A 144,179-nucleotide genomic window follows, 5' to 3' on the forward strand; every position below is an offset into this window, starting at 1 on the left:
AAAAAAGAACAAAATAATGCCATCTGCAGCAACACAGATGGACCCAGAGATTGTCATATTGAGTGGAGTAAGTCAGACAGAGAAAGACAAATATCATGTAATATTGCTTATACGTGGAACCTAAAAACATGGTACAAATGAACTTATTTACAAAACAGAAATAAAGTCACAGATGTAGAAAGCAAACTTACGGTTAACCAAGGTGGAAATTGGGGAGGGGCAGGTGATAAATTGGGAGACTGGGAGTGACATATACACACTACTATATATAAAATAGATAACTAATAAGAACCTACTGTATAGCACAGGGAACTCTACTCAATACTCTGTAATGACCTATATGGGAAAAGAACCTAAAAAAGAGTGGATATATGTATATGTATAACTGATTCACTTTACTGTACCCCTGAAACTAACACAACATTGTAAACCAACTATACTCCAATAAAATTTAATTTAAAAACATAACTGAAAAATAAATAATTAATTAAAATCTGATACTGATGACAGTCTCATATATATTGTTTGCTAGGAAAATTGAAAATTGTAAAACATTTGTGATAAGCAATTTAGTGATATTCTTTAACACACTCATCAGGTTTTTGAAAAGAGCAGAATTTTAGAAACAGTTAAATAGGAAAATGGTTTGCATTTATTAAATATATTATGGTATGTATACAAAAGAGAATGTTATTCTGATATTTAAACTATGCTTGTACAGATAATGTTGTAAAGAGAAAAAAATGTGTTAATGATATATTAAGCAGAAAAAATATTTCCTCCAAGCACATCTAGAATTTGTGAATTATGCTGTTACTACCTCTGAATCCATGACCTTGTGAGCCCCACCCACTGTCATTCCTGCACAAAGTCCCACTCTTACTGCAATAGGCCCCAACAGCATTACAGCCTAACAGAGTTAGTGCACCACAGCTATCTTCTCTAAAACTGGATGACATCAGCAGATGCATTACGATGATCAACAGTGTATGATGGACATCTATACTGATGAAAGATGTACATCCATATTTAACACTCTGGGATCTCAAGCCAGGAGAGGTAAAACAGCATTAAGAGATAGCACAGTATTTAAAGGAAAACATGTCCAAAAAAGATTACCGTAGATGATACAGAAGGTTTGATTACAAGCCAGAAAATTTTAGACTCAGTGTACCAATCAGAATTCCTATTGGTTTTAAGACCTGTCACTGGAGAATTATGAAAAAGGACTAATGAAAAACAATCAGCAGCTATTGACCCTGAAGCTCCTACATTCAAAAGATGATCAGGAAACTCTGATTAGATATGAAACATATTCTAGGTTCACATACCTTACACAATATTTCTGAATCATGTGGTAGGAGATGTAGGAAATCAAGCTGTTCTACGGTTCTGGCCTTTATTAACCCTTCTATCCTGTGCTTTAGAAATCACACTTTGAGTTATAGTTGGATGCCCAGGGGCCATAGGACACCACATTAATTACAGGGTATTTTTATTAAACGCATTATTTCAGAAACACTTCTGAACACAGATTTGTTTACACTGTGAAGGCATGCCCAAACTTGTTCTGCCTGATTCCTTTATAGCCTGTGGAGTTGCCTTCTCTCAGTGTGCATAAGCTGAAAAATATCAATCATACCTTTTCTAAAAAAGGAAAGTGTTAGCAGTTCTCTACTGAGGAACAAAATCATGGAACAATGTATTTTTTCAAGATGTAGAAAGAACAGCTGGAAGAGTGAATGTGCTGTGATAGTCAATAAAGTTTTGAACAAGAGAAATATTTAAAGAAGATTTTCTCTACCATAAAACATAAATATAATATTGTACATGAAAACAACATGATATTGCTGGAGAAATGGAAAACTAGAGTAACAGAACAAAATTACAGCCTTTCTTAGAAACAGAAATACTCATACTTAATGAGTGTACATACATGTGACAGATAAAGATATAGATGTAAATGTTTGGTTAGAGTGATATTTGAAATCAGAGGTAAAAGAAGTCAGTAAGTGGCAAGTGGCAATTGCAGATACATTTAGAAGAAATAAAGTTTACAGTCACATCACATTCTAGACAATTATCATTTCCAGAAAGATTAAAGAGAAACATTTTTTTAAACTATGAAAGTAGACTTAAAGGTCTCTAATTTTCTCCTTATAATCTGACCGTTTAAAAACATATACTTATCTCATATCAATGAAACAGAACAGGGAGTCCCAAAATAGACCCACACTTCTATGATCAATTTATTTTTGATAAGTGCCTAGGCAGTTCAAAGGAGAAGTGAGTCTTTTCAACAAATGGTACCAGCACAAGTATCTATATGCAAAAAAATGCAATTCAATCCACAGCACATACCATTTACAAAAAGTAACTTGAAACAGAATATAGCCTAAGTGTAACTAAAATTATAAAACTTCCAGAAGATGGCACAGAGGAAAATTTTAGTGTCTTTAAGTTAGATTTCTTACATAGGACATAAAAAGCACAAATTATATAAGATTGATAAGTTGGACTATACCAAAATTAAATGCCTTCCTCTTTTATAGACACTATTAAGACACTAATAAGGAAAGGAAAAAGCAAGCCACAGGTTGGGAGAAAATATATTCAAAGCATACACTTGACAAAAGATTACAAAATATAAAAACCTCTTACAACTCAATAGTATGAATATAAACAACACAATTTTTAATGGGCAATATAGATTTAAATAGGTTAGGTACCAAAGGAGGTATACACATGGCAAATAAACCATGAAAAGACACTCAACATCATTAGTCATTAGGGAAATGCAAATAAAACCACAATGAGATATACTACTACACACGCATTCGAGTGGATAAAATTGAAACAACTGACAAAACCAAATTTTGGCAAGGATATGGAACCACCTGGAACTCAGAACTGCTGGTGGAGATGCAAAATATAAAATCATTTTGGAAAACAGTTTGGCAGTATCTTATAGAGTTAAACACACACTTAGCATTTGACCCAGCAATTCTACTCCTAAGTACTTACCCAAGAGACAGGTAAATACATGTCCACGTAAATACTTGAATTTGAATCACCATAGGTGATTTATTCGTAACAATCACCAACTGGAACAATTCAAATGTCAATCTTCTGTGGATAAACAGACTGTAGTATGCACATATATGAAATATTAATCAGCAATAAAAAGAAACCATAGGGCTTCCCTGGTGGCGCTGTGGTTGGGAGTCCGCCTGCCGATGCAGGGGACACGGGTTCGTGCCCCGGGCTGGGAAGATCCCACATGCCACGGAGCGGCTGGGCCTGTGAGCCATGGCCGCTGGGCCTGCGCGTCCGGAGCCTGTGCTCCACCACCGGAGAGGCCACAACAGTGAGAGGCCCGCGTACCACAAACAAACAAACAAACAAACAAACAAACAAAAAAAGAAACCATCTACTGATACACTCGGTAATATGGGAATCTCAACACACTATGCTAACTGAAATAAAGTCAGACACAAAAGATCACATATTGTATGTTCATTTAAATGAAATTTTAGAGAATTTAAAACTATAGTGTTAAAAAGTAGATCAGTGGTTGCCAGGAGCTATGGGCAGTAGGAAGCAACTGACTGCAAAGGGGGATGAAAGACTTTTGGGGGTTATGTAAATGTCTTATACCATGATTATAATGGTGATTACATACTGCATACATATGTCAAAATTCATCAAAACTTTACAATCGACTAATTTATAACTGAAATCATATCTCAATAAAGCTGATTTTTAAAATATATCAGAATGGAAGATTTGAAGTAGTAATTATGTGCTGATTACCTGTTTGTTTACATAGAAACCCCAAGGGAATCTATCAAGAAGGTATTAAAATAAGTAAATAATGTCCACATTATTGTTGACAATTCAACAAGATTATCCGACAAAAATATAAAACCTTGACATACTGTAACCAAGCTGAAAGTGGAACATAACAAAGAAATCTATGAGAAAAAAACTTTCAAAAAAAATAGATAAATATCTTTATAAATTTAAGGCTAGAATTTATATGACAAGAATTTTATAAATATTGATTTTTTTCATCACACCAAATTTTAAACTCCTATGACAAGATACTGTCCTAGTAGTTAACTACTGCTGCTTAACAAATTACCCCCAAAACTTTGCTGGTTAAACCACAAATATTTATTATCTCACATAGTTTCTCAGGATCAGGAATCTGGAATGGCTTGGCTCCATGTTACTGGCTTGGTATTTCTCAAAAATTTGTAGTCGAAGTGTTATCCAGGCTGTAGTTTCTGAAGACTCAACTGGAAGTGGAGGATCTGCTTCCAAGTTTATTCATGTGGATGTTTGGCAAAAGGCTCAGTTCCTCACCATATGAGTCCCTGCACAGGACTACTCATGACACGATTTCAGAACAAGCAAAACATATATGCACAAAATAGAGAGAACCCAATATGGAAGCCACAGTTGTTTTACAACCTACTCAGAATGACACCCCACCAGTTTTTCCATGGTCTATTTGTTGAAAGTGAACCAATAAGTCCAGCTCACACTCAAGGGGAACAGATTACAAAAGGTCATGAATACCAGGAGGTAGGAATCATTGGGAGTCAACTCAGAGACTGCCTACCAAAGACACCATTAAAAAATTTTAAAAAGACATCGACAAGGAGAAAAGATTTGCAGTACATATAGCAAACAAAGAAACATTATCCAGAACACATAAAGAATTCCAAGAAAGCAAAAAGAGAAAGGCAAGCAACCAAAATGAAAAATAAGCAAATTAACAGAAGAGCCAAATATATCTGGCAAATATATATCTGCAAAGTTGCCTGACCTTACTAATAATCAGAAATAATGTGAAATAAAACAGAACATATCACATTATTTCATACCCATTATAATAGCAAAAATGTAAAAACCTATCAATACTTGGCAAGGATGTAGGGCCATTAAGTGTCCTATTTATTCAGATAGGAGTGTAAAGTCACACTGGAGAGCAGTGTTGCAAAATTATAGAGGTTAAATGACTTACCTGCCTTGACCAAAGGTAGTTAGAGACAAAACTGGAAATCAAACACAAGTCTCCATATTGTATTTATTTCTACTGCATTACACTGTTGTTTTACAGTTGTAATTATAGTTTGACTTGAGGTCTCTGCAATTTTTCTCAAGGTCTCTCATTATGAACACTAGATAATCACTAGTTGAATGTAGGGGTGTAATGGGCTCCCATGGAATAAAGTTCAACCATACACCCTATTAAGCAGCAGTCAGCCAGCAACAAGTAGTTACCAATCATTGATACTGAATGAATTACATTCACAAAGCAAAAACTTCCCAGTATAAAATTACAGATAATTATAAGTAAAGAACAGAATATATTTTACTGCCTCTACATTTACCTAACCTCAAAACATTTTTTCAAAATTTCTAAAGGACAAAGTTCTTCTTGTTGGGATAATTTCACAGTGAATCACAAGAGGAAATATTAAGAAATGTGATTAACTCCACTATTCAAAGTAAGAAGCAGAGACTTAGGATGGGTGACTGGGAGCCATGTACACAGGGCAAACACCCTAATAGACAAAACATGCAGAAACTGAGAAATACCAAGGAACTGTTCACATACTGCCACCAAAGGAAATTTAATGATACTCATAGAGGGATTTGGATCTCAGGTTATAACCCAGATTACCTAACACCAAGTGGATGCTGTCTACTTGAAACTCTAGATTCAAATACTATATAGTAGAATATCATTTACCCAGAATTTTCAGGACTTAACTTATTCAAGATTATCAGATGCCCTGAGTTTAGATATTCAACAATTTAAAAAACATGATCCCCTCTCCAACATCTTCTAGATGCATTCTCTTGATTTCCATTACATTAAATGAATTAAGAAATACATACACACACATATACACATATATTTACATAATTACAATTCATCATTGCCACTAAAATTATGACATCAGCACACATCCTGAATTGTACTTCAACTATTACCATGAGGGGTTATCATTACAAATTCTTTTACAACAATTCCTTCGTTTCCATGCTTCTGATGTCTGCTCTGAGTCAAAAGAGAAAAGAATACCCACATCCTTCTACATTGACTTTAGAAAGTAGTAATTTTTTTCTACTGTAAATTTATGTTCATCATGTGGTTTTCTTATCAAAGCATTAGCAATGACTGGTGATCAAAGAGAAATGGGACGTTTTTTTCTAGGGGATAGAATTAAGCCCTCAATCTTACCACCTACACAGGTGCGCAGTGTGCTTGCACTCACATTCCCCACCCCACCCATCTCTTTCTCTCCCTCCTTCCCTCCTTCCCTCCCCCACCCCTGTAATGTTCTAATTCCCTCCTGGGAATGCCAGGACGGAAGTACAGCTCAGTTAAGTTTCTACAGCTTTTCCTTTTAATAACTGAATCCAAACCTAACTGAATCATGGGAACCATAAATGAATTAAACTGAAAGAATCTGCTGAAGAAGTCAATTTTTTGACAATTCTAAATATAGGTACTGCTGATCCCAGTAAAAATCCTTCATATTGTATAGTCTTCATTTTACACGGTCTGAAAGGGAGCACAAAGATAGAGTACTGGTAGAAAACAGTTGATCCAATATAATTTACAACATATTCTGAGCAGGTGAGTGTGGCTATGGGACATACTAAAGCATTGGGTCCAATTACATCCAAATGTGAAAAACAGTCACAAATAATACCTAAGTGGATAATCCACAGATGAACTATAGAGAGCTAACTGTACTGATAATAATGTTGAGATGACTCATTGCTCCAGGTTAATAATCCCTGTATATAAGGGAATCATACATGTTGGGTACAACAAGAACAGTGACCATTCCATAAAAATGATTCCAACATTTAAAAAAAATCTACCTTCAGTATCCTACACTTAATCCTGTTCAACATATTTCCCCCCAACTATCAGTCACCAGATGCCCTTCAGATCACACATACCATTCTATTTAAACTGGATGAGTAAGGCCATCCTTATGTGTAGGCAATTCCTTCCTGTAATACTTGCTGAAAGAAATGTTAAGTTTCTTTTTGTCTTATGTTAAAGTTCTTTGTCTTATGTTAAAGATTCTAGTTGGGACATAACAGTCAAACTGCTGTATTTATTTATTTTGATACTCAAAACTGATCTTACTTGCTACAGAGTGAAAGTATAATTTAAACATCTTCTGCTGAAACACCCACTTTTGATATAAGGCATGCCCATTAGCACAGTAATAAGTATTCCCAAGAATAAATACATAATGGATACTCTAAACATATTTGTACCACACACTGAAAAATGAAGAGATTTTCTTTTGGATCATAGATAAATGTATCATTTCCCTGGAATTTGTCAAAATTATTGGTTTCAAAGTAGGGAGGTTTTTTTTTTTAATCTACTGGATTTAAGGTATTTGGACTTCATATAACAGAAGGGATTTAAATAGCTTTTGTGTGCTTTCTGCCATTCTGAAAACAAGGACTACAGGCACCTGCTTTTATACTGCTCCCCAAATGCTCCCAGGAAGCCACAGAAATTTAAGCTATTTGATTTGTGTCTTCTATCTCATTCAAGAATGTCTAAGTCTTCAACCAAAATTGAACGTAATTTACATCTGCAATATCTAGAATGAGTTAAATTTCATGTTCAACCCACAGCCCCCCCAAAAAATGTTGAAGTTATGAAGGCATTATAAAATTATAATACCAGGCAAACTCCGGCAGCTCTGTAACCTCCCTTCCAGGTGGAATTCTTAAGTTAACAAAGCTAAGAGTACTTCCTCTTTACCTTGTTAAAGTTAACCAGACCCAAGCCCTAGAGTCTACCACTTCATCTACAGCTCTGTTATTCATCTCTGAAAATCAGCAAGAGATAAAAGCTCCTTTCTAACACTTAATAAACAGCAAGCATACATTCTCTTCATTTCTTATTCTAAAAAACTGACATGAAAGCACATGTAGAATAGGAAATTCTGTACTTCATTTAAAAGAACTCTCTTCTACACACTAACCTGGAAAGTCTTTCTATCTTTCAAGAGAAAAGTGATTTCACAGATGCGTCTAAATAAATAAAAGAAATTTTCAGTTGTCTGAAAAACATTTCTCTCTAGTCAATGAACCAGAAACAATGACTGCTTGAAGAAACTTAGAGCTTTTTCAGTTTTGAAAGTCCTGTTAACTACTCCACTGAGCTCTGGTCTAAAATCAAAATCTTAAGTCTCGTCTCTTCCTGTCATATATTGTAGAGTCAAAAATACCCATAAAAGCACTCTATTTTTTCTATGAAAGTACTAGAGTCATTTGGGGTCCATATCTGCATTTAAATACACCCTTTCTGTCTTAGCATTTTATTGTCATTTTAACTTTTATGTTAATTCACAGATTTATGCTTTTTCTTATCATTCCTGGCTTATATGTTCATATTTTTTATGAGCTTCATGTGGCATTTTTTATTTAATATAAATTAGTACTCCTCACCACAATCAATGTGTTTTCTACATGGACTTTTCCACCTCTGCTATCAAATAATCAAGTCAACTGGTATCAGCTTGAGAACCAGCCTGAGTCATCCCATAGGCTTCTCCCCTATTTGCTTGGTACTAATAGCTCCACTCTTCCTTACATTTTTCCCCAATTATACAGTGAGTACTGGTCTTTCTTCCTACTGTGTGGTTCGGTCACTGCCGAATGATTTAAAGATATCTTTTTGTCTACTTTCTCCTCAATCCTGAGTGATTCTAAATTTTTTTACCCCTTTTCTTGGTCCACCTCATCTTTGTTCCTCCATTTCCAAGTTGAAGATATTTTGTTATTTTATATGATTTTAGATAATCCTGATGAGTAACAGTTACTTTTGTTCTTATAAAGATGAAGCTTTGTTTCAGCAAGTAGCAAAAAATAAAAATTAAATTTTAGTAAGTTGAATGGGTGTCTATATACACATATATGGCTTTTTTCAAGCCTTGGTCAATTAGTTGAGCTACAATCACCTATACTTCATAAAAAAAATTTTTAATATTTTTCCGAAAATAACCTTTCTTATGAGATTCAGCCAAAAAGGGGTGAATAAAACATATCTAGCACTACTCAGGACTTTGGAAAAAAAATTTAAAGGGACAGGTTTCTGGCTTTGTGGCAGCTACTACTTTCCTAAACCCTTAATAATCATTTCCCCAAAATGTGGCTCTCAGTCTGACATTCTAGGAGACAATGCCCAATTTAAATCTTAAACCCAAGGTTTATGCCAATCGTCATTGCTATTTTGAAAGACATAAACTTATTTAACTTCAATAACATCTTACAACATCATGTACAAAACATGCAATTTAAAACTAATTTAATGATCTTTTTCATCAATTTAGGATTTAAAACCCAGTGATACAAGTTTTACTTAATGCTTTTCTTAAGGCTTTGATTTCCACATTTGAGTTTTTATTCTCACCTTATTATATTTTTAATATTTATTTATTTATTTGGCTGCATCGGGTCTTCGTTGTGGCATGCGGGATTTTTCGCTGCAGCATGTGGGGTCTTTCGTTGTGGCATGCAGGATCTTTCGTTGCAGCACTCGTTGCGGTGCACGGGCTCTTCACTGCGGCGCGCAGGCTTCTCTCTAGTTGTGACGTGCGGGTTTCCTCTTCTCTAGTTGTGGCGCGGGCTCCAGAGCACATGGGCTCTGTAGTTTTGGCACGCAGGCTTAGTTGCCCCACAGCATGTGGGATCTTAGTTCCCTGACCAGGGATCAAACCCACATCCCCTGCATTGGAAGGCAGATTCCTTACCACTGGACCACCAGAGAAGTCCCTTTATGCTTATCTTAAAATGAACCCTTTACACCACCATTGTCTGTTTTCTTGATTTTAAGTCATTCTTTATTCTAAACCATACCCATGAGACACAAAGTTGTTTATGTATTTTACATAAATTTCACACAGAGATCCAGTTTTCTCTGTTTCTATTCTGGCACATCCTGGTATGCAGTCAATCTGCTTTATTTCAGGGATAAACCCATCCACAACCACCACCACACTACCAACACCACCACTACCACGACCACAAATGCCACCCTTGGATAGAAATAACTTGACATTTTACCTCTCAAGTCATTGGGATGTTTCTACAGCAAATGGAAAATGGACCTTAATAGGACCACTCTTCAGATTATATGGCTGTGTCACTCCAAAGAAAATCTTTGCATATAGCTTACCCTCCTACACAACTGAACCATCAAATTAACTTAGGAAAAGCCAATTGTTCTAAACCTTGGTATAGACCATGCAAGAAATTCCTTTCTTTTCCATCTCTCTACTTGTTTTCTTTTTAATATCTTACTATCTTCCTCATCTCATGTCCTTTCACTTTCCCCTCTAGTCAGCCACATATTTAAACTTCTCCTAAGAGGGTGCTCTAATCACACACACACACTCATACACACACACATATTGTCACCAATGTACCCTAGTGTTCCAAAATACCTTTTGTATGAAAATACAAAATGAAAATAGGTCAGACTTGTAAAAGAATACAAAATGAAAACAGCATCAGAAAGTTCTAATAATTTATGAAATTAGTAAAATAAAGGAAATACATTACAAAATACTTCTTAGTATGCAAATTCTGTTACACTTGGCTGTTGGCTGACAGATTATATTGAGCACTGATTCACAGGAAATGTGGGAGAGTAAAAAGTTTGATAAATATGAATTTTAAATCATTGATATTAAATTGTATGAAATCTTCAATAAAATATATAATGTCAAATTGTTAGCCTCTGATTCTACCTGTGCCTATACTCTCCAGTCTGACACACCAAATATGTATATTTTTAAATTTCATCTTTGCTATATGAATTATTAATCAAAAGTAACACAGAGATTCCGACCAAATAACAAAATATTTTTTGCTACACGTCTAGACAGGCAGGAAGAACATAAAGCTAACAGAAATAGTATAAGAGGGTGTTTCAGAAAATAAAGTCCACAAACCACCTGCATGAGAATCATTCATGGTGTTCATAAAAAGCAAATAATCCTAAGTGCTACCTGAGACATAATGAAAGAGAATCTCTGAGTTAGGGCCTGGAATTTAGCATTTTTTAAAGCTCAAGGCTGATTTTTAGGCACAATAAAGTTTGAGAACCACTGCTCTAAAAGACATCACCAAACTCCTTACCAAATGCAAAAGCAAGTTATCTTCCATCTTCCTACATTAAAAGTCAATATGACTTTCCTGTTTTTCCTTTTCAAGTGCCAGATGATTCAAAATAAACTCTTCTTTTTCATTCAGTTTATCTAAACTACTGGTCCCAGGCAATGTTTATTACATTTCATTTTCCAAAATATATAATCCAATTTGCTTTCTCTGACTCACTGATGTGCACGGGTAGTGGAATCTACTTTATACCAAACTATTTGTACACAGATGTTCAGGTACTAAGCCTTAAGCCTGACTACTTCCTGAAATAGTATCTGAATGGGGAGATTTGCTAACTCCAGGCCTTTGAATATCAGTTGAAGAAAACATATGTAACAATAAAATAACTGTAAAATGGAAAATAAATGCTATAAAATTAGACTATTCCATTATAGCCTCTGAATTTTATAACTGTTTAGAGATAATAATTATTTTAATTTCATAATGTCCCAGAAATATAACCAATGACTTCTGAAATCAACATTAACTTTCCATATACATAAGGCCAAAATGTTAAGGTGTAGCAATTAAACACTTAATGGCAGTTGCACTGTGGAGGATACAATATGAGGGAAATAAAGTACTCTTTGACAAACGTTCATTGTTTCATATTAGCCTTGAGAAATTGCAAAACTGCCCTTCAAAATACAATGTATCAAAGAAGTAAAATAAGATCAAGGCATTACTTTTAAAGTATCTTACATTTTCCTAAGAAAATATTAATAATCAACAGCTCACACAAGGAATGGACTATCTTAGTAGAGAATATGATTGAAAGAGAATAGGATCAATAGAACCTGAACACATCCTGCCAAGATTTTTATTAATTCCTGATGAGGATGAATTGGAAAGTAAGGCCAAAACAACTCTGCTGAAATTAATTTTAATTTGTATCATTTATTTCCCAATGTGACTTCCATCATTCTCAGATTCTCTCACACATTTCTAAAGCACTGAATTACTATCCTCTAGACAGTACAGTCCATTAGTTCGAATAGCTAGAAGTATTCTGATGCTCAGAATGGATATATATTGGGTTGGCCAAAAAACCCAAATGAACTTTTTGGCCGACCCAATATAGTAAGAGATTTTTTTTCATCTAAAAATCTTATTATTTTATAGATGTATGATTCACTGGCATTAGAAAGTTATGGATCATGAAATGATTTTTAGTAACAAATTCAAACATAAAACAAACTAAACATCATCTAGCACTCCAATTGTGTTAATCAATAAACAATTTAGTTTATGTCCCTATCATCCAATATGGAGTAGCTGGAGCAGTTGGTGATCAGCAACACAAAATTTTAACAATTCTAAGACGTAATGCATAAATTATCTGTTGTGTTATTCTGGTTATAGATTCTGATAACTATTACTTTTTGTAAATTTTAGGAACTTTTTGATAAGAGAATTCAGCCACAGAGTAAGTAATATCATCTAATGCCACAAACTGTAGCCATTTTAATAGTGGTCTCAAACTTACTTCAGAATCTTGCAAACTCAGAAATTAACCTAACCTTGCACACACAGAGATAATTCTCCAACAACCTAGCCAGATCAGTAAAGACCCCAACCTAATCCCAGGTATTCCTTTAAAAACAATCACAAAAATCTAAATAAAACTAAACAGTTATTTTTAATATAGCCTAACTTCTCTCATGGGTCACAAGAATTACAGATTTGGAGGAAGATAGTTAATTTTTTTTTTTTTTTTTATGGTACGCGGGCCTCTCACTGTTGTGGCCTCTCCCGTTGCGGAGCACAGGCTCCGGACGTGCAGGCTCAACGGCCATGGCTCACGGGCCCAGCCGCTCCGCGGCATGTGGGATCTTCCCGGACTGGGGCACAAACCCGTGTCCCCTGCATCGGCAGGCGGACTCTCAACCACTGCGCCACCAGGGAAGCCCCGAAGATAGTTAATTATGAATAAGGAAAATGAGATATCTTCTTAGAACATGTGGGCGCTGGCTGTGGGTACAATGACATTTCTAAATTGACTTACTGGCTAAAACATTTATTTCTCTTTATTTTCTTCTTTTACTCACAGACACTTCTCTGTCTTTTTAGTTAATAAAAGACAAAATGGAGGCAAGGCAGAACTCTGGTGTTATATCTAGATAGAAATCAAGCTCTCATATTTATGCATAAGGACTAGACTAAGCTAGACTAAGCTATTGAGTTGAAGCTGAAGCAACCCCACTGCACAATATTCAACATGCAAAAGTGGTTGGTTTGCAACTAAGCTACCTCAGCACTTCACAATTAGCATTCACAGTCTATACATCAATGTGCTTTACAGAATGTTAAAAACCCTTTCACCTACAGAGTATCTATTAAAAATTATTTATATAAACTGATATACCCTCAGTGAAACCTATACCAAAGGATCAGATGAATGACTGATCCCTTTAATCAGAGTTCAGCATGAATGAAGCACAATATTGTGCACTTTTTGTGGGTCAACATAGAAAACAGGAAGAAAACATTTCTTCTATTAGTACGTTTGGGAGAGGGAAGTAGGTGGATGGTTATGAAAGAGATGGAATGGATAACTGATTTTTTTTATCATAAAATCAAATAGGAATAATGGTTTACCAAAATGGTTCAAAGTTTCTTTGGGTGATAATCTTGAATTATTTTTTAATGGACTTTATTTTTTAGAGCATCTTCATGTTCATAGCAAAACTGGGTGAAAGATAGAGTTCCCATACAACCCACACCCCCACATAAATAACATCCAGTCCCACTACCAACATCCCACTCCAGAATGGTACATTTGTTATAATCAGTGAACCTACATTGACCAGTCATTATCACCCAAAGTCCATAGTTTATATTAGGGTTAATATACATGTTGTACAATCTATAGGTTTTCACAAATGTATAATGTATAATGACATATATCTACCATTGTGAATAATGACATATATCTACTATTACAGTATAACATAGAACAGTTTAACTACCCTAAAAATCCTCTGTGCTCTGGCTGCTCATTCCTCCCTATTCCCCAGCTTTTGGCAACCACTGATCCTTTTACTGTCTCCATAGTTTTGGCTTTTCCTGATTGTTATAGAGTTGGAATCATATACAATTGACCCTTGAACAACACAGGTTTGAACTGTATGGGTTTGAACTGCATGGGTTCTTCCATGTCTTTTTTGGCTTGATAGTTAATTTCCTTTTAGCACTAATTAAGATTCAATTCTATGGATATACGTTTATTTAACCATTAAACTGCTGAAGGACATCTAGGTTGCTTCCAAGTTTGAGGCAATAGCGATTAAAGCTGCTGCAAACGTGTGTGTAGGTTCTTGTGCGCATACAAGTTTTCAACTCGTTTGAATTACACCAAGGTGTGTAATTGCTGTATTGGACGGTAAAAGTATGTTTCATTGCTTTAATCTGAGTTCCCTTGAGGTCATATGCTTATTTGCCACCTTTATATCTTCTTTGCTGCTATTCAGAACTCTTGCCCATTTTTTAATCATAGTTTTTTGCATATATGTTCATGAAAGATGTTGGTCTGTAGTTGTCTTGTAATGTCTTTGTCTGGTTTTGGTATTATGGTAATGCTGGCTGCATAGAATGAGTTAGGAAGTATTTCCTCTGTTTCTATATTCTGAATGCTTCTGAACAATTCTTCTGAGCATCTATCTTCTGTAACTTTTAAGTGAAACTCTGGAGGATTCTATTTCCAGCCAAGATGCAATAACAGGGACTAGATTTACTCTATAACCTGAAACAACGAAAAAACTAGACAAAATATGTGAAACAATGGTTTTCAAGACACTAGAAATCGGGCAAAAAAGGAGAGTGATCCCTAGGAGACAGAAAACAAAATGACGTGAGTTCTGCAATTGATGGAATGTAATGCCTTGAGAGTTTCCAGTTAGCAGCAAAAGAAGCAGGAACCCAGGTGCTATGGTCTGAATGTTTGTGTTCCCCCAAAATTCATGTGCTCAAAACCTAATGCCCAAGGTGATGGTACTAGGAGGTAGGGCCTTTAGGAGGTGATTAGGTAATGAGAACAGAGCCCTCATGAATGGCATTAGTGCTCAAATAAAGAAGGCTCCAGAGAGGTAGCTCACCCCTTCCACCATGTGAGGATGCAATGAGATGTCTACAACCCAGAAGCGGGCCATCACCTGACAAAGCTGGCACCCTGACTTCAGACTTCCAGCCTCCAGAATTGTGAGAAACAAATTTCAGTTCTCTATAAGCTACCCAGTCTGTGTATTTTGTTACAGCTGCCTGAACAGACTAACAGGCAAAGCCAAGAAGATTCCCCAAGTTGAGATGATGAAATTGAAAGGCTGAGGAGACCAACATAGCTAGAATTCACAAAACAGAATACCAGAGAAGAGAAAGCTGCACATAGAGAGAATTCCAGATTTCTACAGAGGGTTTTCCTTGAATAATCGTGTGAATACTGATCAGCATGTACATGTGAGCAAACTATTCAAGGCCAAGAAAAGACCTAACCAAGAGGATTAGATGAAAAAGTACCCAGCACTCAACAAGGGCCAAATACAGAATAATGCATTACTGGATTAAAATAGCGATGCATAAATCACTCTTAATTTTAGTGTAAAGATTAAAAGTTCAGCTACAGACAAAAATGGGTACACTGTATAAAAGATATTGTGACATCAATAGCATGAAGTGTGGGTAGGAGGAGAAGTAAAAATGTAGATGTGTCAGAAGCTAACATGTTAACAACTTAAATACATTATTAAACTATTATGTAGTCTCATGGTAACTACACACACACACACACACACACACACAAATACTTATTGAAGATACAAGAGATAAAAAGAAAGAAATCAAAGAATGTCACTTCAAAAACATCAATTAAATACAAAGGAAGATAGCAACATAGGGAAAGAAGAACAAAAGAACTATAAGACAGAAAACAACAGATGGCAATAGCAAGTCCCTCCTCATCAATAATTACTTAAAATGTAAATAAATTAAACTCTCCAATCAAAAGATGAAAAGAGGCTGAATGGATTAAAAGAAACAAGACATGGGTATTTGCAGTCTAGAAGACACATTTCAGATTTAAGGACATATATAGACTGAAAGTAAAGGGGTGGAAAAAGATATTCCTTGCAAATAGTAAACAAAAGAGAGCAGGGATAGCTATATTTACATCAGATAAAATAGAATAAATCAAAAATGGTTACAAGAAACAAAGAAGGATATAATACAACGATTCATTAGGATGATATAACAATCATAAATATATATGCACCCAACAGCAGAGCACCAAAATAAAAAAGTAAGTATTAATAGAAATGAAGGGAGAAATAGCCAGCAACACAATAAAAGTAGATTTAAATATGCCACTTTCAACAACTGATAAAACATCAGGATAAAAAAATAATATGGAAAAACAGCAGATTTAACACTACAAACCAAATGGACCTCACATACACAGAAAATTCCACCCAACAGCAGCAGAATACTCACTATTCTCAAGCACATATGCAACATTTACCAGGAAAGACCACAGTATAGGTCACATAAAAAGTCTTAACAAATTTAAGAAATAGAAATTATATCAAGTATCTTTCCAACCACAATGATATGAAAATGAAAATTTAAAAAAGGGAAAATTGGTAAATTCACAAATAACAAGAAATTGACCAATTTCTCCAATGCATCAAAAAAGAGATCAAAAAGGAAATCAGAAAATATACTAAGATAAATGAAAACTCAAACACAACATACCAAAACTTAAGGGGCACAACAAAAGCTACTAAGAGAGACATTTATAGCAATAAACACCTATGTTAAAAAAGAAGAAAAAAAACAACTTCACACCTCAAGGAACTAGAAAAAGAACAAACTAAGCTCAAAGTTCACTGAAAGGAGGAAATAGTAAAGCTTAGAGCAAAAATAAATGAAATGAAGAACAGAAAAACAATGGGAAAGAAATGATGAAATTAATAGTTGGTTTTTTAAAAAAATAAACAAAATGACAAAGCTTTAACCTAAACTAAGAAACAAAGAGAAGACTCGAATAAGTAAAAACAGAAATGAAAAAAAGACATTACAACAGAAACCAATGAAATGGAAAAGATCATCAGAGACTATTATGAATAGTTCTATGCCAACAAATCATATTATATGAATAATTACAGAAGCAATGAATAAATTCCTAGAAACATACAACCTACCAAGACTGAATCATGAAGGAATAGAAAACTTGACAGACCAGTAAGGAGATAAAATGAATAACCAAAAACCTGCCCAAAAAGAAAAGCTTAGGACCAAAGGGGTTCACTGTTAATTCTACCAAATATTTGAAGACTTAACACAAATCCTTCCTAAACTCTTTGAAAAGACTTGAAGAAGGAATACTTCCACACTCATTTTATGAGGCCAGCATTATCCTGATACAAAAGCCAGACAAACAAGCTACAAGAACGGGCAGGAGCTTCAAGATGGTGGAAGAATAAGATGTGGAGATCACCTTCCTCCCCACAAATACATCAGAAATACATCTACATACGGAATAACTCCTACAGAACACCTACTGAATGCTGGCAGAAGACCTCAGACCTCCCAAAAGTCAAGAAACTCCCCACATACCTGGGTAGGGCAAAAGAAAAAAGAATAAACAGAGACAAAAGAATAGGGACGGGGCCTGCACATGTGGGAGGGAGCCGTGAAGGAGGAAAGGTTTCCACACACTAGGAAGGCCCTTCGCAGGCAGAGACTGTGGGTGGCGGAGGGGGGAAGCTTTGGAGCCACGGAGGAGAGCACAGCCACAGGGGTGCGGAGGGCAAAGCAGAGAGATTCCCACACAGAGGATCAGTGACGACCAGCACACACTAGCCAGAGAGGCTTGTCTGCTCACCCGCCAGGGCGGGAGGGGGCTGGGAGCTGAGGCTCAGGCTTCGGTCGGATCCCAGGGAGAGGACTGGGGTTGGCTGCGTGAACACAGCCTGAAGGGGGCTAATGCACCACAGCTAGCTGGAAGGGAGTCCGGGAAAAAGTTTGGAGCTGCCGAAGAGGCAAGAGACGTTTTCTTAACTCTTTGTTTAGTGGTGTGCAAGCAGAGGGGATTAAGAGCACCGCTTAAAGGAGCTCCAGAAACGGGAGCAAGCCACAGCTATCAGCGCGGACCCCAGAGATGGGCATGAGATGCTAAGGCTGCTACTGCAGCCACCAAAAAGCCTGTGTGCAAACACAGGTCGCTACCTACACGTCCCCTCCCGGGAGCCCGTGCAGCCCGCCACTGCCAGGGTCCCGTGATCCAGGGACAACTTCCCCAGGAGAACGCACAGCGCGCATCAGGCTAGTGCAAAGTCACGCTGGCCTCTGCAGCCGCAGGCTCACCCCATGCTCCGTACCCCTCCCTCCCTGTGGCCTGAGAATCAGCGGCTCCTTTAACCCCATCCTGTCTGGGCAGGAACAGACGCCCTCAGGTGACCTACATGCAGAGGCGGGTCCAAATCCAAAGCTGAACCCCAGGAGCTGTGCGAACAAAGAAGAGAAAGGGAATCTCTCCCAGCAGCCTCAGGAGCAGCAGATTAAATCTCCACAATCAACTTTATGTACCCTGCATCTGTGGAATACCTGAATAGGTAACGAATCATCCCAAATTGAGCAGGTGGACTTTGAGAGCAATGACATATATTTTTTTTCCCTTTTTCTCTTTTTGTGAGTGTGTAAGTGTATGCTTCTCTGTGTGATTTTGTCTATATATCTTTGCTTTTACCATTCGTCCTAGGGCTCTGTCTGTCCGTTTTTTTGTTTTTCTTTTTAACATACTTTTTAGCACTTATTATCATTAGTGGATTTGTTTTTTGGTTTGGTTGCTCTCTTCTTTCTTTCTTTTTTTTTTTACTTTTTTTAATAATTATTTTTTATTTTAAAAACTATTTTATCTTCTTTCTTTCATTCGTTTTTTTTCTCCCTTTTCTTCTAAGCCGTGTGGATGACAGGCTCTAGGTGCTCCAGCCAGGCGTCAGGGCTGTGCCTCTGAGGTGGGAGAGCCAACTTCAGGACATTGGTCCCCAAGACAACTCCCAGCTCCACATAATATCAAATGGCGAAAATCTCCCAGAGATCTCCATCTCAACGCCAAGACCCAGTTCCACTCAACCAGCAGGCTACAGTGCTGGACACCCTTTGCCCATCAACTAGCAAGACAGGAACACAACCACACCCACTAGCAGAGACGCTGCCTAAAATCATAATAAGCCCACAGACACCCCAAAACACACTACCAGACGTAGACATGCCCACCAGAAAGGAAAGATCCAGCCTCACCCACGAGAACACAGGCATTACTCCCCTCCACCAGGAAGCTTAAACAACCCACTGAACCAACCTTAGCCACTGGGGGCGGACACCAAAAACAATGGGAACTACGAACCTGCAGCCTGCGAAAAGGAGACCCCAAACACAGTAAGTTAAGCAAAATGAGAGGACAGAGAAATATGCAGCAGATGAAGGAGAAAGATTAAAAACCCACCAGACCAAACAAATGAAAAGGAAATAGGCAGTTTACCTGAAAAAGAATTCAGAATAATGACAGTAAAGATGATCCAAAATCTTGGAAGTACAATGGAGAAAATACAAGAAACTTTTAACAAGGACCTAGAAGAACTAAAGAGCAAATAAACAGTGATGAACAACACAATAAGTGAAATTAAAAATTCTCTAGAATGCATCAATAGCAGAATAACTGAGGCAGAAAAACGGATAAGTGACCTGGAAAACAAAATAGTAGAAATAACTACTGCAGAGCAGAATAAAGAAAAAAGAACGAAAAGAAGTGAGGACACTCTCAGAGTCCTCTGGGACAACATTAAACACACCAACATTAGAATTATAGAGGTCCCAGAAGAAGGAGAGAAAACTAAAGGGACTGAGAAAATATCTGAGGAGACCGTAGTTAAAAACTTCCATATATGGGAAAGGAAATAGTTAATCAAGTCCAGGAAGCACAGAGAGTCCCATACAGGATAAATCCAAGGAGAAACACATATTAATCGAACTATCAAAAATTAAATACAAAGACAAAATATTAAAGCAGCAAGGGAAAAACAACAAATAACACACAAGGGAATCCCCATAAGGTTAACAGCTGAACTTTCACCAGTAACTCTGCAAGCCAGAAGGCAGGGGGAGGACATATTTGAAGTGATCAAGGAGAAAAACCTACAACCAAGATTACGCTACGCAGCAAGGATCTCATTAAGATTTAATGGAGAAATTAAAACCTTTACAGACAAGCAAAAGCTAAGAGAATACAGCACCACCAAAGCAGCTTTACAACAAATGCTAAAGGAACTTCATTAGGGAGGAAACACATGAGAAGGAAAATGCCTACAATAACAAACCCAAAACAATTAAGACAATGGTAATAGGAACATATATATTGATAATTACCTTAAATGTAAATGGATCAAATGCTCCAACCAAAAGACAGAGACTGCCTGAACGGTTAGAAAAACAAGACCCGTATATATGCTGTCTACAGGAGACGCACTTCAGACCTAAGGACACATACAGACTGAAAGTGAGGGGATGGAAAAAGATATTCCACGCAAATGGAAATCAAAAGAAAGCTGGAGTAGCAATTCTCACATTAGACAAAATAGGCTTTAAAACAAAGACTATTATAAGAGACAAGGACACTACATAATGATCAAGGGATCAATCCAAGAAGAAGATACCACAATTGAAAATATTTATGCACCCAACATAGGTGCACCTCAATACATAAGGCAAATACTATAAGCTATAAAAGGGGAAATTAACAGTAACACAATCATAGTAGGGGACTTTAACACCCCACTTTCACCAATGGACAGATCACCCAAAATGAAAATAAATAAGCAAAAACAAGCTTTAAATGATACATGAAACAAGATGGACTAGATTGATATCTATCGGACATTCCATCCAAACACAACAGAATACACTTTCTTCTCAAGTGCTCATGGAACATTCTCCAGGATAGATCATATCTTGTGTCACAAATCTAGCCTTGGTAAATTTAAGAAAATAGAATTGTATCAAAGATCTTTTCTGACCACAACACTATGAGACTAGATATCAATTACAGGAAAAAATCTGTAACAAATACAAACACATGGAGGCTAAACAACACAGTACTTAATAACCAAGAGATCACTGAGGAAATCAAATAACAAATCAAAAAATACCTAGAAACAAATGACAATGAAAACACAACAACCCAAAACCTATGGGATGCAGCAAAAGCAGTTCTGAGAGGGGAGTTTACAGCAACACAATCCTACATGAAGAAACAAGAAACATCTCAAATAAACAACCTAACCTTACAACTAAAGCAATTAGTGAAAGAAGAACTAAAAAACCCCACAGTTAGCACAAGGAAAGAAATCATAAAGATCAGATCAGAAATAAATGGAAAAGAAATGAAGGACACGATAGCAAAGATCAATTAAACTAAAAGCTGGTTCTTTGAGAATATAAACAAAATTGATAAACGATTAGCCAGACTCATCAAGAAAAAAAGGAAGACTCAAATCAATAGAATTAGAAATGAAAAAGGAGAAGTAACAACTGACACTGCAAAAATACAAAGGATCATGAGAGATTACTTCAAACAACTATATGCCAATAAAATGGACAACCTGGAAGAAATGGACAAATTCTTAGAAAAGCACAACCTCTGAGACTGAAACAGGAAGAAACAGAAAATATGAACAGACCAATCACAAGCACTGAAATTGAAACTGTGATTAAAAATCTTCCAACAAATAAAAGCCCAGGACCAGATGGCTTCATAGGAGAATTCTGTCAAACATTTAGGGAAGAGCTAACACCTATCCTTCTCAAACTCTTCCAAATTATAGCAGAGAGAGGAACACTCCCAAACTCATTCTGTGAGGCCACCATCACCCTGACACCAAAACCAGACAAAGATGTCACAAAGAAAGAAAACTACAGGCCAATATTACTGATGACTATATGTGCAAAAGTCTTCAACAAAATACTAGCAAAGAGAATCCAACAGCACATTAAAAGGATCATACACCATGATCAAGTGGGGTTTATCCCAGGAATGCAAGGATTCTTCAATATACGCAAATAAATCAATGTGATACACCATATTAACAAACTGAAGGATAAAAACCATATCCTCATCTCAATAGATGCAGAGAAAGGTTTCAACAAAATTCAACACCCATTTATGATAAAAACCCTCCAGAAAGTAGGCATAGAGGGAACTTACCGCCAACATAATAAAGGCCATATATACAAATGCACAGCCAACATCGTTCTCAATGGTGAAAAACTGAAACCATTTCCACTAACATGAGGAACAAGACAAAGTTGCCCACTCTCACGACTATTATTCAACATATTTGGAAGTTTTAGCCACAGTTATCAGAGAAGAAAAAAAAATAAAAGGAATCCAAATTGGAAAAGAAGTAAAGCTGTCACTGTTTGCAGATGACATGATACTACACATAGAGAATCCTAAACATGCTACCAGAAAACTACTAGAGCTAATCAATGAATTTGGTAAAGTAGAAGGATACAAAATTAATGCACAGAAATCTCTTGCATTCCTATACAGTAATAATGACAAATCTGAAAGTGAAATTAAGAAAACACTCCCATTTACCATGGCAACAAAAAGAATAAAATATCTAGGAATAAACCTACTTAAGGAGACAAAAGACCTGTATGAGGAAAATTATAAGACACTGATGAAAGAAATTAATGATGATACAAACAGATGGAGAGATATACCATGTTCTTGGATTGGAAGAATCAACATTCTGAAAATGACTCTACTACCCAAAGCAATCTACAGATTCAATGCAATCCGTATCAAACTACGACTGGTATTTTTCACAGAACTAGAACAAGAAATTTCACAATTTGTATGGAAACACTAAAGATGCTGAATAGCCAAAGCAATCTTGAGAAAGAAAAGCGGAGGTGGAGGATTCAGGTTCCCTGGCTTCAGACTATACTACAAAGCTACAGTAATCAAGACAGTATGTTACTGGCACAAAAACAGAAATACAGATCAATGGAACAGGATACAAAGCCCTGAGACAAACCCATGCACAAATGGTCACCTTATCTTTGATAAAGGAGGTAAGAATATACAGTGGAGAAAAGAAAGCCTCTTCAGTAAGTGGTGCTGGGAAAACTGGACAGTTACATGTAAAAGAATGAAATTAAAACACTCCCTAACACCATACACAAAAATAAACTCAAAATGGATTAAAGACCTAAATGTAAGGCCAGACACTATCAAACTCTTAGAGGAAAACATAGGCAGAACACTCTATGACATAAATCACAGCAAGATCCTTTTTGACCCACCTCCTAGAGATATGGAAATAAAAACAAAAATAAACAAATGGGACCTAATGAAACGTAAAATCTTTTGCACAGCAAAGGAAACCATAAATAAGACCAAAAGACAACCCTCAGAATGGGAGAAAATATTTGCAAACGAAACAACTGACAAAGGATTAATCTCCTAAATTTACAAGCAGCTCATGTAGCTCAATATCAAAGGAACAAACAACTCAATCCAAAAATGGGCAGAAGACCTAAATAGACATTTCTCCAAACAAGATATACCAATTGCCAACAAACAAATGAACGACTGCTCAACAACATTAATCATTAGAGAAATGCAAATCAAAATTACAATGAGATATCATTTCACACTGGTCAGAATGGCCATCATCAAAAAATCTACATACAATAAATCCTGGAGAGGATGTGGAGTAATGGAACCCTCTTGCACTGCTGGTGGGAATGTAAATTGATACAGCCAGTATGGTGAACAGTAGGGAAGTTCCTTGAAAAACTACAAATAGAACTACCATACGACCCAGCAATCCCTCTATTGGGCATATACCCTGAGAAGACCATAATTCAAAAAGAGTCATGTACCAAAATGTTCACTGCAGCTCTATTTACAATAGCCATGACATGGAAGCAACCTAAGTGTCCATCAACAGATGAATGGATAAAGAGAAAAAAGAAAAAAGCTTGAGGCATCATACTTCCTGACTTCAAAATATATTACAAAGCTATAGTAATAAAAACAATATAATACTGGAATAAAGACAAACATATAGACCCATGGAATGGAACAGAGAGCCCTGAAATAAATCCATGTGTATAGTCAACTGATCTGAAACAAGGTGCCAAGATTACACAAAGGGAAAAGCACAATCTCTCAACAAATACTGCTGAGAAAACGGGATATATGTGTGGCACATATATACAGTGTAATATTACTCAGCCATAAAAAGAAACGAAATTGAGTTATTTGTAGTGAGGTGGATGGACCGAGAGTCTGTCATATAGAGTGAAGTCAGAAAGAGGAAAACAAATACCGTACGCTAACATATATATATGGAATCTAAAAAAAAAAAAAATGGTAATGAAGAACCTAGGGGCAAGACGGGAATAAAGATGCAGACCTACTAGAGAATGGACTTGAGGATATGGGGAGGGAGAAGGGTAAACTGGGACAAAGCAAGAGAGTGGCATGAACATATATACACTACCAAATGTAAAATAGATAGCTAGTGGGAAGCAGCCACATAGCACAGGGAGATCAGCTCAGTGCTTTGTGACCACCCAGAGCGGTGGGATAGGTAGGGTGGGAGGGAGGGAGACTCAAGAGGGAAGAGATATGGGGATATGTGTGTATGTATATCTGATTCACTCTGTTATAAAGCAGAAACTGACACACCACTGTAAAGCAATTATACTCCAATAAAGATGTTAAAAATAATCAATTAATTAACAACAACAAAAAAGAAGCTACAAGAACTACAGTCCATGAACATAGATGCAAAAAGCCACAATGAAATATTAACAAACTGAATTCAACAATATACAAAAAGGATCACACACCATCATCAAGTGGGATTCATCCCTGGGGTGCAAGGATGGTTCAGCATATGCAAATCAATTAGTGTGATACACTACATTAACAGAAGGAAGGATAAAAATCATATGATTATTTCAACACATAGGGAAAAAGCATTTGACAAAATTCAACACCCATACATGATAAAAACTCTCAACAAATGAGGTATAAAAGGAATTTACTTGAGATAACAAATGCCATGTCTGAAAAGCTCAGAGCTTAAAAGAGGAAAAACTGAAAGCTTTTCCTCTAAGCTTAGGAACAAGGCAAGGATGCCCACTCTCACCATTTCTATTCAACATAGTACTGGAAGTCCTAGCCAGAGCAATTAGAAAAAAGAAGAAAAGAAATAAAGAAATATTAGGCATCCAAATCAAAAAGGAAGAAGTAAAAGTTATATCTGTTTGCAGATGGCATGAACTTATATATAGCAACCCTAAAGATTCCCACCAAGAATGTAAACTGGTATAGCTACTATGGAGAACAGTATGGAGGTTCCTTAAAAACTAAAAATAGAGCTACCATATGACCCATCAATCCCACTCCTGTGCATGTATCTGGAGGAAACCATAATTCAAAAAGATACATGCACCCCAATGTTCAATGCAGCACTATTTGCAATAGTCAGGACATGGAAGCAACCTAAATGTCCATCAACAGAGGAGTGGATAAAGAAGATGTGGTACATATATACAATGGAGTATTACTCAGCCTTAAAAATAACAAAATAATGCCATTTGCATCAATATGGATGAACCTAGAGATTATCATACTGAGTAAAGTAAGGCAGACAGAAAAAGACAAATATATGATATTGCTTATATGTGGAAAATTAAAAAAAAGAGGGATACAAATGAACTTATCTACAAAACATAAATAGAGTTACAGATGTGGAAAATAAACTTACAGTTACCAAGGGGTGGGGATGGGATAAATTGGAAGATTTGGACTGACATATACACACTACTATATGTAAAATAGATAACTAATAAGGACCTACTGTATATCACAGGGAACTCTACTCAAAACTCTGTAATGGCCTATATGGGAAAAGAATCTTAAAAAGAATGAATATATGTATATGTATAACAGATTCACTTTGCTGTACACCTTAAACTAACACAACATTGTAAATCAACTATACTCCAATAAAAATTTAAAAAAAAGATTCCCACCAAAACTGTTAGAACTAATAAACAAATTCAGTAAAGTTTCAGGATAAAAAATCAACATACAAATATCAATTGCATTTCCATACAGTAACAAACTACCCAAAAAGGAAATTAAGAAAACAATCCTATTTATAATAGTATCAAAAAGATAAAATACTTGGGAATAAACTTAACTAAGGAGGTGAAAGAGTTGTACACTGAAAACTACAATACGTGAATGAAAGAAATTAAAGGAGACACAAATAGACAAAAAGACATCCTGTGTTCATGGATTGGAAGACTTAACATTGTTAAATGTCATACTATCCCCAACAATCTACAGATTCAATGCTATTCTCATCAAAATCCCAATGATAGTTTTTTACAGGAATATAAAAAACAATCCTAAAATTCTATGGAAAAAAAAAGAGCCAAAGCAATCTTGAGAAAAAAGAACAAAGCTTGAGGCATCATACTTCCTGACTTCAAAATATATTACAAAGCTATAGTAATAAAAACAATATAATACTGGAATAAAGACAAACATGTAGACCCATGGAATGGAACAGAGAGCCATGAAATAAATCCATGTGTATAGTCAACTGATCTGAAACAAGGTGCCAAGATTACACAAAGGGAAAAGCACAATCTCTCAACAAATACTGCTGAGAAAACGCGATATCTATGTGCAAAAGGATAAAATCGAATACTTATCTTACATTATACACAAAAATCAACTCATATGGATTAAAGTTTCAAGTATGAGATCTGAAACTGTAAATCCCTAGAAAAAAACATGGGGAATAAGCTTCACGACATTGTTCTTGACAACAATTTCATGACATTAAAAGCACAGGCACCAAAAGCAAAAATAGACAACTGGAACTACATTAAACTAAAAAGCTTCTGAACAGCAAAGGAAACAATCAATAGAGTGAAAAGGCAACCTGTGGAGTGAAAGAAAACATTGGCAAACCATATATCTGATAAGGGGTTAATATCCAAAAATGTATACGGAACGACTAAAACTCAATGAAAAAAACCCTCAAGTAACCTGATTAAAAAACGGGCAAGGACCTGAATAGACATTTCTTTATAGAACAGATACAAATGGTCAACAGTTATATGAAAATGTGGTCAACATCACTTATCATCAAGGAAATGCAGATCTAGACCACAATGAAATAGCACCTCACACTTGTTAGTATGACTATTATCAGAAAAACAAAAGTGTGGACAAGAATGTGGAGAAACTGGAACCCCTGTACACTGTTGGTGAGTGCAGCCACTATGAAAAACAGTATGGAGGTTCTTCAAAAGATTAAAAGTAGAAGTACCAAATCACCCAGCAATCCCACTGATCAGTATTTATCTAAAGAAAATTGAAATTATGACCTTGAAGAGATATCTGCACTCCTATGTTCATTGTAGCATTATTCATAATGCCCAATATATGGAAACAAACTAATTGTTCAAACCAAATGGTATATATTGATACAACAATGGAATATTTTCAGCCTTAAAAAAAGAAAGAAATTCTACCATTTGCCAACAACATGGATGGACCTAGAAGATATTATGTTAAGTGAAGTCAGTCAGTCAAAGAAGGACAAATACTGCATGATTCCACTTATTTGAGGTATCTAAAATAGTCAAACTTAATAGAAGCAGAAAATAAATGGTGTTTGCCAAAGGACGAACAAAGGGGGAGATGGGGAGTTGTTGTTCAATAGGTATAAAGTTACAGTTATATAAGATGAATAAGTTCTAGAGATCTCTGTACAACATAGTGCCTGTAGTTAACAAAATGGTGCTATGTACTCACAAATTTGTTAAGAGAGTAGATCTCATGTTCAGTATTCCTACCACCAAAAAAGCAAACGGATATAAGGAAAACTTTTGGAAGCAATCAATATGCTTATTTCTTTGATTTTGGCAATGGCCTCATGGGTGTATGCATTTGACATTAAATATTTGCAGTATTTCTATATCAATTATGCCTCAATAAAAGCTGTATTTAAAAAAATAAATATACCCAGCACTCAATAAAGTAAAAACTGACAATGGTAAATATCCTGTAAAAAATTAACAAGCATGGAAAAAAATCAGGACAATACAACACATAATGAAGAGAAAAAAACAATCAATTGAAACCAAACCACTACTGAGAGAGATATTGGAATCAGCAGACAATAACACTGAAACAGCTTATAACTTCATTCCATGTATACAAAAAGTTCAATGAAGACATGGAAGGTATTTTTTAAAGATGTAAACTGAGCTTCTAGAGATGCCAACCACAATGTCCAAGATGAAAAATACACTGAATGGGGTTAATTCAATATTAGATTTTGTGAAAGAAAAAAAATAGTGAACTTCGAGACATAGCGATAGAAACTATGCAAAATGAAACACAGTAAGAAAAAAAAGAATCAAGTAAATTAAAAAAAAAAACCCACAACGTAAGTGAGCTGTGGGATAACTTCAAGTGGCCTAACATAGGTGTAACTAGAGTTTATGTAAAGGAACGGGACAGAAGAAATATTTAAAGTAACAGTGGTTGAAATTTTTCTAAATTTGAAGGAAAAAAAAAACCCTTGGGCTGTAGAGCTGCAAATACACAGTCCTGCTCTAAGAGCTCAGTCTTATAAAAGAAACACACATTTAAAACAAATAAGCACAATAAAATTTGATATCTGCAATAATAGAAGCATGTTCAAGGAGGCAAGATTTCACAGAGAAGGTGACCACTAGGTAGCATTTTCAAAGATAAACTGAAATATGTCATGAAAAGAAGTCATAGGGACAGGGGAGTGTGGCACGAGAGGACATTCCAATCAAAATAAGTGGCATCAACAAAAGCACTGAGATGTGAAGCTGCATAGTGTCTTCGGGAATTTAACCAAGGAGGTGAAAGATTTATACATAGAAAACTATAAGGCTTTTTTTTTAAAAAGGGCAAGTTCATTATAATTATGGGGAGAGGGGAAACAGATTAGTTAATGACACTGGAGTAAAGATGAGGATTACGACTTTGCATCCTCTGCTAACCTGCTTATTCTAAAAGTCATAGGAAACTATTACAAGATTTTAGTTGGAAGGGTGGCTTCGTTAGTAATATTTGCATTTTGAAAGGTTAGAACAAGCCAAGCCTGGAGATAGGGGGACCAGACAGAAGCTGCTGCAATGGTCAGAACTGGAGACAATGAAGGTTTGAACTATGGCAGGGTAACAGAGTGATAAAGGAGAGGAGAACTTGAGGAAATGTTTGAGAACAGACACTGGTTGATATTTAGGATCTAAAATCAGTAAGCATGGATTATTTGTTGGCTCTGGGGAGATAATGAGGGAATCAGGAAGACTTTCAGATGCCGTGTATGTACTACTTAAAAATACAGAGAAAATCTCCAGCCATTCTGCTTGTCTTCTAGGCTGCAGTTTCCTTCATTCTTTTTTCCTAATCATCATTTTTCCACCTGTTCTCTGCCTTCCAGACACCTGTTAAAAGATTTTGTTTGTTCAATAAAGCCCTTCCTATTCTTCTCATTACATGTTTAATTCATTATCACCACCTAATTCTCATTTTAACATTTACAGGGGAGGGAGGTGTGTTCAAAAGGATGGACTTCATCTGCCATCTTGACCTGATGCACATCATACCACTTAGTGAAAATTAGCAAGTGCCTAATTTAGGACCAAACCCTGCTGAAGCACATTCATTTACTAATGGAAAATTATGCCTATTTCTTGGCAGGCAATAGTTACTTTAAAATACTTTCATGTGTATTTTGTTCTCAGATTTGGATTTCAGTAGGATAATCACTATGGGTATTATTGGTCAGATTAAGTATGAACTTTTAGAAATGGAATATTTCACCCCCATTTATTTTCTACCATTTATTTTGCTGGCTTTACTTCTCTTCTTTCAAGCAAGAACAGCATCCTGCTCATTTCCATTTCGGTCTAGTGTCAATGTCCCCTTCAGAGCACTTCTCATTTCCTCAGAACAAAGCCCTTCCTAAGCCCAGGGATCATGGTTAGTGACCACATGGAATGCAAAGGGCAAGAAAAGCAGCCAAAGGGACAAGAAACAGCTGGAAACCACTGAAGAAACCTATAGAAAGAAAGCATGAGGAATAAAAGAATACGACTAATGTTTGATATCCAGTGTCACAAAATATTTTGGAAGTTTTCAGTTGTCTTTCCTGGGTAACAGCCTTAAAAATCTATGTCCACCATCTACCTTGAATCTTTTCTGGAATGAGGAGGTATCATGCCCACATATGAACTAAATCAAAACAGAACAGCAGTCATCAGCAAAGACTAAAATCTTACTGTGTGAAGGACAAATGAAGGTTTCTTTTGACAATAAAATGGCTCTGCCTTGATATTTTATTGATTTAGTGTTTTGACTTTTGACATCCAGTTTGAGAACTTTAGTTCATACCAGTTGGAAACTGTAATTCCTTCTCCCAGATCCATGAGTTCAGGGATTCTTGAAGGTCAATGGCTCTTTACTTTAATTCCTCACTATTTTATGAAACTGCCTCTCCAATTTCTTGGTATCTCCAACAACAACAGAACCATATCTGCCAAGATGCAGTAACTTCCAGTCAGATACCACCAAAGGAAAATGATGGCACCGTAAATATTCACATAGGAAAATATGAATTTTGCCCTCACAGATAAATGTACTGCTCCAAGAGCATCAGAAACCACGTCCTGTTCCTACTGCTTACTATCCACTGCCCTGAGTATCCTGCTGGCATCACGAGGCATCCATCGATATACTAGTGGAACACAACAGGTCAGGTTGGACAAGGAAACAATAGTTTCCCACCCAATTTTCAGAGTCCCCACTTTAATGAGAAAGGAAAGAACACTTCAGAGTCCTAATATAACTTGCACTTGATTCAGCAACTCCTAAAGCAGAAAAAGGACTTCGGTGGGAAGGACAGGGGTTTTGCATGGTATTAACTATTTTGATCAAAGGGAAAATTGCACTTGCTGAATTTATTGCCACCCTGCAGTCATTAAACCAAAATGTCTTATATTCATCCGTGAAAAATGGCATATGCTTTTCACAACCAAAATAATAGCAGAAAAGACAAATCCATAGCGCGTGCAGCCTCTATGAGAGGAGTGTTCATATTCTAAGGCTACTGACTAAGCCATCACCATCCCAACAGGTATAGGTAGTGATGAGGAGACCTTATCTGTGACTCTCTACCCAACCATATTAACTTATATTCATCATAAACATTGCAGAGCCTTTTCCTAACGGAAAAAAAAACAACAGCATTTCTTTATTTCTCTGGTGTTTTGGCATGACTGAACGATGGGTTTTAATACTTACTCAGAATCTATTATGTGTTGAAGACTGTGGATGTAACTTCATATATGTTATTTCATTCAATTCTGATGGCAATTCTGTAAAGCAGATGGTAAGTCATTTTCCAAAGATGGAGACCTTTGCTCAGATAGGTTTGATAACTCACCAAGTCCCACAGCAGAGCTGGGATCTGAACACACTATTTAACTATACAATATCACATTGCTTCCTCTGGGCCACAATACACACACAGTTATCTTATTTTCCAGTTGTTTTCCCCTGTTTTCACTCATAGATCCTTGTATGTTTCCTAATAAGTTTTACCTAATAATTTTCATAAATTATTATTCCCATGTTTATTGTCCTTCCATCTACCAGATGGTGACCTCCTTGATGGCTGAAACCATGTCTGCCTTTTTCATCTTTGTATACAAAGCATGCAGCACAGAGCAGTAGGAACTCAGTATAATACTCGTTGAAATTAAAGAATAAGTAGATATTTCCCTCAGTGAAACTTCCACTCTAGCACACTAGTCAACTCACACTTCCGTAAATGTGCCACGCTCATTTTGCCTCTGCAGTTTGGGTCCTAACCCTCCACATTCTTGGAAAGAGGCTCAGTCTTCCTTTCCCATACAACCCCTACCAAGCCACTAAGACACAGCACAAGGCCTCTCAGATTCCAAGAATCAGTCCCATTCATGGTGAAATGCTAACTCTCCTTTGTTTCTGAACTGACATAACTTTTTTCTATTCCCTTCATCTAATGCTACTTTGTGAACTCATTTTTTTAGTGTGTAATTTGTTCTTATGAGTGTGTATGGGTTTTTTTCACCTCTAGATTAAAAGAGACATGAGTTACTGTATGTTATAATTCCTTTTCTCTTCCCTAAAAACCTAGCACTTAATTATGTACAAAGTATGTCCTTAAATATGTGCTGAATAAATAAATAAATGAACACCTAGGAGGAGAAGGTCTTAGTAGAATATTAAAATAAAAAATGAACTGTATTATCTGTGGTGAAACAGCCTGCTGGTATGAAATCGAGACAGGGTACTTTATTACCTGGGAGGCCGGTAATGGAGCTTCAGCCTTTGCTTTCACCTAGGCAAAGCAGTAACCCTAGAAATATGTAAGAAGAAAGCATACTAAATGGGAACAAGGGGTTTCTTTCCCGTGCAGGAGTTTAGGCTCTTCCCACGGACCTCGTGCTCCTTCCAAAAAGAGAAAAATTCCGCCAACGAACAGAAGACATCCCCTATGTTCTCTCTCCTCTTTCCCCTCAACTTTTCTATTGCTGGCTCCAAGTAAATATATAGAACAGAAGCAAAAAGAAATTACTAATGGGATTTCCGGACAACTCTAGCTGTTACTGCGCAAGGGATACACAAATAAATCATTATTTCATCATTCTCATCTGCCTGCAGAGAAAATTCAACAGCTCTCACCTGTCTTAATTTAAGTTGCCAATAAACAAAAAATAGACGCACCAGAGCTAAAAACTTGGAGCTCTGAAGAAGAAACCTGTGTTATTTCAAACTAAATGAAGCTTGAAACATTTAGTTTGTTGAATATCTCTTCATACAACTGTCTATGGCTGAATTTTCCATAAAGTAATAAACAGCCATTGAATTACTGCTTTATTCAGAGATGTCTGGCTCAGCAGGCTGTGATTTAGCCCCTCAGGTAAGTTCAGGTTTGACATGGTTTAGAAAGATCTGGTTAGGCTCTTGTTGCAGCAGCTGAAATCTTTCCACGGTCCCAGCAGCTAGAGAAGACCTGGTCCTTCAGCGCCCAGCGCCTTCCATGCAGGCTGAGCTTGTGTTGCTGACTTCCACTATGAAAACAGTATGGGGCCTCAAGACCCACAGACAAAATATAAATTTAAAAAATAATAATATACTCAGGGTTCCAACTGTCCACACATTTTCAGTTACGTTGCACCTATGTTTTATTAATCAACATGTGGTTTCAATTTTAACAACAATGCACATTTGTTCAACAGCATGCTGGCTGTTAACTTCACTTCTCACTGTGTTTAAATATGTCATGGCCTGTGACTCCCTTTTAGGGGTCAAGTGTCTGGCATGTGCCTGCTATGTTATGGTCGGTATAATCTTATAGATTATCCAAACTGCAAAACCAGAATCTTTGATGTCAAAAAGGCCTCTGTATACATAATAGCTATATAATGTATACCTGTATATATTAAACAAGAAGAAAGGTGTAAAGTAGAAAAAAGGACAAACAACTCATCAGCATGAAACAGCCATTCCCTTGCTCTTTCTGGACTGACTGACACGCAGCAGTGTTAAGCTTTGCTCCCTTTCCAAAATACAGAAGCCAAGCTGACCACCTTTAACTGTTGTTCACTTGGAGACTTCTTTCCTCACACTAAAGGATTATATTACACTTTGGAATTTCACAGCAGAATTTGATACCACTTAGTATTTATCGAAACATTTATGTTCACAGCATTTAGTATTTCAACGTCCATGATTTATGGTTCTCTCACCTCCACACTTTTAGCTATAGCCCCTTTAAGGGGACATAAAAAGTTAAAAGGAATTCATTGATCCTACCCTGAAGGCCATCCCTTTATGCTCAGCTATTAAGGATTTTTATGTTGTAAAAGAACATTGTGATGTGATTTGCCTAAATAACAAGGCCCTAGAAATCACATGAGAATTTTTGTTCCTTTCAAAAAAATGATAGTTTCCTGAAGTTCAAGAAGCATCTTCTAATTCTTAGAAACTCCTTTCAAATACTGTCTCCCTTCCACTAGCTCGTTCTTCCCCTTTACTATCATTATGTATAAAGGTAGATGCAGTAAAGAAAAGAGTACTATCTTCAAATCAGAAGATCTGAATACAGATTCCAGCTCTATAACTTACTAGCCACAGTAGCTAATTCAACTCATTAAAACCTTTTATGATTTGGCTTCCTCAGATATTAAATGGAATGAATAATTCCAAATCACAGGGTCAATCTGAAGATGAAATTAGACAGAGATTGGAATAGTAACCACACAAATGTGTTTGTTAAATAATGGACCAAAGATTCAAAAAGACCAAAGTTTGAGAAAATTAGTTTCTTGTGGCTACCAGATAAATGAAGAAAAGAGCAACAGGATAAAAAATGCTGAGGGAAGAGAAAATTTGAGGACACTAACCACAACGACGAACATTTATATTCAAAATACGCCTTCCAGGGCTTCCCTGGTGGCGCAGTGGTTGAGAGTCCGCCTGCTGATGCAGGGGACACGGGTTCGTGCCCCGGTCCGGGAAGATCCCACATGCCGCGGAGCGGCTGGGCCCGTGAGCCATGGCCGCTGAGCCTGCGCGTCCGGAGTCTGTGCTCCGCAACGGGAGAGGCCACAACAGTGAGAGAGAGGCCCGCGTACCGCAAAAAAAAAAAAAAAAAAAAAAAAAAAAATATGCCTTTCAGTCCTCCCTCACTCCAAGGCACGAGAGCTATACTGCAGTCACAAGACTGCCACACTGTGTTGCCATCCCTTGAGCTTCGTGGCATCAAAGGAAGCAGTTCAGACCAGATAACCAGTCACTGAATGGCCAAGGATCTCTTTTGGAATTTAATCCCAAATAATAAAGGATGCATTAAAGTTCATTTGCCACCACCGCTCACCCCTCCCAAAAGTTCTCAGTGCCCAAATCCCATTCCCTCTTAGTGATACACTCCCTCCACTTAGGCATTTGAATAAGCATTATATCGCAGCAGAACAACTCAGAGGAATCTGAACCTAAATCCTATTTACTCTTCCCTTTCTATCCTACCAAACCATTTCATCAAGAAATCAAGATTTATTTAGGAAAGGGCTTCCTCTGAGGTTCCTCCAATTAAATCTAATTTACATTTCATAATTTAATTAGTGCTTTCAAAGTAAGCTTCTCTGCCTTGGACAATGAACAGATCACCCTCTCTCAAAAGATGCAGAGAGGATGATGGCATTTGCCTTTGTGTTCTCAGGGCCTGTGATCCTGACAGGGGTCACACTTTGCAGGAAAATTAGCAGTTAGACTGGCAGCCTTATTTCCAACCATGGCCTGCTTCTTACCATATACAAAATTGACAGGTCTCATGAGCATGCATAGCTTCAGCTATTACACCTAGAGCCACACATCTAGTTCACACCTATCTCCTGGAATCTATAATATGGTTTCCAACTAGATATTCCCACTCAGATGTTCTATAGTATTTCAACTTCAAACTGCTCAAAACCAACTTACTGTTTCCCACCCATCATTCTTGACCCTCAAACTTATTTGTTCTCCTGGGTTCCCTAGTTTGGATTAAAAACCTCAAATCCAGAACCATAAGATATTATATTGTCACGTATAATAAGAAATATACTTGGTCTTTGTCCACTGTTCCTGGCACAGAGCTCCTAAAACCCTTGGAACTTACAAAGTTATAACAGCAGCAAAGGTGCCTTTTATTATGTTAATGAAGTGATTTTTGAACCCCACCTAAGGATGGTGGCTGGTTGCCTGAAGAACCAACCTTGTGATTAGAGGGTTGAACATTTCAGTCCCACTCCTCTGACTTCCAGGAAGGGGAGAGGGGCTGCAGGTTCAATCTATCACCAATGACCAATGATTTAATCAATCATGCCTATGTAATAAAGCCTCCATAAAAACCCAAAAGGATGTGTTTCAGACAGCTTGTGGGTTGGTGAACATGTGGAGATCCGGGGAGAGTGGTGCAATTAAAGATGGTATGTAAGCTACAAGCCTTTTCTCCACATATCTTGCCCTATGTATCTCCTTTATCTGACTGTTTCTGAACTATATCCTTTTATAATAAATAGGTAACCTAGTAAGTAAAATGTTCCTCTGAGTTTTGTGAGCTGCTCTAGCAATTAATAAAACTCAAGGAGAGGGTCATGGTGAAACAGGAGGGAAGGGGTCAGGGCACAACCTTTGAAAGAATGACATAGCCTAAGGACATGACATAAATTGATTAGAACCAAATGGATCCAAGATGGCAGACAAGTCGACTTCCACTAGACCTTGAGCCTCAGTACACACTCACTGTAACACATCAGCAAGCTAAATGATATACCCACAGGCACCATGACAGTTCCAAGACTGACCACAAGGATCAAACTGGCATTGGCCCAATTCCTGGAAATCCCCGCCCCTTCCTGAAATAGCTGGAATACTCCTCCCACTCATTAGCCTATAAAATTACCCACCCCTATAAAAACTGACAACCCCATACCCTGGGGCCTTTCTCACCTTCTGAGACAGCCCACACTCTGTCTGTGGAGTATGTTTCTCCCAAGGTTGTTCTCGCCTTCTGAAATGGCCCACACTCTGTTTGTGGAGTGTGTTTCTCTCTAAATAAACCCACTTCTTACCTATCACTTTGTCTCTCACTGAATTCTTTCTGTGATGAGACATCAAGAACCTGAGCTTCAATAAGTCCTGAGACCAGGTGTGTGATCTCAGTTGGAAGACTGTGGGTTTTGGCCGGGTTCGAGTCCCAGCCACATGGGTTCAAGTCCCTATCTGGGTTTAGGCTGGGTTCAAGTCCTGGCACAGGGGTTCAAGTCCCAATCTGAGGTGCACAGTTTCAATGGGAACCTCTAATCTATAGTCCTTCAGAAGCAGAGGTGACAACCTGGACTTGTGACTGGTGTCTGAAGTGGGGCTGGGGGGAGGTATCTGAGGGAGCAGTGTTGTAGAACTGAAACTTTAACCATGTATATGTTTGTATCTTTTGAAAAATAGAAAGACAAAACCTGAAATTTTTAAATGGTTACCTATAGGGAATAGGAATGAACAAGGTAGAGGAACCAGGGACAGAAGCCACACTTCTTTGCAAATAGCTTATTCTGTAGATATGCCTTTAGAAACATGTAATTATTTTATATAATTATAAAATAAATTTAATTTCACAAAGCAATTCCTAAAAACTGCAAATAAAATGAACATATATATGTACACTTTTTTTTTTTTTTTGCGGTACGCGGGCCTCTCACTGTTGTGGCCTCTCCCGTTGCAGAGCACAGGCTCTGGACACGCAGGCTCAGCGGCCATGGCTCACGGGCCCAGCCACTCCGCAGCATGTGGGATCTTCCCGGACCAGGGCACAAACCCATGTCCCCTGCATCGGCAGGCAGACTCCCAACCACTGCGCCACGAGGGAAGCCCAATATGTAAACATTTAATGGCATAACCATACAGAGAGTACCTATTACAACTGATTCTAAAATACAATAATTTAGAGTAACTTAAAATATAGTAATGATATATCTTAAGTCATTTTCAGTAGTCATACTGTAGGTTGGCATCATTATTCTGAGACGGTTGAATATATACTGTGAAATAATGCACATAAGTACTTATTTTGGTGTTGTTAAGAACCAAGATTTTCAACAAGGTTGAAAGGAGATAAAGATATAAAACAGATAATTAAAAACTCTTTAGTCCTGGTTTTAAGCAGCAGTAAGAATTCATGGTCTACTTTATCTTCTAAAAATAAATATATTTATTTATATTATATATATATTTGCCCTTATGATGTCTTAACATCAAATCCCACTAAAAGGAATCAGGGCTTTTTGAAAAACATGACTGAATCCAGGTCAGGGACAGGAAATGCACAAGATGAGCCTGGAACATCTTGTCATTCCAGAAGCAAAGAAGCTATCAAAAAGTACTGGGTGGGGGAGGTAAATGAGGTATCACCTCACACCAGTTAGAATAGGCATCATCAGAAACTCTACAAACAACAAATGCTGGAGAGGGTGTGGAGAAAAGGGAACCCTCTTGCACTGTTGGTGGGAATGTAAATTGATACAGCCACTATGGAGAACACTATGGAGGTCCCTTAAAAAACTAAAAACAGAATTACCATATGACCCAGCAATCCCACTACAGGGCATATACCCTGAGAAAACCATAATTCAAAAAGACACATGCACCCCAATGTTCATTGCAGCACTATTTACAATAGCCAGGACATCGAAGCAACCTAAATGCCCATCAACAGACTAATGGATAAAGAAGATGTGGCACATATATACAATGGAATATTACTCAGCCATACAATGGAAAGAAATTGGGTCACTTGTAGAGATGTGGATGGACCTAGACACTGTCATACAGAGTGAAGTAAGTCAGAAGGAGAAAAACAAATACTGTATATTAACGCATATATGTGGAACCTAGAAAAATGGTACAGATGAAATGGTTTGCAGGGCAGAAATCGAGACACAGATGTAGAAAACAAATGTATGGACACCAAGAGGGGAAGGTGGCGGGGGTGGGGAGTGGTGGTGGGATGAATTGGGAGATTGGGATTGACATGTATACATTAATATGTATACATATTACATTATACATACATATTACATTATACATACATTAATATGTATAAAATAGATAACTAATAAGAACCTGCTGCATGAAAAAAATAAAATTCAAAAAAAAAAAGTACTGGGTGTGGGAGGGTCATGTCAAAAGTCTTGGGAACAACCTGCATGAGCTCCAACTATATAAACTTCAGATGATATTTTGAAATGGATAAATGTATTTTAACTCATGTGTTCAAAATAATGCTTCCATGGATCATCCCTCCTCCAAAAAAAAAGGTCATTTTTGCAAGACTTTAGGGAACCACCTTTATTATGAAAACTGGTATTTAAATGGAAAGAATCAAACTTTTTCTATAGCCTCTACCTTAGGGGAATGATAGTCCATGAGGAAAAGTTCTTTATAGAAATTCTGCCGCTAACAATGAAAACAGGAAATGATAGAATTAACATTTTGCAACTCAAAATGAAGTAACAGACCTAGAAAATGATCTATGATTGATAACTCACAGAAAGAAATGCCAAGACATTATGTACCTCCTGGGAAGTACATAACACCACGTAAGAAGTAATCTTACCAAAACAAAACCAAACACAAAAGAAACAAAAAACCCAACCCTCAAACCTGGACTTGATCAGTTCTCTAGATCCATCAATGTACTGGAAATACAAAGGAGAAACAATGTGTTAAATAGCCCCATGTGGATTCAGAAAAAGAAGAAAAGTGGAGGGAAACTTATAGACTAAAAGACGTAAGAAATATGATTAAGGGGACTTCCCCGGAGGTCCAGCGGGTAAGACTCCACACTCCCAATGCAGAGGGCCCGGGTTCGATCCCTGGTTGGAACTAGATCCCACATGCATGCTGCAACAAAGACTCCACATGCAGCAACTAAGAAGCCCACATACCAAAAGGAAAATCCTGAGTGCTGCAACTAAGACCTGGTGCAGCCTAAATAAATGAATAAGTGAATAAATATTTTAAAAAAAGAAATATGATTAAGTAATCACAATATATGACCTTATATGGATCCCCACTCAAATAAACCTTTAAAAATATATGAAAATTGAGGACAAAGTTGTGAAGATGGCAGAGGAGTAAGATGTGGAGATCACCTTCCTCCCCACAAATACATCAAAAATATATCTACATGTGGAACAACTCCTACAGAACACCTACTGAATGCTGGCAGAAGACCTCAGACTTTCCAAAAGGCAAGAAACTCCCCACGTACCGGGGTAGGGTAAAAGAAAAAACAGAGACAAAAGAATAGGGATGGGATCTGCACCTCTGGGAGGGACCTGTGAAGGAGGAAAAGTTTCCACACACTAGGAAGCTGCTTCACTGGCAGAGACGGGGAGTGGGCGGGGGGGAAGCTTCAGAGCCACAGAGGAGAGTGTAGCAACAGGGGTGCAGAGGGCAAAGCGGAGAGATTCCCGCACAGAGGATCGCTGCCGACCAGCACTCACCAGCCTGAGAGGCTTGTCTGCTCACACGCCGGGGCGGGTCGGTGCTCAGAGCTGAGGCTTCGGCTTTGGAGGTCAGATCCCAGGGAGAGGACTGCGGTTGGCTGCATGAACACAGCCTGAAGGGGGCTAGTGTGCCACAGCTAGCTGGGAGGGAATCTGGGCAAAAGTCTGGAACTGCCTAAGAGTTAAGAGACCACTGTTTCGGGGTGCATGAGGAGAGGACATGCAGAGCACTGCCTAAACGAGCTCCAGAGACGGGCACAAGCCGTGGCCATCAGCGCGGACACCAGAGACGGGCATGAAACGCTAACGATGCTCCTGCAGCCACCAAGAAGCCTGTGTGCAAGCGCAGGTCACTATCCACACCTCCCCTCCCAGGAGCCTGTGCAGCTCGCCACGGCCAGCGTCCTGTGATCCAGGGACAACTTCCCCAGGGGAACACACGGAGTGCCTCAGGCTGTTGCAACACCATGCTAGCCTCTGCCGCCGCAGGAGCACCCAACTCAGGCCTCCCTCCCCTTAGCCTGAATAAGCCAGAGCCCCCAAATCAGCCACTCCTTTAACCTCCTCCTGTCTGGGCGAAGAACAGATCCCAGAGGGTGACCTACATGCAGAGGCGGGGCCAAATCCAAACCTGAACCCGAGGAGCTGTGCAAACAAAGAAGTGAAAGGGAAATTTCTCCATGCAGCCTCAGGAGCAGCGGAGTAAATATCCACGATCAACTCGAGGTACCCTGCATCCCTGGAATACCTGAACAGACAACGAATCATCCCAAAATTGAGGTGACAGACGTTGGGAGAAACTGTAGACTTGGGGTTTGCTGTATGCGACTGACCAGTTTCTGATTTGTATATATAACACAGTTTAGTTTTTAGTGCCTGCTATCATTGGTGGATTTGTTAGTTTCGTTGCTCTCTTTTTTTTACTTTTTTAATTTTTATTTTAATAATATATTTTATAATTTTTTGTTTTAATAACTTTATTTTTACTTTCTTTCACTTTTATTCTCCCTTTTCTTCTGAGCTGTGTGGCTGACAGGATCTTAGTGCTCCAGCTGTGTGCCAGGCCTGAGCCTCTGAGGTGTGAGAGCCTAGTTCAGGACACTGGAGCACCAGAGACCTCCCAGCTCCACATAATATCAATCAGCAAGAGTTCACCCAGAGATCTCCGTCTCAATGCTAAGACCCAGCTCCACTCAATGGCCAGCAAGCTCCAGTGCTGGACACCCCATGCCAAACAACTAGCAAGACAGGAACACAACCCCACTCATTAGCAGAGAGGCTACCTAAAATCATAATAAGGTCACAGATACCCCAAAACACACCATCATATGTGGTTTGCCCACAGAAAGAAAAGATGCAACCGTATCCACCAGAAAACAGGCACCAGTCCCCTCCACAAGGAAGCCTAAAGAACCCCATGAACCAACCTTACCCACAGGGGGTCAGACACCAAAAACAATGGGAACTATGAACCTGCAGCCTGCAAAATGGAGAACCCAAACCCAGTAAGTTAAGCAAAATGAGAAGGCAGAGAAATACACAGCAGATGAAGACGCAAGGTCAAAACCTACCAGACCAAACAAATGAAGAGAGAATAGGCAGTCTACCAAAAAAAGAATTCAGAGTAATGATAGTAAAGATGATCCAAAATCTTGTTAATAGAATAGACAAAATGCAAGAAACATTTAACAAGGACCTACAGGAACTAAAGTGGAAACGAACGACAATGAACAACACAATAAATGAAATTAAAAATTCTCTAGAAGGAATCAATAGCAGAATAACTGAGGGAGAAAAATGGAAAAGTGACCTGGAAGATAAAATAGGGGAAATAACTACCACAGAGCAGAATAAAGAAAAAAAGAATGAAAAGAATTGAGGACAGTCTCAGAGACCTTTGGGACAACATTAAATGCAACAACATTTGAATTATAGGGGTCCCAGAAGAAGAAGAGAAAAATAAAGGGACTGAGAAATTATTTGAAGAGATTATGGTTGAAAACTTCCCTAATATGTGAAAGGAAATAGTCAATCAAGTCCAGGAAACACAGAAAGTCCCAAACAGGATAAATCCAAGGAGAAACACGCCAAGACACATATTAATCAAACAATCAAAAATTAAATACAAAGAAAAAATATTGGAAGCAGCAAGGGAAAAGCAACAAATAACATACAAGGGACTCCCCATAAGGTTAAGAGCTGATCGTTCAGCAGAAACTCTGCAAGCCAGAAGGGAGTGGCAGGACATACTTAAAGTGATGAAAGGGAAAAAAACTACAACCAAGATTACTCTACCCAGCAAAGGATATCATTCAGATTTCACAGAGAAATTAAAACCTTTACAGACGAGCAAAAGCTAAGAGAATTCAGCACCACCAAACCAGTCTTTTAACAAATGCTAAAGGAACTTCTCTAGGCAAGAAACACAAAAGAAGGAAAAGACCTACAATAACAAACCCAAAACAACTAAGACAATGGTAATAGGAACATACATATAATTACCTTAAATGTAAATGGATTAAATGCTCCAACCAAAAGACATAGACTGGCTGAATGGATACAAAAACAACAACCGTATATACGCTGTCTACAAAAGACCCACTTCAGACCTAGGGACGCATACAGACTGCAAGTGAGGGGGTAGAAAAATATATTCCATGCAAATGGAAATGAAAAGAAAGTTGGAGTAACAATTCTCATATCAGACAAAAGAGACTTTAAAATAAAGACTATTACAAGAGACAAAGAAGGACACTACATAATGATGAAGGAATCAATCCAAGAAGAAGATATGACAATTGTAAATATTTCTGCACCCAACACAGGAACACTTCAATACGTAAGGCAAATGCTAACAGCCATAAAAGGGGAAATCAACAGTAACACAATCATAGTAGGGGACTTTAACACCCCACCTTCACCAATGGACACATCAACCAAAATGAAAGTAAATAAGGAAATACAAGCTTTAAATGATACATTACACAGGACAGACTTAATTGATATTTATAGGACATTCCATCCAAAAACACCAGAATACACTTTCTTCTCAATTGCTCAGGGAACATTCTCCAGGATAGATCATATCTTGGGTGACACATCAAGCCTTGGTAAATTTAAGAACACTGAAATCATATCAAGTACCTTTTCTGACCACAACACTATGAGACTAGATATCAATTACAAGAATAAACTATAAAAAATACAAACACATGGAGGCTAAACAATATGCTACTAAACAACCAAGAGATCACTAAAGAAATCAAAGAGGATATCCAAAAATACCTAGAAAAAAATTACAATGAAAACATGACAACCCAAAACCTTAGCAGTTCTAAGAGAGAAATTTACAGCAGTACAATCCTACGTCAAGAAACAAGAAACATCTCAAATAACAACCTAACCTTACACCTAAAGTGATTAGTGAAAGAAAAATTAAAAAAACCCAAAGTTAGCAGAAGGAAAGAAATCATAAAGATCAGATCAGAAATAAATGAAAAAGAAATGAAGGAAACAATAGCAAAGATCAATAAAACTAAAAGCAGGTTCTTTGCGAAGATAAACAAAATTGATGAACCATTAGCCAGACTCATCAAGAAAAAAAGGGGGAAGACTCGAATCAATAGAATTAGAGGGGTTTCCCTGGTGGCGCAGTGGCTGGGAGTCTGCCTGCCAATGCAGGGGACACGGGTTCGAGCCCTGGTCTGGGAAGATCCCACATGCCGCAGAGCAACTAGACCCGTGAGCCACAACTACTGAGCCTGCGCGTCTGGAGCCTGTGCTCCGCAACGAGAGGCCCAATAGTGAGACCCGCTCACTGCGATGAAGAGTGGCCCCTGCTTGCTGCAACTAGATAAAGCCCTCATACAAAAAACAAAGACCCAACACACAGCCAAAAAAAAAATAGAATTAGAAATGAAAAAGGAGAAGTAACAACTGATACTGCAGAAATACAAAGGATCATGACAGATTACTACAAGCAACTATATGCCAATAAAATGGACAAACTGGAAGAAATGGACAAATTCTTAGAAAAGCACAACCTTCACAGACTGAACCAGGAAGAAATAGAAAATATAAATATACAAATCACAAGCACTGAAATTGAGACTGTGATTAAAAATCTTCCAGCAAACGAAAGCCCAGGACCAGATGGCTTCACTGGCGAATTCTATCAAACATTTAGAGAAGAGCTAACACCTGTCTTTCTCAAACTCTTCCAAAATATAGCAGAGGGAGGAACACTCCCAAAATCAATCCACAAGGTCACCATCACCCTGATACCAAAACCGGACAAGATGTCACAAAGAAAGAAAACTACAGGCCAATAATAGTGATGAAGATAGATGCAATATTCTCAACAAAATACTAGCAAACAGAATCCAACAGCTCACTAAAACGATCATACACCATGATGAAGTGAGGTTTATCTGCGGAATGTAAGGATTCTTCAATATACGTGAATCAATCAATGTGATATACCATATTAACAAATTGAAGGGAAAAAACCATATGGTCATCTCAATAGATGCAGAAAAAGCTTTTGACAAAATTCAACACTGATTTATAATAAAAACCCTCCAGAAAGTAGGCACAGTGGGAACTTACCTGAATGCAATAAAGTCCATATATGACAAACCCACAGCCAACAGCGTTCTCATTGGTGAAAAACTGAAACCATTTCTTCTCAGATCAGGAACAAGACAAGGTTGCCTGCTCTCACCACTATCATTCAACATAATCTTGGAAGTTTTAGCCACAGCAATCAGAGAAGAAAAAGAAATAAAAGGAATCCAAATTGGAAAAAAAGGAGTAGAACTGTCACTGTCTGCAGTTGACATGATACTATACACAGAGAAGCGTAAAGATGCTACCAGAAAAGTACTAGAGCTAATCACTGAATTTGGTAAAATAGCAGGGTACAAAGTTAATGCACAGAAATCTCTTGCATTCCTATACACTAATGATGAAAAATCTGAAAGAGAAATTAAGGAAACACTCAAATCTACCACTGCAACAAAAAGAATAAAATACCTAGGAATAAACCTACCTAAGGAAACATGTATGCAGAAAACTATAAGACACTGATGAAAAAAATTAAAGATGATACAAAGAAATGGAGAGATATACCATGTGTTTGGATTGGAAGAATCAACATTGTGAAAATGATTCTACTACCCAAAGCAATCTACAGATTCAATGCAATCCCTATCAAACTACCAATGGCATTTTTCACAGAACTAGGACAAAAAATTCACAGTATTTCTGGAAACAAAAAAGACCCTGAATACCCAAAACAATCTTGAGAAAGAAAAACGAAGCTGGGGGAATCAGCTTCCCTGACTTCAGACTATACTACAAAGCTACAGTAATCAAGACAGTACGGTACTGGCACAAAAACAGAAATATAGACCAATGGAACAGGATAGAAAATCCAGAGATAAACCCATGTACATATGGTCACCTTATCTTTGATAAAGGAGGCAAGAATATACAATGGAGAAAAGACAGCCTCGTCAATAAGTGATGCTGGGAAAACTGGACAGCCACATGTAAAAGAATGATATTAGAAGACGCCATACACAAAAATGAACTCAAAGTGGATTAAAGACCTAAATGTAAGGCCAGACACTATAAAACTCTTAGAGGAAACATAGGCAGAGCACTCTATGACATAAATCACAGCAAGGTCCTTTTAGACCCACCTCTTAGAGAAATGGAAATAAAAACAAAAATAAACAAATGGGACCTAATGAAACTTAAAAGCTTTTGCACAGCAAAGGAAACCATAAACAAGATGAAAAGACAACCCTCAGAAAGGGAGAAAATATTTGCAAATGAAGCAACTGACAAAGGATTAATCTCCAAACTTTACAAGCAGCTCATTCAGCTCAATAACAAAAAAACAAACAACCCATTCCAATTTAGGGCAGAAGACCTAAATAGAAATTTCTCCAAAGAAGATATACAGATTGACAACAAACACATGAAAGAATGCTCAACATCACTAATCATTAGAGAAATGCAAATCAAAACTACGTGAGGTATCACCTCACACCAGTCAGAGTGGCCATCATCAAAAAATCTACAAACAATAAATATTGGAGAGGGTGTGGAGAAAAGGGGACCCTCCTACATTGTTGGTGGAAATGTAAATTGATACAGCCACTATGGAGAACAGTATGGAGGTTCCTTAAAAAACTAGAAATAGAAACTACCATATGACCCAGCAATCCCATTACAGGGCATATACCCTGAGAAAACCATAATTCAAAAGGAGTCATTTACCACAATGTCCACTGCAGCACTATTTACAATAGCCAGGAAATGGAAGCAACCTAAGGGTCCACTGACAGATGAATGGATAAAGAAGATGTGGCACATATGTACAATGGAATATTACTCAGCCAAAAAAATAAACGAAATTGAGTTATTTGTAGTGAGGTGGATGGACCTAGGGTCCGTCATACACAGTGAAGTAAGTCAGAAAGAGAAAACCAAATACCGTATGCTAACACATATATATGGAATCTAAAAAAAAAGAAATGGTCCTGAAGAACTTAGGAGCAGGACAGGAATAAAGATGCAGACGTAGATAATGGACTTAAAGACATGGGAATGGGAAGGGTAAGCTGAGACGAAGTGAGAGAGTGGCATGGACATATATACAGTAACAAATGTAAAATAGATAGCTAGTGGGAAGCAGCCGCATAGCACAGGGAGATCAGCTCGATGCTTTGTGACCACCTGAGGGGTCGGATAGGGAGGGTGGGAGGGAGAGGCAAGAGGGAGGGGATATGGGGATATAAGTATACGTATAGCTCATTCACTTTCTTATACAGCAGAAACTAACACAACAATGTAAAGCAACTGTACTCCAATAAAGATGTTAAAAAATATATATATGAAAACTGAGAAAATGTGAATACTGACTGGGAGTTTGATGGTAGTAAGTATTTTGAGGGGTTAATTTTTAGGTGTAATAATTGTGATGGTGTTTTTTATTAAAAAGTCTATCTTTTTGAGATGTATAATGAAGTATTTACAGATAAGTGATATGACATCTGGGATTTGCTTCAACATAGTTCTGGGGTAGAAGGACAGTGATGCTGGTAGTTGTAGGCACAGACGAGGCAGAACTGTGCTGATGATTGCTGAAATTGGGAGATGTATACATGTTTATTTTTTATTATTCCCTCTTCTTTCATATATGTTTTTAAATGTCTATAATCAAGTTTTTATTAAATGTATGAATGGTAATAGTCATAATCAGATGCAATCCAACAGAGTAAATCAGAGATGTGGAAACACACAATTACTTAATGAGAGTCAAGATTAGGGCAGGTCTTAACTCATAGCCTAGTTCTCTTTCTACTAGATCATATCGCAGCAGCCACTCATTCCCACCTTTAAAATCCTTGTTATGTAGTGGGACAGAAGTCCATGTAAATTTCATTCTCTAAAGGAGAAGAATAATAACACTACTTCTCTTTCACCAAATATCCACCATAGTGCCTAAGGAAAAAATAATTACATTCCCAAGAAAGGTTTTATTTGTTCAAAGAGACCAAAACCAGATCACCACACAAATCTCAGACTATAAATTGCAACACTTGGAAAAAAATAAACATGGTTTTAGACAACATGAAGAAAAACAAACTCTTTTCTTAAATAAACCTCACAGGCAGAATCTGGATGAGGATCTGATTGTAGCCACATTCAGAAACATTAAAGAATATTCCACTCCCACCATACCATGCTCCAAGAAACCAAATGCAAAGCCATGTCTTTCTTTAATGATAGAAATAAATCCAGTTACTGAAGACGATGCTTAGATGTACAAAATGTGCTGCTGGCAATAAAAGAGCTCCCTAAGCTCAAGGGGTGATGCTTCAGAGGAAGCACATGGTGGTAAGTTATGGGTGCAGACCCAGGCTTTGCTTTCCAGGAGATTTCCTTTACAGTTTCCACACTAGCCTTTCCACCCAGAGTCTAGAACATGTTGTTCCATCCCAGACCTTCAAGTGTCCACTGCAGCTTAGAGGAAACTGAGTTCTGAAATTACATAACATTTCAGATTTAATAGTTATTGTGCTCTGCTATAAATCTAGTAGACTAGAAGAGTCACAAAAGAAATGTGGTTGGCCCAGCAGTCTCTCTCCAAGCCTATGGATTCACACTTCAGTACAATTTCTTCTGCCTTGTAAATTTGTTGATGATAATAATATCCAACACGTATCATCCAAGACTGTGGCTCCTTGCAAATAGTAATAAATTTAATTGACTTTAAAAAAGATATTTAGAAATTCTGTGGAAATTTCCAGCTACACTAAAAACAAATCCAGACCTTACTAATTTCAATTATATTAGATTCAGAGTTTAGGATCTTACTGCAGATTACATCAGATCACTCAACTGGCTCAACTTCCTGTTACTTCTCTCATGCTTACTTTCCATTTTTTATTTAAAATATTTCCATCATGTCTACTGGTAAAGTAGAAGGCAAGAGAGAGGAAGGAGACTAGGGAAAAAACTTTTTTCACATTTTCTACTTAACTTCCTTTATTATCATACAAAGCTCTTTGTGCTCTGATCTCTTAAAAGGCAGAGAAGTGGCTGGGCATTTATTGACCTAACTCTGCAATAACCCACGTTATCACTTCTCCTACTCCTTTTCTTTTCTGTCTCTTCTGTCTTTAACACCACAACATCTACAAGTGCTTAACTAAACTATATTCTTAAGTAAACTATAATACATCAACTGTATAGAACACAACTTAATAGAATATTGTACAACCTTAAAAGACTGTTGCAAACACCATGCTGTACCAGGGGAAAGAACTGGATAAACTAAGTAAAAAATGTAAGATAAAAAATAATATGTAAGACTTATTTTTAAACTTATTCCTAGAAAAATATTGAAAGATGGTTATCTAAATGCTAACTCTGCATGACAATGAGTGAATTATCCCTTGTCTTCTAAATGTAATGCATTGACTCATTAATAGAAAAAATATATATTGATGTTTGATTTTTAAAAAAAAGAATACTGTCTTATTTCAGATTCATGACTGGAAACATTAAAATAAAGCCTAAGAAGGCGGGAGAGGGGCTCACACAGTGAAACACAAATGCAGTTGTGAAGTTCTAAGTAATTTGACAAGAGTATTGTCACAGGAATTACACTATAATAGGACCTCCTGGAATTCATAAATAATGCCCTTTTGTAGGATGTCAACTCTATCCCCAGTTTCACTGATTATTAAAGCATAAGGCTGAACTAATCCAGAATATCTGCATTCCAAATATTTGACACTGAAATTAATCTTGAATTTACTGTGGGTCAACGCCTTTTACACTCTTGGCTGAAAGATATTAATTTTATGAAGGATCTCATCAGATTATGCAGACTACACATTCCTCCGATACCATCTTTCCTTGGATTAAGCAAGAAAATCCAGAAAACTTCATAACTGGACATGATATGGCCCATCATTTCAACTCCATCTGCCCCAACACTCAACCTCTCCCTCTACCCCATTAAAACGGTTTACTGAGTTGTTCTAGAATTAAATGTACTGAAGCCATCAGCCTATAATGAAAAATGGACTGGACTGCGTTTCCAGTAAGTACACTGTTCTTTATGTGGCATCATACATGAGGGCCTACGAAAGAACTTTATCTCAGTCTCAGATATTATGTTTATCCTCAACAATTAGTTCATTTTTCCCTTATGGGCCCTGTATCTTACCATGCTTCCCCCGCCCCTGGTGAAAATACATGGAGATATGTGGCCTATAATTTGTTTCACAGCCTCACTGCCAGCTTGATATACTTTCTTCACTTTGTTTTTCTATTACCTCATGTTTCTTGTTCATTTTTAATTATTTTCTTTTACCATATTATTTGAATCTTTATTTTAAGTCACCTTTGGAATAACGTAGGATATGATTAGTTATTTAATTAATTTAAATGAAAAAATTCCATAGGAATTCCCACTTCTAAGGAACCTAATATGCAGTCACCATTCAGCAGACTAGAGCCCCTGACAAAGAGAAAGTGGCCAGTTAATATCAGTTGTTATCATTATCATTACATAATTGTACACTGTAATGTCAAAGTAGCAGTGTTTGTAAACCAAATAAATGTACACACAGGAGAACACACACAAATACTCATTTAATGAAATAACCTTGACTATTTTCTTTGACCTGGACAGTGTAGGCAATCCATAGATATTTTCTTAATAAGTTACTGAATAGTGAATCGCTGGCATCACTATGTCTGCACATATTTTTGTATGGTGAATAACATGTATTTTTTAAACAGCTTGGGTACTATCCGAATGCTGGTAACAAACAGATACCAATACCAGATATCAGAGATATTTTACCTTCTCATTAGAACTTCCTTGTGTTATTTTAAGAATTAAGTGAAGCAGTCTAATAGAACCTGGTACACAGAAGTTCAACAAATGCTAATTTTACTTTTCCTCTTCCTCCCTGACAATGTATTCTTCCATAGCAGTATTACAAATATATATGTGTGTGTAGAAAGCCTAATCCCCTCAAAAGATATTACCACCAAAGGACTATCTGTATTTCTCTCTATAACTCTCTTCACTTACCATGATGACCCTTCTCTTCTTCCCTTAGCTCCTATGTTGGCTATCTGACAAAAAAGGAGAAAAAAAGTAGAGGCAGGGGAAATGAAGGGAGGAAGAAAGGAAGGAAAGAAGAGGGAGGAAGAGACACCAGGAGGGAGGGAGGAGAGCAGAGAAAAGAGAAGAACCTGGTTGTCTCACTAGAAAAGAGGAAAGTATCTAATAACTATTGGATATGAATACAGTATCCGTTCAGAGTATGCAATATTCAAATAAATGTTACCATTCTTTCTTAGAAATCACTGATTGAAAGATTACTCAATCTGAGCAATTAGCAGTTTATTAGATATGCAATGTACTTTTCAGACAGATATCCTATGTGGAAGTAAAGCACACAAACTCCCTCCGAATGAGCAACAGCTTTATGAAACCACTGACTCCATGGTTAACAGAACAGAAAACCTGACTACAGCCATCTAGTGTGCAGCAAGCTAAATAATATGACTACCAATCACTCCCAAATGCCTCAAACCCATGCATTCATTCTTTTGTGTTTGGTGCATTTCATGATAAAGACTTCACTTTGGTGGGTTTTTTCCCACATTTGACACAAAGTTTTTCAATCTGTGATGAACTCTTTTTTTCTCTTCACCCCAATCCCCTCCTTCACTTTATGAGAGAATAAAAAAGCAAGTACTGACCTCTAAGACTTTTGTCCAAGGTCATCTTTTCTTAACCTTATCCATTCATTTCGTTCTTCCTCTTATCAAATACCACCTCGGCCAGATTCCCAGGTCTCTATCCCTGATACAGGCAGCACATTGAGAAATCCTTACTATAGCATTTGCAGGCACCGTGCTGGGATGAGGTACTGGATGACAGGCTTTCATCTGGATATAATTTATTTATTATATTAGTACTTTATTTAGGAAAATGCACCAGTGTGAAAATTGAAGGGAAAACATATTTTGGCTAAGGAATAACCTGGAAATTATTAAAGTCAAAAGCTTATGGGTCAAAGGGTCGCAGCTTCATATTATTATAATAATATGTTAATGTTTAAGTCATGCAACCTCTATGGGTCTTTGAAACACCTGCAATGGAAATGGTTTTCACACTATTATAATGATAACAAATAGACTGAGGCTCGATGCTTTACTTTTGAGTCTGCTTATGTGACTGAATTTTATGAGCCTATAAAACATATCCTAACACAAATATAATAAAGGTTCAAAAAAATACCACCCTAAGTCAATTTTCTTTGCAACTCTGCTTTCTCGCTCTCTTTTTTTTTTACTGCTACTCCCACCTCAAGCTCCACCCTCTCCAACTCTCCCCCTCTTTTTCTTCTTCTTTACTTAGGTTTATTTGACACAGCTGTTGCTGGGGGACTAGAGAATGAGACTGCCACTGGGATAAACCAGAAAGCATGTTAGCTGCCCTATAACACATTTTCGGTTATTAAACAAAGATGAAACCACAGACTAGATTCTGCCCTTTTCCAAACAGTATTGCAAAAAGTGTATATTACCATTCAATAAACAATAAAGTATTTCACTTTAATTGTATTTTTAGCATTAGTGTCTAAACATATGTACGTACACACACATACACACATATATGCTTCTCAAGATATGAATCTCTTCCATGTATCCCAAAAGTCATATAACACCCAGAAGCCCTCTGAAGACATGCCAAAGAGCCACTTTCATCTGTAACTGGTGAAATTACCTCAACTGACAATCTGAGAGGTAAGATGCATCAGATTACAATAATTTCCATTTGTTATTTTAAATACAGATGTCAGATCTCTGGAGTTGTTTCATGTATACACAAAATAAAGCACGTTGGGGGAAAAAATGAAATGGTTCTGTTGGCTTCAAACTGAAAATTCTAAGAAAACCAAAGAAATAAAATGAAATCTACATTAAATGTATCCTTGTCCTCAATATGTCAGTTGATTATTAAAGAACCATGATGAATTAAAGAATCATGTTATGGACTGAACTGTATCTCTCAAAATTCGTATGTTGAAGCCTTAGCCATCAATGTGACTGTATTTGGAGATGGGCCTTTAAGGCAGTAATTAAGGTTAAATGAGTTCATGAGGGTAGACCTAATCTGATAGGACAGGTATTCTTATTAGAAAAGGAAGAAAAACCAGAGATCTTACTCCTTCCACAGGCACAGAGAGGAAATGCCATATGAAAACACAGTGAGAAGGCAACTATCAACAAGCCAGAAGAGAGGCATCACTAGAAACCCACCCTGATGGCCCCTTGATCTTGGACTTCCAGCCTCCAGAACTATGAGAAAATTAATTTCTATTGTTTACGCGACTCAGTCTGTGGTATTTTGCGATGGTAGCCCTAGCAGACTAACACAAAGCAAAAGTCTTTTTTCTTCCCAAAACATAAGTTATTATAACCACAGAGATAGAAAGGGCCTTAAAATCACTGAGCCCTAATAGTGAAAAATAATATTCATTGAGGGCATCTTGAAGGACTTCCATTAAGAACATTACTCTAGAAAATAGTCTGTATATTACCACTGAGACAAATCAAATCAACAGAGGTGTGTATTAGAGATCATTGTTTTAGCCCCTTTTTGTTATAACATCAATTTACACTAAGGGATATGATAAGAAATCACTGTGGGAAAATTGTTTAACATATCTGTTGTATGCTTTCAAGAATATGGTCTTTCACACATCATTATGATATCCTAAGGGGTTCCTCTCAAGTCTCAGTAACAAAACTGTTTCTTTCACCTGAACAACTTGTATTCTCATTTTATCGTGGCTGTGACTTCTATAATGATGTTTCCCTCTGTACTTAGAGTCAAATTTGAAGTCTGTTTCTAGCAGCCATATAGATTCTCAAAGTATGTTTTCTGTGAACCAGTTTTCCTTGTTTTATTCCCCCTCTCTTGTTTTCCTTTTGTATACATTTGCTCAAGTATTTATTTTACTGTATGCAGTTTTCATGCCATCTCAAATTCTTTGTGCATTGATGAGGGAAATAAGTGCATAAATAAGCGTATATCATCTCATCCAACCCTGTTACTTAAAGGTGGGAAACTGAGTTCCAGAATACTTGAGTGATTTGCTCCAGATCATGCAGTCAGAGTGTGGTACAGAGAAGATTAGAAATTCAGCTTCCTCTCACTCAGTCTAGTGTTCCTTCTCCTCTATCATAAAATTACCTCCCTAAGCCTTGAAGGAGGAAGGAAATTAATTCAAAAGGAAAAATATCTCCTTGGTACATGTAGCTCAGTGTTTCTCAACAGGGGCAAGACAAGTCTTAACTGTGCTGTGCCAAACTGGCCCCAGCATTCCTGACCCCTGCCCACTAAATGCCATTAGATCCCCCCAGTCACTGTGCTAAGAAGTCCCCTATATTTCTCAAAGCCCAGTGCTACCACATTTTTATTTGTTGTTGTTTCAAAAGAAGTAGAAAATATTTCCCCGATCTAATGAAAAATCGAGTCTTTAGGGGAAAGTAAGGATTAGAGTTTGAAATATATGCATTTAACAGCTGACATTAAACTTCTCTTAGAAAGATGTGGTAAAGTGTTTGCAAAAATTACCGCAATAATTTCCCTCACTGCCCCAGACACTTGGGTTATCCCTTCCCACAATGCCTTTGGCCTTGGCCACTTGAATAATTTTGACCAATGAGACACTAGCAAGTGTGACACAAGCAGAGGCTTGAAAAGTCACTTGTGTGATTCTCTGGAACTCTGAGACCACCATGTGAAGAAGCTCAGGCTAGCTACCTATAGGATGAGAGACTGAACAGAGCATATTCAAGCAGTTCCAGCTGTGTGCCACTCACTCCACAAAACCAACCAGTCTACCCACTCCTGACATATGACTGAGGCCATCCAGATCATTTAGGCACCGTCCAACTTCCATCTGACCACAGATACATGAGAGAGCCCAGAAGAGGTCAGCCAAGCCAGCCCACTTAGAACAACCTAGGTGATCCACAGAATAGTGAACTGAATAAAATGGTTTTGGTTTTAAGCCACTCATTTTGAAGACAATTCGTTATGCAACAAAAACTAACCGTTAAAGGAGGGAATCAGCTTTGTTTAGAAAAATAAGCTGAAAACCTTCAGGGTTTGGGGACAATCCATAAATTAACCTATTTGTAGTAGAAGCAGGAGCTCAAAGTCAGAGGTTATCATGAGATCATAAACCTTTCTCTGTTCCTACAAGAACTATAAAAATCTTGAGAAGGAAATGGATGGGAAATAGAGGTTTAAGCCAATCTTATCTGATTCTTAAGATGCAGTGAATCTCCAGCTGACATCTTGGAGAGATATCAATGTAGATATAGATATAGATAATACATATATAGATATAGATATAAACATAGATATATAGATATACATACAGTTATGGGTAAGGACATGGAAGATGGAAATGGCCTGGACACAGACATAGATAGAAATATAGAAATAGAATTGTATATAGATAAACATACACACAGGGATAGAGATCTCAAAATACAGGCATACCTCTGAGATATTTCAGGTTCAGTTCCAGATGACCAAAATAAAGCAAATACTGCAACAAAGTGAGTCACACACATTTTTTGGTTTCCCAGTGCATAAAAAGTTATCTTTACACTATAATGTAGTCTATTAAGTATACAATACCATTATCTAAAAAACAGTACATACTTTAACTTAAAAATAATGCTCTTAGAAAAATGATGTCGACGGACTTGCTCAACATAGGGTTCCCACAAACCTTCATTTTGTAAAAAATGCAACATCTGCAAAGTGCAATAAAGCAAAACACAATAAAAAGAGGTATGGCTACAATTTGCCACAGTTACCAACATGAAATATTATTAAAAACCTCACATGGATTGTTTATAAACAAGGCAGCTCTTAGAAAATTCATTAGTCAGAATGAGTTTGTGTAATTCTCTTACAAAAATTAATTTATTGAGATTAATTTTTATGCCAACTTGAGTGAGGCTTGTGTCCAATGCTGTTCTGCTGCTTTAAGAGCTCACCTTCAAATTAATACATGAGCCATGTTTGTGGGACTAGTTCCTGGTGTGACTATTAACACAATACCTACCTACTTGGATATTTCTCTGATGTCATCTTCACTTCTTTGTTAGTCTCTAGGACCTTCCTGACAAATTGCGCAGTCAGCATTCTAACCCTTTCTCCTTTGTCTCTCTGACTTGGACTAGCATCTTACTCTCAGCCCATTATGAGGGCCCCTCCCCCATTATACCTCTGAACTGCTCTCCTGGGCAGCTCTACTTAGAAGCAAGACAGATCCTGGTCATCTATTCCTAGGTCATCTTTAAAGCACTAGAATAAATACTGGTCCTTACCACAGCCTCCAACACCCAGTGTATAATTAATATGTATCAATAAACTTCAACTACATATCACTTCTTATTTCAAGGTAGTAATAACCACTATCAACCTTTAAATATCTAAATTATTAGAACAGGCAATATGTGAACATGCTATACTATACTACTGTTCAAGCAAGAAGCCAAGTTTATCTTTATCTATGCTATGTTCATAAATGCTAACTATAACTATACATGTAGCCTGTAGCAGATTGTACTTTCCAAAGACGGCTGCAACAACATCTCCTGTCTTACCATTTTTCTAGACTCTTGCCATGCCCCATCACAATGTGGCGTCGAATTCTCCTACCCTTCAATCTAGGAGGGTTTATGACTGCCTTGAAATCAATAAAATGTGGTGGAAGTGCTGCTGCATGACTTCTAAGGTGAGGTCAATAAAGGCATTGCAACTTCCATCTTGCTTGCTAGAACAGTCACAGTGGAGTGCTGAGTCACTATATAAGCAATCCAACTGCTCTGAGGCTACCATGCTGTAAGGAAGTTCAAACCAGCTTATGCAAAGACTACAAAGAAAACACTCTTGGTACTGATTCAAAGAAACTCACTGTCCAGGGAATGATGACACCATTGACCCTGATAAAGCATGCTTTCAACTAGAATCTACATTGATAGAAATAAGATCTAATCCCCAAGAGAGGGAAACATCAAAGTTAGGTAAATTCAAACACTAGAGTCTGTCCTAAACTGTATGGAACTGAGACAAAAGAGCAATCATCCAGACCAGGTATCTATGGTACCCAACAGTTCACCCTATTCAGATAAAATTCTAGGCTTTGGGCAGCAGGAATAATTCTAGGTTCTACCTATCACAGATGATAGCTCTTATAATAAAGTTTCTGTATTCTGGTCCAGATTGCTTCAGACATTGAGTAGTGCTGGGCTTTTAAGCTGAAGGTCTTAAGATGTTGTGGATGATGAGGAATAATAAAGGTGTGAGTACAGTAAAAGGAAAAGTAGGGTGGCATAGGTCAAGAGCAGCTGAGCCTCTTTGGATTTAGACAAGTCCAAAGGAGTTGTACATAGTTCAACTGAAGAACATTATAGGCAAGAGGAACATGTAAAATATAAAGAGAGCTGTAAGAACAATGTGGCAAGGGCCCAAGTGGAAAAGCAGAGACACACTTAAAACAAATGAGGAATGAGGTTAATCAAGTATTATAGGAAAGAGGAATGAGTATTATAGGAGTGAGTGACCAAGAATTACAGAAATGAGTCCATGGTACCAAAAATTTTGAATGTCAACGGTGGAGTTTAGATTTTATCCAGCAATCAGGAAGTTATGGGAGTCTCCTAGACCCCAAGGAGGGGAAAATCTGAGCAGGAAATATTCTAGGCCCCCTTCCTCGAACTCCAACTTCAATGACCATAATTTCAACTATTTTACAATTGCTCATCTAAGTAATCTTTCATTTGAAAGATATCTTTTAAAATGCTGAAAATTTTCCTATAATAGACAAAGACTTTCACTGTACACCAGTGATAAGAAAAGTAATGTTAGGGGCTTCCCTGGTGGTGCAGTGGTTGAGAGTCCGCCTGCCGATGCAGGGGACACGGGTTCGTGCCCCGGTCTGGGAAGATCCCACATGCCGCGGAGCGGCTGGGCCCGTGAGCCATGGCCGCTGAGCCTGCGCGTCCGGAGCCTGTGCTCCACAACGGGAGAGGCCACAGCAGTGAGAGGCCTGTGTACTGCCAAAAAAAAAAAAAAAAAAAGAGAAAAGTAATGTTTGAGGATTATTCCTTAGCTTTGTTCACGATATAAATAAGAATGTAAATATCAATAAAAGCCATAAATTGAAATGGAGAATACTAGAAAACAAATAGGAAAGTAAAAGAGAGAAAACACTTTTTAAAATAAATAGCTTGATTAAAGAAAGCAAGGTAATAAGAAGCCAAACTCCCACTTCCTTTGTTATCCTCTGTGATCTTCTACCTTCCCAGGCTTTTTGGTCTCTATTTGGTCATTTAATCCAGTCCTTGATTCTCCTTTGCTCTCTTCCTGTGCCTTCCATGCAATCTTTTTATTCCTCAGGGCTCAGCACCCATCCATGATCACAGTGCTGCTCTTGACTGGCACCACAATTCTGTGTTCTCCTCACTTGGCTTTACATTACACATTTAGGTCTTGCCTGTCCAAAGTAATAACTTCTTCTAAAAATATTTTATTTTTGGTGCTTAGCCTTCTCAAAGTTCCTACAGACATTACCTCATCCATTTCTCTTGAAAGTAGGTGCCCTGATGACAGAGTGGCCCCAAAAGCTATTTGTGCATATTTGGGGATATAAGTATGCTGGGGACCTCAAAGGTGTCAATCTTGTCTATTTGGAATGAGAGATGAATGTTCTCAGCTATCAATAAATACCAAAAGCTCTCTCATTCAAAGAGAGAAAAAATTTCCACCACAAGCATTAAAAAAAAAAAAAAAAAAAAAAAAGTCACCAAAGAAAGAAAACATAAGAAATGACATTTCTTTAAATTTTAAATTTTTACTTTTTCTAAAACTTACAGGATTTTATCTCTGGGGACACTGTTGTATTCTTATGTACTCTTAGAAAATAAATATAAAGTCAACCTGCTCTCACTCAAAAGTCTGCACTATCCTTTTATTCACACACACATACACCATTTCCACATATCACACACCAATATGTTTAATCTACTTTTGTGTAATGAGTAAAGCAGACATTCTGGAGAGGAGACTTTAATTATGCAACTGGAACTGCCTAGTCCAACACAATGTGAGAAAGTGAGACTAGCAGAGATAAAAAGGAATCTTTAAGTACCTCTCCTTTTTCCATACTCTGCACTCCACTCTTAGTATTGTCTCAAAGTTTTAACCACTGTGACTTTAGGGTCCTAGAAATGTCTAAATTTATAACATGGGAAAACATTAACATTTTATTAACTTAGTAGAAGATTCCAGCCTAAACAGATTTTTTTTAATCCCTGCTGAACATATGTTTAAAAGATTATGGGAAAAATTTCTTAACTTGAGCCTTTAGTTCCAATAAAGAATGACTCACTTGTGTATTTTCATAAGGCATAAAGATTATTTCATTTCAACTACACTTGAGCTTTAAACTTTTGTTAAAGTTTACCTGCCCTTAAGTAGGTACATGTAAGTAATTAATGCAGCAACCCAAAGTAAAAAGGAGATACTACTAATAAAATGAGGCAGAAAATGAAAATATTATATAGGAAAAGGAAAGAGGTCCACCAAAGGTGCTGTCTTGTCTTGAGACCAAAGCAAAGACTAAATGAAAGACCTTCCAAGGGTATTTGATGGAGTTGAACATCTGTGGCTCTTGTGAGGAGCAGAGTCTTGCTGCCACTTAGATATAGAAGTCCCTGGTAACAGGCCATGCATGGCTCCTGGCCCTTTTCTCCAAACATAAGCTTTTGCTTTCTTTGTTAACAACAGTCTTTTATCCCTGACAAAACAAAAACCATGTACCGGATTAACTGTGGTTTATGTAACACTTATCTCTTAATGCATAGGAAAAAAATCTTCCCCTCTTTAAAGAGTGAATCTTATCAAAAAGTCCCAAGCTATGGATTGGTTTAAATGCTCATCAGTTTCCTTAACCTCTTTCAAAAGAAACTACAGCAAGTACCATGATTAACACAACAGCAACCTTAATAAACTCTCCATTCTTCTCTTCCCTACCCAAAGAACACCTGGTATAGGTGCATCAGGCACACACATGTAGACCCTAGGAATTGCTCTGACTACATAATTGCATTCTTACTTAAATGTCTTCAACTGTCACAGCTAAACATAAGTACGGGAGCTTTGTACAACAGATGATCATTCTGACAATGTAATAATATTAATGTAAAATCTTTACACCTAATCATAACTATCACCATGTTTTATTTAAATATCAGTTTAAAGGTTAGGAATGAAAAAGTTAGGAAAATTTCCTTTTTAAAAACATCAACTACTCTCCCTTTCCTGCTACAATATTCTATTTGATACCAATAGTCCAACAGTCTCGTCACGTATTTGTAAATTAAGAGAAAATGTAAATTTCAGTGCCTACAAAATGAGGAGAAACAGTGAAAGCTGTTGAAATGTCTTGGCACTGAGAATACATCTCTTCAAAGAAATCAATTCTGGGACAGATACAGGGCATCAGGCCATAGCAGCTTTTATGTGTGCTTCATCTTTAATTGAAGCAGGACTTTATAGACTCTTATCAGGGTTTTCAGCTTAACTAATCATCATCCAGAGATCTTGAATCATATGATTAGCTACCTCCTTTCCATAGTTCTTTCTCATAAGTACGAAAACTAGGATGCTAGGTATAGTTATTCCAGGTTGATGGGATGTTCCAGCCAGATGTTTGCAAACATTATTCAAAGAGCCCAGAGTCAAGCCATCCACAAAAATTAACAGAAGAAAGGTCCGTATTAACCCTTTAAAAATGAATATAAAAATGATGTTCATGGCACATGCTAATCTTCAGGGGCTCTCAAGGCTTCCTCTCTTCAATTCCAAAAGTCAGGAAAAAACAGACTCTTTCAGGGACATGAAGTTGAGGATGGAGCTTTTAGGTAGAGGAGTAAAGTGATTATAAATAGAACTGATTTGGGACAAAGGCCTTCTTCTCTTTGAACTCTCATCTCTCTTGGCTCACTTAATCTCAGGCAGCTGGTATTGTGAAAGGATCCTAGGGAAGACACTGACTTAGAGGGAGGCCCTTGCATGGTCAATGGAAACAGAATAGGGCCTAGAGGGAAAAAGAATATTACTGCTACCCTAATCCAGGTTTTACACTAATAGGTCAAAAGGCATGCTGAGACTCTCTCACAGCCCAGCCCAGTTCACCAAAGTAAGGCATTAGGTAGTGATTTGGGCCTATATCCCTCTCTAGTAACAAAATATTTATTGTTCTTGAATGTCCTTTAACAGATATAAGCTATAATTACAGATGTAGTTGGAGATACAGCTATAAATATACAAAGCTCTCGTTTTATTTGCTTGATTAAATGACACTTTCTTTCCCCTTTACAAAAGACACTGGCCAATGTTCACCACTAACTGAAGCCTTAGAGCTAGTATACCCCTCTCTAGGAAGCCTGAATACTTCTGTTCTCATCTATTAAGTCATACACACACCAAAATCAAATCTATTTATTCTTATGCAATGACTTTCATTAAATATAATCTGAGTAAAAATTAGTGCAAAAGGAGAGGAGGTTAAAATAAAAATTAGGTCAGATGACTTGAAAAGTCTAAATTAAGGTGAATCATTTAAAAACACTATTGAATTAAACTGGTATAAAAATAAATATGAAATACTGGTGGAAAACTCATAAAAATCTAGGGAATCCTGTACTCAGACTGTTTCACAGTGTATAAGGTTGTGCTCTGCCAAAACTGCAGGGCTTCCCTGGTGGCGCAGTGGTTGAGAGTCCGCCTGCCGATGCAGGGGACACGGGTTTGTGCCCCCATTCTGGGAAGATCCCACATGCCGCAGAGCGGCTGGGCCTGTGAGCCATGGCCGCTGAGCCTGCGCGTCCAGAGCCTGTGCTCCGCAACGGGAGAGGCCACAATGGTGAGAGGCCCACGTATCGCAAAAAAAAAAAAAAAAAAAAAAAAAAAACTGCAAATTCAGTATCATGTTTTATTGGTATTCCCTATGCATGAAAGATAAAGTGGAATTCTAATCAAAAGACTCATACTCAAAAAAAAGGTTTTGTCCCTACATAAGACATGTCTCTACATAAAAGATAAAATAACATTAAGTTAAATTAGACATGCATTATCTTTAACATTTTATCATTTTCCACTTTGACTTTTACTTTTATTAATAAACTTTCAGAAAAGAAAGGCTTTACTATATCTCTAGATCTATGCACAGATTATAGCTATACCTCTGTGACCTAACTGAAGTAAGGATGGCACAGTAAACAGCCAAAACAAGATCTGCCTTTAGCTACATGTAGCAGATATGGAGATGTGCTGCTCAGATCCCTCTTTGAGAAAGCACTCCATGTCCAGCAACAAAACGAAAAAATGTTGTCAGCTGACAGCTTTCAGCAGTTAGCTCTTCAGGGTCTGCCTCAGCTTTAGAACCAAGGGAACCAAGGTCACATTCTTCTCAAGGTGGCCCCTAATGACTGATAAAGACTGTGGTACAAAGGCCTAGGTATTTCAGCCTAATGCAGAATTACTCCAGATGATGATTTTTGTGATAGAGCTCCCCAATGGGCTGGCAGAAACTTAACAGGTCTGTATTACAGTCTGATGACTCACCCCTGCCCAATCCTGCTTCCTTCTTTTTCCTTTCACAGGTATTAAACCCAAATAAACTTTCTGCACTCCTAAGTCCATCTTGAAGTATACTTCGTGCAAAACCAAACCAGTACACTATATAATGGCACAACTAACAGAGAATATTTCACACATATACATACGGGTTTAATTTGTGCCAGGTATTCTCACCACTCATGAACCCATCACTGGAAAAAGTCATTAAGTGACAGTGAATTCATGACAATAAAGGAACAATGTACCTGACTTCCCACAAAAGCAGAGCTCGGTTCTAGCAAATATGCCTTGGATGCCTACCTCAATGGACTGCCAGGGGTCCAGGGCTAATATTCAAACTGTACTGAATATCGTGTACCATGACCTGGCAGAAAATTTATAGGAAACAAGCCAGATTTTCTATCTAAATATGAAGGATCAGTTTCATATATTCCATGAGAATGACCTTCAACAATTTCTTCCAAGTTGAGCTGAGACATGCTGATAGTTATAGCTGGACTGATCCTGATCAATACTTAACAACACAGGTTTGGCCAAACTGTGCCAGCCAATCCAATATACATTTAAGCTATTGTGTGACATAAATGGTACCTGGTAGCTGTTCAATAGTACTTTTCTCCCTTTCCTTGTCAATTCTGGAGATTAATGACTCAATATAAGTTTAAATAGATGCATCACAACCCCCAGAACAGAAAGAAATAAGACTCGACCATGGCAAACAGGGTGCTTCAGCTCTGCCAAGGATTAAGTCAGACCTGGTTATTGAGAGGAAAAGACAGTATACACATTCTGATTTACTTTCCTCTCTCCTGGGCCTCTTCACACCTTGGCCAGGAAAAAGCCAAAAAAGCAGAACTCAGCAATTTATGTAGCACTGTGGAATTGACAGAAGGCAGGTATGATATATTAGTATAGCAGAGAATCTGGCTTCTCCTGTACAAAGAATAGCTTGGATTGCCAAAGAAATTAAATTTGAGGCTTAAAGAATGTACATGTAAAATGTCCACCAATGATACTAAACTCCTTAAGTGGTAAATCTCCTACTCTGTGAGACTTAGGTGCATGGATTATACCCAAGAGATCTCTTTTGGAAATGTCCTTTGGAACCAGATAATCAGTTATTTCCATCCAAACTTTTTATTTTAAAACCTCATACTGAGATTAAAATTTAAAACAAAAATTGAGACAAGGACTTCCTACTGTTCAGTAATCACTAAAAAGGGAGATATTTAAGAAATGGGATAAGAGTGTCTCATGATTTATGATTTTACTTGTTAACTGTATGACATTTTTAAAGTCCTAAAACAAATGATCCTCTGTACATAATTTGAGCCAGTCATTGTAAAATCTATTTAAAAGAGACTAAAATCAGGTAGAGCCTATTTTTATACCAAAGTTAAAATGCAAAAGCAATAATTTGGGGGAGTTCCCGAGACTGCCAGAATAATTAATAACAAAGTCCCTCCACCTTCTGCTCACTGCATGATTCTAAAGCCATATCCACATTTTTATGTATTTGTTATAATAGCACCCCAAATCCCAGTACCAAAATCTGTATTAATCTGTATTAGCTATCTATTGCTACATAACAAACTACTCCATTACTTAGTAGCTTAAACAGCAAACATTTATCATCTCATAGTCTCTATGGATCAGTTATTCAGGAGCAGCTTAGCTGGGTGGATCTGGCCCAGGGTCTCTCATGAGGTTGCACTCCAGATGTTGGCTGAGGATGCAGTAATCTGAAGCCTTGACTGGGGCTGAAGGATCCACTTCCAAGATGGCTCATTTGCATGAGTCTTAGCAAGAGGTTAAGACTAAGACAGTTCATTACTAGTTCTCAGAACAAGTCCCTTACTAGTCCTCAGTTCTCCCTACAAGGGCCACCATATAAGGCTTCTTGAGTGTCTTCACAATGTGGCAGCTGACTGGCTTTCCCCACAGGGAGTAATCCCAGAGAAAGGGAAGCAAGGAGGGAGTGTTTTATTAGTTTTGAAAGTTATATATGCTGTTCATTAAAAGTGAGCCAATAAGGATAACCTACTCTTTTTTTGGGGGGGGGAGGGGGGAATTAAGCTTTATCTCTTGAAAGGAGGCATATTAAATAACTCATGAACATACTTTAAAACCACTCCAGGGGAGTATTAGGTTTAGAACAGCAACTTATAAATTATTATTTAGTGATTTCATCCTTATCTTGACCAAGGGGTCAGTACGAGATATCGAGACAACCAGAAAATAATGACAGGGCTCTCCCAGACTAGCTCCAAGTTCAACATACCATTACTCAAAAACATAAAACAGTAAGATATTACTACACCCCAATTTAGAATGACTAAATTTTTTTAAATAACATGTTGAAAATACCAAGTGTTTGAAAGGATACAGAGCAATGGTAACTCTCATGTATTGTTGGTAGGAATGCAAAATAGTATAGCCACTTATGAAAGAAGTCTGCCAGTTTCTTATAAACATGCCTTTACCATGAGATTCTGCAATGCTACTCCAAGTGATGAAAATTTGTGTTCACATGAAACTTGTATGTGGGTTGTGTTAGGGTTCTCCAGAGAAACAGAAGCAACAGAATGTGTGTGTGTGTGTATACACACACACACACACACACACACACACACACACACACACACACAAAGAGATTTATTATAAGGGATTGGTCATGTAATTATAGAAGTTAGCAAGTCCAAAATCTGCAGTGTAGGTCAGCGGGTTAGAGACGATATTCCAGTTTGAGTCCAAAGGTCATCTGATTTAGAACCAGGAAAGAGCCAATGTTGTAAATAAGGTCCAAAGGCAGTATACTGGAGAATTCTCGCCAGGCGGGGGGGGGGGGGGGGGGGGGGGGGGCGGGGCGGGAGGAGGGGTAAGGTTGTAGGCCAGCCTTTTTGTTCTATTTGGACCTTCAAGTGTTTAGATGAGGCCCACCTATATTATGGAGAGTGATGTTTTACTCAAAGCCCACTGATTTTCAATGATAATCTCATCCAAAATCACCCTCACAGAAATATCCAGAATAATGTTTGACCAAATATCTGGACACTTTGTTGCCCAATCAAATTGACACCTAAAATTAACCACCACATTGGTGTTTACAGCAGCTTTATTCATAGTCTCCAAAATCTAGAAATAACGCAAATATCCTTCAACTGGTGAATAAACTGTGACACACCTATACAGTGGGATATCATTCACCAATATAAATGGATTAATTACTGACATATGCAACAACATGAATAAATTTCAAACGCATTATGCTAAGTGAAAGAAGCCAACTCAAAAATCTATATACTATGTGATTGAATTTATATGACTTTCTGGAAAAGGCAAATATTAAAATCAGAGGAAGAGTTGACTACAACGGGGAACAGGAAAATTTGGGGAGGTACTGGAACAGTTCTGTACCTTGATTACAGTGGTGCTTATGTGACTGTGTTTGACAAAACTCACAAATTGTGCACTCAGTAAAATTTACAGACATAATTTATTGCATGTAAATTGTACCTAAAATAAATGAAAAATCAAGTCAGCCACTTTACTCCTCATATATAAGGAATTGTGTCATGTACACTTTAAAACCCACATCCACAGCTATGGTAAATAATAGCTAAACATCAACCTATTATTATCCTTTCTCGTCTCTGCATCTCACCCCTCGATTGCCTCTTCCCAACCATTAATGTGAGAATACTCTTCGGTTACATGAAGTGTCACTGAACATCCCCTAGGTCTCTGCTTAGCTTACATAAAATCCAAGCCAATCACTTTTAATCAATCCTCAGTTAAGGAAATTAAAAAAGCACACACCACAGCGACCAAAGAGTCAGAAACTTCATTCACCACTCAAAGACAGGGGAAGATTCGCCTCTAAAATGGCTACTCCTAGCTCCTGAAAATTAACCACAGCTGTTGATGAAAACTAGTCCAACTCCACAGGAAAGCCACAAAGTTGGCAACCTAAAAAGAGCAATACGTCTCCCTGAACAACTTTTTAAATCATGATCCCTCAAGAACTCAAGGCCAAAGCTAACATACCATCCACTGTCGGCTAAAACCTCATCATGGTTTATATATACCACTCTGGCATCTTCCAGAGGCAGTGGCCACACTTGTCCCTAATAAACCACTAAGCAGTTCACAATGAGGGATAGAATCTAATAATGTAAAACTCAAAAATGCCAAGGGAAAGGGAAAAATATACCCACACAAATAAACTGAAAGTGACTTTCTTTGCAAGTGACATCAGCAAAGAAAAATGGGGTTGCCAGCAATTGTTTTAGCCTAAGACAGTGTGGCTGGAAACTTGGATATAGCTGGTAGTATGGAATAAAGAAAGATGACAGTTCTCTTTCTCATGATAGCCTTCTCTCCAGCTTCCTCACCAAGGTTTTTAAACTAAAGCTTCATGTCAGATTTCCTTGTCAATCCATCTCAAGAGTTTCCTCTCAAGACTAGATGACCAACTCATATTGGGATTTCATATCTTATAGAGGCTTCATGAACTTCATTATGCTTGTCTTTCCTAATATTTCTTAGGGGTTTGGCACAGATATTTCAAAAAGTGAACATGTTTCTGATTGTTGACACAAGAATTTTTTTTTCTAGTTGTCATATCTAAATAGTGACCTATTGCCTCTCATTTGAGCTGAATCGTAAAATGTCGTCATTTCTGTCACTATCCTCTTTAAGCTTTCTCTGGCCTGGGACTTTGTGCTGCCTAAATAAAAGAATCTAGTTGATTAGAGTGTTATATAGTCATATAGTCTCTATAGAAACAATATCACTGCCATAAGACAATTAAATACTATTGGATCAGTATAGTAAGATGTCAACCTTTACATGGACAAGCATTTTAATACTGTGACAGGTTTTCAAAAACACTGTCTCAAAGAAACATACTATGGAAATACCCTCTACTCAGTATTTTTAATGAATTTTATTGAACTATAATTTCTATACAATAAAATTCACTAAGTTTAAGGGCATAATTCAGTGTTTTGACAAATGTATATGGTCATATAATAGCCACCAAAATCAAGATAAAGGACGTTTCCATGACCTCAAAAACATTTCCTCATGCCTCTTTGCAGTTAGATCCCCTTCCCACTGGCTCTTCACCTGGCTACCCCAATCTTTTCAATGTCACTATAGTTTTTCCTTTATAAAATGTCATATAAAGTCACACATTGTGGGCTTCCCTGGTGGCGTAGTGGTTGAGAGTCCGCCTGCCGATGCAGGGGACATGGGTTCGTGCCCCGGTCTGGGAAGTTCCCACGTGAGGCGGAGCATCTGGGCCCGTGAGCCATGGCTGCTGAGCCTGTGCGTCTGGAGCCTGTGCTCCACAACGGGAGAGGCCACAACAGTGAGAGGCCAGCGTACCGCAAAAAAAAAAAAAAAGTCACACATTGCCTAGTCTTTTGCACCTGTCTTCTATCACACAGCAGAATATTTTTGAAATTTTGTTGTTGTGTGTATCACTGATTTTTTTCATTTGATTGTTGAGTTGTTGAGTAGTATTCCATTGTGTAGTTATATCACAATTTGTATATCCATTCACCAGCTGATCGATATTTGACTTATTTCCAGTTTGCAGATATTATAAATAAAGTAGCTATAGATGTTCACAGAAGAGCTTTTGTACTGACATATATTTTGATTTCTCTGAGGTAAACAGGAAAGAAATTATATCATATAACTATAGCCATTCTAATTTTAGTCATTCTAGGGAGTAGATAATGACATTTAATTGCAGTCTCATATTTCTCTTATAACTAATTATATTGAGCATATTTCCACTGCATAATTGCCACTCAGATAGCTTTTTGGTAAAGTGTCTGTCCAAATATTTGCCCATTTATTTATAAAAGTTTTTTGTCTTCTTTAATTGAAAAAGTTTTAACATATTATGTTTCAAGTCCATTCTGAGATATATGTATTGTGACTATTTTCTCCCAAGTATATGGCTTACATTTTCATTTCTTAACAGTGTCTTTTGTTTTTTGTTTGTTTTAAATTTTTTATACAGCAGGTTCTTATTAGTCATCAATTTCATACACATCAGTGTGTACATGTCAATCCCAATTGCCCAATTCATCACACCACCACCCCCAACCCCCCGCCGCTTTCCTCCCTTGGTGTCCATACGTTTGTTCTCTACATCTGTGTCTCAACTGCTGCCCTGAAAACCGGTTCATCTGTACCACTTTTCTAGGTTCCACATATATGCATTAATATACGATATTTGTTTTTCTCTTTCTGACTTACTTCACTCTGTATGACAGTCTCTAGATCCATCCACGTCTCAACAAATGACCCAATTTCTTTCCTTTTTATGGCTGAGTAATATTCCATTGTATATACGTACTACATCTTCTTTATCCATTCGTCTTTCGATGGGCATTTAGGTTGCTTCCATGACCTGGCTATTGTAAATAGTGTTGCAGTGAACATTGGGGTGAATGCGTCTTTCTGAATTATGGTTTTCTCAGGGTATATGCCCAGTAGTGGGATTGCTGGTTCATATGGTAATTCTGTTTTCAGTTTTTTAAGGAACTTCCCTACTGTTCTCCATAGTGGCTGTATCAACTTACATTCCCACCAACAGTGCAAAAGGGTTCCCTTTTCTCTACACCCTCTCCAGCATTTGTTTTTTGTAGATTTTCTGATGATGCCCATTCTAACTGGTGTGAAGTGATACCTCATTGTAGTTTTGATTTGCACTTCTCTAATAATTAGTGATGCTGAGCAGATTTTCATGTGCTTCTTGGCCATCTGTATGTCTTCTTTGGAGAAATTTCTATTTAGGTCTTCTGCCCATTTTTGGATTGGGTTTTTTGTTTTTTTATATTGAGCTGCATGAGCTGCTTGTAAATTCTGGAGATTAATCCTTTGTCTGTTGCTTCATTTGCAAGTATTTTCTCCCATTCTGAGGGTTTTCTTTTCGTCTTGTTTATGGTTTCCTTTGCTGTGCAAAAGCTTGGAAGTTTCATTAGGTCCCATTTGTTTATTTTTGTTTTTATTTCCATTACTCTAGGAGGTGGATCAAAAAAGATCTTGCTGTGATTTATGTCAAAGAGTGTTCTTACTATGTTTTCCTCTAAGAGTTTTATAGTGTCTGGTTTTACATTTAGGTCTCGAATCCATTTTGAGTTTATTTTTGTGTATGGTGTTAGGGAGCATTCTAATTTCATTCTTTTATATGTAGCTGTCCAGTTTTCCCAGCACCACTTATTGAAGAGACTGTCTTTTCTGCATTGTATATACTTGCCTCCTTTGTCATAGATTAGTTAACCATCGGTATGTGGGTTTATCTCCAGGCTTTATATCTTGTTCCATTGATGTATGTTTCTGTTTTTGTGCCAGTACCATATTGTCTTGATTACTGTAGCTTTGTTGTATATTCTTGAGTCAGGGAGTCTGATTCCTCCACCTCTGTTTTTTTCCCTCAAGACTGCTTTGGCTATTCAGGGTCTTTTGTGTCTGCATACAGATTTTTTGTTCTCATTCCATAAAAAATGCCATTAGTAATTTCTAGGGATTGCATTGAATATGTAGATTGCTTTGGGTAGTAGAGTCATTTTCACAATGTTGATTCTTCCAATCCAAGAACATGGAATAGCTCTCCATCTGTTGGTATCATCTTTAATTTCTTTCATCGGTGTCTTACAGTTTTCTGCATACAGGTCTTTTGTCTCCCTAGGTAGGTTTATTCCTAGATATTTTAATCTTTTTTGTTGTAGTGGTAAATGGGAGTGTTTCCTTAGTTTCTCTTTTAGATTTTTCATCATTAGTGTATAGGAACACAAGAGATTTCTGTGCATTAATTTTGTATCCTGCTACTTTACCAAATTCATTGATTAGCTCTAGTAGTTTTCTGGTGGCATCTTGAGAATTCTCTCTATATAGTATCATGTCATCTGCAAACAGTTGACAGTTTTACTTCTTCTTTTCCAATCGGTATTCCTTTTATTTCTTTTTCTTCTCTGATTGCCATGGCTAGGACTCCCAAAACTTTGTTGAATAATAGTGGTGACAGTGGGCATCCTTGTCTTGTTCCTGATCTTAGAGGAAATGCTTTCAGTTTTTCACCATTGAGGATGATGTTTGCTGTGGGTTTGTCGTATATGGCCTTTATTATGTTGAGGTAGGTTCCCTCTATGCCCACTTTCTGGAGAGTTTTTATCATAAACGGGTGTTGAATTTTGTGAAAAGCTTTTTCTTCATCTATTGAGATGCTCATATGGCTTTTCTTCTTCATTTGTTAATATGGTGTGTCACACTGATTGATTTGCGTATATTGAAGAATCCTTGCATTCCTGGGATAAATCCCACTTGATTGTGGTGTATGATCCTTTTAATGTGTTGTTGGATTCTGTTAGCTAGTATTTTGTTGGGGATTTTTGCATCTATATTCATCAGTGATATGGGTCTGTAATTTTCTTTTTTTCTAGTATCTTTGTCTGGTGTTGGTATCAGCGTGATGGTGGCCTCATAGAATGAGTTTGGGAGTGTTCCTTCCTCTGCAATTTTTGGGAAGAGTTTGAGAAGGATGAGTGTTAGCTCTTCTCGAAATGCTTGATAGAATTCACCTGTGAAGCCATCTGGTCCCGCACTTCTGTTTGTCGGAAAATTTTTAATCACAGTTTCAATTTCATTACTTGTGATTGGTCTCTTCATGTTCTCTATTTCTTACTGGTTCAGTGTTGGAAGGTTATACCTTTCTAAAAATTTGTCCATTTCTTCTAGGTTGTCCATTTTATTGGCACAGAGTTGCTTGTAGTAGTCTCTTAGACTGCCTTATATTTCTGTGGTGTCTGTTCTAACTTCTCCTTTTTCATTTCTAATTTTATTGATTTGAGTCCTCTCCCTCTTTTTCTTGATGAGTCTGGCTAACGGTTTATCAATTTTGTTTATCTTCTCAAAGAACCAGCTTTTAGTTTTATTGACCTCTGCTATTGTTTTGTTTCTATTTCATTTATTTCTGATCTGATCTTTATGATTTCTTCCTTCTGTTAACTTTGGGTATTGTTTGTTCTTCTTTCTCTAGTTCCTTTAGGCATAAGGTTAGATTGTTTATTTGAGATTTTTCTTGTTTCTTGAAGTAGGCTTGTATAGCTATAAACTTCCCTCTTAGAACTGCTCTTGCTGCATCCCATAGGTTTTGGATTGTCGTGTTTTCATTGTCATTTGTCTCTAAGTATTTTTTGATTTCCTCTTTGATTTCTTCAGTGATATCTTGGTTATTTAGCAATGTATTGTTTAGCCTCCATGTGTTTATGTTTTTTATGTTTTTTCCCATGTAATTGATTTCTAATCTCACAGCGTTGTGGTCAGAAAAGATACTTGATATGACTTCAATTTTCTTAAATTTACTGAGGCTTGAGTTTCGACCCAAATGTGATCTATCCTGGAGAATGTTCCATACGCACTTGAGAAGAAAGTGTAATCTGCTGTTTTGTCCTATAAATATCAATTAAATCTATCTGCTCTATTTTGTCATTTAAAGCTTGTGTTTCCTTATTAATTTTAATTTTGGATGATCTGTCCATTGGTGTAAGTGTGGTGTTAAAGTCCCCCACTATTATTGTGTTACTGTTGATTTCCTCTTTTATAGCTGTTAGCAGTTGCCTTACGTATTGAGGTGCTCCTATGTTGGCTGCATATATATTTATAATTGTTATATCTTCTTCTTGGATTGATCCCTTGATCATTATGTAATGTCTTTCCCTGTCTCTTGTAACATACTTTATTTTAAAGTATATTTTATCTGATGTGAGTATTGCTACTCCAGCTTTCTTTTGATTTCCATTTGCATGGAATATCTTTTTCCATCCCCTCACTTTCAGTCTGTATGTGTCCCTAGATCTGAAGTGGGTCTCCTGTAGATAGCATATAGATGGGTCTTGTTTTTGTATCCATTCAGCAAGCCTGTGTCTTTCGGTTGGAGCATTTAATCCATTCACGTTTAAGGTAATTATCGATATGTATACTCCTATGACCATTTTCTTAATTGTTTTGGGTTTGTTTTTGTAGGTCCTTTTCTTCTCTTGTGTTTCCCACTTCGAGAAGTTCCTTTAGCATTTGTTGTTGAGCTGGTTTGGTGGTGCTGAATTCTCTTAGCTTTTGCTTGTCTGTAAAGCTTTTGATTTCTCCATTGAATCTGAATGAGATCCTTGCCGGGTAGAGTAATCTTGGTTGTAGGTTCTTCCCTTTCATCACTTTAAGTATATCATGCCACTCCCTTCTGGCTTGTAGAGTTTCTGCTGAGAAATCAGCTGTTAACCTTATGGGAGTTCCCTTGTATGTTATTTGTCATTTTTTCCTTGCTGCTTTCAGTAATTTTTCTCTTTAATTTTTGCCAGTTTGATTACTATGTGTCTTGGCGTGTTTCTCCTTGGGTTTATCCTGTATGGGACTCTCTGCACTTCCTGGACTTGGGTGGCTATTTCCTTTCCCAGGTTAGGGAAGTTTTCGACTATAATCTCTTCAGATATTTTCTCTGGTCCTTTCTCTCTCTCTTCTCCTTCTGGGACCACTATAATGCAAATGTTGTTGCATTTAATGTTGTCCCAGAGGTCTCTTAGGTCTCTTCATTTCTTTTCATTCTTTTTTTCTTTATTCTGTTCCACAGCAGTGAATTCCACCATTCTGTCTCCCAGGTCACTTACCCGTTCTTCTGCCTCAGTTATTCTGCTATTGATTCCTTCTAGTGTAGTTTTCATTTCAGTTATTGTACTGTTCATCTCTGTTTGTTCTTTAATTCTTCTAGGTCTTTGTTAAATATTTCTTGCAGCTTCTCGATCTTTGCCTCCATTCTTTTTCTGAGGTCCTGGATCATCTTCACTATCATTATTCTGAATTCTTTTTCTGGAAGGTTGCCTATCTCCACTTCATTTAGTTGTTTTTCTGGTGTTTTATCTTGTTCCTTCATCTGGTACACAGCCCTATGTCTTTTCATCTTGTCTATCTTTCTGTGAATGTGGGTTTTTTTCCACAGGCTGCGGGATTGTAGTTCTTGCTTCTGCTGTCTGCCTTCTGGTGGATGAGGCTATCTAAGAGGCTTGTCTTAACAGTGTCTTTTGAATAAGCAAAGTCTTTTTATTTATTTTAAAGAAATCTAATTTACCAAAGTCTCATTTTGTGAGCTCTCAAGAAAAATCTTTTCCTAATATCAAGTCACAAAGACTTTCTCCTATACTTTCTTCTAGAAAGTTGACAGTTTTATTTCATCTATAGTTTGGTCTCTGATCCAGTTTGAATAAAAATTATTTTTTTAATTTTGAAGTAAAGGTCATATAAAGGTTTGAGTTTTGCAAATGCATATCAAATTATTTTAGCACCATTTTTAGGTATAATATTCTTTGCCTCATTAAATTACCTTGGCATATTTGTTGAAAACTAATTAGCCATATAAATGTGGGTCTATTTGTGGACTGTCCATTCTGTTCCATTTATCCACAGGTCTGTCCTTACACCAATAACTTACACTGTTTTAATTACTACAGCTTTATAGTTAAGTCTTTAAAACAGATTGCCTAAGTCCTCCAACTTTGATCTTCTTTTCCATATTGTTCTTTCAAGAAATTTGCCTATTTCATCTCTAATTTGTAGAATGCATTGCATAAAGTTGGATGGGTAACATCACTTTCTTATCATTTAATGCCTCTAGTATTGGTAGGGATGCCTCCTCTTACATTCCTGATATTGGTAATTTGTGTCTCTTTTTTTTTTTTTAAACTAATCAGTCTGACTACAGAATTATCAATTTTATTACATTAACATTTTATTAACAACATTTGGTTTATTAACATTCTCTAGAGTTTGTTTTATATTTCACTGAGTTTTGCTCTCTTCATAATTATTTTGCCCCTTTGTGTTTAACTTGTCTTATATTTCCAGTTTTCTTTTTAAGGTGGAAGTTTAAATCATTGATTTCAGGACCTCTTTTTTCCAATACAAATATTTAAAGGCATACATTTCCCTCTAACTAATGTTATAACTTCTTCCAGCAAATTCTGGTAGGTTGTAATTTCAATTCATTTCAAAATATTTTCTAATACATGTCCTTTCTTTCTGGTCTCATGCGTTATTTAGCTCTGTACTATTTGACTGATAAATATCAATATTTGGAGATATTCTAGATATCTTTCTGGTATTCATTTCTAGTTTAATTCTATTATGATGAGATAACATATTTAAAATTTGAGACATCCTGTATAGCCCAGAATATGACCTGTCTTCATAAATGTTCTGTGTATATTGAAAAAAATACATATTCTGTTGTCATTAGGCAGGATGCTTTATAATGTCAATTACATCAAGTTGGTTATTAATGTTTCAAGTTTTCTATACCCTTACTGATTTTCTACTTGTTCTATACATTAGTAAGAGAGAATAATCAACATATTTGACTCTAACTGCAGATTTGTCTACTTTCTCTTTTAATCAATTATCATTTCTTTCTTTATGTATTTTCAAGCACTTTTATTAGGTATACAGATATTTACTTTGAACTGTATAGTCTTCTTGAAGAGTTGAACCTTTTGTCATTATGAAATGAAAATCTACATTATCCCTAGTAATATTCCTTGCTCTGAGTCTAAATTAATATTAATATGGCCATGAAATTTTAGGCCATTTTTCTCAAAATGTTCTTTGTGATTCCTGTCTCTCCTCTCTTCTTGGAAATCCAATTATACATATGTGAAACTGTTTGGTATTATCCACAGCTCACTGAAGCTCTGGCATATTGTATTTCTCTAGTCTTCCTTTTGGGTTATTTCTATTGTTACATATTCAAACTCACAGATCTTTATTCCCAAGGTCAGATAATTGAATGTATTTTGTAAAGAAATTATTGAGTAGGAGAGCAACAGAAAAAGCATTTCTATAAGTGATGACCATAACCAGAATGTACAGCATTTTTTATGAAAGAATGACCCAAGAAAGATCCAAGAGATCGATAAAGAAATCCAGATACAAAGAGATCAAAGGCTAGATGGGCCTGTGGCACAGAGAACTGAAATAAAGAGAAGTGTGAAGTAGATATTTCAAAGGAAAATTTATAAAATTTAGTAGAGTATATAAAAATACCAAGAAGAGGGATATATCAAGATGAAATTGTTTTAAGCCTTAGTGACCAGAAAAATGATGGTAACATGTAGGAGACATACATATAGCTTAGGTGAAGTGAGCAATGAAATAAATTTTAGACTAATTATAGGAAACTATACAAGTGTAAGCATCCTGGAAGAAACTGGGCATAAGTAAATGAAGCTCATGTGAAAAGTCAATCCTAAGATATACATATTCAGTCAAGAGTAGAATAATTGAACCAAAAAAGATCAATAATTATCTATGCAAGAAATTATATAATGAGAAAAGCATAGTAGGCTAAGAGACTATAATCATAGGTAGAGTAGGAGAGAAGAAAGTATAAAAAGCAACAGAAATAAAGGAATAGTTCGAGATAAAAGGGAAGATAGCATAGCTTAAAGTCATAAAAGCTAGTAGAAGAGTGATTAAATGACAGGACCTGGAGTTTCAATATTATAAACGTCTGCAGAAATCTAAAGAAAAAATAAGAACTGAGAAAATGATATATTCATGATATTCAAGGTGGAGAGAGTCAAAGTAACAGTAGAAATACCTAATCATCCTTAGTAGAAGAGAAGCAGTAGCAACAGTGTCAGGCTGGGAGAAATTAAAGGTCTCTGAAGTGCTCCACCATACTATGACCACCAAGTGTGAAAGAACAACAATTTCTAACCAGATACAGAGAGCTTCAAGTATGCAGACCTTTAACTACCAGTAAAAACCTAAATTAGGAAAAGGTGTTACAGTGAAGTGTCATAAAAGATATGCTTTAAATCAGAGTGCTTTAACATTCATATTTCCACAAAACAAGTCTTCCCTTAAAACATCATCACTGTTTATAATAAACAAACCTTCTGACTCTAACTTAGGTGGGTTTACACAAAGTTTAGAGACATAAAAGTAAAGTTACAATTAAAACAGAACTATAGATAGTCTCTAAATTTTAAGATCAAAATAGGGTATCCAAAAAGTAAAATTCACGTTTGTCCTTTAACCATTTGTAAATGTATTTCAAATAAATCTAACTCTATAACTCTGTTCAGTCCTCTCTGTGGTCTATTAAATCCAGCATATTGAACAACAGAAAGTAAAGTGAGTTCTTTGGTAACTAGTATCCACAATTCCACACCTCATACAGTTTTCTTCAACCATCTGCCCTTTACTTTTATGGGCAAACCCATACTCCCAGTATATCTGGATTTTAAGATTCTGAAAAGTATGACCCAAATCATTTGTTCAAGAGTTTGAGGAAAGTTCCTTTTAAAACTTTGGACAATAATTGAGTTAATAGTGTCTTGACTGTTTATTTAAAGTCAGATATTTCTAGTGATAAACTATTAATAGATGTAACAAAGTTTAGAAATTACAGAACTGTTTCACCACTAGAATCTGTTGCATGTTTATATGGGAATAATAACAAAGTCAAAAATTTTTATATCTTGCATGAAATTGATTGTAGTTCGACAGAAGTCAGACAGCTTTAATATGGCCAATAAGAAATAAAAAAACATTTTCAGTTCCTATTTCCTGCTTTCCTGTCCTGCCTGTCCCTATAAACACCATCATACTTCATAATATATGGTTGGGTACATTAAAAATTCAAGAGAATTGACAGAAACCTATTAGAAAAAAAAATAAAGTTTAAGAAGATTGCTAGATACAAGATCAGAAAACAGTAATTAATTTTACTCTAAACAGCAACAAACAATTAAAATATTTAGTACCACAATAGCTACTATGTCAGAAGTGGCTTTGTTTGAAAGTAACAGAAAAAAATTATAGTTATGTAAACAAATAAAGATTTATTTTTCTCACATGGCAAGAAATCTGGAAATAAGCAGTCACTTGATTCAGTTGCTCTACAAGTCAGCAAGTACCTGAGGGCTTTTTCCATCCGATTGCCATGTTTTTTATACTTATGTTTTGTCATTTCTTATTCACAGAATAGTAGCTCTAAGCACCATGTCTTCACACCTGCATCACAAGCAGGGAGAACAGGGAAAAGATATTATCAGTAACACACCTGTCTTTTGCCAGAAAAAAAAAGTTCCTAATAATCACCCTTCGAAAGACTTCCTAAGTGTCATTGACCAGAACTAGGTCATACAGCCACCTCAAGCTGCAGAAGTTAAAAATTGCTGCTAGATTAGCCAATACACAGAATCTGCACAGACTCTTCTTAAAATCCCATCAAAATATATAAGGTACCTATGAACGAAATTTAATAAAAGATATGGAAGAACGTAATAGAGAATATAATTACAACTTATTTAAAGACATAAAAGGAGACTTAAATACATAGAAAGATATATTCAGGAAAGAATCAACCCTGTGAAGATAGCAATCATTTCCTAGTTAACCTATGAATCAATGGAATTCCAATCAAAATCCCAACATTTTTGTAGAAATTCAAAGTTTATCATAAATTTTACCAACTTTAGTTATATGTTGTCACCTCTAGAGATTGATGGAGGAGAAAAGGGTAGAAAAATGTGTCTTTACCTGTATCTATAATATTTCATTTCTCTAAGAAGATAATTACTTTGAACAGGTATAGTAAGAAATAAATTTGTATTGTGTTAAGCCATGTGATTTAAGAGTTTTTTGTTAATTCAGCATAACTAATTTATCTGACTCATATAAGGAGAAAGATATAAACAATATGGGTAAGGATAAATAAATTATGAACTGAAATTAAAATGTAAAAGAAAGTACAGCCCAATTTTTTAATGAAACAAACATGAACCCATCTATAAAATGGAAAATAAAGTACATAGTAATCACATCATACATTAAACTTTACACAAATATTCCCATTTTATCAGTTACTCATATCTTTATAAAAATGAAATTTCTGCTACGCAATGTTTAACCCTTATAAGCTATGGGTGGGTAGAAAAAGGCAACATGCAATCATCACATGAGGTTAGATTACCATGACTAATAAGCCAGGGATGGAAGATCTTATTGGAAGCAAGATGGTCACAGAGAGCAGGACCCAATGCAGCACAGCAGAATTCAACGTTCAGCTTCCCTTGGGGTGGGCTGAGGAACAGCAACAAAAGCTACAGTATGTGCACTGATTCTGAGAAACTGAGTGCTTGCTAAACCATCACCATTTTACTACCCCAAAAGAACTTACACTAACCATCCCTTTACCCCTATTTGTTTCTCCCCGCAACCGCCCCCTCCAAAAAAAACAAATAAGATCTTTTGATTCTTGCATTAAATAGCATCAGCAAGACCACATCCACATCTAGAGAAGAAAGCAGACTCAGTTCCCAGGGGTCCTTGATCAATATCTCTGCCTCTTGCTTTCCAGTAAAGCCCATTTATCGTCAGTCTATCCACTTACTCAGAACCTTAAATGAGCGTCCTTGATGTAACTTTAGTCTGAGGACAAAAATTCATTTTTGTCCAGAGGGATAACCCACTGGAAAGGTTAGGGGTATAACTTGTGAAAAAGAAAGAGGCATAGGACAGACAGCAAGAGAAACAAAGGAGAGAAGAAAGATGATTAGAGTATTTTAAGAAGTTTTGCACTGTGGTATGCAATTGAACTGCTCTTCTGTCATCTCATGAGAATTTCAGTAAATGCTGCAGCACTTGACAATACTTTTAGAGTTGGCTTTGTGGTAGGGCTTGAGGGAAATACTGCTTACTGGATCCGTTGATTTGTTTTTACTGAAGTTTTTAGAGATTCAACAAAATGCTAAACGTGGCCTCTAGGGGAATATTTTTATTTCATATAGGAGAAGACCAGGGAAGGCCCACATAGAAAGGCAAAACTCTGGGCATCAATTCAAAAAGGAAAAGAAACAGAGTATAAATACTGCTAAGCAAAATACGCATCTTACTATCCAAGCCATGATGGGTCAGGCAGTGAGAGCTCACAACAAAGGTGATATAAAGCAGAAACCCAAATAAGAAAGTCAGTTGGTATTGGTGAGGGCCAACAACAGATGTCAGGAAGTAAGTCACTGGGAGACTCAGGTTCAAAGTAAGAAATTCAACTCACTTCAGCGTAGGGTAAGAACTTCCACACTACAGAACTACAGTACTAATCAGGAGCCCATCCCCTGCGGTGTATAGAATACACAATAGGAGCCAAATATTTTAAGGTAGAGTTTTATGAAGAAAACCAAATCATTTGGATACCAGAGTACCCAAAACAGAGAAACAAAGAACAACATTTACACAAACCTTAGTCAATTAATTATTTTTATAGCTCTTATTAAGCTCCTCTGACTTATACAAGGACTGTATCTAGAATGTAAACTAGTGGTAAGCCTGAAATTGAAGGGGGGTATTGTAGTAGCAGACTTAGAAAAACTTGAGTTTTGGAAGTCAGGCGAACTTTACACTTCTCATTTATCATGAATTCCTAAAACCAAAAAACTTTATTCAAAGGTCAAACTCCATTTCAAAAATAAACTTTAGTATTAAAAACAAATAAACTGCCAATCATTTCAAGATTCTGCAGTGCTCCTGCAATTTAATAATAACCAAAACAGCACTTACATCTATAAAAGTAACAAGACTTTGCTTTGTGCCCCACCCCTAGCAATACTGACATCCGAAATAAAGGACCTGGGGAGGTAAACTGAGCCTCATAAATACTCCAGATATGACTGCAGACATCACAATAACTTTCCTACAGAAAAAGAGGGGGGGAAAAAAAGACTAGTTTTGCTATCAGCAAGACTAAAACAGCACACCTCATCAATAATATTACCCCTGTTTTATCTTAAAATGTACACCAAAGAAAACATGGAAGAAAGAAAAATACTCTGTCTTGTTGACATTAATTCAAAATGCACTTATGCCCCACATTCTTGCAACTTCCAGTTTGAGCCCTGATTTCTTGGGTAACCTAGAACTGAGAAAATGCACCTAAACCTACTACAATGACCTTTCAATTCTATGCCATTATATCTGAGCATTAAAAGAGCATAGGGCTTCCCTGGTGGCGCAATGGTTGAGAGTCCGCCTGCCGATGCAGGGGACACAGGTTCGTGCCCCGGTCCGGGAAGATCCCACATGCCGCGGAGCGGCTGGGCCCGTGAGCCATGGCCACTGAGCCTGCGCGTCTGGAGTCTGTGCTCTGCAACAGGAGAGGCCACAACGATGAGAGGCCCGCGTACCACAAAAAAAAAAAAAAAAAAAAAAAGAGCATAAAGAAGCTCATAAGTCTTAAATTTTCCCATATTTAAATAACAGTATGGTTCTCTGTATGTGATATTGTAAATATATGCTTTATATTCTGCAACAAGGTATTTGGCTCTACAAGAAGAAGTGTTACACTTACACTACTTGCAAGTATAAACTGTTCAAGATTAGGAGTTAAACCCTCTGAATTCATAGAGATTTTAAGCTGATAATGAAAAACTGACAGTGATCAAGAGGCATGTAAAAGAAACTAAGATGCTAGTGAAGATTCCGGAATAACGCTTAAGAAAGTGATTAACACTGGCACTGGCCGTAAAGGTCAGCATGTTGCAGTGCAGGTGCATCTACAATGTAATTCACTCCATGAAGCCACATATAAGCTCCATATTACCCAAAGGGGCTGTTTTATAGCTCAGAAGAGTAGGAACTAGGTCTTACTCACCACTGTAAACCCAACCCTGATACCAAGTAAGTGCTCAATAAATTTGTACTGAGAAAATCAATTAATGCAAAAACGAACAGGTCAGGCTCTCAGAAGAAATGAAGTAAAATGTGAAAGGGAACAACCTAAATAGCAAGCCTACCCTGCAGCTTACCTGAAGGGTACTTACTCAGACACCAAAATCCTCTCTACCAGAAAAGTATATCTCTCTGCCCAGAAGCCCCAGCAGCACACAACTTGAGCACTTCAGTCCTGGTTCAGATCCCAGAAGAGCAGTGCCAATTCTGTGGTCTAAGCTGGACATTGGTAGGAGAATGGGTGAATCTAGCATCAATTCAAGAGAACAAGAGAACAATAAGAGTAGCTACCACTTACTGAATGTTTACCACGTGACAGGTACTGTACTAACCACTGTCCAGGCTTTACTCATTTACTCTTCACAAAATACTTCAAGGTGTTATTATTCTCATTTTACAGATAAGGAAACAGAGACCCATAGAGTTGAAGCTATCTATCCAACATCACACAGCTAATTTAAAAAATGAACCTAGAATTTGAACAAGGCTTGTCTAAGCACAAAGTCTTTTTTCTATTATAACACCATCCAGAATGACAGAGTAGCTCCTAATTTCGAGAGGTTCCAAGAGACTAATTACATTCAATCCCTTCAAGTTGATCTTAACCCTCAAAACCAATTTGCTATAGCAGGGTCATGATGACCACCCTGGAACATAATTCCCTGTGACACTTTGAGACTTGGTCATCAAACACATTTCATATGCATGAGATGACTTTTATAGCTAACTGACATCTTTTGTAATCTGGAGCGAAAACTGAATAGGAGAAAAGAAAAAAAAATGTGTGGGGAGAAGGGGGAGTAGGTGGGCGAAGGAATTAAGAAAAACAATAAGAGGGAAAGGGTACAAAGGGAAAAGGAAAAACAGAGGCTGAGACCAGATTATTATTTGAAAGCTATTACTCTGTTAAATGAAATCTGGAACTCCAGGGTCTTTGAAAAGTAAGTGTGAAAAATGAGAGATTTTTGCCAATAGACCCAGTAAAAATAAGCAGCTACAACAGTGTAGCCCATTGTTTTGAACCTTCTTTAGCCTACTTAACTAAATTTAAACATGACAGCCAGTTTCATAAATTCTTTCCACTATTTTGTTTTTTTAATGTAGGTTGAAATTGGAACTTTCTCTGTTCCTTTTCTCCACCTTTCAAATAAGTCCGAATAACAGATTCTCTCAGACCCCTGTGTCACCAAGACTCACAATGCCTACACATGTCCAGCTATGTTTCTAAGGGTTTGGGGACTTTTTTTTTTCTGGTGATCTCTTTATGACTTTATTTTGTCCTGTTATTACTACCTTTACCTAAAAAGGCTAGATTTAAGTAGTTCATCTAGTGGTACTTATGTTTTCTCCAGTAAAATTATACAACTATACTATGAACTCCAAAACCAAGACTTCAGCATCACATTAGTTTGATGTAGTTTTACTTTTTACTTTCAAATTACTTTAATCAACCGTTTCCCTATCCAGCTTGTACCAAGTGTTTAATCATGTCAACAACACTACCCTGGCTGCCATACTAGATTTCCTCGCCACCTATCTTCTGCTGTAACCACTGTGTCACATTGTGCAGCATTAAAGTTATATTTACCATTCACTGAGTTCCAGGCACTGGGCAAGGTGCCACTCCACAATCATGGGGAAACTCCACAATCTCTTTTCTCCTCTGATGTACCCAAGCTAAAGAGTATTTTCTGGAAGAGTTAAGATACTAGGTCAATTTTTTTCTACCATATATTCATACTATCCAATCTGAGCTGGGCTCTTAAATTTATTCAGAACTTCACTCCTTTATCCCTATGTATAAATACCTGTTCAGCCTCTACCATATGCCAAGCCTGATTCTAGGCACTGGAAATATGATGAATAAATGAATCAGACAAAATCCACACCATCATGAGGCTTACAATTTATGAGAAAGACCAATTAAAAGCATATAATATAATATTAAGTAATGATAAATGTTATGAAGCAGAGATCCATGCAAATTGTTTCCCTAACACATAAAAAGAATTCCTTTTTACTTTTCTCATATCTTCAATCCTATATATAGTCCCCTAAATCTCTGTAGATTAACCCTTCCTTCCATTTTACAGATAAGGTACAGGATGGTCACCATTTATACTCTTGGCTCCTCTACAGCTCAAAATATCTCTGTACCTTCACCCACTGTACCAGGGATAATGCTGTCAAAGTAAACTCAACTCAATCTGGTTTATACAGTAAAAGAAATTCATTGGCTCACATAACTGAAAATTCTAGAAGTAATCAGGCTTTGGGCACATGGCAAAGATCCAGTTGTTCTGATTTTCTCTATTCTGCCCTTTTCCATGTTTAAGCTTCATCCTCAAGCTGTGCTGCCTTCCCTCAACTGAAAGAGAGCTGCAAGGAGCATGCTTCGTCATTCATATACTGGGAGTTAGAAATGAGTCACTTTTACAGCATCATAAAAAATCCAAAAAATCCTAAACTCTGGCTAAACCATCATGGTAACAATTACCAGGAAATGCCTTGGGGAAGACTGGATTAAGTCTGAGTTTATCAGTGGAGCAAAGCAGATGGGGTTACACTAACTGGCTTAGGACAATAAGAAACAAATTCAAAGCTGGGGTCAGTTCCACTAACCTGCATGGCTAGGGCATGGTGGCATGAATAATGAGACCACCACAATGTTCCTTAACTTATTATTTCCTCCATAGCATGTTTCTGAAAGCAGTATCCTTCCTCTCAGCTAAGACAATTTGAATTTTGGAATGACCATTGTTCTAAAAAACTATACAAAATAAATCTGAAATTAAGATAGACAAGAGTAATTCAAATAAATATTTAAATTCCTGCTATATTGCATTGTGCTACATGATTGTGTAGCCAAATTACTTTTCTACTGCCTGTTTTGATAAATTGATGAGTAATATACAATTTTATCAGGTGCATTTATTTTGTATGCATCTCTTAATCATCTGTATTCAATGACTGTTGCAGTAACAGTAACTCAAGAAAGGCAAAGTAACTAAGGGATTAGACCACTTAGGTCACCTGACCAGGAAAAATACCCAGACTAGCTAAAGTTTCAACAAAGGTAAGGGAAATTTAAACTGGATAGTAGAGGAGAGAAATTATGACTGTCAGTTATGTCATTGAGAATAGTTTCAGTAGCAAGGACTATATAGTTTATTTCACTAATCATCTTGACTCAAGATTTTTAGATGATGGCAAGTGGCCATTGCTTTGAAGAAGTCACTAAACTGAAACTGTATCTTCCCTTATAAAGAATAAATAAAACTTCATGCTTTCCCAAAAATGGAGACCCTATATTATAATGTGGGAGCTAAATATCATGGGAGAGTACATGTAGATCTATATCAGATACAATTTATATACAATCTCAGATAAGTCCAGCCCCCAGAACTTGAGATGCTTGCTCAGTTAGGTTTCTTGTACTTTCAGCAAGCTCTATTATTAAAAATAAACAAGGAATATGAAATTTTTATTAGTTGCCCCATTTAATAGACATTTAGCATCTATCTTTCACATAACAATAAAGGAATCAGAACATAATAGCTACTTATTTAGACTTAACTCTAATACTATGATGCACACAATTCAATCATTCTTCATTATTATGAAGACATTTTAGGATATTATACTAACTCTGATTACCATCTATGAACATCTATAAACAATAAACATCATCTATCAAGGTCTTGGCTGCCCATTCTACACCACAGCATAGCGCTACACCACAGCTTAGCACTAGCTCTGAGGCAGACAGGTCCTGGGAAAAGTCTGCCACAGAGGCATCACAGATCTCAGGCAGAAGCACAGCCACCTCAATTCCTGCAGCCACAATGCCCCGAGCCCCAGCCTACTCCACACCACAGTCTTGCACTAGATATGGGATGAACACAACAGAGAATGACATGTGACCATGGGCTGCTCCTGAGCAGAAGCATGGATGCCTACACAGCTGGCAAATAGATCTGCTGTCATCACAGAGGATTCACTACACAGGCAGCATGTAGGTCTCATCAAACAGAGCCTGATCAAACCCAAGCCTCAGGGCTTCCACTCCAATGACTGGGGAGCAGACTCCACCTCCAACAAGGCAGTAACAACCAGGGAGCAAAGAGAAAGCCCCACCTCACATCCACCACAGACTCTAGACACTGCAACACCAACCACACCCCCTATCAAGGGGACAACAGCCAGCACACTCTGACTAAAGATGTGGTTGGCACCCATACCAAACCAGCCCTTGCACTAAAAACACTGGACACAGCCTGTGTAGGGATGCTCCCACATAAACACACCCCTTCAAGAACACAGCATATAACTGTTTCCCCTAAATTCGTAGAGATAGAGAAAGATAAGTAAAATGAAAATGTAGAGGAACTACTCCCAATTAAGAGAACAAGAGAAATACCCTGAAAGAACAAATGATAAAACAGACCTCAGCAGTCTACTAGACCCTGAGTTTAAAAAGGAGGTAATAAAAATGCTACAGAAATTAAGAAAGGTTATTGATAGAAATGCAATCACTGTAACAAGGAACTAGAAACTATAAAGATGAACTAATCAAAATTAGACAATCCAATTGCCAAGATAAAAACCAATCTAAAAGCAATGAATAGCAGACTAAATGACAGAGAAGAACAAATAAGTAACCTGGAATATAAAATAATGGAAATCACCCAATCAGAACAGCAGACTGAAAGACAGATGAAAAAAATGAAAGCAACTTTAAAAATCTATGGTATAATATAAAGCATGGCAACCTACGCATAATAGGGGCTCCAGAAGGAGAAGAGAGAGAGAAGGGGATCTAAATGTATTTGATGAACTTATGGCTGAAAACTTTCCAAACCTAAAGAAGGAAACAGATATCCAGGAGAAGAGAGAGAGAAGGGGATCTAAATGTATTTGATGAACTTATGGCTGAAAACTTTCCAAACCTAAAGAAGGAAACAGATATCCAAGCACAGAGGATCTCAAACAAAATGAACCCAAACAGACCCACACCAAGACATACCATATAAAATGCCAAAAGACAGAGGATTCTAAAGGCAGCAAGAGAAAAACAAAGAGCCAGTTACAAGGGAAAAACCCTCCATAAGGCTATCAGCTGATTTCGCTGCAGAAACTTTGCAGGTCAGATATGTTCAAAGTCCTGAAAGGGAAAAACCTGCAAACTAGGATACTCTACCCCGAAAGATTATCATTTAGATTAAAAGGAGAGATAACAAATTTCTCAGACAAACACTAAAAGAATTCAGCAATATTAAACCTATCCTAAAAGAAATATTGAAGAGTTTTCTCTAAATAGAAAAGAAGCAAGAATCTATAGGAAAGGGAAAATCACAATAAGGCAGGCAAATATGTAAAAGGATTGAAGCACTTAAATAAGTCAGTACATAGATTAAAAAATAATTAAAATATTTTAAAAGTGATTATAACTACAACAAACAGCAAAAGGATAAGCATTAAGAAGTAAAATAGGACATCAAAATCACAAAATGTAAGGGAGGGGAGTACAAAAATGTAGATCTTTTAGAATGTATTTAACTTGTATGACTATCAGTTTAAAGCAAGTAGATACAGTTATGGGTCAACATACTTGAAATCCAGAGCAATCACTAAGCAAAACCTTACAAAAGATTCACAAAAACCAAAAGAAAGTAACTCATAAATACTACAAAGCACAAAAGGAAAAACAAAAAGAAGAAATGAACAAAGAAAAACTACAAAAACAACTAGAAAACAAGGAATAAAATGGCAATATCAATAATTACTTTAAATTCAATGGACTAAATGCCCCAATCAAAACACATAGAGTGGCAGATTGGATTAAAAAAACCCAAGAACCTACAATATGTTGCCTACAATTAACTCACTTCAGGGTGAAAGACACACACACACACACATGCACACAAAGTAAGGTGATGAAAAAAAGATATTTCCTACAAATGGAAACAACAAGATAGCAGGCATAGCAATACTCATATAAAACAAAACAGACTTTTAAAACAAAGGCTATAACAAGTGACAAAGAAGGGCATTACATAATGAAAAAGGGATCAATACAAGAAGACAATATTACACTCATTAACATATATGTAACCAATACAGAAACACCTAAATATATAAAGCAAACATTAACAGACATAAAGGGAGAAACTGACAATAATACAACAATAGTAGGAGACTTTAACACCCCACTCACATCAATGGACAGAAAATCAACAAGGCAACAGAGGTCCTAAATGAACAATGAACAATAGAACAGCTGGACTTAATTAGCATCCGCAGTACACTGCATCCAAAAAACCCAGAATACATTCCTTTCAAGGGTGCAGAGAACATTCTCTAGGGTAGACCATGTACTAGGACACAAAACAAGCCTCAACAAATTTAAGAGGACAGAATTATTTCAAGTATCTTCTCTGAACACAACAGTATGAAACTAGATATCAACCATAGAAAGAAAAACAGGGAAAGAATGAACACACGCAGACTAAACATGCAACTAAAAAACCAATGAGTCAACAATGAAATCAAAGAGGAAATCAGAAAATACCTCAAGACAAACAATAATGAAAACACAACCTTACAAAATCTACAGGATGCAGCAGAAGCAGTTCTCACATGAAGTACACAGAGATACAGGCCTTCCTCAAGAAACAAGAAAAATCTCAAATAAACAACCTAAACTACCACCTAAAAGAACTAGAAAAAGAAGAACAAACAAAACCCAAAGTCAGCAGATGGAAGGAAATAATACAGAGAGGAAATAAAAAAATGGAGATCAAAAAAACAACAGAAAACCTCAATAAAACCAAGAGCTGGTTTTTTGAAAAGATAAATAAAATTGGCAAACTTCTAGTTAGGCTCACTAAGAAAAGAGAGAGGATCCAAATAAACAAAATAAGAAATGAAAGATAAGAAATAACAATTGATACCATAGAAATACAAAAAATCATAAGAGAATTATATGAACAGTTACATGCCAACAAATTGGACAACTAAAAGAAATGGACAAGTTTCTAGAAACATACAGCCTGACAAAACTGAGTCAAGAAGAAATAAATAACTTGAACAGACTGATCACTAGAAATGAAACACAATCTGTAACAAATAAACTCCCTGCAAACAAAGTCCATGACTGGATGGCTTCACTGGCCAATTCTACCAAACATACAAAGAAGGACTTATACCTATCTTGCTCAGACTATTCAAAAAAACTGAAGAGAAGGGAACACTCCCAAATTCATTCTATGAAGCCACCATCACCCTGATACCAAAACCAGAAAAAGACACTACAAAAAAAAGAAAATGACAGTCCAATATCTTTGATGAATATAGATGCAAAAATCCTCATCAAAATATTAGCAAACCAAATCCAAGAATATATAAAAAGGGTCATACACCATGCTCAAGGTGGATTAAGTCCAGGGTCACAAGAATGGTTCAACATACACAAATCAATCTGATACCCCACATCAATAAAAGACAAAATTCACATGGTCATCTTAATAGACACAGAAAAAGCATTCAACAAAATTCAACATCCATTCATGATAAAAACGCTCACCAAAGTGGCTATAGAGGGAATATATCTCAACATAATAAAAAGCTATTTATGACAAACCCACAGCCAACATAATACTCCTTGGTGCAAAACTGAAAGCCTTATTGCTAAATTCAGAAACAGACAAGGATGCCCACTCTCACAGTTTCTATTCAATATAGTGCTGGAATTCCTAGTCACAACAATCAAACAAGAAAAAGAAATAAAAGGGATCCAACTTGGAAGGGAAGAGGTAACACTGTCACTATTTGCAGACAACATGATACTCTATAGAGAACCCTAAAATCTCCATACAAAAACTATTAGAACTAATAAGTGAATTCAGCAAGGTAGCAGGATACAAGATTAATATAGTGAAATCTGTTGCATTTCTTTACACTTATATAATGAAATATCAGAAAAAGTAAAAAAAAATAAAAATCCAGTTTAAAATCACTTCAAAAAATAACAAAATACCTAAGAATAAACATAACCAAGGAGATTATGGACCTATACACTGAAAACTATAAAACACTGATAAGGGAAATTGAAGATAGGGTTCAAAGAAATGAAAAGATATCCCATGCTCCTGAATTGGAAGAACTGATTTTGTTAAAACGGCCATAGTACCCAAAGCAATCTACAGATATAATGCGATCCCTATCAAATTACCCATGACACTTCTCACAGAACTAGAAAAAATAATCCTAAAATTTATATGGAACCACAAAAAAACCAAAATTGCCACAACAATCCCGAGGAAAAAGAACAGAGCTGCAGGCATAACCCTTCCAGATTTCAGATGATACTACAAAGATACAGTAATCAAAACAGCACAAAAACAGACACAGATCAATGGAACAGAATAGAGAGCCCAAAAATAAATCCATGCACCTATGGTCAATTAATTTATGACAAAGGAGGCAATACAATGGAGAAAAGAGAGTCTCTTCAGCAAATGGTGCTGGGAAAGCTGGACAGCTACATGTAAATCAACGAAATTAGAACACTCCATCACACCATATACAAAAATAAACTCAAAATGGTTTAAAGACCTAAATATAAGATATGACACCATAAAACTCCTAGAAAAGAACACAGGCAAAACATTCTCTGACATAAGTTGTAGCAATATTTTCTTAGATAAGACTCCCAAGGCAAAAGAAATAAAAGCAAAAAATAAACAAATGGGACCTAATCAAACTTAAAAGCTTTTGCACAGCAAAGGAAACCATCAACAAAATGAAAAGATAACCTACGAAATGGGAGAAAATGTTTACAAATGATACAACCTACAAGGGGTTAATATCCAAAATATACAAACAGCTCATACAACTCAATATCAAAAAAACAAACAATCCAATCAAAAATTGGGCATAAGACCAAAATAAACATTTTTTCCAAAGAAGACATACAGATGGCCAACAGGCAAATGAAAAGATGCTCAACATCGCTACTTAATTAGAGAAATGCAAATCAAAACCACAATGAGGTATCACCTCATATAGGTCAAAATAGCTATCATCAAAAAGCCTACAAATAACAAATACTGGAGAGGGTGTGGAAAAAAGGGAACCCTCACACACTGTTAGTGGGAATGTAAACTGGTGCAACTACTATGGACAAGAGTATGGAGGTTCTTTAAAAAACTAAGAATGGGGGCTTCCCTGGTGGCGCAGTGGCTGAGAGTCCGCCTGCCGATGCAGGGGACACAAGTTCGTGCCCCGGTCCAGGAAGATCCCACATGCAGCGGAGCGGCTGGGCCCGTGAGCCATGGCCACTGAGCCTGCGCGTCCGGAGCCTGTGCTCTGCAACGGGAGAGGCCACAACAGTGAGAGGCCCGCGGACTGCAAAAGAAAAAAAGTACTAAGATAGAGCTACCATATGCTCCAGTGATCCCACCACTGGGTATATATCTCAAAAAGATTAAAACCCTAATTCGAAAAAGATACATGCACTCCAACGTTCATAGAAGCACTATTTACAACAGCCAAGACATAGAAACAACCCAAGTGCCCAACAACAGACAACTGGCTTAAGAAGATATGATGTGTATGTGTATATATATATATATATATATATACACATATATATACACACACACACACAATGGAATTTTACTCAGCCATAAGAATGAATCAAATATTGCCATTTGCAGAAACATGGATGGACCTAGAGAATACTATGTGAAATACGTCGGACAGAGAAAGACAAATACTATATGATATCATTTACATATGGAATCTAAAAATACAAATTAATCTATATACAGAACACAGACAGACTTACAGACAAAACAAACTTATGGTTACCAAAGGGGAGAGGGAGGGGAGGAGGGACAAATTAGGAGTATGGGATTAACAGATGCAAACTGCTGTACAAAAATAGATAGGCAACAAGGATTTACTGTACAGCACAGGGAATTGTATTCAATAACCTATTATAATAACCTACAATGGAATATAATCTGAAAAAATATATATAACTGAATCACTTTGCTGTACACCTGAAACTAATATAATATTATAGATGAGCTATACTTCAATTTTTTAAAAGAGAGTAGCCCTTTCCAAACTATAATAAATTGAAATCTTTCTGCCTGCCAGCTTCTGTATACTATGATTATCAATATCTGATAATTATTTTAATCAGGAAATAGTCTCCCAGACCATCCTTACAGTCTCTTTTATGGACTTCCTAAGGCTACTCCCCAGCAAGAAGCCCAAGGCCCATCATTTGGCCCATAATCTCCTCTCTGTTCCAAATCAACCACAATTCTCATTGCAGGGTAAAGTGAACCCAGACTCCTGAGGAAGACAAATTGAAACTGGCAGGCAGTAGAATCTAGAACTGCTATCAAGATAGAAGCAATGATAAATTTCTCAAAGGTAGCTTTAAATGTCTACCCTTTAAACAGATACAGATAAAACAATCTTACGGATATCAGAGGGAAACGGGGGAGAGATTGGGAGATAGGGATTGACGTATACACACTACTATATATAAAATAGATAATTAATAAGGACCTACTGTATAGCACAGGGACCTCTATTCAATACTCTGTAATGACCTATATGGGGAAAGAATCTAAAAAAGACTGGATATATGTATATGTATAACTGATTCACTTTGCTGTACACCTGAAACTAACACAACATTGTAAATCGACTATACTCCAATAAAAACTTTTAAAAATAAATTTTTTTAATGTCTGCCCTTTAAATTAATACAAATATCACAGTAAAAGCTTGCTTTGGGAGGGACTGGCCAAGGCAAAATTTTAGAACTGGGGTTTTTTTCTCGAGCACCCAACCCTCCTCTGTGGAACCTTTCCAGAAAGGCCACAGCACCTCATGCAAAGCAATCGTTGCGTTTACATTTCTCCTTCCATCTTACTAACAAAATTCATAGGAGAGGATCTCTTGACTCTCATTTAAAACTTAGACTAAATGTGTCACTATTACCTTTATTATGTGAATTTTCTTTTCATATAGAATACAAATGTGTAAAGTTAAAAGCTTTGTTCCTATTAGACATATTAAAAGTATCCAGAACTAAGTTAGGGAAGTACAGTGGTCATATGTTGCTGTTCCCTGCACGATACTCAGACTCTGCCATGGGATGCTACCTTTACCCATGAACAAAGTTATGGCAGGACTAACACAATCACTATGGCTCCCCTAGATTTGAAGTCTAGAACAGTGTCTGAAAGACTGACAATTTTTGGTTTCCATCCCAACAGTGAGAGAAGCACCCTGAAATGGATGTGCTTCATTTCTTGCCCTATATCTCCAAGGTTTCTCTGGTTCCTGTGCTTTCGTGGTTCCTGTCCTTCAATTCTGAATCCATAGTTGTCCAATAAATTTCATTTTTTACTGTTTGCCAGAGACTCTTTCTATTGCAACTAAAGAAGTTAAACTTAAAGAAGTAGAAAATATGGATGCAAATTTGTCCTTACTGATTGTCTAAAATTACTCTATGTGAGCAACGGCCTGTGCCATCTTTACAGCAGGCTGCCACTACTTCAAATTTTGGAAAAAGAACAAGCATGAATCCTGTATTTCATTTCCAGTTAAAATTCTCCCTTACACATAGCCTGAATTCTCCCTGGTGTTCATTTATTTCCAGCCTCTGACCTTAGCAAGATCGACACTGAGCTACATGAAATTAATCAGATTTTTTTTTCATTTTAACTGAAATGAGAATTAGTTAGGAAAATCACTTACTCTTTATGATAATATCCCAAATGTGTAACAGCAATATTAATAAAATACTCTAAGAGGACTAGTGAGCAAAAGAGGTAAAACAGAAATCAAAACTGTCATAAGAAAAAGGCTGAAGGAAATTTGTTTGTTTTAAGCAAAAGAAAATTTAAGAATGCTTGACGGTTATCTTCAAATATGTAAATAACTATCACAGAGAAAGGTCAAAACTCAGAGTAAAAGGTAAATGCTACGGGGTGAATATTTAATTCAATGTGAGAACTGCCTTTCAACCACACTTTCCCAAAAAGGGAACTAGCCACAGGATTAGACAGAAAGTATCCCACCTCTGGAAATGTTTAAGAAGAGGCATAAACAGCATTTGTATGGAAAGCTAGATAATTCAACCCTCAGATTCTATATTTCTTTTTTTCCCTCAGATTCTATATTTCTATGTACTTCAAACTAAAATTTCAATTACTCTATTTTATATTCACGGAATACTGCTACCTAATATCTACTAAAACTGAAGTATTTTTCATGCAGAGGGTAATTATGTACAAAAAGAAACAAAGGAACTCCTGAAATTTACCCACAAACTGTACAGTTTGCCTTTTTGATTTCCTTTTTAGAACTGTACTCCTTGGATTCATACCTCATATGATAAATAAAAATAATTTTTTCATGTATAATTTACAAAATAAGTCACCATTTTCAGAGAAAAAAGCCACTTAGGACAAACCAATAGCAGATGTACTTATATTGAGGGTTGAGAAACCCAAGATGGCCTCATCTCAGAGAAACAAGAACAGTTTACTGGCTAAAGTTTTCATATTAACCTGAACAAAATTTTTCATCTATCATTTCCATTTTGGAAATTTTTAGTTAGTTATGCATTTATAGTATTTAAGAAGGGTGGCAGGCACATGCTTTACACAAGTTTTCTAAGAAGAAGCTTCCAGATCAGTGGCTGATGAAATAGTAAGTCTCTGCATTCCATGGATAGTACAAGCAGAGTAAAAAAATTGTTTTATAACAACAGTTTAACTTGTTACAGTGTTGCAATATTTCTCTATCCATATTACAAAATGCCCCCTGATGTAACTTATGTATAGAACCAATGCTAACTCTATAGAACACATTATTATAACAAAGGAGACATGGATTGGCAACTACAAGCAGCCACACTTAACATGCCAGTCCTAAGCTAACCATTCTTTTCCCTTGCCTCTTCCTACCAAATTTAATATTTTCATAACTAAAAATATCCCTCAAAATCAACTAACCATTAAGAAAGAAACGTTAGCATTGTACCTACACATATATAAAATGTATCTCTTATCATATACATGGATTACCAAACTTTACAAAGGAATAGATTAAAATAAACTCATTACAAATATGAAAGAAAAATTTGCCTCCATGTTTTCTCCAAAAAGGGTCATATACACAATTGACTTAGGGAATTTAACTCATTAGCTTTAACAATTAGAAATTAATTCACCTGGGGAGCTGAAGGTAGTCTGAATGCATGAATGTTATGCATCCTATCTTACATCAAGGAAATTCAGATTCAATATTCAATATTCCAGCATGGACCAACAAGCCATTTAACTATGATTTATATAATTAAACATAGAGACCAACATACAGATATCATTCCTCTCCTTTGTCTTTATTGTAGTATTTTTGTTATCTGGTAACTTGAAACTATATAAAACGTATGTTTACTAAGAAATCCTTCACTCATTTAAGTTTTTTTTTGATGTCTATTGTTATGTTGTCTACATATCTTAAAACAATTATTTTCAAATAACCAGACAAAGAAAAGAATGACAGGCTTCAAGATGGCCGAAGAGTAAAACGTGGAGATCACCTTCCTCCCTACAAATACATCAGAAATACATCTACATGTGGAACAACTCCTTCAGAACACCTACTGAACACTGGCAGAAGACCTCAGACCTCCCAAAAGGCAAGAAACTCCCCACATACCTGGGTAGGGCAAAAGAAAAAAGAAAAAACAGAGACAAAGAATAGGGACGGGACCTGCACCAGTAGGAGAGAGCTGTGAAGGAGGAAAGGTTTCCACACACTAGAAGCCCCTTCGAGGGCAGAGACTGCAGGTGGCGGTGGGGGAAGCTTCAGAGTCGTGGAGGAGAGCGCAGCAACAGGGGTGCGGAGGGCAAAGCGGAGAGATTCCCCACACAGAGGATCAGTGCCGACCAGCCCGAGAGGCTTGTCTGCTCACCCGCCAGGGCGGGCGGGGTCTGGGAGCTGAGGCTCGGGCTTCGGAGGTCGGATCCCAGGGAGAGGACTGCGGTTGGCTGCGTGAACACAGCCTAAAGGGGGCTAGTGCGCCACGGCTACGGGGAGGGAGTCCAGGAAAAAGCCTGGAGCTGCCAAAGAGGCAAGAGACTTTTTCTTGCCTCTTTGTTTCCTGGTGCGTGAGGAGAGGGGATTAAGAGCGCTGCTAAAAGGAGCTCCAGAGATGGGCGCGAGCCGCAGCTAACAGCGTGGACCCCAGAGACGGGCATGAGATGCTAAGGCTGCTGCAGCCACCAAAAAGCCTGTGTGCAATCACAGGTCACTCTCCACACCTCCCCTCCTGGGAGCCTGTGCAGCCCGCCACTGCCAGGGTCCCGTGATCCAGGGACAACCTCCCCGGAAGAACGCATGGCACACCTCAGACTGGTGCAACGTCACACCGGCCTCTGCCGCTGCAGGCTCACCCCGTATCCATACCCCTCCCTCCCCCCGTATCCATACCCCTCCCTCCCCCCGTATCCATACCCCTCCCTCCCCCCGGCCTGAGTAAGGCAGAGCCCACTAATCACCTGCTACTTTAACCAGCTCCTGTCTGAGAGAAAAACAGACGCCCTCAGGCGACCTACACGCAGAGGCGGGGCCAAATCCAAAACTGAATCCCAGGAGCTGTGTGAACGAAGAAGAGAACGAGAAACCTCTCCCAGCAGCCTCAGGAGCAGCGGATTAAATCCCCACAATCAACCTGATGTACCCTGCATCTGTGGAATAAATGAACAGACAACGAATCATCCCAAATTGAGAAGATGGACTTTGGCACCAACGATACATACTTTTTTTCCCTTTTCTCTTTTTGTGCGTGTGTATCTGTATGCTTCTGTGTGAGATTTTGTCTGTATAGCTTTGCTTTTAACATTTGTCCTAGGGTTCTGCCTGTCCAGTTTTCTTTTATTTTCGTTTTTCCTTTTTTTTAGTATAGTTTTGAGCACTTCTTATCATTGGTGGATTTCGTTTTTGGTTTGCTTGCTCTGTTCTTTCTTTTTTCTTTTATTACTTTTTAAATTTTTTTAATATTTATTTTATTTACTCCCTCCCTCCCTCCCTCTCTTTCTCTCTTTCTCTTTCTCTCTTTCTTTCTTCTCCCTTTTATTCTCAGCAGTGTGGAAAACAGGCTCTTGGTCCTCCAGCCAGGCATCAGGGCTGTGCCTCTGAGGTGGGAGAGCCAAGTTCAGTACACTGTTCCAGAACAGACCTCACAGCTCCACATAACATCAAACAGCAAAAATCTCCCAGAGATCTCCATTTCCACGCCAAGACTCAGCTCCACTCAACAACCAAAAAGCTACAGTGCTGGACACCCTATGCCAAACAACTAGCAACGCTGGAACACAACACATTAGCAGAGATGCTGCCTAAAATCATAATAAGGTCACAGACACCCCAAAACACAACACCAGACGTGGACCTGCCCACAAGAAAGACAAGATCCAGCCTCATCCATCAGAACACAGTCACTAGTCCCCTCCATGAGGAAGCCTACACAACCCACTGAAACAACCTTAGCCACTTGGGGCAGACACCAAAAACAATGGGAAATACAAACCTGCAGCCTGCGAAAAGGAGACTCCAAACACAGTAAGATAAGCAAAATGAGAAGACAGAGAAACACCCAGAACATGAAGGAGCAAGGTAAAAACCCACCACACCTAAAAAATGCAGAGGAAATACGCAGTCTACCTGAAAAAGAATTCAGAATAATGATAGTAAAGATGATCCAAAATCTTGGAAATAGAATGGAGAAAATACAAGAAACATTTAACAAGGACCTAGAAGAACTAAAGCGCAAACAAACAATGATGAACAACACAATAAATGAAATTAAACATTCTCTAGAAGGGATCAATAGCAGAATAACTGAGGTAGAAGAACGGATAAGTAACCTGGAAGCTAAAATAGTGGAATTAACTACTGAAGACCAGAATAAAGAAAAAAGAATGAAAAGAACTGAGGACAGTCTCAGAGACTTCTGGGACAACATTAAATGCACCAACATTCAAATTATAGGGGTCCCAAAAGAAGAAGAGAAAAAGAAAGGGACTGAGAAAGTATTTCAAGAGATTATACTTGAAAACTTCCCTAACATGGGAAAGGAAATAGTTAATCAAGTCCACGAAGCACAGAGAGTCCCATAAAGGATAAATCCAAGGAGAAACACGCCAAGACACACATTAATCAAACTATCAAAAATTAAATACAAAGAAAAAATCTTAACAGCAGCAAGGGAAAAACAACAAATAACATACAAGGGAATCCCCATAAGGTTAACAGCTGATCTTTCAGCAGAAACTCTGCAAGCCAGAAGGGACTGGCAGGACATATTTAAAGTGATGAAACGGGAAAACATACAACGAAGATAATGCTACCCATCAAGGATCTCATTCACATTTGATGGAGAAATTAAAACCTTTACACACAAGCAAAAGCTAAGAGTATTCAGCACAACCAAACCAGCTTTACAACAAATGCTAAAGAAACTTCTCTAGGCAGGAAACAAAAGAGAAGGAAAAGACCTACAATAAAACACCCCAAACAATTAAGAAAATGGTAATAGGAACATATATATTGATAATTACCTTAAAAGTAAATGGATTAAATGCTCCAACCAATAGACATAGACTAGCTGAATAGAAACAAAAACAAGACCCATATATATGCTGTCTAGAAGAGACCCACTTCAGACCTAGGGACACATACAGATTGAAAGTGAGAAGAGGCAAAAAGATATTCCATGCAAACGGAAATCAAAAGAAAGCTGGAGTAGCAATTCTCATATCAGACAAAGTAGACTTTAAAACAAAGCTACTACAAGAGACAAAGGGGGACACCACATAATGATCAAGGGATCAATCCAAGAAGATATAACATTGTAAATATTTCTGCACCCAACATAGGAGCACCTCAATACATAAGGCAAATACTAACAGCCATAAAAGGGGAAATTGACAGTAACACAATCATAGTAGGGGACTTTAACACCCCATTTTCACCAATGGACAGATCATCCAAAATGAAAATAAATAAGGAAACACAAGCTTTAAATGATACATTAAACAAGATGGAATTAATTGATATTTATAGGACATTCCATCCAAAAACAACAGAATACACTTTCTTCTCAAGTGCTCATGGATCATTCTCCAGGATAGCTCATATCTTGGGTCACAAATCAAGCCTTGGTAAATTTAAGAAAATTGAAATCATATCTACTATCTTTTCCGACCACAACATTATGAGACCAGATATCAATTACAGGAAAAAATCTGAAAAAAAAAGAAACACATGGAGGCTAAACAATACACTACTTAATAACCAAGATATCATTGAAGAAATCAAAGAGGAAATCAAAAAATACCTAGAAACAAATGACAATAAAAACACGATGACCCAAAACCTATGGGATGCAGCAAAAGCAGTTCTAAGAGGGAAGTTTATAGCAATACAATCCTACCTTAAGAAACAAGAAACATCTCAAATACATTTACACCTAAAGCAATTAAAGAAGAAGAAAAAACCTCAAAAGTTAGCAGAAGGAAAGAAATCATAAAGATCAGATCAGAAATAAATGAAAAAGAAATGAAGGAAACAATAGCAAAGATCAATTAAACTAAAAGCTGGTTCTTTGAGAAGATAAACTAAATTGATAAACCATTAGCCAGACTCATCAAGAAAAAAAGGGAGAAGACTCAAATCAGTAGAATTAGAAATGATAAAGGAGAAGTAACAACTGACACTGCAGAAATACAAAGGATCATGAGAGATTACTACAGTCAACTATATGCCAATAAAATGTACAACCTGGAAGAAGTGGACAAATACTTAGAAAGGTATAACCTTCTAACACTGAACCAGGAAGAAATAGAAAATATGAACAGACCAACCACAAGTAATGAAATTGAAACTGTGATTAAAAATCTTCCAATAAACAAAAGCCCAGGACCAGATGGCTTCACAGGCGAATTCTATCGAACATTTAGAGAAGAGTTAACACCTATCCTTCTCAAACTCTTCCAAAATATAGCAGAGGGAGGAACACTCCCAAACTCATTCTACAAGGCCAACATAACCCTGATACCAAAACCAGACAAAGAAGTCACAAAGAAAGAAAACTACAGGCCAATATCACTGATGAACATAGATGCAAAAATCCTCAACAAAACACTAACCAACAGAATCCAACAGCACATTAAAAGGATCATACACCATGATCAAGCAGGGTTTATCCCAGGAATGCAAGGCTACTTCAATATACGCGAATCAATCAATGTGATACACCATATTAACAAAATGAAGGAGAAAAACCATATGATCGTTTCAATAGATGCAGAGAAAGCTTTCAACAAAATTCAACACCCATTTATGATAAAAACTCTCCAGAAAGTAGGCATACAGGGAACTTACCTCAACATAATAAAGGCCATATATGACAAACCCACAGCCAACATCGTCCTCAATGGTGAAAAACTGAAACCATTTCCACTAAGATCAGGAACAAGACAAGACTGCCCATTCTCACAACTATTATTCAACCTAGGTTTGGAAGTTTTAGCCACAGCAATCAGAGAAGAAAAAGAAATAAAAGGAATCCAAATCGGAAGCTGTCACTGTTTGCAGATGACATGATACTACACATAGAGAATCCTAAAGCTGCTACCAGAAAACTAGGAGAGCTTACCAATGAATTTAGTAAAGTAGCAGGGTACAAAATTAATGCACAGAAATCTCTTGCATTCCTATTCACTTATGATGAAAAATCTGAAAGAGAAATTAAGAAAACACTCCCATTTACCATGGCAACAAAAAGGATAAAATACCTAGGAATTAACCTACCTAAGGAGACAAAAGACCTGTATGCAGAAAAGTATAAGACACTGATGAAAGAAATTAAAGATGATACAAATAGATGGAGAGATATACCATGTTCTTGGATTGGAAGAATCAACATTCTGAAAATGAGTAGACTACCCAAAGCAATCTACGGATACAATGCAATCCCTATCAAACTACCACAGGCATTTTTCACAGAACTGGAACAAAAAATTGCACAATTTGTATGGAAACACAAAAGACCCCGAATAGCCAAAGCAAACTTGAGAAAGAAAAACGGAGCTAGAGGAATTAGGCTCCCTGACTTCAGACTATACTACAAAGCTACAGTAATCAAGACAGTATGGTACTGGCACAAAAACAGAAATATAGATCAATGGAACAGAATAGAAAGCGCAAAGATAAACCCATGCACATATGGTCACCTTATCTTTGATAAAGGATGCAAGAATATTCAATGGAGAAAAGACAGCCTCTTCAATAAGTGGTGCTGGGAAAACTGGACAGCTACATGTAAAAGAATGAAATTAGAACACTTCCTAACACCATACACAAAAATAAACTCAAAATGGATTAAAAACCTATATGTAAGGCCAGACACTATCAAACTATTAGAGGAAAACATAGGCAGAACACTCTATGACATAAATCACAGCAAGTTCCTTTTTGACCCACCTCCTAGAGAAATGGAAATAAAAACAAAAATAAACAAATGGGACCTAATGAAACTTAAAAGCTTTTGCACAGCAAAGGAAACCATACACAAGACGAAAAGACAAACTTCAAAATGGGAGAAAATATTTTTAAATGAAGCAACTGACAGAGGATTAATCTCCAAAACTTACAAGCAGTTCATGCAGGTCAATATCAAAAAAACAAACAACCGAATCCAAAAATGGGCAGAACACCTAAATAGACATTTCTCCAAAGAAGATATACAGATTGCCAACAAACACATGAAAGGATGCTCAACATCATTAATCATTAGAGAAATGGAAATCAAATCTACGATGAGGTATCACCTCACACCAGTCAGAATGGCCATCATCAAAAAATCTAGAAACAATAAATGCTGGAGAGGGTGTGGAGAAAAGGGAACCCTCTTGCACTGTTGGTGGGAAGGTAAATTGATACGGCTACTATGGAGAACACCATGGAGGTTCCTTAAAAAACTAAAAATAGAATTACCATACGACCCAGCAATCCCACTACTGGGCATATACCCTGAGAAACCATAATTCAAAAAGAGTCATGTAGCACAATGTTCATTGAAGCTCTATTTACAATAGCCAGGACATGGAAGCAACCTAAGTGTCCACTGACAGATGAATAGATAAAGAAGATGTGGCACATATATATAATGGAATATTACTCAGCCATAAAACGGAATGAAATTGGGTCACTTGTAGAGATGTGGATGGACCTAGAGACTGTCATACAGAGTGAAGTAAGTCAGAAGGAGAAAAACAAATACCGTATGCCAACATATACATGGAATCTAAAAAAAAAAAAAAAAATTGTCATGAAGTACCTAGGGGTAAGATGGGAATAAAGACGCAGACCTACCAGAGAATGGACTTGAGGACACGGGGAGGGGGAGGGGGTAAGCTGGGATAAAGTGAGAGAGTGGCATGGACATATATACCTTACCAAATGTAAAACAGATAGCTACTGGGAAGCAGCCACATAGCACAGGGAGATCAGCTCGGTGTTTTGTGACCACCTAGAGGGGTGGGATAGGGAGGGGGGGAGGGAGGGAGACACAAGCGAGAAGAGATATGGGGATATATGTATATGTATAGCTGATTCACTTTGTTATAAAGCAGAAACTAACACACCATTGTAAAGCAATTATACTCCAATAAAGATGTTAAAATATAAATAAATGAATGAAATAAAATTAAATTTAAAAAAAGAAAAGAATGACAAAGTTGGAAAGTCATTTTGCCTACTAAATGCTTCAGTACACATCACAATTGCTAAATTCTGTATAGACTAGAAGGAAAAGGAACTAGGTGTCTATTGCATTAGAAATAAATGACACAGACTTCTTCTCCTCTTCCAGATTTAAAATCCATAGTCCAGTCACAACACAGTCTTGAAGGAGACAAAATGTGAAGAAGAGATTGAGCCAGTCTTGGAACTCCAAGCAGGCACCTTGCAACCTGTTCTATATTGAAAATAAACAGCTAAGAACATCATGGGAGGGTTCCCTGTTGGACTGCTTCTGGAGTGCTGTATTTTGTTCTTAAATACTGTTTAGTATTTAAAAATAGTGTTATTTTCTTCTTAAATACTAAATAATATCCAAGAACAACAACAAACCAGAATATACTCAAAGTAAGTGGTTAGGTGGATACTCACCTGAACCTATGTCAAGAGGAACAATTGAAGGAAAAAAGACTGTTTAGTTTGGAGTAAGAAAAATTAACAGAACAATAAATAGCCATGAAGGCTTTTCATGGCCAAGAGTGTTTAGAATTTCGTGTATGTTAAGAAGTTACAGAGATAGAAGTTCAGCTCAAAAAGAGGAATAAAATGCAGAAATATTTGAAGATGAAACTGGCTACCACACAAGACTAGTAGATCTTCTACCACTGGAACTATTCTGGCATAGGCTGGATAATTACTTGGCAGAAATGTTATAGAAGGAATTCAAGCAATTGGTTGATGAATACCTGAACTATATGAGTTTCAAAGCACTTTTCCAATATTAAGGTTCTAAATTCTAAAATAGAAATGCTATACTCTCAGTGCTTTCACCATCTTCCTTCAAAGGGAATTCCACTGTTCCTCTGGAGTATCTATTGTAAGCCTGGTTGAAAAGAGGACTTAAAGCTGGTGAAAGGTCATAGAGATTTGAAAAATGACAGAGTGAAAGTGTTCCATAAACAACAGCATGCATGCATGCGCGTGCACATGCGCACATGCGCGCACACACACACACAAATTCACTTCTAAGCCTAAACTGGAATTAACAAAAGCCTTGAATGGAAGCAGAGAATTAACATATTAAATCTCAAATGTAAATATTTTGTTTATAAAACACAAATGTGTGATTAGCTAACTTAAGGCAGCATTAAGGTAGACATCACTAGACAGATGACTAGATACAGAAGAGTGTTACTAAAGCAGACTTGGAGTATTTCCAAATTTCGTATCAAATGAGCCCTGGAAGTTTTCTGTATTGTTTGACTTTTTTTTTTTTTTTTTCGGTACATGGGCCTCTCACTGTTGTGGCCTCTCCCGTTGTGGAGCACAGGCTCCGGATGCCCAGGCTCAGCGGCCATGGCTCACGGGCCCAGTCACTCCGCGGCATGTGGGATCTTCCCGGACCGGGGCACGAATCTGTGTCCCCTGCATCGACAGGCGGACTCCCAACCACTGCGCCACCAGGGAAGCCCTGTCTGACTTTTTTTACAATGAAAATAAGTACCATAATAAAAACAATGATACTATTTTCACTGAAGAAACAAGTGGCAGTTTAAAAACATTCCTTCAAATTACTTGATACAGTCCCATCTAGAGGTGGGGTAAACGTCTCCTCTCCTCAAATCTGGGCTCTGCAACCGATAGACCAATAGAATACATCAGAAGTAATGCAGTGCCAGTTTCCACACCAGGCTTTAAAAACATCGGCAGCTTCCAATTCCTGACTCTTGGGACACTCTCTCGGAACTCAGCCACCATTCTGTGAGGAAGTTCAAGTACACAACAGAGAGGCCCAGGAACCAAGGTGCCTGGCCTTCAGCCCCAACTGAGCTCCCTGCCAGCTTCAGTCAAAGCCATGTAAGTGACTCATTTTGGAAACGATCCTCCAGCCTCCCAATCAGGCCACCCCAGCTGATACTTTGTGGAGCAAACATGACCCTTCTCCACTGACCCCTGCAAATTTGAAAGCTAAATGAATATAAGTTGTTTTCTAAGTTCCTAAGTTTGGGGGTGAGTTCCACAACAACAGATAACCAGAATCAAAACCAAAACTGGCACTGGTCATATGCATCTTACTTAGAGAGCATCTATTGCTCTCTAATACCTAGAATGCTATGTCCCAACTCTTCCTGTAACTTTGTCTATTGGATCCGTTTTCCTGGATATTACATATATAGAGTGTACTGCAGCGTATGTTTTTCAAAAAATCTAAATGAATTAATTATAATTTTATTTGAGAATTTTACAGCAATCTTTGAGATCATTACAGATTTGGGAAAATCAATCACAAAAGTAAATATGGGAATCATCATACCTGGCAGTATGGGAGTTAGGGGACAGAGAATATAAATACATACTCATATCAAAATCATCCAGAGTTCTCCTTACCCTATTCCAGAAGAATATTTTGAACTATAAGGGATTCTACATATCACTTAGTCCATGCCATGACATTTAATTTTATATTCATATAATAAATGAGCAGCAGAGACAGGTCTCAAATACACTTCCCTACATGTGTTTTCACAAAACACAGATGCCCTTGAAAAATCAAACTAAATAAAAATTAATACAGAGGCTATAGAGGTAAAATATATAAAAATTTATTTAGAGCTACAGTAGCAATTCTCAGTAATTTATAAATTTCCTATGGTTAGTTGCTCTTTGCTGAGCACTGTAAATAACAGGAGTAGAAGGTACATAGTCTCTGCTCCACAAATGTTCATACTGTAAATACACGTATCTTAAATCATTAGAGAACTATGACGGCAACAGGTGGAGAGGGGGGTGTCCAAAGTAAGGGAAGAGTTACAATGTTAGATTTGTCAAGAAGGTCTTCAGGCACATGTGCAATACATTAATGAGACCAAGCCATTAAAGCAAAGGGACTACAGGAGGAAGTAGGCAGAATCAATAATGGATATACATTTACTGGAGCTATTAAATAGAATATCCTTGCATGCCTTGTTGAAGTATTTAGATTTGCTCCAACCAACAAGGAGTCACTGCAGCAACTTAAAATTCTGCAGTCTCTTCCATCACAATCTCTTTATTTCATGAAAATATCATCCCTTGATAAATCCAAACTTATGAACATGCTGTTCCCTCTGTATGAAATAATCTTCCTCTTTTTTGCCGTGATAACTCCCATTCATCCTCCAAGATCCAGCGCAAAGGTATCTTCTATGTAAAGGCTTCCTTAACCCCAAGTCATATCCACCTATCTAGAAGTTCATTTTTACAACACTTTTACAGTATTTGCCACGTTAAGCTATAACTCATTTGCTTAATACTCTCTTCTAACTCTCTGGTATATGAATTCTTTAAGATCATGTTCTCTTTCTTACCTCTACTGCAATGCCTGACATATAAGAGACATAGTAAAATTTATAATTAATATATGTCAAATTAAGGATCAAGTCTGTCTTATTTTCTTCCACGCTCATAGCTGATAGCCAAATTTTATACAACATGTAAAAGAAAACTAATAAAATAAAACTACCCTCAAAACACTCAGGATGCTAAATAATTGTCTCCTTATTCAAAGGAAATTTATTACTCATTAAAGCCTGTCATTTACCAAAAATTCCATGAAACAAGCAATCATTATTTCTCCACAGGCATAAAATGCCCTGAACCCAAACAACAGAAAAAGTATAAACTATAGTTAAACAAAGCATAGAAATTAACATCTTAGAGTAATTTCTAGGTACAGTTCATGTAATTCAATTACTTTTCATTGTATCTTGCCATGAAGAGTTAAGTTACAATTATTACTGTCAGTACCATGCCCCATCTTTACAATCTACTTCCATTTCAATGCCAAATGTGATGAGTCATGATTTCCATGCAACTGCAAACCCCACTGAGCTTCAGACTTTTTGGACCATAGGGGACTCATTCAGAAATCACAGTCAGTGCTAAATCAAGAAACAAAAGTAAAGAACCACTTTATATGACACTTTTAAACAGCATAAAGGAAAAAGTCATGAAACCACCCATATATAATGTCTGAGGTATAATTTCAGTTCATGGTGGGCTTCTGAAAACGTAAGTAAATTTTTATATAGATTTAAAAGAATTTTCTTTCATCAGCTTGTATCCTGTTTTAAACTCTGTAGATTTCATCACACTGAAAAAAAGAAAGAAAAAGTCCAAACCCCACACTGTTAAGGGAAAGAAAATCCCACTAGAACACTGTTTTTTGGATAGAAATCTATTAATATTCTATTAAATTTGTATTTTCAGTAAGTTTCTATAAAATATGTAAGATAAAAATAATGGTTCTCTCATAAACTAAACAGCAGAAAAATCTGACAAAAAATTTATTATTCATTCAATAATTAAACAAATCATTATTGAGCATACACTTTAAGCAACAGATACTGATTGAAAACTGATTTATGCTCTATTATTTAGGAATGCTCAAACAATTATTATTCAACGGGGTAAATGCTATAACATTAGTAAGTACTCAGGGTAAATGCACAAGTAGAATGTTAACTACCTGGGAAAGTTGGAAGAAACATTAGAAGAAATTATACTTTCATCTTGAAGGATTCAAAGCAGTTTAGATAGCAAGAATAGCATGTGCCAAAAAAAATAAGAGGAAGCACAAAAGACAAGAGCCTGTTCAACAAATAGTAATAGCTTAACATGGCTAGGAACAGTGGATTAGGGAGGGGAGTGGCAGGAAACAGGCTACAAAAGTAAGAAGAGGAGGCCTGACACACTTTGCAAAGAACTTGATCTTCTGGGCAATAAGAACCCATGAAGGTCTGGAGTGTCTGTAGGGAGGAATAACATCATAAAATTTATGTTAAGAAAAATAATTCTAGACTCAGCATGAAGAATAGGTTGGAAAGAGTAAAACTAGCAGCACAAAGATTAGGTAGGCCAATGCAAAATGAAGATGAAAATGATCAGGATATAACTAAGGCAGAAGATGGACAGTAATGATCAGATATTAGAGTCCCAAGGTAGAATCAACAGAACATGGTGCTGGGGGGGTGAGGCATAGAGGAGTCTACAATAACTCTAGGAATTCCAACTTCAGGACTACATGAATAGTGGTGACATTAATTAAAATAGAGAATTGAAGAAATGGAGCATGTCAAGGGGAGGAGAGATAACAAAAAGTTCAATTTTATTTGTGTTGGATTTGATTTCAATGTTGGGCATCCAGGAAATATGGGTCTGGAGCTCAGTATAAATGTCAGGACTGAAATTACAGATTTGGAAGCCAGCACAGAAACAGGAAGTGAAATTATGTGCACAGTGAGAAATAAGCCAAGATAAACTGAGAAAACTAGAAAACCAGGAGAAAAGAATGATCGGTGTTTTGGGGGCAAGGAAGAACAATGTTTTTAATCAGGAAGTGTCTAGAACTGTCTGCTGCAAAGTAATTTGGAAATATGAGTATGTGGAGAACTCACAGGGTAGACTAATTAGAACTCTATTTAGAGGAGGAGCTGAGAGGCCTCCTTGTGGGGCGGGGGAGTGGGTGAAATACCCTCATCCTTAAGAAAGACACTAGAGGCACAGAAGTTTGGTTTAAAAACAATGGATTGATTAATTTTCAACAAGACATTCCAATAGGGAAAGACCAGTCTTTTCAATAAATGATGCCGGAACAACTGGATTTAAATGCCAAAAAAATGAAGATGAACACCTTCCTCACACCATACACAAAAATTAACTCAAGGTATTATAGTCCTAAATTTAAGAACTAAAACTATAAAACTCTTAGAAGAAAATATAGAAAATCTCTGGGACCTTGGGTTAGGCAAAGCCTTCTGTAATATGACACCAAAAGCACAAGCAATAGAAGAAAAATATATGTAACTTGAACTTCATAAAAAATTAAAAGCTTTTGTACTTCAAAGGGGCTGCCATCAAGAAAGTGGAAATGCGACCCACAGAAAGGAGGAAATCTCTGCAAACCATGTATCTGGTAAGAGACTTGTATTTAGAATTTATAAAGAACTTGTACAACTCAATAATTAAAAGACAAATAAACCCAACTAAGAATTGGACAAAGGTTCTGAATAGGTATTTTCAAAAGAAAGATATAAAAATGTCCAACAGACACATGAAAAGATGCTCAACCTCATTAACCATCAGTGAAAGACAAATCAAAACCACAATGAGATACCACTTCACATCCACTCAGATGGCTATAAAAAAGACAGAATATAACAAGTATTGATGAGGACGTGAAGAAAGTGAAAACTTTATATGTTGCTAGTGGGAATGTAAAATCAAGCAGCTACTTTTTAAAACTATCTGGCAATTCCTCAAAATGTTAAACACAGAGCTACCATATGACTCAGCAATTCCATTCCTAGGTATATTACCAAGGGGATTTCAAACATATGTCCACACAAAAACTTATACACAAATGTTTCTAGTAACATTATTCATAATAACCAAAAAATGAAAGCAACCAAAGTGTCCATCAATTTATGAATGGATAAATGAAGTGTGGTACATCCATACAATAGAATATTATTGAGCAATATAAAAGAATGAAATATTGACACATGCTACAACACAGATGAACCTTGAAAACATTATCCTAAGTGAAAAAAAGCCAGTCACAAAAGAACACATATTGTATGACTCCATTTATATGAAATGTCCAAAACAAGCAAATCTTGCCTAAGGTTGGGAGTTGAGGAGAAATCGGCAGTGATGACTAATAGGCACAGGATTTCATTTGGGGATGCTGAAATGATCTAAAGTCACTTATAGTGATAGTTACACAACTCTGTGAATATACTGAAAACCACTGAACATACATTTTAAACAGATGAAATGTGTGTTATGTGGATTATATCTCAATAAAGCTATTATTTTTTAATGAGTAATGATTCAGGATTGTTCCCAGATTCAGTCTTCAAGGATTCATGCACAGTTTCATGGTAAGTTTCATAAATATCTGAAAGTCTAAATAATTAATTAACACTGATGTCACAACTTACACAGGGACCATAAAAAACAATAAGCTGCTCTGGCAACAACAGTAACCAGCATCAAGTCACCACAGTGCCAATGACACTGGACACTGGGAAATAGCAGGTTGATACAGTGTCCTCTTTAACAGGCAGCAAGGGTGGTTATATCCTCCTCCAGGACCTGTGACATAACTGCCTGTTTCTGAGCTGTAGCACAAAAGGAGAAAAATGGCAGATACCACAGGTAGTAAAGAATTGTTCAACAGAGCACATAGGAAGCACTGTTCCCAGAATAACACTGATGTAATTTTAGATGTTCTTGGGTTCCAGAAGAGTGGGCAGAAATACTAATTTGTGACTGTCACTTTGACATTATTCTAACCCCCACATCTATATGTTCTCAGGCCAAGCTGGACTGGATCAACACAGATTATATATAGAGAGGGCAAGTAGGATGAGAATGAGAAGAGACACTTTAGGTTCAGAAATGAAGAATTCATTATTAACCATAACAAGAACACTTTTAAAGAAGTGGTGAAGACAAAGCCACCAATTCTGCAGAATGAACATGGGGTAAGCATATAGAAATAACCATTACAGAGAGGTTTTCTCAACAAATTTGGCAGTACCTCACTCTCCATTGTTCAGTCCTATTTAACCTTCATTTTCTTACGGCCTTTTTGCACAGGGGATACCAAATGGGTTCATTCAGAATATGTTCACATTATGACTTGAATTTTCAACTATCATTCTAATCCCTCTAAAAAAACTGACCCATAGTTACAGGCCTTAAAGTTAATAGGCTAAATAATCAACAGAGATAAAAAATATATATTATTTTTGAGATAGCAGATTAAATACTGCATATTTATAAATTATACTTTTACTATATCTTCAGTCCTATACTTAGGTATTAAAATGTAATACTCAACTATCCCTTCTCCATCTGTTTCTGAGAGCTTTCCACTTTCCTTAGCTTATTTTTTTCCTTTTCAGCATTCCTTTCTTCTATTTTCTTTCCCAAATGCAAGTATGGAGTATAGTTGCCTTGATCAGTCAACTTTTATAGATTATCAGGATAGAATACTGATTTATTTGGCTTTATCCAAGCTGTTATCCCAATGAAAAGGACCCCTCAGCCTGAAAACTTCTGAAAGATCTCTCTCTAGACAGGCTTAAGTACTATTCATATTTATCATAACTTTACCATTATATACAATGTACTACATCAGATACTGATTTTCAAAGATGCCTTTGACAAAGTTCCACACTAAAAGATACTTTTATTTTTTGTTTGTTTGTTTTAATTTTATTTATTTGGTTGCACCACGTTTTAGTTGTAGCGGGCAGGCCCCTTAGTTGTGGCATGCATGTGGGATCTAGTTCCCTGACTAGGGATCGAACCTGTGCCCCCTGCATTGCGAGTGTGGAATCTTAACCACTGCGCCACCAAGGAAGTCCCTAAAAGATACTTTTTAATTAATTTTGAGTGAAGGGTGGTAGGGAGAACTGATTTGTCATGGATAGGGAACTAGCTAAGAGACAAGTTAACATGAAGATAAAGGGTTACCTTTCTTGCTTTCACTAAAGACATGCTATTTCTTTGGATAGAAAAAAGCACAAACAATAGGGTCTGCAAAAATCCTGAAATTCATCTTATTTTATAAATAATCTCAAAAGAATGAGCACAAAGGAATGTCTAAGATTGTAGATTACATTGAGCTATTTTGAAACTTAGAAATATAAGAAGCCAAATCTAAATTATATCTAAAAGATGGCACACTCTAAGATAAAAGTTTTAGTCCCAGGAAAAATCCTGAGAGCAAACACAATATTTCTCTTTATAAAAATGGGCATCAAAGTTCCAGATATAATCAAGGAGGAGCATCTGAAACAAAATAGAACACATCATGCTATCCTGTACAGAAACCCATGTAATACTCTGCCCCTCTGTTGACACCACACTTCAAGAAATAGCAATGGGGAGAAAGTCCAACTAAAGGTAACTGAAATGACTGAAGAGACTAAGAGGCTGATAAAAGACTCTACGTTTCTAAAAGTTTTATAAATTGAATTCCAGTCCCAAAAGATAAAGTATAAAGACAGATTTGAGTTAAACGTGTTCTCAGAATGAAGGAAGTTACCTGGGCAAGAGGAAGGCATATATCTCAACTGCATCTTGAGAGAAGAGTTACTATACTGTGCTGAGATGAAAGCATTTATTTCTGACACTGTCAGGAGCATATTTTGGGCAAATCCAGGACTGACTTTCCCATGACTCCTTACTTTTATACCTAATCCACCATGATTTCTCCCTTCCTGAATTTATTACAGTAATTCTCAGTACCACTCATTTGTTCTCAGTATACAATGCCTTGCTAGCATTTTATTCCTAGGTGTTGTCTAGATGTAACAGTAGTCTCGATTCCATGTTTTCTCTGTTGCCCACATATCAATAAGTATAATACTTTACCAAATTGCAAATATTACAAACAAGCACAGCAAGGTTGAATATAGATTCATTATGTTGAACACTAGAGCTAACAAGTGCTCCTTTGGCACAGAAATAAGTAATTTGGGAATAAATAAGAGAAAATTTCACTTGGTAAGTAGTAAACATTAAAGGAGTTGATAAAGACCAAAAATATAGTCAACTTCAAGAAACGTTTAAATCAATTAGTGATGTTTGCAACATATCTCTACCCTTTAAAAAATGATGTCAGAAAAACTAAGTGCCACACTGTCTGCCACAGACTAATGGACCAACCCTATCTGAGATACATAACAGAGAAAAAATTAATGAATAAATGACCTGAGACAAAATCATGAGTGAGGCAGTTTGTCATTGTTCTCTACCTATGTCCCTCACCTTTGGTGACTCCAATAGTGTGAGTGCTTTGGCCAATCCCCAGCTACAGACATCCCATTTTCATGGGCCAACGCTCTTTGTTCATCAAATTTCTTGTCCTTGAACTATTCCAGTGAATAAGTCCAAGTAAATGCAGCAAATACCCATTCTCATGGAGACAGTGAATAATTCAAATTAAATGTAGCAAATATCCATTCTCATAAAGAATTATCTATTCCAAAGTGGTCTGAAACCAAAATAATTGTCCTTAGTCTTTCCCAAGAGTATAGTCTTTCTAAGATTAGATGGAGTAATGCTAATGGTCAGAATTTTCGGTTCTGTGGTAGAAGTGGAACAGCACTTCTGTTTTTTGAGTGGTCAAACAGCACATGTTTACATATACCTATGTCCATATTCACAATAAACCTCAATAGTGAAGCAAAGTGATAAAACTTTAATTCTAACAAAAAGAAAAATAGTTTAACTCTCTTTCACCTTCCCTCCATTCTTTAATTTTCTCTCACATCAGTCCCCAAGACACTTAGAAATTCACACATCTCTTTCCTACAAACACCACCATTCTGCTTCCAGGGATCCTGTCAGTTTTTGGTTGCTTTAACTGACAACTGTATTCATAAGCTGGAGAAAATTATATTTAAAATTAGGATTCAGAGCATTAAAAACAAAGAAGGACTAATGGGCATCAGTATCACAAATCAATGTCTTACACATACATGACCAAAAAATCCACTCAAGAAAACAAATATATGCCATTCCCATAAACACTGACTCACTACCCTAAGAAAATACTAACAGTGGTAAGAAAGAAGACTTTAAATATAAATCTTTGTGTCCTTTTCCTTTTTCTCAAAATAATTTGCATAGAACAAAATAAAAGAAAATGAATCAAAACAAAATGACTAAAAAGATGAGGAGCTTTCAAATGGATAGTTTTATATTAGAGTACTCAATGAGAAGCAAGAAAATTAATAATGAATTTGGATGCTTTCCTAGATTTGAGAGTTGGTCTGGACAAGGGAATGGGAGTTATTATAAAAGCATTTTTGCTAAGAGTTCAACATTTTGGAGCAAGCTTGGTGGCCAAGTTTGGCGACATGACATTAGTATCATAAAATTGTAGAGTACTTGGAAAGCAGTATGTTACACTGGAGATCACTACATTGGTTTGGCAGACTTGAATACTTTTATTAGGAAATATTTCCATTGCAACAGCAAATAGGATATTAAAGAGATCAGATCCAATTTTTAGGATGTTTATGATTAATATGTTGGATGACATTTCCTGTGACAGGGAAATGTGAACCACATCTCTATGTGCAATGTGTATACACAGATATGTGAAATAAAGCACAAAAAGTGTATTTCTACTAGCCAAGTGTCTATCTGTATGCACAGCACCAGCTCTGTAAAAGTGCAGAACAGCAGTGTGGAAGGACAAAGCCAAAAGCTCACTGAACCTAAAGGTGGTAATGACCACATCAATTACTCATGTTTACTCACTAAATTTCTTCCAGAAGAATGCATGGAAGGGGGGTAAGGGTGGGGAGAAAAGAGAGAGGGAGAGGGAGAGTTGAGAGAGAGGGGAGGGAGAAGGGAAGAAGGGAGGAGGAAAGGAGGCAATAAAATACTGAGGATGCTATGTAATCAATCTATTTTTTCAGGTCACATGGAAACATACATATATACACAAAAAATATATATGTTTGTGTGTGTGGAGAGGGAGAAAGAGAGACCTAGAGAAAATACACAAAAGATACCCATCTCAACAACTGTATATGAAACATTAATTTTCATGTACACATGTATAAGGTCATGGCAAATTACGGAGAGTGAGAGTCATATGGCCAGTATTTGGAGGTCACCACTAAGTATACTAGTTGATGTGTTACGTGGAATAAAAAGGACTTTACAAATATAACTCATAACAAGTAAAAGTCCTAATATTGTTTAATTGATTTATATGATATTAGTCATTATAAGAGAAACCTTATATGCTACAAAGGTTTACCATGGAGTAAACTAGCTATTTAAAATGCCTACTCTAGGTCCATCCATGTTGCTGCCAATGGCATTATTTCATTCTTTTTAATGGCTGAGTAACATTCTATTGTATATATGTATCACATCTTCTTTATCCATTCATCTGTTGATGGATTTTTAGGTTGCTTCCATGTCTCGGCTATTGTAAAACGTGGACCTAGAGATTGTCATACTGAGTGAAGTAAGTCAGACAGAGAAAGACAAATATCATATGTGGAATCTAAAAAGAAAATGATACAAATGAACTTGTTTACAAAACAGAAACAGACTCATACTTAGAGAATGAACTTATGGTCACTGGGGGTGGGGGGGAAGCATGGCGGGGAGGGATAGTTAGCGAGTTTGGGATTGACAGGTACACACTGCTATATTCAAAATGTATAACCAACAAGGACCTACTGTATAACACAGGGAACTCTGCTCAATATTATGTAACAACCTAAATGGGAAAAGAATTTGAAAAAGAATAGATACATGTATACGTATAACTGAATCACTTTGCTGTACACCTGAAACTAAAACAGCATTGTTAATCACCTATACTCCAATATAAAATAAAAAGTTTTAAAAAAAAATAAAACATCTACTTCATGACTCTATCATATTAGCCTTCCTAGTTTTAGAGACTACCATGTGGGTTTATGCTTAAACAGAGGCTTGGCTTCTCAGCACATACACCTTTCCTGGTAAAGAAATGGAACCAGTATGCCAAACCTGTGACTTTGAATTCATTTCCATGGCAGTAGAACACGCTGCCTTAATTAAAGTGAGGAAATATTATGATGAGACAAAAACAGCATAACAAGGAAGAAAGTTCAACCTGGCTACAAAAATCTTTCACCAAGACAACTAGAATAGATAGGAAAAAAAGGACTGAACCAGAAAACTGTTTCTCATTCTTCTTGTTTTCCCAGAATTATCTTCATTGTACCTTGACAGAAAAAACTGGTTCCAATTTCTGCTAACTAATGAAATAACCAAGAGTGAAAGCCAAACTACTCTATGAAATACAAAGAAAATGCAGCATCTTTTATCAGGAAACACAAACATGCTGAACTTTCACAATCAAAATATATAGTGTTACCTCTTTAAAAAGATACAAGTCATTATAAGTAACCACTTGCCACTTTCGAGTGTAAACAAAGATGTTATCAACCAAAGGCTCCTCTCTCCAGAAAAAAATACAGTAGATCTAGACAGTATGGCAGGCCACTTGGAGATCTGTGAGTCAATGCATCCTTATAGGAGAGAGAATCAATCAGAGCCAGTCGAGATGCTTTGCCCCATTACCTCAATCTTCAACTAAGTACACTAAGTCAATGCATATATATTAAGATATCTTGGGTTTTAGAAATTACGTTTTGATTACTTAAATAGGCAAATGAATTTTTCCCACGGGTACTTACTTTTCCTTGTTTAGATCAGAGTTATTGGCATCATAATTATAAATGTTAGTAAATATACTTATATTTTAGTGCATTCTTACCAGAATTTCCTCAAATAATTGTGTACATGGAATTTGGCAAGTTGGCATATTTCCCTTTCCAACCCTCTTTCTACCCCTAGCATGCTGAACAGATCTGAAACAAAAACCAAGTACTTCAAGCACACAGTTCCATTAATTCAGTGTTTGTACTGTATACAAAGCTGGTAAATACTATTCCCTTCATGCAACTAAATACTTGACTTTTTTTTTTTTTTTCAGTACGCAGGCCTCTCACTGTTGTGGCCTCTCCCGTTGCAGAGCACAGGCTCCGGACGCGCAGCCTCAGGGGCCATGGCTCACAGGCCCAACTGCTCCGCAGCATGTGGGATCTTCCCGGACCGGGGCACGAACCCGTGTCCCCTGCATCGGCGGCGGACTCTCAACCACTGCGCCACCAGGGAAGCCCAATATTGGACATTTTGAAGGTCAGTCTCAACTTAGTACTAGCATATGGAGATGTCTTTCCTTCATACTTCTTCAGTTCTAGGACATACCCTGACGGTCAACCCTCTAAACTACAAAATCTATGTCCTAGTCAAAAGCACCCTCTAATGAAGCAGACCCAACCTGCTTAATACAGAACACTTTGAAACTCCTATGGGAGGTGGGGGGGAATATGGAGGAGCGAGGGTAACATTTACTTTCTACCACCATCTCTACCTCTCTCGATGACCTTTTCCTTCTCTTTTGAAGTAAATATTACATACAATGATATGCCCAGATCTCAAGTACACAATTCAATAAATTTTGAAAAATATATAGATCCAATGGGTAACCAACACTCCAATCAAAATATAGAACATGTCCATCAACCCCAGAAAGTTTGCAAGGAACCTTTCTAGTCAATCTCCATTCCCCCAGAGGCAACCATTGTTCTGATTTCTAATAACATATGTTAATTCCGACCTTTCATGAACGTCATGTAAATGCAAGCATACAGTATTTAGTCTTTTGTATGTTTGGTTTCTTCTCTTCAAATCAATGTTTTTGAGATTCATCCATACAATTTTATGTAATCATGGTCTGTTGTATCTTTCTGTCTCAGTGGATATTCTACATGTATTTGGTATTCTGCATTTGTTGGGTAGAAAGGAAACACCCAGAGAAAAGTGAATTAAAGAGAAAGCAGAGAGAGCAAGAGTGAAGGGCAGAGACAAAAGAGAAGAAGAGGCGAGGAGACTGGAGCCTGGCATACTAACATTAAAGTGGTAGACAGCAGAATAAAGTTTATAAAGAGAATATGGCAGCACTCAGAGAGGTAGAGAAGAATCTAAAATAGGGAACAATTCTAAAGAATGGATAAGTGTTGTAAAATGCTATGAATAGATCAAGGAAGGTAAGGACTGAAAAGTATCCATTATATTTGGCAATTCAGCAGGTATTAGAAACCTTGGTGTGAGCAATTTCAATAGTCAGATAAAGATGAAAGCCAAACAATCATTGATACGTGCAGTAATAAATGGGACATGATAGTTTAGATAAACGTCTCAAAAAGCTAGGATATAAAGAAGGGGGAATTAGAGCAATAGCTAAATGGAAAAAAACAGAAATTTCTAATATGAAAGAGTGAGTACATAGTTGAAGGGTTGGATCCTAAAATTTAGGACTGATGGAATAAGACCCCAGAAGATACAGCAGACTCAGCTGGGAAAAGCTAAGGAGCAAGGAATGAAGCTGACAGCTGTTAAGAGTCTGCTGGATTCCAAGCACCTGCTTAGGCATATAAATTTATTATCTTATTTAATCAAACCCCTCCAATGGTTATTATCCGCAATTTGCACATAAGGACACTTTCTAGATGATAAGTAATTCGACCACTGTTCCTTAGCTAGGAAGTTGCAGAGCCACGTTTCAAATTTTATCTGCATGGTGCCAAAACACATGGTCTACACTGCACTGCCCCTTCCTCTAAAACAGGGGAAAAAAGCATCTAGACAGATGTATATGGAAGTGGTAAATATGGGGTGTGAACCTCTGATCATCACAATTTTCTCTGACAAAATTACTGACAGGAGTTGGAGTGCTGATGGAATGGGACCTTCAGGGGATGCAGAGGACATCATATGGAGAGAGGTGAAACCTGGGATAGTGCCTCTAGTTTTCTGAGTTCAGACCAGAAGCAGGGCAGTTCAAAATGTAGCTAAGGAGAGAAACAGAAGAACTTGCAGAGATTCAAACCTTATCATTTCAATATGCTTTCCCCTTGCATTAAGAAAATAAGATGTAGGAACAAAAAAGGTAAAATGTTATGTACCAGAAATCTCAGTAATACCTGTAAATAAGTTGGCTATCAAAACAGAGAGATAATGCTTAAAGGGAGACTGCTGTGGACAAATAAAGGGCTAGAGACCCCATCATGAAATATTACTTGACCAGCATTCAACAGGTAAATCAGGGACTTGGCTAGGTAATTCAGGGGTATCTGAAAGAGCCCTCAGAGCTACCTGAAAGTGAATAGCCCAGTGAGAAACAGAGTTTAATTTGTGTGAGATACTCCCAGTGACTCTCCTTTCTTTTACCATCAGAGGAAGGAACCTGGATGTGGCCAGGGGAGCTAAGTAACTGATCTATTAGAGTTTGGCCTCACTTACATTGTGAAGCTGGTACAGACTGAGGGAAATACATACAGGGTCAGATTGCTTTAAGGTTGAGGGATCTCCCAGTGTACATGGGGAAGTACAACTGAGTAAGGGCTAAAAGGAGGAGAGGTGCTGGCAATTCAGAGGAACTAAAAAGAGAGAATACATACCGTAAGGGTGTGAAAGAGCTAAAGAATTTTATGCGTGTAATTCTATATCAAAGTCTCCAAATTTTCCTAAAAGCTTTTTGACTTAATATTCTATCCCTACTCATTCAGAGTCCCCAGCTCCCCAGGGTCTTCAGATCCCCAATATTGAAAGGGTACCCTCAGTTTTCCCTTGCATGCCCAACTTCTTTTCTCAAAATTGCCTAAGACAGAAGTCTAACAGATATGACAGCAGTCAAGAGAAATGAAATAGAGAAAAAAGGGTATCCCCAGGAAGAGGGAGTATGGTCTTTTACAGGTAAAAATGGAAAAAAAGACATTGGGAGGACTATGAGGAGATGAAACTGAACGTGTGTCCAAATTATACAACCAATTTAAGTTGAGGAACATGTGCCCCAGTGCCTACGTTAAAAACAGGATAAACAACAAAGCACTGTGGCTATACACAAAGAGGCTGTAAGTGATGGGGTTCCTACAGAGACTAAGGGAAGATGAGTTATACGAAGAAGATAAAATACATATACTCAGCAATCTCTGCATCTTGGATCTTTGTTCGTGAATGCAGCTCTGCTTTCATCAAATGACAAGCTATGGAAAATACTATAATAAGTGCATTAGACTCTAACAAGCCTTAGTACTGAAATTGTGGGCTCTCTCAGCATGTCAGAGTGGTTGTAAAGCAGCAAGTTTGCTTTAAATGGGAAGGCTAATAACCAATTTGTGCTACTAGCAAGACACAGGCAGAAAATGCTCTATAAGCACAGTCAATTCAGAGCTCACCCAAAATGACAAATTGGAAGAAAGGGGCCAGATCCTACATGGATAAATGCAGATGCCAAAATTTAACAAGCTGCAAAGTCTGAGCTATGTTAATGTGGAACTATGTTAATAAAGGCAGGCAAGTGATTGTCTGGAACAGTAGCAGCCCTAATTTTTATATGTAAGGGACTTAAAAGACTGAATCTAGAATCTTGAAGTAAAGTTTATATTAGAAGCACATTGTACTTAGATGATAAGTTTATAAGTAGGGTGGCTTTTTGGACTAGTTGGAATTAAGAAGAGTTGAAGCCCCTTTCTTAATCACCTTTTGATACAACCATAGAACTGGAAATGGTATTAGCAAAATACTATTATCTAATAAACATAATGGGCATCAACTTTGAAGCATCAACATCCACTTTCCCTACTCAACAAAAGAAAGGTTTCAGGCCTCAAGTCTCAAATACTAACTGGCTTCATCGCTTTTCTGAGATAGGATCTGGAGGATGCTTACATTATTGAGTATTAAATGGTCCACTGCATGATACGCTTGAAACCCACATTGGAGCTACACACAATATGAGCCAGTATGTGCAAATGACTAATTGTCAAACCTCCAGGGAAAGAGATTCCCACTGGGAGCCACATGATAATATCTCAGTGACACTATTAGAAAGAACAATTATTTTGTAATTCTCATGTTTCACAGCAAATATGTTTTCTTCTGTGATGTTGTCTGAAACCTATTAACTGTCAGTGTCACCGCCAGGATTAATACACCAGTAGCATTGAGTTAAGAAGCATTTGTATCCACTGTTTTGCTAACATTTTGTTACTCTATATGATTCAGATAAGAGTAGTAGTATCAGAAACCTGTATAACATATGAAAAATCAAAGACTCACAGTACCAATGTGGTTGCCAAGGCCCAAATGAGTTAATGCTCCAGGGACTAGCATCAAATCACACATGCTAAGCATCCCTGAAGATTGGTGTGGTAGCCAGCTCCAAATGGCCCCCATGATTCTCACCTCCCAGTGTTCACACTGTGTGTAGTCCCCTCCCTCACGTTACCAGGCCAGCCTGTGATACCCATAGAACACTAGAGAAGTGCAGGTGCGATGTTTCCAAGGCTAGATCATAAAAGACAGTAGGGTTTCTGCCTTGGTCTCTCTTGGATCACTCACCCTAAAGGAAGCCAGTATCCATGTCATGAAAACACTCAAGCAGTCCTGTGGTATGGCCTCCATAGAAAGGAACTGAGGTCTCCCACCAGCAAACAACTCAGACTTAAAAGCCGTGTGAATGAACCACCTTGAAAGCAGATCCTTCAGCTCCAGTCCAGCCTTTAAATGACAGTAGCCTGAGCTAATATCTCAATACTTCCTCATTTGAGACATCCCAGCCAGAACTGCTCGGCTAAAGGCTCCCAAATTCCTGTCCCAGAGAAACTGGGAGATTGGGGAAAAAAATGCTTATTATTGTCTTAAGCCATTTATTTTATGGCAATTTGTTACACAGTAATAATAACTAATACAAGTGAGTTTTATCCCTTCCATCCTGACAAACCTAGTCTGAGTTAAGTGATCCATCTCTGTGTTTCTCCAATATCCCATGTTTGTATCTACTGTGTCATTTATCATCCTCTATTGTAAATGTTTATTTATCTGCCCCCTCTCTAAACTGCAGGCACCTTGAAGGTAGGTACTGGGTTTCCCCAGAGCAAAGCACTTCAGGTGCACAATAAATGCCTGATTAATGTATTTGTTGGCTACAACAAGATGACTCTGTTGGACAGAGTATGGAAAAATAATGAACAATACATAGTACCAAGTCAGCAACTGAATGCCAGGGAAGACGTACATGTTGATGAACCAGCAGGAACGAGTAAAACCAAATACTTCAGGCTAGTCACAAGTTTCAGGAACAGTCTCACTACAGCAATAACCTTTTTCAGGGAGCAGTTACAGATGCTAATCTGAGGACAAACTCAATTTTAACTCAGTGGGAAAGTGCCTAGCACTTAAAAATGGGCTCAAAATAAAGGTTAATTGAATGAACACTTATTGAACGAATGAACTAAGTTGATCCCAGAAGGTTTTTTAGGCCCACTTCAGAATGCAGTATTTGTAGAAGCATATCATTCTAAAATGAAGCACAATATACAGAATGTTTACATTTCACATGAAATGCATTTATTAAAAACAATAGTTATTCAGAAGAGCAGCTGCTTACTATAGCAGCAGTATCATTAAGCATCTGTCTACTGAACCACCATATCCCAAATCAGGCATAGTGCCTGGAGCAGAGTAGGTGCACAGTAAAGATCTGAATGACTCAAAGAAGCTGGAAATGTTTTCCGTTTCCTTCACTAAGCTCCCTCCATGTGACTGGAATGAAATTACATCCAGGCTTCCAGAACAACCACCAGGCTAACCCCATGAGCAGTACAGTGTCAGGCCCCAGGATTATCATTTATACATTCTGAGCACAGCCCTATCTGAATGTCCAGTCTAACATCAACCTAATATTATCATATCATCACACCTTAGCTTGAGAAACTAAGAGATATATGATTTGCAATAGGCAAAAAACAGATTTTACACCTCTAAAAATAACCCTCTTTCCAGAGGGCTATACGAAACCCTCAGGCACCTCTGCATCTGACTCCAGGCATCCAGGCCAGATGTGTCTAACACTGTGAAGCCCAGTGCCACCTCAGTGTCATCCCCTGGCACTTCTCCAAGAATCAAACATGACCAAAGCATGATGTCCATGAAAGGAAACATTTCAAATGACACTTTCACTCATTTAACTACCTCTGAATCCCTCAATGGGGATCCAAGCCGATAAATCACCACATAAGTGATTCTTTTGTTTTGTTTTGTTTTTCTTTTTTTTTTTTTTGCTTTTTTTTGTTTGTTTAACATCTTTATTGGAGTATAACTGCTTTACAATTGTGTGTTAGTTTCTGCTTTATAACAAAGTGAATCAGTTATACATATACATATGTTCCCATATCTCTTCCCTCTTGAGTCTCCCTGCCTCCCACCCTCCCTATCCCACCCCTCTAGGTGGTCACAAACCACCGAGCTGAGCTCCCTGAGCTATGCAGCTGCTTCCCACTAGCTATCTATTTTACGTTTGGTAGTGTATATATGTCCATGCCACTCTCTCACTTTGTCACAGCTTACCCTTCCCCCTCCCCATATCCTCAAGTCCATTCTCTAGTAGGTCTGTGTCTTTATTCCTGTTTTACCCTTAGGTTCTTCATGACCTTTTTTTTTTTTTTCCTTACATTCCAAAAGACAACCCTCAGAATGGGAGAACATATTTGCAAATGAAGCAACTGACAAAGGATTAATCTCCAAAATTTACAAGCAGCTCATGCAGCTCAATAACAAAAAAACAAACAACCCAATCCAAAAGTGGGCAGAAGACCTAAATAGACATTTCTCCAAAGAAGATATACAGATTGCCAACAAACACATGAAATAATGCTCAACATCATTAATCATTAGAGAAATGCAAATCAAAACTACAATGTGATATCATCTCACACCGGTCAGAATGGCCATCATCAAAAAATCTAGAAACAATAAATGCTGGAGAGGGTGTGGAGAAAAGGGAACACTCTTGCACTGCTGGTGGGAATGTAAATTGATACAGCCACTATGGAGAACAGTATGGAGGTTCCTTAAAAAACTACGAATAGAACTACCATATGACCCAGCAATCCCACTACTGGGCATATACCCTAAGAAAACCATAATTCGAAAAGAGTCATGTACCAAAATGTTCATTGCAGCTCTATTTACAATAGCCAGGAGATGGAAGCAACCTAAGTGTCCATCATCGGATGAATGGTTAAAGAAGATGTGGCACATATATACAATGGAATATTACTCAGCCATAAGTGATTCTTTTTTATTTTAATTGCCAGACTAAGGAGCCTCATTCATTTCTCTCTATGGTACCTAGTCTCTCGAGCACTCAAAAGAAACCTGTACAAAACTGAAAGTTTTTCAATCATACAGAGCTGTTGCAATGTTGAGAACCATAAATCCTGAACATGCGCACTTAGTTCCTAAATCCACAATAATACTATCGTGCCAAATTCTCACTCTATGTAATACTCTCAAAATTTCCCCTGGGTATCGTACAAAATGAGAATCTAGTCTGATACTCTTTTTGAGACATGAGGACTTTTATCTAAGAATTTCAAAGCATGTTATGAATGAAGTTAAGTGATTTATTGAAGGCTACCCAACAAATCAGCAGATTAGGTCCAAATTACCTAGATCTAAATTCCACCTTTTTTCAAAGTACAATTATCTGGGATTTGTTGTATCAGCCCTAGAATTGTATGATGTGCTCACTAGTCAATGATTCGTTCTTATCCATTCTTATTAAAAGAATGACCGGGGCTTCCCCGGTGGCGCAGTGGTTGAGAGTCTGCCTGCCAATGCAGGGGACACGGGTTCGTGCCCCGGTCCGGGAAGATGCCACATGCTGCGGAGCAGTTGGGCCTGTGAGCCATGGCCCCTGAGGCTGCGCGTCCGGAGCCTGTGCTCCGCAACGGGAGAGGCCACAACAGTGAGAGGCCCACGTACCACAAAAAAAAAAAAAAAAAAAAAAAAGAATGACCTCACAGATTCTCACCTCCTCCACCAAAAACAAATTTAAAAGTTCCTTCTTTTCAGCAAAAAGGGAACAGAATTAGTCTAAACCTACGGTTGAGCAAATATAACCTTGCTTCCTACAAAACTGATAAGAACATGTCACAGCAGAATAGTCTTTACCATGCTTCCTTCCATCCTGAGTTGCTATATTTAAGTCCATTATGAACTCACAAATATGGCTTTTGGTCCTCTCAGTTGCCTTGATATACAACTAACAGATTTAATTTGAAATCACTATCAATAAAACCTGGAGCCATATTTTAAACACATGAAATTTAATGTTTCCTTATTTCTCATTTCTAAGGAAGAATTCTCTATTCATTCCATATAATTTTCCCCCAAATAATGACTTTTAGCATGAATTATACTTAGTCTTTGAAAATACAAAGTTGTTGCTAATCTGGATGGGTAACTATTCCAGATTTTAGATGGCAATTTCAAAACTTATTATCTAACAAAGAGAATTATAGAGCAAATTGTTTACAAAGATCTGGATCATCTGGTAAAACTTATGTCCAAAGGACCAGATTGCAACTCTGAACATCTGACACCAAAAAAGAAGTCATTCTGGCCATCCCTGAAATTTGAACTTTCAAATCAACCTATTCAAAAGGACCTAGTTTGTGTACTTGATCAAAATGCCCAGACAACTTTGCAACAATAGGCAAGAAAGCCCTAGAATAAGATAAATACAATTTCTAAGGACTGCAATTTCTTGAATTTTCCTACAGTCTCACATTCAGTCAACAACCTATGTTAATCAAGTATAAAAAAATAGGGAGCATATATGCAAATATAAATGAATTTTAATATCTGGATATTCCCCAGTAGATGAAAGGAGAATGTACTGTATACATACACCTGAGATATAACTCTTATTGACAGTATATAAAGCAAAAGTCTTTCTTGGATAGTTCTGAGGGTTTGGTACAAATTCCAATGGAAAGGTAAAAAATATGTTAGTACTAATGTTACTTACATCTACAATGTGTCACATTAAATTAGCAGTAGCTAATATGTTTGGTTTCCAAAAGTTCTCAATTGTACATTTTTAAAACGGTATAAAAATATAACAGCAAAATTGAAATGAAAAAACTAATAGAAAATGTGATTATATTTTGACTGATTATTGCAACCAATTCTTACAAAGCTAACTAAAGCACCGAGGAATTCAAGAGAAATGTATAGTATTCAACTAGAATTACTCAAGTCATTGAAACTTTATAGAGTGGTCTACCCAAGCTACAGTGAGTTCATGAAATCTAAAACTAAGTTTTCCATTGAAGCACCTTTTTCAAAAAGAAATTTAAAAACAACAACAACAAAAACTTTTAGGATATTTTTCATCTAAAGACAAATGTTCCATTTTTAAATTTGTATCAAATAGCTTTTGCTTGCATACGAAATTACCCCAAAACTTAATGGCTTGAAATAACATTTTTATTTCTTATGATTTCGTGGGTTGGCTAAGCAGATCTTCTGGTCTACACCAGCTTGGCTGGCACTGAATAATCTATGATAGTTCACTCACATAACTGAGTGTTGGCAGGCTTGTTGGTCTAGGGACACCAGAGCTAGGACAGCTCCTCTCTATTCCATGTGGTATTTCATTCTGAAACACAGCAGTCTCAGGATTGCAGAGAACAGCAAGACAGAGTAAGGTTGAACATGTAAGTGTTCCTCAAACCTCTGCTTGAATCAAATTTCCCAGTGTTCTGTTAACCGAGGCAAGGCACATTATCAAACCTAGATTAAAGGGTAGAGAAAGTAGACTCCATTTTGGTGTATATATATACATAAACATCTTTATTGGAGTATAATTGCTTTACAAAGGTGTGTCAGTTTCTGCTTTATAACAAAGTGAATCAGTTATACATATACATATGTTCCCATATCTCTTCCCTCTTGAGTATCCCTCCCTCCCACCCTCCCTATCCCACCCCTCTAGGTGGTCACAAAGCACCGAGCTGATCTCCCTGTGCTATGCGGCTGCTTCCCACTAGCTATCTATTTTACGTTTGGTAGTATATATATGCCCATGCCACTCTCTCACTTTGTCACAGCTTACCCTTCCCCCTCCCCATATCCTTAAGTCCATTCTCTAGTAGGTCTGTGTCTTTATTCCCATCTTACCCCTAGGTTCTTCATGACCTTTTTTTTTTTCTTCCTTAGATTCCATATATATGTGTTAGCATACGTTATCTGTTTTTCTCTTTCTGACTTACTTCACTCTGTATGACAGACTCTAGGTCCATCCACCTCACTACAAATAACTCAATTTCATTTCTTATGGCTGAGTAACATTCCATTGTATATATGTGCCACATCTTCTTTATCCATTCATCTGTTGATGGACACTTAGGTTGCTTCCAGGTCCTGGCTATTGTAAATAGAGTTGCAATGAACATATTGGTATATGACTCTTCTTGAATTATGTTTTGCTCAGGGTATATGACCAGTAGTGGGATTGCTGGGTCGTATGATAGTTCTATTTGTAGTTTTTTAAGGAACCTCCATACTGTTCTCCATAGTGGCTGTATCAATTTACCTTCCCACCAACAGTGCAAGACACCCTCTCCATCATTTATTGTTTCTAGATTTTTTGATGATGGCCATTCTGACCAGTGTGAAATGATATCTCATTGTAGTTTTGATTTGCATTTCTCTAATGATTAATGATGTTGAGCATTCTTTCATGTGTTTGTTGGCAATCTGTTTATCTTCTCTGGAGAAATGTCTATTTAGGTCTTCTGCCCATTTTTGGATTGGGTTGTTTGTTTTTTTGTTATTGAGCTGCATGAGCTGCTTGTAAATTTTGGAGATTAATCCTTTGTCAGTTGCTTCATTTGCAAATATTTGAGACTTCTTTTTTCTACTAACCACAGTATCTTCAACTTTAAGTATCAATAGCCTTGTTTAGGGTTTGAAACATGGGGAAATTTTTCTTATTCCCATGTTCATGTTGCTTCTCCACTTCTGAATTGATGATGTAATCTTTCTTCTTGTTTTGTGGTCTTCATTTCTTTTCTTTCTCTCCCAACCTTCCCCGGAATATAGAAGCCTTCTAGGGAATAAAGAGAGCAGCTAACCAGGTAATGGGAAATACCAAGATTAATGTGAGCAAAGACAGGACCATTATATATCCCTTTATTTATATCTCAAACCAAAAGAAAAAGCATCTTGAAATTTCTAATTTGCTTTACGTCCCATCGATGTAACCTAAGTACAGGTCTGGTGTTCAGAAAAAAAATAATAATGATGATGATACTAGAAGTTGAAATTGCCAAAATAGAACAAATTTGAGATCTAGGGTGGGCCAATTATTTTTACTTCAAATAATGAAAAGTGTGTTTTTTTCTTAATATTACAAAAATATATGTTTTCCTTAATATGGAAAAGTAAGGTAATCCAATTTTTTAAACAAAAATACTATTTAGAAGCAACAATTCAAAAGCTAATGCCAAACACAATTCAGCTTGCTCTGCTAACATTATCAGAGTAATGAAAACCTAGTTTTTAGAAAGAACATCTAATACGATGGCAGCCATTTTGTTTAACAATCTGATCAAGAACACTTCATCATGGGTAAGTGAAAAGAAAGAGTTTCATTACCATCCTAATGGCAATTAAATAACCATTGACATCACTGGTAGGAAATGTCTTTCATCACCATTTCAGATTTCTTGAAATAGCAGGAAACGTGATTTTGTTATTGTAGTGTTAATGCAGTTAGGGTGTGTAATAGTCTCACAAAAGTAAAAACAGAGTTTGAGATTTAATGACAATCACCATCACTTTTTTGTTTAAGACAAAGTAACTATATGCATTTGATCAAACCCCTAACCAGATTTGTAAGGAATCTTTTTCTTGTCAGTGAAACCAGTTTTACTCCATCATAGAACTGATTTTTCCAACCTAATAATAAAGGCCGTCAGCAGTGGGATTTAAAATAGAACTGTGCCTATGGAAGTAAGAATGATCCATACACTTTTCCACTGGTATCTTAAGATATCACATTTCTTACTTTTGCCTTTAAACCCACTCCCAACCTTTTTCCTTTATTTGGTCAATACATAATAGAATCTTCATAAAATGCTTTTACCTTAAAAATCCAAAATGCAAAATAACATATAATTTTGTGATATTTCATTTAGCTCAATAATTGTTTCCATATTTTTTGGCTCTCTCTGGCTAGTGTCAAACTGTTTTGATTATTAGCTGATGAAAATGAGGAAATTTCCCCCCCTCTACACTGCTATTCAGCTTTCACTTAATAGCAGATATTTCCTCTGATATCACAGCTTGCAAGCACTGCTTAACCATTTAATTCATGTGCTTCAGATTTCTGACTCTACTGCACAGTAATCCTATGTGGAAGCCTATCTCTACTCCCAGAAGAAATTTTATCCACTGGCAGCTATGGTGTCCTTCAAAATTTAACGAAAAAGAGACCACCATGATTGCACAAAATATTACGTCACTCTCATCCTCTTAAAAATGTAAAAATCCATAGACAAAGGAGTAGATGGTAAATGGTACTCTTCTTAACCTATGGCAGAGTAAAACACTTTGCTAGACTTTAAAAATTTTTCCTTACCCAAAAAATCAGTTAAATATGACCAGAAATATTTTGTACCTTTATTTGTTTGTTTGTTTATTTATTTAGATTTGGTTTTTGTTCCATAAGTTTAGAGTAGTTGGCACAGAAAATTTTATGGTATCTCAGGTAGGCTTCAAACCCTTTGGTAGGCTAATCAGCATTTGGAATTTTTTCAAACTTCTATAAAAGCAAGATCCAGACTATAACTTACAAAGGATCTCAATGCAAGAAGGAAAATGGTCAAAAAGATATGTCAAATCTCATCTGGATTTAAATTTGACTCTTAAGTGTCCTGTGGCAGAGCCACCTTTTTACGTGTCTACCCCCAGCAATTAACCTTTTACTCCCTTTCCTCCTTCCTCCACCTCAAAAGCTAATAGCATTTAAAATCAATTTTAAATGAAGACTCAAAGGAAATTACAAGGATCCCAGCATCTTGATTAAGTCTCCCCACTCACATATATAAATACACTTTACTGAGAGTAGGGGCCATTGTCACTCACTCTTAAGAAAAATCCATTCCTATTATCCAAAGCGGACTGTGTGGAGGCAGAGCTGGCCAATTTATGCCCGTTCTAGCCTTAATCTAGAAAAGACAGTATTTAGGCTATTGGCTGCTTCCAAAGTTATCTGTATGTTTTTGACAGCTCATTTTTCCCGGTTTTTTCCTCAGAGCAGGTCTAAAATTCTGAAGTCAGTACTGCCACCACCTGAATTCCAGAGCATCCTTTTACCTGAGGGTATCCCAGGGTCAGAGGAGTCAGCCAAGCCCCATGGAAGTCAAAAATCTACTTCTCACAAAGCTTAGGAAGAGTCATGAATATTAGGGCAAATTCTAAGGACCAACCATCTCAGGGGCACACTCCATCAAGAGAAGCCAAGGAAAAGGGCTGGTAGAGGAAAATTAAGGGTTCTTATTTTCATTCTAACAGTAACCACTACCTACTTATACAATTTCTAGGTGCCATCATACAATATCACTTGGATATATATTGCATGTTTTAATTCCATTCTGAGCTATGTGCTGAATGAATTCCACTGTTATCTTATCATGGAAAAATATGGTAAAATGGAATCATAAAAAAGTTTCATCTCTTTCCACCTCTTATTTCTAGTACAAAGGGAAAAATAAACATCATTATGGGGAAATAAATGATGAGAAAGAAAAATTTATTTGACATGTAAATAATAAAGAAGACACTATAGCACCGAATGACCCCGAAAAAAGCCTTGTCTGAAAGTAAAATCCAGAGTCTGAGAAAACCGAGCTCTAATTGTTATTCAAACAGGGAACTTTTAAAATAATTTTTAAGTGAAGGTATTTTTCATTCTTTCCTAATGTCTGTATGTGCTCTGAAAGGGAAGTTAAATATTGTGATTTTTCAATGTTGTTTTGCTAGTGTTTAGATCTAGAGTTCAATTTACTGAACTTCCTCCGAAAAGTATGTGTTGTCCCACTTGCCTGAGCATAATTTGGTGCATGTGAGGAACTGAAAGGGATTATAAGAAAACCACAAGACACAGTTCTCTTCTGGCTGTTATTATTATTTGGCATCAGAACTTGAGCCTGAAAAGTTTATTTCCGTAAAGTTCAAAACACATCTTGTGTGCACTATGTAATTATCATATATTTTTTACCTCCTTGAGGGAAATTTGCTCTTCCAGTTTAGATCCCAGATGGCATAATTCCCTAGGTCTATTTTATATATACGTGTGTGTGTGTGTGTGTGTGTGTGTGTGTGTCTGTTTATAAATATATCTTAAAGCACACATGTGATAGATGTGACAGTCCTCCAGACAAGCCCTCAGCTGGCTCTCAATTAGGACAAGTCAAAAGTCATATTACTTGGCCCTCAGCAGGTTTGATATTCATGTCCAAACTTCTGTCTTTAATATTCACACATAATATTCCGCCAGTTTCTTGCAGCGTTCCTTACTAGGTCACGTGGCAATGCTACCACCTAGTGGAGCTTGCCTATCTAACCCTATCAAGAAAATTCCCATTTGTGGTTGGGTAAGTGGTCTTTTGCCAAGAACTTCCTTCCTAAAAATACTCCCTCCTATGGCAATAGCCAACCTTGCTCTACTGGCAAATATGCAGGATATAACACAAAAACACTACTGCTTAAGTAAACAAAGCAATTATTTCTATTCATTTTCAGTTTAAAAAAAAATTCCAATCTAGCTCTTATCAGTTCTCCTTGTTATCATCTGTTGAACACATTGCATTGTAGGGGTTTTGTAAGCATCTCTAATTCTCACAATAAACCTACAAGATTGGTGGTGTTACCATTTGCTTTACTAATAAGAAAATGAGGTTCCAAAAGCTACTTGCATAAGTAACTCACAGAGAGACCTTCCATTTCTGTCTTCACGAAGATTAAATATTTACATCTATAGTTGCATTTAAGAACTCTGTATGCTAGGTGCTAGCAAATTATATTTAGGTTCTTATTTACAATTAGCCATGTCACCAAACTATCAATATTTCAGCAGTTGACCAGGTACTCCCTTTACAAGCATTTTCCTTTGCAGAAAAAAGTATATAGAAACAAAATTAATTAACTGCTCCCTCTTAAAAAGGCTGAGTCTATTCAAGGATGCAGCAGGAGGGCTATAAGAGAGACTCCTCAGGAAGAGAAAATACTTAATCTAGTTCTTTCATAGAATTTCCTGAGGGGAAGGTAAACTGTCCAGTCTCCCAGAACATCAAAACTTCAGTTGAAAATGAGCTAATCTTTCAATCAGCTCCATTGGGCTCTTCGGCAGGAGGCAGAGGAAGCTTGGACAGTCACAGTCTGTTGTGAGACTATGGGATTTTCTTCCTCAGTGCTATTATTTTGTCACCTTTCACAAGTAATAAATCCTTTAAAGCCTTACAAGTAATAGTAGAGAGGTTGAAACTAAAGCTGCTATAGTTGCAAAGCTTTTAATGTGTCACTGGAATAAACCATCATGCTCACTGTTCTGAACAAAAATGTCCTTCAACACTATGGAGTTCTTTTTTACCACCTGCTATGTATCTGGCACTGTGTTAGAAGCACATATACAAACACATGCATACACCCAAAACAGTAACTCTTGTCTCAAGAAATGTAATGAAGAGGCTAAATGTTTACAAGTAATAATCAAAATTTTTAGTGAAACTTCCCTAGCATATTGAGAGGAAAGGATTCATAGCTGGGATGCTACAAAACTGTCAAATCCAAATATAAAGTTATAGAATTTTATGTAAGTCAAGGTCCCATCAGAAAAAAGAATTCTCCCAAGATGGTTCAAATGAAGAGATGCTAATGAAGAGACTAACAACAAAGGTGTGAGAAGAACTGAGCTAGCATACAAGGCATGATGCGGCATCCAGAGCCCCAACCGTGGGAGGGCATTACCATCTCTAGAGCTGAAGGAATAGGAGGAGGAAATGGTGTTAAAGGAGCCCAGTAAGGGCTGAAGCCGCAGGAGGGGCTGTCCAACAGGAGCTGAATCATGGAGGGGCACATCTGTTGCAGGAGAAACAGCTACACAGAAGCAGGGAGGAAGAAAAGAAAAGATAGCCATGCCTCTCTTTCCTTCTACACATCCATGTCCTTCCAGGGCCTCCTCTGGCTGAACCCAAATGAAGTCAGCTGGAAAGGGAGCTCAGATAATGCTGATTACAGTCAGGACAGGGAGTAAAGTGGGAGGGAAGACAAATACAGAATATTAGCATGTATGTTGATGAAATATTATTATTATAAATATTAATAAACATTAAACACAGAAGATTAACTATGTGAAACACTGTTCTGAGTGTCTTACTTACATACATTAAATCATTTAATCCTCACAATGACATTATGAGTTAAGACTATTATTATCCCCATTTACAGATGAAAAAACTGAGGTACAGGGAGGTTGAATAACTTGCCCAAGGTCACATAGCTAGTAAGTGGCAAAGCTCAGATTGGAACCTAGGTGACCTGGCTCCAAAGCTCATGGCCTTAAACAAAATGTCCCACTGCCTACCCTACTCCTCAAAACCCCCTCTCCACAACAGCACCCTCAGAGCAGGACCTCTGGATATGAAAGCAACAACATAAAATCAAATTTGATACCTCAGATTTCACCAAATATTTCTTGTTAATACACACAGAGAGTAAGTGTTTGGGATATACACTTCTCTCCCATACAGGGGAAGAAAATTTAGTATCATTTTGATTGCTTTTAATTCTCATAGATGTAGGAATCCCTGGAGGGGTAGTGGGAAAATAATCAGAAAATACTCCATTACAAAGGAGAAAACCAGTGGCGGAAAAGAAAAACACATTATTCAAAGCCCGAAGAGAGAAGTTATTTTCACAAAGAGCAACTACTGGTATTGCTTTGCCTTTGGTTAAGCTGAACCTGGATAAATGTTGATGTTCTTGAACCAGTAAAACTGTAAAGCTCCTCAGAGACGTTTCTTCTTGGAGGCAAAAGAAAACTGATTAGCCATTTAACCTGAGGTAGGTAGGCAACCCGAGTTTAAAAGGAAGCAGGCATAAAGAAGGATTTATTCAAACAAGTCTGCAATAGTCACCAGATTGTTGTTGCAACTCATCATATCCTTCCTGAAAAATATGGAAGAAATGCTAAGCTTTCCCTGGTCCATAATAAATCACTCAAGAGCTGCCACTCCCAGGCTAAATCTTCTGGTCCGCTCCCTACCTCTCTCCCTTTTTTTTCCTCATATTTTTTCCTCTCTCATATTTCCAGTCTCAGTTAAAGAGAATGAGAAGACAATGGGAGTAAAAGTAGACCATTTTTTGCCTCTGTTGTTGCCCTAAATACCTAAGAAAATAAGAGTATGACTCTCCTGCTCTTGCTCAGAATTTCTGCATCGGAAATCATAGTTGACATACATGCACCAGAAGGGCATATCATTTTGGCTTTGGACTTAAAGAGAGGAAGTGGTCACTTTAAAAGATGCAAGTATTAAGATGGATCAGAAGACTCTTGTCCAGAGCTCCTCTCCCCCTATCTTGAACCAAGGCATCAAATTTCTTGAAGATTTATTTCTTTGAACTATTAGTAAAAATATTAGCTATGTTTAACAGATTTCAAAGCACATTAGAAGCATTACTTATTTGATCTTCATAACAAACCTATGATTTATCCAACATGCTTATCTCTGTTCATGTCACCACCACTGTTTATGGGGGTTAGTAAGGTGGGCCTCTGATGATTTGAAAATTAAATAAGGTAAGGAGCACAGTATGGAAAGGGAAAAAAAAAAAAAGAGTAACTTTACAGTGGAGATATCTAACAAACACAACTTTGGCCAGGTTTAAAAAATTAACATCAAGATGATAAGACATGTTAATACTATGTACTCTTGAAGTTATGGAAAATGGCACTTGATTTTCCTCCCCAAAACTCATAAACTCAGTCTCATCATGAGAAAAATACCAGACAAATCCCAAGGGAGGGACATTCTACAAAATCCCTGACCAGTACTCCTCAAAACTGTCAAGATTATCAAAAACAAGGAAGTCTGAAAAACCGTCACAGCCAAAAATAACTGAGATGACTAAATGTAATGTGGTATCCCAAACGGGATCCTGGAACAGAAAAAAAGACATTAGGTGAAAAATAAGAAAAACAGAATAAGTTTAATATAGTTAATTTTAATATAGTTAATAATAATGTATCAATACTGGTTCATTAATTGCAACAAACATACCATACTAATATAAGATATTAATAATAGGGGTAAGTGGTTATAGAGTATATGGGGAATCTCTGTACTATCTTCACATTTTTTCCGTAAGTCTAAAACCGTTCTAAAAATAACATTTATTTTTAAAAATGAAATAAGGGGTGACCCTGTCAAAGAGGAAAGGAAAAGAAACTAGTGTTTACCGAGGGCATATAGTGTAACAAGAACTGTACCTACATTGTCTTATTTAATCCTCACGGAAACCTTCCAGGAAACTTGTCTTATTGCCCAAAGGTGAGGCATTTGCTCCCATGGCATCCAGTTCTTAACCTTACTCTGGTGCTTACCACACAGTAGAGCAAGAGCTGACATACTTTCCATAACCCCAGCTAGACTGTCAAGTTCTGGAGTATAAGAACTACCACAGCTATTATTAACTCCTTTTTATGGAAAAGAAAACTGAGGGCACACAGCTTCTATGGAGCAGATATGGAATTTAGAATTGCATGTGTTTGACTCCAAGTCTGTGTTCTCCTTTACATGAAGATGATTCCCTAAGCTTCCACCAACAAATCTCATCACCCTTACAAATGATCTAACTGAAGAAGTGGTAGAAACCCTTTAAAAGATGCTAGATCATACTGGTGGAAGAGAACTTACTGGATTTCTATGCCCTACAGTGAGAATCACTCCTGATGAATACCTAATAGGGCAAAATCTTAATGCTTTTCTGGAGCAGTTCTGCTCCAATTTAATAGACATCAACTAAGATAGACTGGATCATATTTGGAAAAATGCTTAATATGCACCTGTTCTTTGCTTTTGTTTCTAACCTTGATTGTTAATACTTGCTAGGAACTCTATGCAAAGGGTCCAGTATAAGAAGTATGCTTTTTTTCTGAAATTCAACTTACTCCCTACTCTACTTGGTAGCAAAAAACTTAAACTCACTAATTGAAGTTAAACGCAGTTAATTTGGTACTTTCTCAATCAAATCACAGTTAACTCAATTTAGGGTTCTCTCCCCCATTCGTTTAAGTTCTAGTTGGCTTAGTGTCACAGCATCAGGGAAAGGCACCTGATCCTCAGTCCATGGAATCTTTATCAAGTTTAGGAAAAGGACAACACTCTCTTACATTAATTATTATGAGTTCTTGCTAACCTTCCAATCCTTTCTTTAAACTACTGTTGCCATCAGAAGTTTTAAACTCAGAAGTTGGGATCAACTAGTTTTTTTTCAATTGTTCTGTCAGGTTTTCCTTCTCCAAAATAGTGAGCACAGGCTGCCTGAAATGGAGATAAAGGTCATTTGAAAAAAAAAAAAAAAGAAAGAAAGAATTACTAAAAATGAAAACAGTTATTAATGTCAAAATTTTCCACATGACATAATTTGGACCAAGTTGAATGAATTTCTGTATTTGAGGTACTAAGAACTGGGCCACAAAAGTGTAGAATGCAGATGGGAAAACATAGCTTTCTCAAGGTAAACAGAATATGAATACTTGCTTTCAGAGTGACTTGACAATCTTCTTCACAGCCATTTCACAATAATCTTTGGGCTACCCTAAGAAATGACTTTTCTTAGTAACTAAGTAACTTGAAAGACCTATGTAGTCTTCTCTGGCTAAGCCCTTGAGTGTATGGTTACCAAGGCAAGAGGAGAGAACAAACCTCATGCTTATCAATGAGAGACTTTTATAATAAGCATCGTAACTTTATCACGCACTTTATAACTCCAAACCACAGCAAGGATGCAGAGGACACCATATGGTGAGAGGTTTCCAATTTCCCCTGCCACCATGAAATAGACATTTCTCCAAAGAAGATATACAGAGTGCCAACAAACACATGAAAGAATGCTCAACATCACTAATCATGAGAGAAATGCAAATCAAAACTACAATGAGATATCATCTCACACCAGTCAGAATGGCCATCATCAAAAAATCTAGAAACAATAAATGCTGGAGAGGGTGTGGAGAAAAGGGAACCCTCTTACACTGTTGGTGGGAATGTAAATTGATACAGCCACTGTGGAGAACAGTATGGAGGTTCCTTAAAAAGCTACAAATAGAACTACCATATGACCCAGCAATCCCACTACTGGGCATATACCCTGAGAAAACCATAATTCAAAAAGAGTCATGTACCAAAATGTTCATTGCAGCTCTATTTACAATAGCCCAGAGATGGAAACAACCTAAGTGTCCATCATCGGATGAATGGATAAAGAAGATGTGGCACATATATACAATGGAATATTACTCAGCCATAAAAAGAGACGAAATTGAGCTATTTGTAATGAGGTGGATAGACCTAGAGTCTGTCATACAGAGTGAAGTAAGTCAGAAAGAGAGAGACAAATACCGTATGCTAACACATATATATGGAATTTAAAAAAAAAAAAATGTCATGAAAAACCTAGGGTTGAAACAGGAATAAAGACACAGACTTACTAGAGAATGGACTTGAGGCTATGGGGAGGGGGAAGGGTAAACGGTGACAAAGCGATAAAGAGGCATGGACATATATACACTACCAAACGTAAGGTAGATAGCTAGTGGGAAGCAGCCGCATAGCACAGGGAGATCAGCTCAGTGCTTTGTGACCGCCTGGAGGGGTGGGGATAGGGAGGGTGGGAGGGAGGGAGACGCAAGCGGGAAGAGATATGGGAATATATGTATATATATAACTGATTCATTTTGTTGTGAAGCTGAAACTAACATACCATTGTAAAGCAATTATACTCCAATAAAGATGTTAAAAAAAAAAAAAAAAAAGAAACTAAGCCATCAAAAAGAGACTAAACCAGAAAAGAGTAAAGAATTATAAATTGCAAAGCATAAAGTTTAATTTTTTTCTTAACTACCCAAGTAAGACCGTCAGCAATAGAGAAAAATAAAGACGCCATATTTTTCTTGCACTTCTAAGTATGATGAGAGTGACTGCTGCTTTGCTAGCCAGTCCTCTAAAATCAATCTTTCCAACAGTAGTACATAGCAAAAAGTATGAGGCGAAACAGTAATAACTGCTCTCAGGTAACAAATCACAATATTCCAAATCAACTGTCACAAAAGTTTGTACTCTGTTCACTATTTTGACTGAGTAGTAGATATTGAAGTGATTTTTAAAAAGAGGAAAACACTTGGAAGGAAGAAGGAAGGAAGGGAAGGAGGGAGGGAAGGAGGAATAGAGGGAAGGAGAGAGGGATGGTCAGAGGGGAGGAGGAAGGGAGGGATAGAGGGAAAGAAAGAAAAGGAACAAGGAAAGAGCAACAAAAGTGACTTGCATTGTACAATAGTAACTCTATGGTAAAATCATTTCCTCAATGAGTTATGAGTGAAATGAAAGCTGACAATAGTGCCAGATTCTTCAAATAAATAATGCTCCAAAAATCTCTCTTTAGGGCTTCCCTGGTGGCGCAGTGGTTGAGAGTCCGCCTGCCGATGCAGGGGACACGGGTTCGTGCCCGGGTCTGGGAAGATCCCACATGCCGCGGAGCGGCTGGGCCCGTGAGCCATGGCCACTGAGCCTGCGTGTCCGGAGCCTGTGCTCCACACGGGAGAGGGCACAACAGTGAGAGGCCCGCATACCGCAAAAAAAAAAAAAAAATTTCTCTTTAGTACATCCCTAGTGAATTCAGAGCAACCAAAAAAGTGTTTTTCTGAAGTTTTCTTATCTTTACCTATCCTCCTGGTTTGAGTCTCTTCTCCAGAAGAACTTGCAAACTCTCTACTGCAGCAAGTATAAAATTACCTATCAGATTTTATAAAATGCTGATGTTAAAAATGAATGAATGAAATAAAGAAAAAGAAGGAAGAAAGAAAGAGGGTAAAGGAGTATAAAGCAAACTAAAGCCCTTGAACATGTACTCATTAATGATTTTTGTTAATGTCTCCATATCTTCATGCACTAACAGGTAAATTCTAAAACCTAGATCCATTTACCAACTGATGTTCTGAGCTATTGCTTATAGCTGGAAACGATACAATCCTCTCAGCAGAGGTGTAACCCATTTACCAGACTACACTGTAAATGAGCCTTCTTTCCTCCCAGGCTCCCTAGAAAGAATGTAATGGCAACTTCAGTCATTATAATTGTTCCACAAATGCCTTCAAGGAGATTTGAGAAGACCCAGAAGCCCACAAAGCTTATTGACTTATACAAAGAATGTACAAAGGAGTTTCATTTTTAATTCCAGTTTCTTAATTTTTTTATCATTTTTCCCAGCACAGAGCAGTCTTTATGCCTGTGGATCTCCCTAAATGTTTATGTCCCAAAGGACACAGAGGTGTGAAAAATGTGACTCATGTTCTTGATAAATTCATATTAAAAGACACAGCCTTGAAAATGAACAGCAAATGAAATCCCTTTTTCCTCTAAATTTTCTTTCATGTCAAAGGTTAGTCTTACCCATTCAACAACTTAAGATTTCTGCACTTGAAAAATAATGACCCTATCTAAGTGGTAACAACAGCTAAGATTTTAGAAACATGAACAGAAAGTCTTTAGAAAAATAACTCAGGGTTAGCAGTTATAGTTCACAATTTTACTAGTCCAGAAATAAATTATTGAGAATTGAGTAACTATTTGCTAACTCTCACATAACTCACCAGGCAAATTTAAGAAAATGAGGATGTTTGGACATATACTGCCTGACTCACTCTTAGACACACTAAAACCTTGAGTATTCACCCTACAAAATAAAACTGTCAAGAAAGTAATAATCAAAAAATAAATTCATCTCTTTTCTAGGAAAAGTATAATAATTGAACATATATTTTAAGTCAACAAATCCCAACCACAGATTACCCATCGAATACAACATAAATTTTTGTAATAAATTGATTTTCTGTTCCTTTTCCCCCCTGCAGGTTAATGAGAGCAAACTTCTGACACGCCACCAAAGAATTTAGCTTTAAAAACCAGATAACTTGCATATCAGTCATACCTCATTCTGTTCTGGAAAAGATTAGCACTCTTCTTTGTATTTAGCTTACACATGAAACCGTTATGAAATTGTGAGTGAAAATAGTGAAGGTCACAAAACTTACCTGCCAAAATGCCTTTTACTTAAGCAGTCTGTTAACACAGACTGTCTCATCTACTCTATAAATTCTTGATCTGTATTAAGGTAAAAATAATAGCTAACATATAGTGAGTGCTTACTACGTGCCAGGCACTGTTTAAAGCACTGACAGAAGTTAATTCAAATAATATTCATAACAATATTTCCATACCTTAGCAGAAAAACTAAAATCAATTGGGAATATGAGAAAACAAAAACAGTCTGATTTGTTTGGATGGCTGGATCATGAATTAATGTTTTTTTCCATTTTGACTGCCATTAGTGTTACTCACATAGTAAATACATTCGTAAAGTTTTCTTAAACCTCTTCCAAACACTATTTTCCACCTGGAAAATGGGGATAATAATAATACCTTCCTCATAAAGTTGCTGCATTAGTTTTACATACTGCAAAAATCTCTCCAAAACACTACTTGTATTCATACAGTATTCAACTGCTCATTGGAGCTAATCAAACTTCTAAGCAGGCTCTGCGAGTCACTCTTTTTTATCTCATTATTTCTCTGTACAACCCTCCATCCCAGTGGGGCCCAGGTTCACACCTAAATCATTCCCAGCTGCCTATCTTAACTAATCTACCCTTCCCACCTCCTTACAAACATACTCATCACTCCTCTCTGCTGATCATGCCTTCCCCATTCTTCATCTTCCAGGTTACATTCCCCTATCTCCTTTTAAGTTTTCCCATCCTACGTGGATCTAACTGGCATGTGCAGAGTAGCTATAATGGGCTTGGCACTTTTTATATGTTATTTCTTTTTTTTTCTTTCTTTAATTGAAGTATAGTTGATGTACAATATTATACAAGTTACAGGTGTACAATACAGTGATTCAAAATTTTTAAAGGTTATACCCCATTTATAGTTATTATAAAATATTGGCTATATTCCCCCTGTTGTACAATATATCCTTATTTTATACATAAAAGTTTGTATCTCTTGATCCCCTACCCCTATACTGCCCCTCTTTCCTTCCCTCTCCCCACTGGTAACCACTAGTTTGTTCTCTATATTCTTTTTTGCTATATTCATTAATTTGTTGTATTTGTTAGATTCCACATATAAGTGATATCGTACAGTATTTGTCTTTGTCTGACTTATTTCACTTGACATCATACCATCCAAGTCCGTCCATGTTGCTGCAAATGGCAAATATTCCTTCTTTTTTATGACTGAGTAGTATTTCATTGTGTTATTTAATTCTTTAAAAAATTCTACAGATAGTTAATGATGCCCTATTAGATACATGAGGATTAGAGAGACTGTGATTTATCCAGAGTGGTAAAGCCAGGGTTCACTCTCAGTTATGTTGATCCATCCTGCACTTAAGAGCTTGTACCACACAAATATGTCCTTAATTTGTATATTCTTGCAATGTTCTCTAATTGCTTAGTATATGTGAAATCCATGTGACCCCCTAAGTCCCTTGAGATCTAGTCCTCATGCAGGGCACAGGATAGTGCTTAGTTAATATTGCTTACTTGAACTGGCAGACAAGGAAGGCCTCAAAAGTGATATAAAGTTCCCATAAAAGAGTTACTATGTAAATATTAAATCATCCCAGAATTTCCTAAAAGGATGGTGAACTACCACATGCTTCAGACAGCCCAGTAGAAGCTTCATCACAGAGAAACAGTCAGTAGGTGTTTGAAGATGATGACGAGAAACTCTTCAAGGATTTGGACCTTTGACAATATGGAGTAGAAGTGTCTGAGGAAGATCAGAGTTGTCTGTCAGAATGTTAAGCATCCAAACATTTAACTTCCAAAGAGCTTATGTCTTAAGATGAAGTGGGAAAGATAAATAGGGTGCTTCCTTCTATCACTTTCATGTTCCAAAGCATTTCCTTTTCTTATGACCCTAGACATCCATGTCAGCTAAAGTTTCAGAAGACAACTAAATTGGGTTGTTTCACTACCACTAAGTAAAGTTTGACACAATTCTTTATCCTCTGTCCAAAGGTCTGAACCAAATGGAAAGGAGGTGGAGCAATGCCTGGACAAGTCTCAGCAACCACTCACCCAGCTCTTACGCTGGCACCACCGGGGAATATCCAGCCAAATACGCTGAGTTGCCATTTTGTGTTCCTCCCACACCAGGCACTACAACTGTATTACAGAACTTCAAGCCTTGCCATGGTGCCCTGGTGACAGAGCTAATGCCCAATAAGCCCACAGCTACAGAGCTCTCAGGAGAAAGCAAACCTCTGACAGCAGTGGGTTTCAACCTTACCTATGGCTAATGGGCATGACTCTAAAAGGAAACTCCTACCCAACACCTTTTCAAGCTGTCTTCTTTATAATCTTTAATCAGTAACCATTTCCATCATTATGGCCTTTAGTGCTTCTTAATGTAAGTCCTTTGGAAACGGTGAACAAACCAGCAGTTAAAAGGTCCTAGCTCCTCACTGCAGTCCTGCTCAGTGGCATGTACGAGTCTCTTTGTGACTTTTATTCACAGCATGTGGCAGCTGGAGCACAGTTGACCCCATCCTTCAACAGCCTCATTCGCCTGGTTTTCAGGGGTCACAGACAACACTCCAGCTTCCAGTTCCATGCCCAATGACAGGGTAAAGGATTTCTTCCACAGAAAGGCAAGGTTAATGAACAGCTCGAATCACTGGCTTATTCTTTCTACTCTCTTTCCCTCTCCTATGTCAAGGGATCTCCCCCCAGCTTTGTAACACCTTCTGTCACCAACACAATTAAGCCCACCACCAAGTACCCACCACCCCCAACACACTGATGTGTAGAGAATACTAATGGATCAAGACTTGAGCCAGAAGAGAAAAGGGGTATCTTACTGGGGAAATTTGTTCACTAAAGGGGATATCTTACTGGGAAAATTTGTTCACTAAACCACTTATTCTCTCAATAACTGGTTTAAACACTTCTGAAAAAAGTTAATAAAGCATTATTACCTCCTTAAGCCTCCATGCACACTTACATACAACACTATATCAGCCAAGAATGTATTTACTTTAGGTTGGTTTTTTTAAGGAATTGCTAGACTATCATATGAAACATCCCCAAAACATAAATATATATGTATATTTATATTATACAGAGAGCTATATATAGAAATATAACCACAAATATTTAGAAATACGTATTTATATATAGCTATGTATTATTTATATTTTGAATTTTATATAGTATTTGTATTTATTTACTTATGAATATATAAACATTATATAAGATACATATATAAAATATGTATTTTTATGGATGTAGATATTTTATGTAAAATATATTAATATAAATATATAGTAACATAAATATTTCAAATAACATACTTATATATAGAATTTATTTTATATATAAATGTGAATGTTTCCTAAAATATAAATATACACACCTTCACCCTAAACAAAACCTTGTGAGAATCATTCAAGTCCACAGTGAAATTTCTTCCACTCCTTACTTTATTTTTTGTGTTTGTTTATGTTATGAATGGGGAAGGGGTGACAACAACAGAACCACCATATCTAATGAAGTCTGGCTCTGCTATCAGGTCAAATAAAAATCTCAAGAGTTCTATGACCTTGAGTTGTCCTCACTGTTTAAAATGAACTCTTTCATTTTCAAGAGGATGATAGAGGGATTATAAATAGAAGTTTCACTCCTAAATACTGACAAATATAACTATTTTTTATGGATTTCATAGGCCGATATAACCAAAGTCAAGACTAAAACTGGACAGAAAAAAAATTAAATAAAGCTAAGACAATGATAATATTTATTCCCAGATACACAGATAACTATAATGAAATAACAGTCTCAATCATTGGAAAAGGGTTGTTTGTCAGTTTCAAAAAAAAATGTATAGTGCATATCTAATTCATAAAGAATTTGTGAATATGGAGGAAAATATAAATGTAAGTTCTTATTCATTTATTTTTTATTTATCTACTTCCCACTCAACTAATTTCAAAGAAGGATCTAGGTAGAATTCCTTTCTAAACTATCAAAGACTCCACTAGTGAAAGGTGGTGGCAGCAGTGGAAGTAGTGTTAATACGGCTGCTGATTTTCCTGCCCTTCCCCAGACCAGGGTCTTTCCCACCAGGCTGGTGCTGCCCTCCCACATTCCCTTGATTCAAAGAAAAATAAATAAATACGTATTTTACTATTTGGCAGTACGTCTGACTTTTTAAAATCCATTCCATCAAACACTAAAAGTAAATAATTGTACCGTTTATGTATACAACTTGCATTGTTTATGGCAATTATGACAGAAGAAAGGCAAAGAAAGAGGAAACATTTTCTTCTGGCATTTCTAAATAGCTTCTGACATAGTAAGTTATTGCATTTGAAGAATATAAACTACCTCAGCAAATTCTATTCCCCCCAGGAATTGCCAAAACTGCATTCTGCAAACACTAAAAAAGAAGAAGAATACTTCTGCCAAATACAAAGATGGTATCTATTAGTGAAAGAGTTAAGAAAATGATGAGCTCTGTAATAGATTTTCTTTTCATTCTAAATATGTTGTAAAATATCCTAGCAGCTCAGATGGATGCATTCAGCACCTTATATCTTGAAAGAAATTTATGAATTTCACTAAAAAAGTTTACTCTCAATGCCACAGCACTTTTCCCAAACACTTTTCACCACAGAATTGTTTCATCACATACCTATTAATATCTTGCAAAATACTAACATTCCCAGAGCACAGCTTAGAAACAGTTATACAGAATTTAATAATTTATCAAACAACAGTATGGATAATAGAAGCACATATATGTGCTAAAGAAAGGAAGAAAAGTATTTATAGAGAATGCTCCTAAAATATTATAAGCAATAGTCCTGACTCCTACTTTCCCCTACTTCCAACCCAGTCTTATTCAGTTTCTCTACCTTTTCAACAATTTCCTAATTTTAATTCTCCTAATTTCCTAATTTT

The sequence above is a fragment of the Grampus griseus genome, assembly GCF_964374135.1.
Source record: "Grampus griseus genome assembly, chromosome: 4".
In the NCBI taxonomy this organism is placed as follows: domain Eukaryota; kingdom Metazoa; phylum Chordata; class Mammalia; order Artiodactyla; family Delphinidae; genus Grampus; species Grampus griseus.